Here is a 139,804-nt window from a genome sequence, read left to right on the forward strand (position 1 = left end):
CAGCAGGATGTCTGTGCCACCTTCTGTCCTCCAACAGGGCCCCTTTGTGTCTCAACTCCTGAAAAGGCTGGATAGAGGGCGTGGGCCTGAGCAGCCAGATTCCCTCCCTGCGGTCTCCCTGATGCTCTCTCCCTGGGTGTAGCTCAGGCAGTTGCTGGCTGTGTGACCTTGGGCAAATCATGCAACATTATATTTCCATCCCGCATTTACTGAGCGCCTGCTGTAGGAGACACAGTCATAGTCTCTGGGATAGAGATTTCCTGGGTGTGGCTGAGGACAAGACAGATGGGAAGTTGGGCTGCTGCGGGTCCAGGCCATGTGAAAGGTTCAGGAATGGCATTACCAGCTCAGGATATAACACGTGCAAAAGACTCTCAGTGAAGTGAGCTGAGTGTTTTTAAGGAAAGCAAGAAGGCTAGTGTGGCTGGAATGGAGTGGGGGTGGGGGGTATGGCTGGAGGAAATGGGAGAGAGGTGGGGGGAGAAGAGCATGCATATCTCAGGGGCCCAAAATTCATTCTAAGGCTGGAAGGAAAGCAATGGGGGCTTGGCTGGGAAGCAGCAGTTCTCTCCAGTAGCCATGGGGAGCACAAACCGGGGACTGAAGGAGGACAAGGGGGGTGGGAAGGAGGCAGAGGAGCAAAATGGCAGCTTGAAGCCAGGCAGAAAGCTGTGACCAGCAGGACCCAAGGTCTTCCTCTGGAGTGTCATGTGATTTATGAGGGGCTTGGGGCTGAATAATGACACGGGACCTGGGGTCAGGAGTACCACCTTGGAGATGCAGAGTGTTGGAAACACCTCCAGTCAGCCCAGGATTCTGGTTCTGAAGTGGACCCTGGGGAGGGCCCAGAGCCCCTGAAATATGGTTGAAGCCGGGATGAATGGGTCTCATTCACCTGGACCCAGGATGAGAAGAAGCTGTCCCTGGGGGAAGGGGGGGCTCCATCACTCCTGGGTCTCCAGAGCCACTTTGAGTTTTCTGCCACCGTCAGAGACTAGGGCGGGTGCAGATTGGCAAGGATTAGTCCCCTGGGCCAGATGGGGAAACTGAGGTTTGGGATTGGAAATCAGTGCTCTATGGAAAATAGAATTAAGAAGACACAGGCCTCTCAAGTGGTTTCAAAGCCTTGTCTTCTTTTAACAAACTGTTAGCAGCCTGAGGGCAAAGGTGTCCCCTGCCAGGCCTCTGACCATGGTACACCCTGGGGATACCTCACCCTGATTCTGCAGCCCTCACCAGCTATGGGGCCAGCCTTGGGTGGGTGGACCTCTGCAGGCTAGCTGCTGTGAGATGCCCCTCTTGGGGTCTGACCAGGCACCTGGGAACCAGACCAGTAGAGGAGCAGCCGACGAGCATTTGGGGGTGGGGTGGGGGACTCGTTGTCCCCCATGACCCAGAGCTCTGAATGTGGACTAGGCAAAGGCCACAGAGGGGACACAGGCAGGGCCTGTCCACTGGTACCTCCCTTGGCTCTCTCAGCAGCTCAGTATCAGGCAGTTCTGGTGCACATCCCTGCCCAGCCACCAATTTGAGGGGCCCCCCTTTATCTCTCTGCAAAATGGAGCTTCCTCCTGTGTAAGGCATCCACTCTAAAAGGTATCAACCTCATGGGGCATGGGTGTCGGGCATAAACAGTGTCTGTGATGGCAGTCCCCTCCCTACCCCCCACTATGGGGAGCCCCATTGCCCTGGGAGTCAAAGGGTCTGGTAAGAGCAGAGGTGGGTGCACCTGTCCCTACAGACTTGGATCCAAACCCAGTAGTCTCCCTAAGGGTCAGCAGTGTTATTAGGCCCTAATAATTTGTGAAAGGCCTACCACTTGTAATTTCTCAGTTAACATCAGCTGGTAGTATCACTACTACTGCTGTGATTCTCATTTTCATAATCCCCATCCCTCTTACAGGCCCCTAAATCCCTGGGTTTGCTCTCTTGGGGCTGAGGCTTGTAGATGGAGCCATTCTGCTAGGACGGAGCCCCGCATCCACCAGCTCTGTGACCTTGATTGATCCTACAGGTCTCAATTTGCTCATCTGTAAAATGGGTTACCAATGAGGGTTTCCCCCTCTCAATTCCACCCAGGGCTGCGTGGAGGGGAAGGAGGCAGTGAAGATGTGAGTCAGGCAAACCGAGCCCAGGCTAGAACGTGGAGTGACTATTATTATTACTTGTATGTGTAGTCAATTGCAGCAGGGCAGTTCTGCTTCAGGAGCCTGGCAGCCCGGGAGATGGGCCCAGCAAATGCCGGGGGACGGGCCGGGGGAAGGGAAAGTTAGGCAGGTGGATAGACTCGGGCTGGGTCCCTAGGCGCGTCCTGGCCGGGGCTTCCCGGAACGGCGCCGGAAGGCTCTGGCGCAGCTCGGGCGGCCGGGGGGCGGGGCGAGGGCGGGGCGAGGGCGGGGGCGGGGGCGGGCCGAGAGCTGCCCGCCGCTGCTCGGAGGCCTGGGGTGATGCCGGCGCGCCGCCCCCCGTGGGCGGGCCCGGGGAGTCTTAACGCGCCCCCGCGCGGTACCGGGCCTCGGCCGCCGCCAGTCGCCTCCGGAGCCGCCGCGCCGCCTCTCCGTGTCCGCGTCCTCGTCCTCCCCATCCTCCTGCCTGCCCGGCCGCGCCATGGAGGGCTACCACAAGCCTGACCAGCAGAAGCTGCAGGCCCTGAAGGACATGGCCAACCGCCTGCGCATCAGCTCCATCCAGGCCACCACGGCGGCCGGCTCGGGGTGAGTGCCCGCCGCGGAGCCCGGGAGGGCGCCGTTCCGGAAGCCGCGGTCACTGCGGGCGCGCTGGCTCCGTGTCGCGCTGCACGAAGCCTCCTCGAGGGAGGCGGCCGGGGCGCGGTCAGGTGGCGGGGACGCGCGCCTCGCCTCGCCCGGGCCGGAGGCGCCTTCCGCTGCGGCGCGCGCTCTCGCCCCGGCTTCCATCCGGTGGGCCGCCGGGCTCCCGCTGCGCCTCGGGCCGGCCCTGCCCCTCGCCGGGCGTCCCCGCCGCGCGGGGACGGGGCTCAGGAATCCTGGGCGGGGAGGCCACCGTGACTGCGCTGTCGCCGAGAGCCCGGCCCTGCGCTCTACACGCGCGGCCCTGTGTGGGCGCCACTGCCAACGTTCCACCTTGCGGATGGGGAGGGAAACCGTGGCCCCGAGTGTGAGTCAGTTGCCCAGTGTGACACACAGGGAGAGCTGGAATTGAAATGCAAGCTGCCCGACACGAGAGCGCCTGTTTTAATCCCTCATTTTGCAGGGAGACTGCCCTCTCCCCACCTCACACGACTTCTCCCCTTCGCCGCTTCTCGTTCCTGCCAGCCTTGGTTTGGGGTCCGAGTCTGGAGCAGGGCCTCTGCTGAGATGCCAGGCTTGGGGAGTGGGGAGGAAGGTGGCCATGTGGATGCAGAACCCGGGCACGCGGCGTGCAGGAGAGGTCAAAGATGTGACCTGAGGCTGGAGGCGGGAGGAGTGGGAGGGGAGACTTGAAAGGCTGAGAACCGAGGACCGAGTTCCAGGGCTGGGCCCGCTGCCAGATGCACTTTCCCCAAAGGAGGGACAGGAGGCCCATCCCCCAACATCCTTTCCCGCCAGCCTTTCTGGCTCGGAAGGTGCAGAAAGGCAGCTGCTGATCCCAAGGAGCCTCCTCTGAAAGTAGCAGGGCCGCTGATAATAACAGGCCACCTTGCAGCTGGAGGCGTTGGGGAGGTGGTTGGGAGGCTGAGCCAGTGAGTTACTTCAGAGGCTGTTTCCCACTCTGTAAAATGGGAACAATAGTAGCTCCCATGCACTGGATGGTCTCAAGGGTTCCAGCGCCACCCTTGGGCCCTGGCATGAGGCCTGGGAGACTGCACTGTGTGGGACTGAAGTGATAGGGGGTCGGGGGTGATTTCCAGGAATCCTTCCAACCAAGCTGTGTGCTTGGAACAATGACAAAATTCTAGCTTCTGGCCAGTGTCATACAGGATATATTATTAATGAGTAAATCTCTTTTGACTTTCAGGATGGGTACTCACTCACCGTTTTTGCCTTTAAGACATCCAGTTCTCGGAAGGGATTAGACCTCTCCTGGCAGGCGGCTTCTCTCCCACACCGACCCCATGAATGTTTTGGATCCATTATTTCCATTGGGTTTATGTCAAACTTACCCATTCTTTGTGATGTCCCTTGCCTAGGCAGGGATTTGGCTTACTCGTGGTGCCCACTCCATAGCCTGGCACACAGTAGGTCTGCACACCTTGTATTGCTTGCTGGGTATTACTGGGTCCCCTTCCCTTGACCATTTCAGGGGGTCACTCACCCCGAAGGGCTTTATTGAGCCCTACTGTGTGCTAGGAACTGTCTAGCCAGGCTCTTGGGGATCTAGCTGGAGAGACAGTAGCTAGACATGACCTGCAGACAATTACAGGGTCACCAAACACCCAAATAGGTATCCCTGGCGTGACACAGAGCGTCCTTTATTGCTAATCTTGCCTCGTGCATTTTGAGAATAACTGTTTGAGGGAGATGCTATTACATTTTCTGAGACCAGGGTGTTAGGCGAGTTGCCCAAGCTGGTCTTTGGTGGCTGGCTGTTCCGCGCTGCCCAGCGAGGGGCTTGTCTTGGTTGTAAGACTTCTGAGGCTGGCCAGGCAGGGCCAGGCTGGACAACAGAAGTTGGAAAGGAGAAGACAGGTGCAGTGATGGAGGGTATCAGTCGGGTCAGCTTGAAGGCACTCGGAGAAATGACGTAACATTACAACCTTAGGGGACTCCCAAAGGGAAGTTGGAGAGGGGATGACCAGGTGCGGCAATAGCAGATGTCAGTCAGTCTGGGGGCACCTGGAGAGAAATAACGCAACATTACAGCTATGGGGAGGCTCCCAAAGAAAGGGGTGTGGGGTGGGTCTCCTGGGACTTTGTTAGGTAGTTAAAAATCTACAGGCAAAAGATACAGTTTGTATTGGCTGAGAGTTACATCCAGGTTTACATTGTAATGCCTTTGGAGGAACTCCCTGAGCTCAAAAAGTATCCAGTCGCCAAAAGAGAGTGTCTGAGCCTGATTCCTGTGTGTTTGCCAGTGTGTAAAGATGCAGGGGAGACTTAGAGAACAACTTGTTTTTTCCAGTAGGAAGTAATGCTGCTACACAACCACTGTCACAAGAGGGGTGGTTAGGGGTATGTGCTGAGCGGTGTGTGTGCACCAGAGATGGCCACAGAGGACTTGGGGGCAGGGCACTGTTCCCGTCCTTGGATGTTCGCCTTGAGGCCCTGCCCCAGTCTGGGCAGTAGCCACAGCTACTCCCCTATTGTGGGGAGCTGACACCCTGGGGTCTTTCCATGGTCCCCCCCCCCAGGGGCTGCGCTCACACATTCTGGGTTCAGGATGCAGGGAGGTCCTGATTTCTTGGTAGCTTTCCCGTTTCTGTGCCATCGCTGACCCAATGTCCATGGAGCTCCGCAGACCCTCGGCAGTGAGGACACCGGCCTCTGTGTCGGAGGAGCTGAGGGACAAACACCTCACAGAGAGCCCTTTGTGGAAGCAGCACTGACAATGGCCGGAGCTGCTCCGGGGTCCTGTCCCTCCACATGCTGCGGGAACTGTGGCAGGGGCCAGCTCGTCCAGGCTTTACAAAAGTGAAACCTGGTGGCCTCATCAGAAGTGGCCTGGCTGCTGAGGCTGGTGATGAAGCTTTTCTAGTTCTCATCCACCCGGGCTCGGCTTTGGCATTGTCCAAACAGCGCTAAGTGTTGTCTGTGGACCCCTTCGGAGTTAGGCCTGAATGGCGGTGGGGGCTGTGCCTTTAACGAGTCCCCAGGGCTCTGACCCAAAGTGTTGGGAGGGCTGCCTGGGGCTGTAATGTCTGGCCAGACCTGGCTGGTGGGCACCAGGAGACAGGAACCTAACCCCAGCTCTGTTCTGAGCGGCTGTGCCCTTGTCAGGAAGGCCCTTCCCATCCCAGGGAAGTTTCTCCATCTTTAAAGGAGAAGTCCATAGATAGGTGATTTTTCCAAGTGGCTCCCTCAGGGGTGGGATGTGGCAGAGTGGAATGAGCAAGCTCTGGGGTCCTGCCACCTGCTGTTAGGGGTTCACATCCTGGAGGATCCAGCACCTGCTCCCCAGCTCTGGCTTTTGGGGATGCTTTGGCCAAGTGCTCAGAGGGCCCCTTCATGGCCCAGGCCCCTTTGAGTCTCTGGCCCCATGGAAGCCCTGTCTTTTGGGGCAGAAAGCTGCTGCCAGGGCCTCCTTCTCCTTTGGGGCTGCTTTCTACCCCAGCCTGGTGCTGACTGAGGCAAGAGTGCAGCCCGTTGAGATTACCCCAGCAGCAGCAACATTTCCCAACTCGGTGTGAAAACACGAGGCTGTCCTAGAGTGACTCAGTTCTTTGCCTGAGTGACCTCTGAACTCAGCAGGGCTGGTGGTCCGTGTTTCTTGAAACCGGGAATCTGCTTAGGGTCTGGCCGAGATGTTTTCATGGTTTCTCATCAGCCCTGACTGCATCGTGGCCCCCATCAGAGCTCTGATCCCTGCACTTTGCTTTGTTAGGCAGGCCTGTGGTCACTAGAGCCGGGTCCTACAAAACCCGGAACTTTCTTGTTGCCACAGACCGCCGCTATCTGCCCTGGATGTCCGGGGCACTCTGAGGGCTGGGACCTGCCCAGGGGTGGGTCCTTAGGCAGTCCCTGTGCTCTTGTCAGGACAAGATGAGGCAGGGTCTGCTCAGAGTTGAGGGGGGCCTGTGGGGGCCGAGGTGACAGACTCCAGCAGCAGGTGGGTCTGGCTGACTAGGACGGTTCTGTTTGGGCTTCTTGCTCAGAAGTTGCACTTGGAGCCTGAATGAACCTCTGAGGGCTGCACAACTGGACGGGGGAATGTGGACATTTGAGAACTTCCTCTGCTGGCTGCTCCCCATCTTTTATCCTCCTTCGAAAAACAAATCTGCAACAGCTCTCTTGAGGTGTCACATGCAAATCATAATATTTTACGTGTACAGTTCAGTGGCTTTTAGTAAACTTAGTAAATTTTTTAAAGATTTTATTTATTTGAAAGAGAGAGCGAGCGAGCGCGAGCAGGGGGAGGGGCAGAGGGAGAGGGAGAAGCAGACTCCCTGCTGAGCAGAGACCTGACTCGATCCCAGGACCCTGAGATCATGACCTGAGCTGAAGGCAGGCGCTTAACTGACTGAGCCACCCAGGCGCCGCATAAATTTAGTAAATTAACAGTTATTTACAATAAGTTTTAGGGAGTTTACCACACCCAATTTTTAGGACACTGCATCACTCCTGAAAGGTCCCTCGTGCTCATTTGCACCATCCCCAGCTCCCAGGCAACCACTAATCTACTTTTTGTAAATCTAATTCTTCTGGACATTTCATGTCAGTGGAATCATACAGAATGGGATTTTGGGGGTCTTTTTTCACTTAGCGTGTTTGGAAGGTCCTGCATATGGTAGCATGTGGCAGTACTTAATTATTTTTATTCCTGAATATTCCGTTGTGTGGATATACCTCATTTTATGTGCTCATCAGTTTCTCTTAGCATTTTGCTTGTGTCCTTGCTCTTCTAATGGTAGAATTTGTGACCTTGGGCAAGTCACTTCCCTTCTGTGGGCCTTAGAGGTCCCATCTTCAAAATGAGGAAGAGGTTAGACTTAATCTCTGATACATTAAACGAAAATACTGAACAACTGCCATTTTTCTGGGAACTGTGCCAAGCTCTTTACACACACACACTGCCTCATTCAGCGAGGTTCTGTTACTATCCCCAAGTTCACTGGGGCTCAGAGAGGTCACATCCCTAGGATCTCAGAGCCAAGATACATCACTTAATCCATTCGTGCATTTTGTGCCAGGTGCTGTTCAGGCCCAAGGCTACAGCAATGAAAAGGCTCAAAATCCATACCTTTGTGGAGCTTGTGTTGCAGTAGGATAAACAGGCAGTAAATAGCCATGTCATGTCAGGTGGTGGCAAGTGTAAGTGAGGGGAAGAAGAGGTATTTGTAGATAGTGTGGTCAGGGAGGGCTTCTCAGAGGAGGTGGCATGGGGGTTAAACCTCGGAAGAAGCGCTGTGAGGCCTGGAGGCAGAGTCTTTCCAGCTAGGGCAGTTCTGGGAACAGGAAGAGCAAGGACTGCTTCCAAGGGTCGCTTCCGCCCTGCATCCTGGGGTTCCCTTCTGAGTATTTTTATTTAAATAAATATATACCTCAAAAAGAATGTAAATGAGGCATATGTGTTATAAATAATACACCTGGATGTGCCTACCACCAAGCTTAAGAACTAGGACATTGCAGTGCTTTAAAACTTCCGGGTGTGCCCCCTCCTCCAGAAAGAGCTCCACCCTGAATTGTGCATTTTCATTCCATTGTTTTCCTTATCATTTTATAACATTTGTATATTTCCATAAATAGGATGGTCTTCTCAGGTCTGCAGATCTTCTGCAGTGCACTTTGCTCACATGGTATAGTTGTGAGAGAAGGTTGGTGTTGGATCTGTGTAGTTCACTCATTGTCACTGCCCTGCAGAGCATTCTGTTATATGAGCATAGTGTGATTACCCTATTGTGCTGATGCACACGTGGGTGCCTCCAGGTGTGGCCACTGCAGACAATGCAGAGACAGCCGCTGTCCTCCCTGGAGCATACCTGAAGCGAGGCACGTGCACATTTGGCTGGGGGAGTGTTTCTGTGATGTAGTTGCTGGGCCTTAGGGAATGTGCATCTAACCCTGCTGATTGATTTCTTTGTAACCGTTAAAAGATGACTCGGGTTTTCTATTTCTTCTTGAGTCAGTTTTGGTAAGTTATTATTATTTTTTTTTTTTTGGTAAGTTATTTTTTCCTAGACATTTTTCTGTTTTGAAATTTATTTGCATCAGGTTGTTTGGAGTAGCCTATCATCTGTTAGGCCTGTCTTTCTTTTTTTTTTTTTTAAGATTTTATTTATTTATTTATTTATTTACTTATTTATTTGAGAGAGCAAGAATGAGAGAGAGAGAGAGAGCACATGAGAGGGGGGAGGGTCAGAGGGAGACGCAGACTCCCCGCTGAGCAGGGAGCCCGATGCGGGACTCGATCCCGGGACTCCAGGATCATGACGTGAGCTGAAGGCAGTTGCTTAACCAACTGAGCCACCCAGGCGCCCTAGGCCCGTCTTTCCATTTTGGGGACTTACCCTTTCTTTTTCTAGATCCTGCCTTGTCAGAAGTTTACTAAATTTATACTCTTTTTTTTTTTAGGAGCTAACTCTTAGCTTTGTTTTTTGTTTTTGTTTTTTTTTTTGGTATATTTGCTTCCTATTTCATGAGTTTCTATTCTTTATTATCTTTCTACTGTCTTTTTAAGTTGTTTCTTAGCTATGGGTTTTCAATTCTTATGGTTTTTACTTTCTTCGTTGGGTACTACATATTTCTTTTTCACAGCAGATTATTTCTCTTTGTACTTCTACACACTGAGGCTTGCCTCTGTGAGGCTGTTGTAGGTGCTTGGCCTCCCTGGTTTGTTCATTTGCCGAGGAGCCTTGCGACTCCTTGTGATGTGGGCCCAGCTGGAGTATGGCAGGAGAGGGGTCATTTTATGGAGCTAGCAGCCATATGTCTTGGTAATGGAGAGCAGCCTCGCCGAGGGGTGAGGGACCTTTTCTCTCCTCCTGCAGGGAAGCTGGTGAGCAGGTGGAGTGTGTGCTAAAGGGAAGAGAGTGGGAACGCCTGGAAGAATGTGTCCTCCGCTAGGTGGGACCTTTGAGACACTTAGGCCTTGCTCTCCCAATCAGTGCCCCCTTCATAGACTGAATAAACCGGGACTGGAAGTGTACTGTTCAGGCCAGTGCAGGTTTGGGACAAACTTGTAGGCCCCTGTGCATCACAAAGGGTAGGATGGAAAGTGTCCTACATTCCCCACGCTGCTCCCCCAACCTGTCTAGCCAGTTTGCATCCATAGGTGTGTCACAACACCTGGGGGGGGACTCCACCCACAGATGTCCCCCTCCCCCCAGACAAGTTGGGGTTGCAGGGGAAGCCACAGGCTCCATACACTCTCGGCCCTGAAGGCCCTGTAGTAGGTTGAGCTTACAAGTAACCATCTCAGTCTTTGGCTTGGTTCTTCCCTCCTTTCTGTCCCGTGGTCCTCAGGGCGTCACGGTTCCCACCAGCACATGAAGAGTTGGAAGCACCAAGCGGTTTGGCATCTGGTCTTCCAGGAGATGGTGGTGGCCAGTGATGAACTGGCTTCACATGCATTATCTTATAGGGCCTCCCCACGCCCCCACCTAGCATCCCCATTTACAAATGAAGGAGCTGAGCCTCAGGGAGGTGAAGCACTTGGTCTGTATGTCTTGTCTCTGTGGGTACAAGGACAGGCAAGCAGTGAGGCCAGGATGCGGGCTTTGGAGGGAATAACCCTGTAGGCTCGCCCCTCATGGACCTAGTAGGGAAGGGTTACTCTTCAGCTTCTGGTGTCTCTTCCTACCTGACCTTCTCCCTCCCACCACGTCTCTGGCCAGGACTGGGCATGCTTCCACCACGTGTAGAAAGGGCTTGTGCCACATCATCGATCCCTGAAGCCCCTGTGGGGGAATGTTGCCCTGGGCTCACTGGGTGGGCGGGGCAGGGGGAGCTCCTGCGTCTGTCTGCCATCTGTCTGCCCGCCTTCTCCCCTGCGCAGGTTGGCCCACTCTCCACCCACCCCCTTCCCCAGCTCCTCCTCATGGGTTCAGCACATTCTGAGACAGGATCCTCAGAGACTGGGCTGCCCTGGGAGGCCGGGGAGGCAGGAGGTCAGCCTGACTGGTGTTGACTGGGCTGTCCTCCAGCTAAGTTCAGCACGAGGGATGAGAGGGAGGAGTCCCAGCCCCACAGAGCAAGGTTTCCTATTTATGTCTCCTCACCTCCCTCTTTCAGGCCTAGTGTCTTTTCCCCATGACCGGGAGTTCATAGAGATGGCTAAGTATAAGCTGAGTGTGTGCTGGGAACGTGGTACTAAACCAGCATGGACAGTTCTGGGTTTCTCTACTAATGTGTCTGCGCTGGGAGTGACTCACCCCCTAACCCAGTATGGGGGGCCGACTGGCAGGGGAGGAGGGAGGCACGTGAACTCCAGGTGCTGCATGTGCGCTTGGGTTTGGCATCGGGCATGTTTCCATGTCAGACCTCCGAGCAGCTCCGAGGGCTGCACTAAGCTGCATGGAGCAGGCGGCTGGGAGCCACGTGCCCCGAGGCTGACCTGTTCACAGAACTGTGGACCAGGGAGACGGCGGGGCCAGCCAGGAATTCCAGCACGTCCTGGCCCCCCGACTGGCTTACTCGCAAGGGTCCTAAGAGACCTCAACGAGTCTCCGCTAAGGTGTGGAGCATTTTCTGTTGTTCATGCAAATTGTTATTTGCAAGGAACTGCATTTAGTAGAGCAAAAGGCAAAAAAAAAAAAAAAAAGGAGACCCCTTGACCCCACCACTCCAAGGCTGGAAGGGCAGCCTCTTGCTTTTGTCTGCCCTTGTGACAGGCAGAAAGGGTTGTTATTTTTCCATGATCGGAGCCTTTGTCGTGGAAGATGAGATAATATGTGTTGCCTTTTAAATTCTGCACAAAAGCTTGGCTCCTAACGGCTAGCCTTTCCCATGCCAGTTGAAAAACGGCCAAGTAGCCCAGTGATGCCTCGGAGAGTCCGAAGCCCCACATTCCCAGCTGCCAACTCCAGGTACTGAGGCTGCTGGGAGCTTTGTGGCCATTCTATGAGCCTTCCCCCCTTGCCGCCTGCCCATGGCCTGAGAGAACCAGCACCTCTGGTGGCTGGGAAGGCAGGGTGTCCCTCACGAGTGGGCAGCATCCTGAGCAGGGCCCCTGGGACATAGCTCGCTGGCCAGACACAGCGGGGCTGCCGCTAGAAGCGGTGAGGTAGGATCTAGGCTCTACCCTCCAGCCTCCGCGCTGCCTTGCACTGGGTCCATTCTGGGCTCCAGGAGAGGGTGACCCCGTGCCACCCATAGTGGCGTCCTTAGGACCCCACGCAGCCCTCCCAGGAGCAGGATTACCCAGCAGCTCTCTGATTAGCCAGGCCTGTGGCTCCTCGGCATATGCACCCCTAGGTCCCCCCGTATGTGGGCCGGGGGTGAGCCCTGTCGCCCCAAGGCTCGGGGCCGTGATGCATGGGTCTTGTCTCTCTCCTGGCCCACAGCCACCCCACGTCATGCTGCAGTGCCGCGGAGATCATGGCTGTTCTCTTTTTCCACACCATGCGCTACAAGCCTCAGGAGCCCCGGAACCCTCACAACGACCGCTTTGTGCTCTCCAAGGTAGGAACCCAGCCGACCACCCTTCACCTGGGCCGGGTGGTGCATGGGCCCTGGAACAATGAGAAGGAACTGGCAGCGAGGGATCTCTGAGGGGACCTACCCCCTGGTGTCAGCCTGGCCCCAGCCCACCCTTTCCACCCACGCTCCCTGTCTACCGGCCCGGCCTGGCCCCCCTCCTTGGTGCCTTACTCTGTGCTGACCCAGCCGCTGTACTTAAGCCGAGTTAAGAAATAAACAACTGAATTCATCGGGGACCGTGAAAATGATCTGCCAGATGTTCTGCCCCTGTTTCATGTGAATAGGCAGGACTCAAGTCCAGGTCTGGGGTACAGCTTTGAGGCTTGGTGCACATGTCTTTCTGTGCTGGGCCGGCGCCCCAGGGCCCGTGCTTGCTGGCTGGGGAGTGGGGGAGCACTGTAGCAGGCTTTGGGCCGAGGCACCGGGTCCTGCCACTCATGCATGAGACTCCCAGCCACAAACCATGCCACGGACCCCTGAAATCCACCTGCACCCAGGCCTGGCCCCGTGGCCTCTGGGCTCCCGGGGCAGGCATGAGAGCTTAGAAGTCTGTCCAAGTCTCTCCCATGCCAGAAACCGGGGATTAGGGCGGCCGGCTGCCTGCTGGGGTTTTGGCATCGGCAGGCCTCACAGCTGTGCACCCCCTGCACCTGTCCCAGGGCCCATTCGGCCTTGGCTGTGGTTAGCTTCGGACTGCAGAGGGACGGAAGGCGGATGTGGCCTTCACTTGCCACCTCCCTGAAAGGGCTGACGGGCTCATCCAGACCCCACTTTCAGTGTGCGGTGGGAACAGCCCCCCAGTATCAGCGCCCCAGCTGATGCCCCCTCCGCTGCTCATCCCTCCCACCCTCAACAGGGCCACGCGGCTCCCATCCTGTACGCTGTCTGGGCCGAGGCCGGCTTCCTGCCTGAGGAGGAGCTGCTGAACCTGAGGAAGATCACCTCTGACTTGGACGGGCACCCCGTCCCGGTGAGCACACCCCACCAGAGCAGCACCCTCTGTGTCCACTTCTGTTTTTCAGGGCATGTGGGAAGGGAAGGCGGGGTGCCCACTGAGAAACTGAGGGTGTTGAAAGTGGGAGAAGAGGGCGTTGAGGTGAAGGAGGAAGGAAGTAGGTGTCTCCAGGGCATACTCTTCACCCCAAGCTGGTGCATAAGGGCAAGGCCTTTGGAGGCCCTAGCCCAGGGGTCAGCTGCAGAGAAGACCTCTCCCCAGCCCCACACGCCCAGCCTCCCTGCCCCATGGGGCCGCCCTGGCCTTGTCAGCGCAGCTGGGGAGAAGAGGTTCACCACGAGGTCAATAAGGGGGTTGCAGCGGGTGCTGGGGACACCCTGGGGAAGGGTCCCAGCTTACTCCCTGAGGTGCTGGCCCCTCCAAGTGTTTAAAGTTCATAGGTTACCATGAAAACTCATCTCTCATCTGGGCACCGGCTGGGGCTAGATGTTTCATGAGTCTTGTGATGGATGGGGGTGAGGTGGGTGATGTGGGAGCCTGAGGTCACCCAGCTCCCTTGTGAGCACTGCTGGTATGTGAACCGCACCCACCGTTACCGTTCCTGGAGAGTGAGAGCTCACACTCCAGGTGCAGGCTGCCCTGGAGCCCGGCCTTCCTGCACACCCAGCCTGCACCTGGGTCAGGGGGCCCTGAGGCCGGGGGCCTGGGAGGGTGGGTGGGTTAATGCTCCTGCCCACTCTTTGCTGTGAGTAACTGTGGCCCTCTTGCTGTGACAGAAACAAGCCTTCACCGACGTGGCCACTGGCTCCCTGGGCCAGGGCCTTGGGGCTGCTTGTGGGATGGCCTACACGGGCAAATACTTCGACAAAGCCAGGTAAGGTGGGTTTGTGGCTTCTACTCCCCAGCCCTACCCTCAGTAGTTTTGGGAGGGGTCCTCAGTGGCCAAGCCTTAACCACTGCCCCCAGGTACCTGCTCTTGGGCCCCATGGCCCTGTTGTCTGACGAAGCGCCACATGCCCAGGCTCGAGCCACTCGCCTTTATCTTGGAGAAGGGGATTATGTGTTCTGCAGGGCTCTGGGCATCCCCGAGCCCCACCTGTCAGCCAGGGAAGAGACAAACACTGGGGAGAAGGACCTGCAGAGGGTGGGCAGGCAGCCTGGTCTAGCGCGGGGCGGTTTGGAAGAGAACCCCATTGTGGCAGATCGCAGTCACAAGGCTGTGTGGTCTGATTTGGCCTGCAGACAGGTATCTTTATTGGTAAGGAGGGGAGAAGAGTTGGCTGCAGACTCTTAAGGAAAGCATGCGTCAGATGGCTCCTTCATTCCTTTACTGACTGGGACCCCGCGCTCAGTGTTGTATAGGGTTTCACCCCGATAAGCCCCCTGAGGGCTGGATCGTGACATGCGTACACGTACCCCTCTCACAGATGGGAAACTGAGGTAAAATGCTTGCCTTGTGGTGGAGGCAAGATCTGAACCCAGGGTGTGTATCCAGAGTATGTGAAGAGTCCCCAGGTTGCTCTGAGGGACCCGTGAGTAGGAGGATACCTAGAGGAGGGGCCGGTGAAGCCTGGCCTGCAGGTGGCAGGAAGGGCCCAGCTCTGCAGCTGGGCTTCCCCAGTGCCCTACAGTCCATCCCACTGGCAAGAGAAGGGCCATAGGCAGGGCAGTCATGATGGTGTGGTGGTGACCGTGGGCCCAGAGAAGAGAGGGACCGCCGCGAGCACCTACTTTACGCCCCGGGGGGTGGGGGAATCCTGAGACCGCTCTCTAGGAGCGGAGCCGAGGCTGTGAGGCCTTCCAGACCCTCTTGGGGCCAAGCTCAGCTCCACCAGAAGCGATTCCCCGTGAAGTGAAGAAAGGCACAAAGAATGGATGTATGTTTAAGAGTGTTTTACTTGGCACAGGACCAGAGGTGTGAGTTAATTACTCCCTACAGATGCTTGAAGTAATTCCCTGTGAAGGGTCATTTCCTGACCCTAACATAATGGAACAAGCCAGTGTAGGGAGAAGTTGAGCTGGGTTCCCAGCAGCCGGGGTCGGCGAAGGCTCAGGCCCTTGGCCTGTACCTTGTAGGGAGGAGGGGGCCGGGCCGTCCGGGCAACTGCCCTGCTCCCGGAGCTGGGGGCCCGACAGACTAGATCTGGCCGCCGGTCACGTCTCTCCCGTCCGCCCACCAGGGAGCGTAGGTCGAGTTGGCTCTTTCCTTTCTCTTTGAAATAGTTTTGTGTGAATTATCGAATACCAACTCCTGTGAAAAATATGGAAACGTGTTAAAAGGAAATGAACGTTTTCCTATTCTCAGCTGCCTCCCATTTGAATCTCCCTTAACATAGCCTATTTCCTCTGTGTTACTGTGAGAAGAAACTTAGGGATTGGTAACCTCGTGAACTCCTCAGTGGCCAAGCCTTAACCATGGCCCCCAGGTACCCCCTCTTGGGCCCCATGGCCCCATTGTCTGACGAAGCGCTTAGTATGTATACAGTTGTGCGTTCTGCTTTTTAGAACAATAGAAAACTCTAAACATGGTGCACATTTTCTCCCCTAACTGTCAAGAGCTGGTTTTAACGATTGCGTAATGTTCTTTTTGTTTTATGGATCTGCTGTAACCCGTTGGGCAGGCCTGTTGTGGTGGGACATTTGAGGTGCTTTTCAAACACGTCTGGGGCACACGTTAGGCTCCCTTGTCTTCAGGGTAGTTCATGACTGTGGGCCTTGGCAGCCCCCACTCCAAATCCAGAGCTTTAAAATACACAGCCTCTGCAGGCCTCCCCGGCATCTCCTTGGCGACCCTAGCACGCCCTCCTGACCAGAGCCTGAGGCTGTGTTCCACCCTTGGCCCCAGTCTGCCTTCCACAGCAGTGGGTGCGGGCTTGGGAAGGCGGCCTGTGTGTTTCCCTGGAATCTCTTCCCAGGTAAATCAGATTCCCTCCAGTCTCTCTGGCCTTGGCGCCGTTAGGCTGCTCACTTTGGGGAGCTGCTGTGCCAGATGCAACCCCCTGCAGCGTCTCTGGGCCCCCACTGCAGCACACAGAGGGGAGAGGAGACCAGGACACGGCTTCAGATAGGCCCCTGCGAGTGCGGGCCCCGAGACCCCTGCTCTTGGCCCAGGACCCGGGGCCCTGGCCTGCTGGAGGCCACAGAAGGGAAGGCACGGGCAGAGGGAGGATAGAGGAGCGCTCCCTGACCTGGCAGCCAGCAGCAGTGCTGAGTCATGCTGACTGTGTGCCCTGGCCGTCCCCCCCCCCCCCCCCCGGCCTCTTCCCCAGCTCTAGGGCTGTTGCCTGCTGCAGCAGCCAGGCGGCTGTGTCCCCTCTGAGCCTGTCCCTGTCCCCACACAAGCCTCACTCCGTGGGGCCACACAGCTGGACGCTGGGCCGGGAGCGGGGAGAATGGCCAGGCCCTGCACTGCTCCAGCTGTGTGCGTTCCTAGACAGCAAGGAGTGGACCTCGCGGGCCAGGCGGTCAGACCTGTGTTTGAATCCCCGCTCGGCTCCTCCCCAGCTGTGTGACCTTTAGACAAGTCCCTTGACCTTTGAGCCTCTTTTCTTATCTGTGTGATTTGGGAGTAACAACTGTACTTACCTCAAGGACAGGGCCGCTCGGCAAGGGGAGCCCCTGGGTGCCACGCGCCGGCCTGGGGATGATGGGGCCGTGTCTGTCACCCTCCCTGGGGTCCAGAGCAGGCTCTGTTCACTGGGTAACTTGCCCCAAGTTCAGTGCTCTTTTTACCAGGTGCCACTGCCTTTGAAGCCATTGTGGTTGCCTTGTTGACCCAGGACAAGGCTCCTGGGGTGGAGGTAGGGCTGGGCATGAACCTTGGGGTGAGAACTAGCCTTGGAACCTTGGGGACAGCCCATCCTATAAGGCACTGTTCCCACCATGATCCCGGTCCTCAGCTGCCCTTGTTAGTGACCCATCTCCCACCTGACAGCTTACCCTGGGATGCTCCTGGTGGCACATCTTGAGCTCCCCAGCCCACTCCTGGGATCCAGTCCTCAGGGCTCCCAGTACTCCTAGTTCCTACATGGGTGGAGAGAAGCAGACCCACCCCATGCAGGTGGCTCAAGCCCTGTCCCCGCGGTGAGAGTAGTTGCCCCCCCTCCTGCCACCAGTTCTTGCTCATTTTACTCACGCCCTAATAACCCCTCTTCTCTGGATCTTAGAGAGCAGAACCCTGGATGTGGACGCGGGGTGGGCAACAGGGACCTGACTGATGGCACTGTTGCATGTCACATGTCACTGCTGCTCCCGTCCCCAGGGGGACAGGCTCTCCGGGAGGGACAGGCTGGCAGCACGGTGCCCCGGGTGAGAGGGGCTAGCCCCTGACCCACCGCCTCTCCACAGCTACCGCGTCTACTGCATGCTGGGAGATGGGGAGCTGTCCGAGGGCTCCGTGTGGGAGGCCATGGCCTTCGCCAGCATCTACAAGCTGGACAACCTGATTGCCATTCTTGACATCAACCGCCTGGGCCAGAGCGACCCCACCCCCCTGCAACACCAGGTGGACGTCTACCAGAAGCGTTGCGAGGCCTTCGGGTAAGTACGGGGCTCTGGCCCGAGCTGGGAGCTTTTCAGATTCAGGGCCTGAGTCAGCCAGAGGCCATGCCCTGTCTAAAGAAGGGGTCTGTTCTTCAGCGTTTGGCTCACAGTTTCAGACTTAAAGCGGCCACCCAGGCCACCAGCCTGGAGCTGTGGGCTGAGGCCCAGTGTGAGTGAGTTCCTTTACTGGCGAGGCTGTGGGAGAGGACAGTCCTCAGAGCATCCACATCCATGTAACGTGACTGCACCCTTCCTCGCTGGGTCCTTGGCTGAGGTGGGACGAGGGGCCCCGTGTGAACTGGGCCAGCTCCGTGAGGCTAAGGGACATGTGGCTCTTGAGGGGTTTGAGCCTCCGTCTGGGGGCCGCCTCCTGTGCCAGCCTGCGGGGGCAGAACAGGCCGCCTAAGTGGGGCACGGGGTCTTCCGACCTTCGCCGTGGGGCGTGAGTGGTTTTGAGAATTCAGAGTTCCATGTTACAAAGCAGGGAGGTCATCTGGGTGGGTGTCAGCCAGAGGGCCCTCACCTCAGTGTCCCTCTCCTGCCCCAAATAAAAGCCGAGCTGCTGTTGCGGCTCCAGGGGACCTGGGCCCCCACGCTCAGCCTCAGCTGAGGAGTCCGGAAGGCCCTGGGCCTCCAGGGCCACCCTTTGTAGATGAGTCTGCCTGGAGAAGGTCGAGGTGGGATTGCGGTCCCTGGTTACACAGCAGCCGCGGGTTTGTTATCTCTGATGACTGACCTGATAGAGAAAGCGAGGAGAGGAACTCTTCTGTCAGACGGGAGGAAACTGGGCCGCCAGGTGTCCCAGGAGCCTCCTCAGGCCACACCGGTTGGGGGCCTGGAGCGTAACCCTGGCAGCGTCCCTGGGTCTGTAACCTGCGTCCTGAAGTCCTGGTTGTGTCACCAGCTTGCCTTGTGACCTTGGGGAGGTTAGCCCGTCCTCAGTGTCAGTCTCCGTTTACGTGTCTATAAAATGGGGGCAGCCACGGTGCCCCAGGGGTCGTACTGAGGCTTCGGGGGGTTCGTATGTGTGGTGCTCGGCCCGGGGCCTGCACAGAGTGGGCACTCAGTACACGTTAGCGGCTACGTGATTACTCTTAATGTGACCGAGTCCCAGAAAGGACTGCCTTAAAGAGAAAGTTTGCCCTGCCCCGGCTCCTTCCCTTACATGTTTGGCGGCCTGGCTCGTTTTTCTTTTCTTTTTTTTAAGATTTTATTTATTTATTTGAGAGAGAGTGAGTGAGAGTGAGAGCACAAGCAGGGGGAGCAGCAGGCAGAGGGAGAGGGGGACTCCCCGTGGAGCAGGGAGCCCGATGCGGGGCTCCGATCCCAGGACCCTGAGATCATGACCTGAGCCAAAGGCAGATGCTTAACCGACTGAGCCACCCAGGCGCCCTGGCCTGTTTGATAAATGTTTCCAGCACCTCACATCCAGCATCTGTGGAGTAACCAGATGCGTTCCCTAAATAAAAGTTGGGCCAAAACGTTCTTGAAGAATCTAACAGCAGACAGATTCCAGACCCAGGGCATTATCCCCAATGCAGCGTTCAGGAAACGAGTAGATTTCAGGAAACAAGTAGATCAGGAGCGAAAGAGAAAATAAATGAACCAAGCTTTGAAAGAGAAGAAAATCTTACTTAAGAAAGAGAAAGAAGGGCGCCTGGGTGGCTCAGATGGTTAAGCGTCTGCCTTCGGCTCAGGTCATGATACCAGGGTCCTGGGATCGAGCCCCGCATCGGGCTCCCTGCTCCGCGGGGAAGCCTGCTTCTCCCTCTGCCTCTCTCTCTGTCTCTCATGAATAAATAAATAAAATCTTAAAAAAAAAAGAGAGAGAAAGAAAATCTTTCAGAGGCAAGTAGGAGGAAGTAAAATAATTTAAAAAGGATAAAGAAAAAATAAAACCAAAAGTGGAAACAAAGTCTTTAGTGTTTGGTTTTTTTTTTTAAGATTTTATTTATTTATTTGACAGAGAGAGAGCCAGAGAGCACAGGTGGGGGGAGCAGCAGAGGGAGAGGGAGAAGCAGGCCTCCCGCGGAGCAGGGAGCCTGATGCGGGGCTCGATCCCAGGACCCTGGGACCGTGACGTGAGCCGAAGGCAGACGCTTAACGACTGAGGCACCCAGGCGCCCCTTTAGTGTTTCCCACACCGCAGCCATGCGGCAGAGCGAGGGCAGCCCTCCCCCGGGGGCCCGGCCCCTGCCGCTCACTGTCGCCCATCTGTCCGTAGCTGGCACACCGTCATCGTGGACGGACACAGCGTGGAGGAACTGTGCAAGGCCTTCGGCCAGGCCAAGCACCAGCCGACGGCCATCATTGCCAAGACCTTCAAGGGCCGGGGGATCCCAGGTTCGTCCTCAGGCCCTTCCTCCCCCACCCCACCCCCGCCACTGGGCCCTGTGGCCAACCGAGGCGGTGGGGGTTTCCACTAGGGGGCGCGTCTCTGAGGTCCCATGTCTGGGGAAGTGCCAGGCCTTTGGCACCTTACTTACACCAGGTGCTCTGGGCTGGGGAAGGGGGAGCCGGGGACGCTGTGCTCCGTGAGGGAACTCAGCGGTCCGCGTGGCTGAGCCAGGATTGGAGCCCAGGTTGGGCGGGAGGACCCACGGGTAAGGAGAAAGGACAGGTGTGACACAGTCCCCCACACCCTCCTCCGGTGTCATCTGCACCGCATCCAGCTGTCTGTCCTGAGCGGAAGGGCTGACACAGAGTCCAGAGAACCTGGGAAGACCGGGTTCTCCCTGAGGAGGTAAGCGGGGAACCCTGCGCACAGTGGTAAGGGGCCGCCAAGGTCCTGTATGGGCAGAGAGCCCGGAAGGGTCTGGAGGGTGGTTCCTGGCTGGGCCTGAGAGTGGTGCAGGTATAAGCCGCTCCCCAGCATGCAGGCCCCTTGGACTCCAAACCCTTTGGGCAGAGGCGGCCCTAGCCCCTGTTAGACATGGGAAAATGTGGCTAAAAGGGGTCAGGCACTTGCCCAGGCACATGGGGCCTAACTGCAGACCCTGGGCCAGCTTCTCTGTGCCACACGCCCCCCTCTGGCCCACCTGCCCACGTGGACTTGGGGCAAATGAGGACATGCACTGCTGTGTGGGAGAAGGTACACGGCTCTGGAACCTTCCAGGGAGGGGACAGATGTCGAGGAGAGGACTCTGGGGTATTGTCACCACCTGGCATGGATGCCTCAGGTGTTAGTGCCAAGTAGGGTCTGGAAACCTCAAAGCTTCTGGGGGCTCCTGGGGGCCTATAAGGGGGCTGGGTGCTATGTGGGAGAGTCAGTCCTCAGCTTTGCCTGGGCTGAGATGACCTCGGTGGGGGGGGCGGTTCTTAAGCCTCACTGGTCCCGACACAGCAAGGCAGCATGGTGAGGGATGCTCCTGGATGCCATTCTGCACACCAGTGCACTGGGAGACCTGGGTAGTGCTCACCCTGCCCTGGGCCTCAGCTTCCCCTCTAACAGCTAGGCTCCCTCCTGACCGGCCCATTCAACAAATTGAGCAGGATTTCTGCAGCAGGTCCCTCCCTGCAGGTGGGGAGGTGGTGCAGAGGCTCATGCGTGCCGCCCCCCCCCCCACACTTGACTGTGAGCCAGCTCCTGGAGACCTAGCAGCTGTTCGGTGGGTGCCGAGCACGCGGACTCCTGGTCACCCAACCAGGGTCACCCAACACGGGGCTCTTCACGGCGTTCCTACCCTGGCTGAGGCCTCCTGGCTTGCCCTCAGCTGTTGGAGAGTCAGCCCCACAGAGCGGTTTCCTGGTCCTCAGGAGCTATGGTCTTAACCGGGCCCTCTCCCCTCCTCTGTCCCCACAGGGATAGAGGATAAGGAGGCTTGGCATGGGAAGCCCCTCCCCAAAAACATGGCTGATCAGATTGTCCAGGAAATCTACAACCAGATCCAGAGCAAAAAGAAGATCCTCGTGACTCCCCCGCAAGAAGATGCCCCTTCAGTGAACATCACCAATATCCGCATGCCCAGCCCACCCAGCTACAAAGTTGGGGAGAAGGTACGGAGTTGGGCCTTGCTTTTCTGGTCTGGCTGGGGTGGCCATGATTCTCTGGTTCCCTGAGGCTGGGGCCGAGATGTGTCTTTGGGGGGCTGGGAAAGGGAGAGAGGAGAGATTAGTTCAGAGCGAGGAGGAATCCTAGGTGTTGATCCTGCCATCTCCTCCGTGGGGACAGCCAACTGTGAAATTACTTACCTGCAGAGGCTCAGGGCAAGAGACTGGCCCACAGTCACACAGCAAGCTACTGGCAGCACTGGGATCAAAGCCCACAGCACCTGATCTTATCCCCTTATCTCTGGCCCTTCAGCCTGAGTCCCTAGGTCTGAGCTCAGGACTCCCCCGTGTCTGGCCTAGCAGAGCCTAGGCAGGCCTGTCCTGCTCCAGGGCCCTCCTGCATATGAACCCACACCAGGCTTCCCGACTGCCTGGCCCCCTGTGTATCCCTGTACAGAGCGGGGTAAGCTCAGACCTCTGTCACAGGGTGCTGGAGCATCTTCCGCAGCTCCAGTGGCTCACAGCTGGGCTGGGAATCAGGGCCTCTAGGGACTTCGGAGACCTCCAGTGTAGAAGTTCCCACTGGCAACCTTACAGAACTTACATTTCCACGGGACTGTGTGTCGTTGGACTTCCCTTTTCCACCCTCATTTTAATGCTTTTCCTCCCTAAAAGCTGTGACCTCCAGGGGCTGACCCAGGCTTCTGGCCACATGCCTACCCCAGTGCTCAGGGCACTTCCCATGCTCTCCTCCTCACAGGTAGCCACCCGCAAGGCCTATGGACAGGCCCTGGCCAAGCTGGGCCGTGCCCACGACCGCATCATCGCCCTCGATGGGGACACCAAGAATTCCACCTTCTCAGAGATCTTCAGAAAGGAGCACCCAGACCGCTTCATTGAGTGCTACATTGCTGAGCAGAACATGGTGGGTGCCCGGGGTGGGCGGGTGGGCATAGGGCCAGCCACAGCCTGGGGCTGAGGTTGGATGGGTGTGGGGCAGGGCTGAAGTCCTCCTGCTCCTCTGGACTGTGGTGGCAGTGCTAGGAGCCTGCTGGAGGTGAGCCCAGCTAGACCCCAGGAACAGCTAGGACCTGGCATTGACCTCAAGTAACTGCAGCGGCGAGGGAGAGGAATGCATGTGTGATGCTCGGGAGCAAACGTACTGGATGAGCGTACAGACAGGAGAGCTAAATGGGCTGCAGGTGCACACCTGGACTGCTGTCTGTAGGCCACGTGTGGCGGTCAGGGGGCTGTCTCTTGGGGTAAAGGCCTTCCAGGTGGTAGGGCAGCCCCAGTCACAAGGTTGGAACATAATGGGTCCAGCAGCCATGGCCGTCTCGCCGAGGAGCCCAGCTTGGCCTGCAGGCCCCTAGCACCTAGAGCTTCCTCTCTCTGAAGGCTGCCAGGCCCTACCATATCCAGAGTTCCTTCTCTAGCCGTACTTGAACTTGTCTCTCTGGGGCTTCTGGTCTTGGCAGCTGGAGGGTTCAGACTAAACTGGCACGGTGTGTGGGCTAGGGAGGCCACAGCAGGTGGCTCACGTCAAGTGGCAGGTTCCAGAGCTGATTTGGAGCCACGGCCTGCCGGGATTTGGGTCTGGAGCTTCCTCAGGCATAGAAGTGCAGAGGGAGGACTGGTCTCCACAGAGGGCTGGGGTTGGCGAGGACGACGGAGACAGGGTTTGCAGAAGCCTGGGAAGGATGGAACCTCTATGTCCGAGCCTCCTAGCCTACTCTGTGAAAGGCCTTCCTTGTTTGCTAGGAAAAAAATGATCCCCAGGAATATAATTTTAAGGAGAATTTTTGAAGTGGTCATTTCAAATCAAAGGAGTTGATATCAGACAGACTGTGGAATCCATGCGTACACAGGAATCTCTTGCATGGGAAGAGGAGAACTTAGTTACTAGGGTGACTAAATCCCCCAACCTTCAAGAGGGGCGTGAGCTCCTGGGCTCCCCGGCCACCCTCCCCCTCCTCTTTGGGGCTGACGCTGTCCCCGTCTGCTCCCCAGGTCAGTGTCGCGGTGGGCTGTGCCACACGCAATAGGACGGTGCCCTTCTGCAGCGCTTTTGGGGCCTTCTTCACACGGACCTTCGATCAGATTCGCATGGCGGCCATCTCTGAGAGCAACATCAACTTCTGTGGTTCGCACTGCGGTGTGTCCATCGGTGAGTTGAACGGGGCCAGGAGGCTTGCACCTGTAACTTCTCCGGACTTCTGGACCAGGAGGTTGGGGGCGGGGGCGGGCAGGATTCCGTTCCATGGGTGAGGGGCTGACTTCCGCTGTGTCCTGTCCCGCACCCCAGGGGAAGATGGGCCCTCTCAGATGGCTCTGGAAGATCTGGCCATGTTTCGGTCAATCCCCACTGCAACGGTCTTTTACCCAAGTGACGGGGTGTCTACAGAGAAGGCGGTGGAATTAGCAGCCAATACAAAGGTTGGTCACATGGCCATTCGCGACGTGGGGGTGGGGGTCAGCATGCCGGCGCAGCGCTGGCCATTCACTGCCCCGCGGAGTGTCTCCTGACCTCGCCACTGGTGTCTGGGGCTTGTAGAAGTTAGACCAGGAAACACAAAATACACGCCACCCTTTCTGCTGAGTGGCAGACGTTGCTGACTGGTCACTGAGCCCATGAGAATCCTGGCAGCCCGTGTCTGTCTGGCTGTTGATGCCTATCTCCTCCCCAAGTTGGGCTCTCCAAGACAGAGAATGAGCTGGGTAACATGAGCCACAGTGTCATAGACCAGAGCACCCTGCAGGTCCCCTTCCTCTGCCAGACGCACCGTGCAGGGCACCGTGCGGGGCGCAGCCCCACTCAGAGACCAGCCTACCTGAAAGAAAAGCTGTTTTCCATGTGGGGCTTGGGGCTGGCAAAGCCGTGGGGCTGCTCTCACTCAGGATGAGTGTCTGGAGGGGTGCATGCTGCAGAGGACAAGACTGTCCCTTTTCCTGGGGGCGAGGGTCGGGGTAGCCTGCATGAGGTGGCTTCACACACACCCGTGGGGACGCCGGGGTGGTGGAAGTTTGCGAGTGAGAAGCAGTGGTCTTTCTAGAAAGAATCCACTCCCCAGGGCTGCCCACGCATGCCATGTCCTGTCATCCTTTGTCACTGTGTTTCATTCTAGGGCATCTGCTTCATCCGGACCAGCCGCCCAGAAAACGCCATCATCTATAACAACAATGAGGACTTCCAAATCAAGCAAGCCAAGGTCAGTCCTGCTCACGCCCCAGTGAGACCCCAAAGCACGCCTGAAGCCAGGGCCCGCCCCTGGCCACCAGTCCGTGAGCCTCATTGGCCCCGGTGTCCTTCCCAGGTGGTCCTGAAGAGCAAGGATGACCAGGTGACTGTGATTGGGGCCGGAGTGACCCTGCACGAGGCCTTGGCTGCTGCCGACCTGCTGAAGAAAGGTGAGGGGGCACCCAGCCAGTCTTAGATCAGGCGCCGACGGTTTACACGGTCTTGGGGGTAAGAAGGAATTTCATTCGATTAAATGCTGATAGTAATAAAAGGCACCTTGTATAAACACAGGGCTTGAACTCACGACTGCGATCAAGAGTTGGACGCTTAACTGACTGAGCCATTCAGGCACCCCACTGAAGCCACCTTTTGTTGAGCACTTATGACTATGCAGCCAGTGTGATGGGGAGAGCCGGGGCTGTGGTGGCCACAGGCCCTACCCCTGCCCCATGGCCCTGGAGTTGAGGTGCCCCAGCACGGTGGTCCGATCAGCGGTCCTAGAGCCTGCCAGTAGGCCTGAACTGATTATTCAGCATCTCCATGCCTCAGTTTCCCCATCCATAAAGTGGAGATAATGTCACCTTCCCGGGAGGGCTGTCCTGAGGATTTAATACATGTGACCTAGCGTTATTATTATTATTATTATCATCACCATTGCAGGCTCACAAATGTTAGCTACTGGCATGGTAGGGGACATAGGAGCTCCACAGAATCACAGCGGATGCCACGGTGTAGCCGTGCTGAGCAGAAAGGATAAGGCAGACAGGGTGTCCTTAGGAAAATGACCTCAGATGTGAGTAGGAACTGATAAGCAGAGGCCCGGGCAGAAGGAACAACGTGTCCAGAGCTCCAGGGAGCTGGATAGAAGCCAGGGGGAGGCCCAGCCCTGTCAGGGATGGAGATCCCGAGGAGGGCTTGAAGAGGCATGGCGGAGCCTGACTCGTCCTTCTGAGGCCATTCGGCTGGGTCCCCGCCTGACCTGTGCCTGCAGCCGCAGCTCCCCTCCCCTCCCCCGGCGAGCCCCTGGCTCTGTCTCACATCAGACACTGGGAACTGTCCTCCGGCTTCCCCTGCATCTTCAAAGGCGTCCGGGAAGATGAAGCAAAGCTGTGTGGGCACCTGCCAGGCCACGCGGTGTTCTCTGATGGTCCAAAGGCTGAGATCCTCTGGCCCAGGATGTGAGGCGAGAGAGAAGGGCATTTCTCTTCCCTGAGACCAGATGCTCCGAAATCAGGGGGTGCAGGATGCTAGGGGACATGGGTATCACAGATAAGCAGAGGGAGGGGGCAAGCCACTGGGGGCGCTAGCAGACACCGCCCAGATCACGGGAACAGAACGACAGCTTGCCTCCCCAGGATAGGGACAGGCCCAGGCCTTTAACTGTGTGACAACTCTTGGGACACCCGCACTGACCTCACCCATGCAAGGACACACCCACAGCACCCAGCGCCCCCCCCAGCCACGCCCCTGTGTTTTCTCCTCTCACAGAGAAGATCAACATTCGTGTGTTGGACCCGTTCACCATCAAGCCCCTGGACAGGAATCTCATCCTTGAAAGCGCCCGTGCTACCAAGGGCAGGATCCTCACCGTGGAGGACCATTACTATGAAGGTAACAGGCCGTGTGCCAGAGAGCCAGGGGCGGACGGGTCAGGGAAGGGCTGGGGGCACAGGGCCACAGGCAAAGGGCCGCAGAGGGCTGGACGTCCCTCCTTCATCCTACCCCAGGACGGCAGCTGGGACTCGGCCTCCTGTTGGCCCCAGGCTTGGCCAGGGACCCAGCAAACTTGGCTGCTGGTATGGCTCCTTGGAGCCCCTGCTGCCCAGGTTGCCCAGAAGGATCTTGACTTTGCTACTAAGAGGAGAAATGTGGCTTGTGTGCCTGACATAGTTGAGCGTTCAGTCTGTGGTGCAGAATTTCTGCCTTCTACGGGTCCTTTGCAAAGCAGCCCTCCACAAGCACACACCACCCCTCCTCCAGGGCAGGATCCGGGGAAAGAGATGGACTTAGACTCTGGGGTCAGGTACAAATGCTCATTCATCCAGGACAGCTGCCCGGAGCATGGTGTTCAAAACGATTCAGAGGCCACATTTGGGCTTAGGAGGACACATAAGTATGATCGATTGATGATGTCTGCTCTGGCTACGGGTATGGGGGAGGGTGGTGGATGTGCTGTCTCCGTCTTCTTTGGGCAAGGGAAGAAACTCGGGTCGGCCAAGGGCCGAGAACGCCGCACCCACTGCTCACCCTGAAGCCACACCCCTGACTCGTCTCCTTTCCTTTACACAGGTGGCATAGGCGAGGCAGTGTGCTCTGCCGTAGTGGGCGAGCCTGGCATCACTGTCTCCCGCCTCGCTGTGGGCGAGGTACCAAGGAGCGGGAAGCCAGCCGAGCTGCTGAAGATGTTTGGCATTGACAGGGACGCCATCACACAGGCCGTGAGGGACCTTGTCGCCAAGGCCTAGGGGGAGGGTAGGGGGGTTGAGAGAGGGGTTCTCCACATTCCTGAAATTCTGGCAAAGGTGCTCAAAGATGTACGGAGAGGAGTGATAAAATATATGTTTTGAGAAAAATGAATTGGCCTGGAAGCGTTTATTTGAGAACGCAGCCGGTGCTGGTAGAGGGCAGAGGTGAGACGTCTGAGTCTTGGGCAGTCACCCTCCCCTGGGCCCAGCGTCTGCCCTCAACCACCAGAACTGCGGCTCCCCCCAAGCACCACCAGCAGACCTTCGACCGCGGAGGCTGGAACCCACTCTGGCCTCACCCTCAGCCGGCTGGCCCCCGCCTCCCCTTGCTCAAGGCCCCACAGCCCTGCGGTCAGAGGTCTCCCCGGGCAGGGAAGTGCATTTGCTTATAGGCCCAGCTCCTCCCCATATGCCCCCCGAACCAGGAACCTCAAAGGAGCAGAGGGAAACGCAGTCCCTGTCCTGGGGGAGGGGACCCTAAGGTTGGGTGGCAACAGAGCGGCAGGGGGCAAGGGAAACCGGGAGGCCCGGCTCCCACCCAGCACCACTACCCAGAAGTTCTCAATCCCGTGTGCAGAACTGCCTCCCCTCGATTTGCGAAAGCGCAGGTTCCCGGGCCTTGCCTCTGCTGCCTGGGATCCCATCTGACGGCCCAGGAGCTTGTCAAACCTAGAGGGGCCGACGCCGCTGGGTCTCTCATTCCCGTGACCGCAGGATTATAGCGCCCTCTGCTGGTCGCGCTCCGCCGCCGGAGGCCTCGCTTGTGGCCAGACGCGCAGAACCCGGCCCAGGACGCACTAACGCTGGGGAGAGACTGGATGCTCCCGGCCACTGGTGGGGGCCCCAGGAAATTCTCATCGCCCCTGGGGAGGAGGAGACGCATTTGTAGACATGTCCGCTTGCCCGTGCAGCTATCTGCTCCAGCAATATGAAATAGTCAAACCCACAGAGGGTGAACAGCCCCTCACAGAGCCCCTCAGCCTGGTGTGGCTGTACTGGGGGCCGTGTGCCCGCCTTCAACACCACCAGTTCCAGAAGGAGCCAAGAGCAGGGCTGGCCTGTTGTCCACCTCGGGGCCAGGGCTTCCCAGCCTGCTAGCACTAGCTGGAGGTGACCAGCACTAGGCAGGGAGGTCGAGGCAAGCACCAGGCGGGCCGAGGGTGCCAGGTGCTGCACAAGGCCCACATGGGGCTGGGGGGCAGCTGTCAAGCCCGCTCTTCTTGCATGGGAAAGTGAGGTAGAGGGGAGGACAGTTCGCAGCCAGAGCTCTGGGTCCTGACACAATTCTAATACCCCTTATTGTATAATCCAAATAAGAACAGTAAAACCATAGAACAAGGAAATACACAGCCGTGGTGGGTGTGCCACCTGGTGGCCATGCCTGGTACCGCACTGCCTGGTACCGCACTGCCCAGTACTGGCTGAGGTCAGCCGGCCCCACACCTGCTACAGGACACACTCCTGGTCCCAGTGAAAGGCCCTCCCAGCCCAGCTGGCGGAGACAGGAGGCGGGGGTCCTCGTTACCTCACACTGCACAGTCACCGCGTGACATGGCTGGAGGGGGCATGGGGGGGGTCCTTTCCACAGTCCCCAAGCCGCTCAAAGGAGGCTGCAACTCACAGAGCCTGACCAAGGGTGACAAAGCCCGGCCGAAGCCCTGCCAGTGTGCTGCTCCCCCCGGCACCCCCTAGGGCTCATCTCCTCAAACCTCAGTTTCCTCATCTGTGAAATGGGGCTGGCAGAGCCTCAGAGGGCTGCCGTGAGGATGCAGGAAGGGGCACAGGAATAACCCCGTTGGCCCTGGGCCAGGGAGCTGTGTTCCGGAACTGGCCTCCGCGGCCACGGACGCAGACCCGGGAAGCACAGGCTCTGCCTGCAGCAGCCCGGGCCTCAGGCTAGAATTCACCCACCTCTGTGCACCGTTCGTGGGCTCTTCGCACATCGACAGAGTTGTGCGGCCATCACCACGATGAACTGCAGGACACGTCCATCCCAAAAGAAACTCCGTGCCCTTACCGGGCAGCTCCACACCGGCCTCCTCCATTCCTGGCCACTCTCATCGGCTCTCAGTGGCTAATCCGTCCGCCTATTCTGGACGTGTCCGTAAGCACGAGAATACACTGTGTGGCCTTCTGCTCTGGCTTCTTTCAGTTGGCGTGCATGCCAGCGTCCCCCGTGTGTCATTGCCAAATAAAACTCTGTCGTCTGGCTAGGCCAGATTTTATTGATCCATCCATCAGTTAGTGGACGCGTGATTGCTTCCCCCTTTCGGCTATTATAAATAATGTTACTGTAAATATTTGTGGTGGGGGGCCTAGGTTTTCACTTCTCTGACTATATAACGGTAGATTTATATATAAACTAGATTCTATATACTTAGGAGTGGAATTGCTGGTGACCCTCTCTTTAACTTTTTGAGGACCGGTTTGGTGGCTGCACCCTTTTGTATTCCCGCCGGTAACGCGTGAGGGGCCCACTTAGTCTACATCCTCACCGCCAACATTTGTGGGTCACTTTTCATTATTCAGTTGATTGTGTCCCCTCAAAATACGTATGTTGAAACTCTGATGATCCCCAGGGTGACGGTATTTGGAGGTGGGGAATTTTAGAGGTAATTATAACTCAATAAGGTCATGAGGGTCGGGCTCTCAGGACGGGATTAATGCCCTTTTAAAAGAGGAAGGGCTGACGTCACCCTCCTGCAAGCACCTGTCAGGAAAAGGCAATGTGAAGATATAACTAGAGAGCCACATGCAACGTGGAGGACACTCACCAGATACCAAATCTGCCAACACCCCCATCTTGGACTTCCCAGAACCAGGAGAAAGAAATGTTTGTTCAAACGAGCCAGTCTATGGTCCTATGTTACAGTACCCCAAACTGGCAAATCGTAGGAGCTCTATATATATTCGGGATACAAGTCCCTTATTAGATTTATGGTCTGCAAATATTTTATCCCATCCTCTGGGTCTGTCATTTTTAAAAATCTTTTTTGCTTTTGGATTACAGACTTACAAGAAGTTACAAGGAAAGCGTAGTGGTCTCTCGACCCGTCGCCTCGCTTCCCCCAGTGGTGGCAGCTTACAGAACTAGCCCATTTCCAAACCGGGAAATAGACATTTTCACAATGTCTCAGGTGACAGCAGACTTACTCAGCTTTCACCAGTGTTCATGCCTTTCTCATTCGTGGGGCCTGAAGCTTTTCCCTTCTCCTCTCTGCTGTGAGGAGGGTGGGGAGACAGGGCTGGGAGGTGCATCGCGGCAGCTGGGGGGGCCGAATGCTCCTTCCCCCCAGTGAAGACCCTGTGCTTCCTGGGCCTAAGATCCACACAGACACCTTTTGCTGCAGAGCTGGGGTGATAGCGGTACCCCCGGACCCCACCGAAGATTCCCTCCCAGATGGCGTGTTGTAGGTAGGGACTCAGGTCCCATTACAAGGAAAACCACCACCTCAAACAGCCTCTCCTGCTTCCCAGGCTCCAGGCTCCAGGGTTTTGGAAGGTATTACTTTAATAACTGAAGCATTTCAGAGGCAGGCTCCAGCTACACGCCCCCCCCTCCCCCCCGCCCAGAGGATGGCCTGCCTGGGGCTCCCTTGTGCCCTCTCCGTCCCCCTCTGGGAAGGAAGAGAGGTAATAGGAGATCAAGGGGACACTGGGCAAGTGCCCTGGGCAGGATTCCAGAAATCACTGACCCTTGGGAATCTGGGGGTTATGGATCTGTGGATTGGAAGTATAGATCACAGAAAATAACTAAGCATAGGAAGTGGGAAGAAGAAGGTACAATCCTAAGGCTCCTTCCCCTGCCCCAAGTGGCAGCTCAGTGGGGCCCCCCACAGGCCTCCCGCTCCCACTGTCCACTCCAGAGAAAGGGCGTCACCCAGACACGGCCCCTAGGGCAAGAGGAAGAAAGTTTCCCCCGTTGGGTGCTGCAAAGAGGCTGAGGCAGTGGCTGCTCGTGGCCCAGGCGGGGCACGCAGGGTGTGCGTCTGTGCTGGTCCCTGCTGACACGCTCTGGGCCAGGCACAGTCGTGAGAAGAATGAGCCTTGGGTCCAGCAGGAAAGGCTGGGGGAATTTTCCAGGGCTGTCCTCAGCGTTGAGCGTCCTACAGCTGGCCCTATGGCCTGGGCCTGACCCAGGAGGTGTCCTGCTCCCAGCCCCTCTGGGACCTGAGAGGGACAGTGTCAGCAGGAGGGAGTGGGCCCAGGCCCCTCTGTGTCAGTCAGCTCGGGCCGCCACCACAAGATGCCTCAGGCTGGGGGCTTAAACAACAGAAGCTGGGGGCGCCTGGGTGGCTCAGTTAAGCGGCTGCCTTCGGCTCGGGTCATGATCCCAGGGTCCTGGGATCGAGCCCCACATCGGGCTCCCTGCTTGGCGGGAGGCCTGCTTCTCCCTCTCCCACTCCCCCTGCTTGTGTTCCCTCTCTCGCTGTGTCTCTCTGTCAAATAAATAAATATTTAAAAAAAAAAAAAACAAAAAAAACAGAAACTAAGTTCTCACGGTTCTGGAGCCTGGGAGCCCCAAGATGGACGTGCCAGCCAGTTTCTGTGAAGGGCGATATCCTGGCCTGTAGATGTGGCCTGCTTCCCTCCGCGAGCGTGCACCTGCGGTCTCTTCTCTAAGGGCACTAATCCTGTGGGGTCAGGGTCCCATGCTTCTAGCCTCACTTAACCTCACTCACCTTCTTGGAGGCTCCATCCCCAAATCCAGCCACACTGGGGGGTTAGGGCTTCAACCTAGGAGTGTAGGAGGGACATGGTTCAGTGCATAACAGCCTCCACATCGGCCAAGTTCACGGCGTACCAGCTGCTTCGGCCTGAGTCTCCATCCCTGCACTGAGGGGGAGTTTATCGGTTCACGAGTTATACGTGACCGGTCTGTGTGCTCCCATTGGGGACTCCAGATCTGAGCATTTGATAAATATGCTTGTCACATCTTTTTGTGGCAGGGGTGGCGGGTGGGGGGCAGCTGACCAGAGTTTTAAAACACTTCCTGTCCTTATGCCATGCCTTAAATTCAGGAGGCTTCTACCACTACAGCTCCGTGCTCAAAAGGCTGACGGAACCACCACCCAACTCAGAACTGGATGAGAAGCTTCATCCCCAGGAGAGACTATTTGGAGACAAGCCAGGGTCCATGAGGGCAAGAGTTGGGGTGGAGGGGGGGGTCTAAAGTTTGGACCCAACCTGGAATTTCAAGCTAGCTGGCTCGGCAGCTAGCCAGTCTGGCCTTCTGCAGAGGTCTGGGTTGCGTTGCGAGGGGAGGAATCTGCGCCCCACCTGCAGGGCCAGGGAGGGATGGACTCATGGACCAGAGACCCTGGGCTGCAGCAATGCCTCCTGGCAGTCACACAGCACCGAAACTGCAAGAGACATGCTGGAACAAAGAGGAAGCTTTCAGGCAGCAACCCCCATCCCCTCTTCCCGTGAGACTGCAGAGGGCTCTCCCCCACTAACTCCAGGTCCTCTTGAGTTTACTTCCTAAGTGACCCCAATGTGCCACCTCCTGCCTCATCCTGCCAGACCTCCATTACCTCTCCCTGCCCAGGTGACAGTCAGCAGCCTCCAGCTGCCTCTTGACCTCCTTCCATGCCCCCAGCTCATTCTCTGTGTGGCAGCCCAAGGAACCTTCTAGAACCTGGCACAAGCACTCTCTTGTTCAATGACCCCCTTCCCACGGCTCCCACTGGATGAGGCCCAGATGCTGGCTGAGGCCCTGAATGGCCTCCTCTTGCCCCCCTTCCAGCCTCATTTGAAACCATCTCCCTGGCACTGTCCAAGCCCCAGCTCCAGCCTAGCTTCTCTTGGTTCTCTCCCACTTCCTCTTCTGCTTCCTACCCCTCCCCCGTCTGGGCGGGTGCCTGAACACTTAAGGGCTGAGGAAAACACAAGTCAGTCTGGCCCAGGAAGAGAACAGGGACCAAAGAGGAAGAAGCCAGAGCTTGGTGGGGGTGGGTGGGGGGTGCAACCAGAAGAGACTTCCGGGAGGAGGCGGCATCTATGAGACAGACTGGATTCTGACAGAGTGAGCTGTGTGTAACCTGGGGGTGCGTGAGGGCCTTCCAAGAGGAGGGCACAGCCCGTCTGGGCAACAGTAAACATCAAGTTTGACTAGAGGCCTCACGGAGGGGGTGCAGTGACATGCCCTTGAATGCTCACGTCATTATGCTTGAAAAGACTTCCAGTTTTACTTTTGCAGGAAGAAGAACGTCTTCCTTTCCTTCTCCAGCGTTTTACTGAATGCCTTCTGTTGCCCAGGTTCTGTGCAAAGAGGAGTCCAAAGGGGAGCCGGCCCCAGTCCTCACCTTCCAGGCCCAGGGCTTCCGGAAGCTGGCTAGTGAACAGATGGGAGATCTCCACAGACATCGAGCCCTAGGCCCCAAGCCGTTCCCGTGTGGTTTTCCTTCGCAAAGACAACGCAGGCTAGAAGTCTCTGAAAGGAGTTAGCTAGACCAAGATGAAATAAACGCAGAGAGCACCGGAAGTCTGAGATTAAATCCAATCTGGAGTCATCAGACTTTCCACAGGGTCCTGAACCTCCACACTGGAGAGTCCTCCGACTTTCTGCCGGCATCCCCCACACACCGAGAAGGCTGCACAGAGGCCGAAGCACCATCATCATTTCCAGGGCCGCTCGCGCTCTCACCAGCCACCTCTGGAGATAGCTAATCTCCGTACCCTGGTGGTGCACACGGTCTGCCCCCACTCTGCTGCTTCTCCAGCCCTTATCGCTCCTCCCTTCTGCCTCAAACACAGTGGAGTAACAGAAGGGGGGGCGAAGCAGAAAGAGAAATTTTAATATTTCACCAGAAATTTAATATTTTCATCAGGAGTTGTCAACAAACGACAAATCAGATGCAGCCTTTCTTAATGAGATATTTCTGAATTCTCATGCTTCTGAGAGTTACCTAGAAAATGGCCTTCCTTAGATCTCTGGCTAGGAGAAATCTCTTCCTCCCCCACCCCCTCTACATTTCTTCCTTTCATAAGGGAATTATATTTATTGCTTTCTCTCTTGGTGATGTGTTCTGGATTGCGAAATCCTTAAATCCTGTGTAATCTTCTGGTTCATCCTTATTTATTTATTTTTTAGAGAGTGGGAGAGAGAGAATCTTAAGCCCCCTCCATGACCAATGAAAAGCCTGACCCGGGGCTCAGTCTCATGACCCTGAGATCATGACATGAGCCAAAATCAAGAGCCAGATGCTTAACCGACTGAGCCCACCTAGGGGCCCCTGAATTTTACCTGATTGAGCACTGGCTATTTTTTTTAATTCCCATAAAAATTATCAGGCTTTGTTCTAAGATGTACTTTCTGGTTACTCTATGTAGTAAACCCCAAATCATGAGGTTCTCCATTCTGGGCTTCTAGGAACAGGCCCTATTCCTAACCTGTGTGAGTTCTGAGGATCGTTAGCTCTAATCCACGCAGAGGGTTCTTTCCCCCAGCCCTGGGTCTTTTCCCTACACGCCTGTAGCGATGGGCACTCAGCTGAGTACGCGGAGAAGATCCTCAGCAGCTCTACAGGCTTTTCTCTCTCTCATCTTCCGTGGGCTACACTGTGAATTCTAGCCACCTTGGCTTCCCTGAACTTCCAGCTTCTTCTTCTCAACTTGGGGAGCTCCCTGGGCCCCACCTGTGTTCGCCCTCTCTATCCTCAGCCTGGAGACTGTCTCCGGGCAATAAAGCGACGGCAATCACAGGGTTCACCTCCTTTGTTCCCCATCTCCCAGGGAGTACTAACCTTCATTGCTTGATGCCCAGCATCGTGAGAACTGTTGCTTCATTGATTTTATCTTGTTTTTTAAGGTTTTTTTCAGGCAGGAAGGTAAATCCAGTCCCTTTACTCTATCTTGGCTGAAAGCAGGATTCCATATCATTTATGTGGATAAATAAATGGTGGTAAGTTTGTATGATGGAATATACAACCACGAAAAGGAATGCTTTAACCAGAAGATTATATATTGCATGATTCTGTTTATTTGAAATGTCCTGAATAGGCAAATCGATAGTCAGAAAGTAGATTAGTAGCTGTCTAGAGTTGGGGTATGGGGGAATTGGGGGTAGTGGTTAAAGGGTATGGGGTATCTTTTTGGGTGATGAAACGGTTCTAACACGGATCGTGGTGATGGTCACACAACTCCATGAACACACTGAAAACCACTAAATTGTACACCTTAAGTGGGTGGGTTGTATGGTATGTGAATTTCAAAGCGCTCACAGAAAGAAAAAATGCACCTGAGCTACAGGACTTGGCAAAAATCAATTTTGAAAGCATGCCAAGGGGATATCCAGGGGCAGAAGGGTCCTCGGTACACAGATACTGTTCATATGAAGCTTAAAAACAACTCCCCAGACTATGTTCAGGGACGCAGAGAAGTGCTCCTCACTCTGAAAGCAGGTTCTGGTCCCTCCAGAAGAACACAGACAAAAGGAAGAAGCTGTGTGCTCGGGAGGGAGGTCTGAGGGGGGCAATTTTATCTCTCATGTTTTATTTCTCAGTCTGGGGCAGAATCCTCTATACTTTCCTCTATGTCTGAGAATTTTCTTAATAGGATTACTTGTCAGATCAATCACTGCACATCCGGCTGATGTCAGTCAGGGGCACCGGCTCCCCTGTGTTGTCCCCGCCCTGCACCCAGGCTCTGACTTCCCATCACAGATGCAGAAAGAACACCAAATTTTAAGAACCCAACCTTTGCCGCTTGCAGCTTGTTTTTTGCTTCCTCCAGAGTAATGCAATTTTGCTGTCACCCTTGCACATGCTGGGTCTCCCCCAACCTTCCGAAAGTCCGGGAAAACCTACCGAGCTCCTAAAGACAGCCACCAGTGAAACCGTGTGGAGTGTTCCTCTGTGCCTCCGCCCCAGGGCCGCTCTGCCCTCTCCTGCCTGCCCTTGCCCATTAGCACAGCCACACCCCACCCCCGACTCCAAGACATGCCAGGCTCCTAGTGACCCCCACCTGCAGGCCACACACCCAGCAGATGCTGGTTGAACCACTTCTCGAAGCCATCCCCTTACCTCCAGCTGGTGTCCCTCTCGGAGAGCTCACCTTCTAGCCAGCCTCTTACAGGCTTGGGGCTGAATCAGGTCTGGCCCCGTTGCCAGGTGGGGAGCAGAGGGCCCCACCACAGGTAGGCGGGGGCTGGGAGCAGGACTGCCACTCAGGAGACCAAATAGCCCTGGGCCCTGCATATACAGAGCTCTGCCCAGCTCCCAGGCCTCGGCTCTTTCCCATCCCTCTGCCGGGGACTGCTTCTCCGAACCTAGCATCTCACCCGCTCATTCTTCTTAACTTTTAAAAACTGAGTTGTCACCTCCATCAAGAAAAGCACATAGGACAGATATACAGTGTTAACAAATCATTCTAAAGAGATACCTGGTCACAGCAGTCAGGTCAAGAGACAGAACGCCTAGCTGTTCTTTGAAAAACACCTCTAGGGGTGCCTCAGTGGCTCACTCGGTTGAGCGTCTGACTCTCGATTTCCACTCAGGTCAGGGTCTCAGGGTCTTGAGATCAGCCCGGGGCAGGCCCCGTGCTCAGCGGGGAGTCTGCTTCTCCCCCTCTGCCCCTCCTCCCTCTCGCGTTCTCTTTCTCTCTCTCAAATAAATAACCTTTAGAAAACACCTTTAAACATTATGAAACGTTCTGAACGTCAAGATAGGCACAGAGATTAAAATAGCATCCACAGACCCTCCACTGAGTTCTATGAACCTCTAAAGGTTTTCCTTACATACATAAAACATTTGCTTTAAGAGGCAAAACATTACAGCCCTTGGGGTACCCTCCAGCCCTTCCTCGCCCTCCAGTGGTGGCCAGGGTCCTGGCCCAACATGCCCACCACTGCTCTGTGAACTTGCACTTCACACAGAAGTGCCGCCTGAGCTCGGGCTGCATGATTTCATCACCCTGCACACTTGTCCTTCCCCATTGTGCTTTGCCTGCAACGGGGATTTGAGATTTTATCAGCATTGACGCAGGTGGCTTTCTCCCACAGAGAAAGTAGACGAGCCAGTATTCTGCTGCCCAAATTCACCTGCAGCTCCTGATCTTGTCTCCTGCCGAGGACATTCGGGCTACATCCAACTCAGTGTTTCATAGACTACGAGCCAATGCACATTCTTGCACCCGTGACTCTCAATGTCACCACCATGACTTTCGCCAGCACAAAAACTCTGGGTCTTCAGTACGCCCAAAGAGTGCCAAATTGCCTTCCAGGGGGAGGGGGGCCAATGTACATCCCCAGCCTCGCTAACAAGGACCCACAGCTTCTTCACATTTCAGCAATTAGCAGACTGTAGGTGTTGCAGGGACCTACTTGTTCTATAGGTCTCTAGATTAGATGTCTCTCTCTGCCTCCAGAAGGCCTTTCCTGGTCCCTGCTGCTCTCCCAGGAAGAGCCAGCATGTCCTCTGTGTACCCACAACCCAGTGAGCGCCCCACCCCAAGCCCCGGTCATTGGCTCCTTCTGCACCTGCCTCCCCCAAGAGACCATGAGGCCTGTTCCTTGCTCCCAGCATCCTGCAGAGGCCCCAAGATGCAGTCAGCAGTTACTGAATGCTCACAGAATGAATCGAGTCCAGCCTTCATCTCCGATCAGGACCACAAATGTACTAGGAAAGCCCCCAGCGCAGGATCTGACCTCAGTAGCTACTCTAGAAACATCAGTGCAACCAGCCTGTCCACAGCCCCTATGCCACCTGCAGCGCAAGCATTTGGGAGCCTCCGGCAGGGCCTCCAGCTCTGCCTTGGAACATGCTGGGGAGGGGCATGAGGGCTGAGGGGAGACTTTAGTGTGGGCTGTAAGACCCAACAAGAGGGGGCAGCGAAATCCCTGGTCGCTGGCTGTTCTTTCTGCCGCAGTCTTAACTTCCCATGGAATTTCACGACAGTGATAATTACTGCCTTTCATATCATTTGGCTTTAATTTGAGCCAAGAATGGTGGCATTTGACATTCAAATTTTCTTTTTCATAATTTAAATCTACCTGAGACCCACTCGCCATTCATACCCTTCTTAGACACTCATTTTCCTGCTGTCGAGCTGGCTCCCAGCTCAGAGCCCACAGCGAGGGCCGGAGCGGAGCGAGGACCCTGCTGCCGGGTCTGGAGCCGACTTCTCACTCACGGGCCGCAGCTCCTCGCTCTCAACCCAGGGAGACTCTGTTCCCTCCCTTTCTACACGATTCCTGGACACTATTAACCAGCGCCCAGCCATGCCTTGTACTCAGAGCATTGTTAGGAGACAAACACGTACGGAGTAAAATGTTCACAAGCTCAGAGTAAGAACAATGGGCTTAGGTTTCCTGAGTAGCCACCACGTGCCAAGCTGCATGAAGAGTTTTCCACGCAGCAGCTTCACAGCCGTGTAGGGCAGGTTACACACAAGCTACAGGTGAAACACTGAGGCTCAGAGAGGCCAAGGAACAGCTGGGGATGCGCAGGCAGGTGTAGACCCAGCTGGGGCTCCACACATGTATCCTATGAGTTGGTCATCAGCACTGTCACCTGCTCACCTGATCAAAACAGGGGCATTGGATACCCAGCTATCAACAAACATAACCAGGGTGTAAAGACAATCTTTTTTTTTTTTGGAAACATACATTGTTTCCAAACGGAGCATTCGAGAATATTTAAGCTTAACAAGATCCATTTTCAATTCAACGCAAGCCTTTTGTGAAGTGTGTTATTTTTAACTTATTATTGACGCAAAGTGCGCCTAATTCACTTAATTGTTTCTGAATTCATAATTTAAAACCCAGGAAGTTGCTTGGAGAGGCCTGGCCAGTATTTTGGATGGCAGGTTTGTACTGGACTCTGCCAGCCGCAGCTGCCTTGCTCTTGAACGGGGTCCCAACCCTCAGCTGAGGCTTTGGGCCTCTGCCACTCACCAGCTGGTGGACATTGTCTTCTGAGATCCCTGGACTTTGGTCACCCGCCGCTGCTAAGTCCACAAGGCAGGACTGGCAGCCTCCCCTGCTTGTGTCTACTCATCACCCTGGGCCCCTCCCTGCACCAGAGCAGGGGCAGGGGAGCAGAGAGGGAGGCACAGGATGGTGTAAGGAAAATGAGTAAGGAAAATACCTTCCGCAGAAGGCTTTGAGCTTTGCATGCTGCTTAATGTGGGCTGAGCGGCTAATGGCAGGGCTTTTGGAATATGTATTTCTCGGCAGGGAAAGAGAAGAAACTGGGGGGTCTTCTAAGGCTGCTGAAAATGCCTGATTTGGGGACTGGTATTAAAGTTCCAAAGGTTCAAATCACTGAGGCTACAGCGGGCGAGGGTTGGATTCGATCATATGAGAGATCCAGGGAGTAGCCCAGTGCCCCCAACCTCACAGGTCTGGCCTCACCTGGGCTGTACTGACTCAGGCCTGGCTCCCACCTTTGGGGGTCTTCCTCTGCCCCTTCTTTGCCACCAGGTTCCGTTTTTCAGTTGTGTGCCTCTCCCCTTCGCCAGCATCAAGGAGATAAGGAGGTGCCTGGGAGGGTAGTCAGGACTCAGAGGAACCAAAACTGGATTTTCAGCCTCTAGCCTCACACAGGGCAACCTGAGGTCCCCTGCTGGGTACCGTCAGGGTGCAGGAGGGAGCCAGGTCCCAGCCAGCTTGGAGGGGCCAAGGAGAAGGCAGGTACGTGGTGGGTTGCAGAGGGGCAAACCCCCAGCCTGCTGACCAAGAGCATCAAAGGGAAGTCCTGGAGCCCACTAGCCCCTCCCACCTTGGCAAATGCGACACACCTCCTTATTTCCTGCTATTAAAACCTGCGATAAACCTCCCAGCTCATATCAGCTGTGCACACCTTAATAAAGAATAAATTGAGGAAATGTGACCCTAATGTTGGGATGAATGCCAGACTGGATTGGAGATATGGACTAGCCCCAGGACCCTGTTAAAGGTCAGGGTAAACATCTAGATGTATAACGTTCGCATCCCTGAGCCTCTGCAAAATGGTCCTCCGACACCTGCTTGCTGGAACTTTTCCCCAGGGACTAATGACACAGAGGTGGGTTAAGAACACAACACAGTATGTAGTGCGGAGCGGGTCCTCCCTGGCTTGAGCCGGCAGCAGCGCCCGTCAGCCGGATGACCACCAGAGGGCGCTGTAAGCCCAGCCAGTCGGGGCCTTCTGCCCGGGGACCTCTGGGACCCCGGGTCTGGGAGGTACAGGCTGGTGACTTTGCCTTCCAGGGTGTGGCCTGTTCAGAGCAGCGTTTCCTGACTTCACTTGGATGACCGGGCAAAATGCAGATTCCTGGCTCTCGATCCTGATGCAGCTTGGACCCTCCGGGGAGCTCTGAAAATACTGAGGCCGGGTCCTCCTCCGGAGATCACCATTTTATTAGACCAGAGGCAGCCCAGGCATGGGGGTTCCAACGTGCCGCCAGCACTGAGACCTGCTGCTTGGAACTTGGCATGGTGGCCATGTCTCCTCCGTACGCAAAGTACACCGGATTTGAGAGCTACTGCCTTAAAGGGACTTGCGCGGTCATTCGCTCACTCATTCACTCATTCACCCCTCTCTGTAGCCCCGCCCTGTGCTTCCAGACCTCTGGGTGCCTTCCTAAGCTGGCACATGGAACTACAGGGTGGAATCATTCTGAACCTTTCTCTCTAACTTGCTCGTTTTGCTCCCTTGGCCTTGCTGGTATCCAATCAGCTCCCCCACTGCTGGGCTTTCTGCTTACTTCCCAATTAGTCCATGCAATGCCAGGCATCCTGGGCCAGCCTCTTGGGGCCTGTGGGTGAGGGTCCTCTGCACAGCTCTGCCTAAGAAGGGGGATGGCTGGGACATGGGGCGGGTGCCTCGTAGGTTTTCATCCAAACTGCCAAGTGGCACCCCCCTGTAGTCCAGTGAGAAGCCCGGCTGGCAGGCCCTCTGTCCTGAGCACGTTTCATCCCATTGAGGGGATGGAGTCACAGTGGCTGCTGATCACAAAGCGTATTTGTGTGTCCGTGGGGTACACTTACAGACCTCATCGTCTCCCACACACAGCGGCATGGTTATCCCCATTTGACAGAAAAGGAAGCTGAAGCTCTGGGAGGTTGTCACTCACTGAGGTCACCAACTAGGGACACGAGGGATTTGAACCCAGAGCCATCTGACAGGAGAGCCCATGCTCCTGCCCCCCCCCCCCCCAAGCCCTCCTGCATCCGTGTTACCCTGCCCAGCTCTGACGGTGGGGCCTGGTGTGCAGTGAGCACAGCGCTCCCCCGGCCCTTGCCGTGGGGGCCAACGGCTCTGCTGTTTGCACACCTGCTTGGTAGGTGGAGGGGAGGAGGCTGCCTGCTTCTAGAGGACCTCCAGATTCCAGGGAAAATGTGGCTCGGGGCCCAGCCACAAGAGGCATTTCCTGAGGCCATTGGGTCAGGCCTGGCACCTCCCCAGCTCTGAGAACAGGCCTGGAGGCAACAGCCTCCAGCCTCCCAGGCAGCTGGGCAGCATCCGGAGGCTGCTTCCCCGTCGCCGTCCCCCAGCTGCTTGAGGTGGGCCTCACAGGCCCAGCCTCTGCCCTTTCTCGGGCTTTGCCTGGCACCGTGGGGTACCAGCATCCGTCCTTAAGGGGGTCCCCAGAACCAGGAGCTCCTCAGAGCAGCAGGATTGTCTCATTTTATAGATGAGGGAATGGAGTCCCAGTGAAAAACTTGAGGATGGCAGAGTGGAAACTCAAACTCCAGGCTCCTGACTCTGGGCACCATGTTCTCCCTGATGCCCTCCACTTACCCCTCTCCACACAGGAGGAAGCTGGGGTTCTCGGTGCGAGGCTCTGCCTTGGAGCTGACAGACAATGGGGAATTCAAACACCAACCAACCGTATTTTTGTTCTAAACCCACTCTGGACAGCCCCAGGGGAGCTCTTGGCGCCTGTGTGTATCGCAGCAGAGGTCGGGGACAGGGGTGCCCCAGCACAGCCCATGCCATGCTGGCTCCCCCACCTGACTGTGAGCCCAAGGGACCAAGCCTCACTTCCGGGCTTTTCCCTGCCCTAGGGCAGAGCAGGGATTCAATGAGGGTGTTTCCTGAAGCGGACGGCTGGTGGATGGAGAGGGGAGGGGGGCTTTATTCTCTCTAGGGAGTTTGCCCCGCCCACCCCCACAGCCCCCTCCCCTGGCCCGCACCAACCCCATCTCCTCCCACCTCTCCCCAGCCTTGGAAACTTGTACCTCAGCCCAGAAAAATGAACTTGCTGGAAGTCTGCTGCTGGCTGTCGGGGCCAGCCAATCAGGCGCCGGGGCACTTGGCCCACCTCTAGGGCTGGAGGGCCAGGGGCTGGCCCAGAAGGCCTGGACCCCGGAGAGCAGGGGAACAGAGACGGGGTGGCGGGGGAGCCAGAGAGTGGGAGACACTGAGGTGGTGGGAAGGGAGAGCTGCCCAGGCTCAGGGCTCAGGGCCGCCACCTCTTGAGTCGTGGAGCCCCTGTCCTCGGGGCACTGCGGGCACACGGGGGCGTGGCCCTCAGCCTCCATACGGCCACTCAGCCATTTCTCATCCTCTTCTCCCTCCGTGCTCCCCTCCCCTTCCCCAGGTAACAAGGACTCTGGAGAAGTAGCTTCTAGAACTAACACAGACCCTTCTGTGGCAGGGACAGGGATACGTAACAGTGAGATGTGGGGTCCCAGCTGGCATCCCGTTGCCTTGCCCCCTTTGACAGATGCGGAAGCTGAGGCTTAAGACGACTGACATGCCCACATCTTTTGGCTGCTCTGGGATTTGAATCCAGATGGGCCTGAGGCCTGAGCTCTATTTCCTTCCTCTTCCCCAGTCTGGGCCAGCCTCTGAGCCTCTGCTCACGCCTCTCCGCCCTCACTCTCCTGACACACTGTCTGCAGCTGGGCCCACCTCCTCCCAATCACTGCCCCACAGACACACTCAGGGGTCCCTTCAGCCACCCAGAAAAGCCTTCTGCTTCAGGCCCAGGGCCTCGGAGCCACAGGAAACCCATAAAAACAAACACATTTGCATGAAAACCCAGGGGTCTGTGTCTGTCGCTAACAGCTTACTCAGCTTCCAGGACAGAGCTGCCAGAGGTGGGAGCAGCTTCCTGGGACAGACGTGTCCCGACAGCCAGGTCAGTACCATTCGGTGTTTATTTAGACACACAGATAAAAGAACCTGGCGGTTCAAAGAGTTTGTGATCCTTTTTCATTTTTTTGTTCCTATATGTGTGTGTGTGTGTGTGTGTATGTGTGTGTATATATATATATATATTTTTTTTTTAAATCAACACATCACCAGTCCCCCATACGTTTCTTCTCTACTGAGCAATATATACAGCCCTATTATATATATATGTGTGTGTGTGTATATATATATTTTTTCAATAGATAACTACATTCAAGTAATGAAACACAGGATTTACAATTTCCCTCTGATGGCAGAGGAAAAGCAAATTCACACACAGTTCACAGAAGTACCGTAAGAGCCCAGTCAGACAGGAGCTGAGGCCCCTCTTGGGGGCCAGGCGGCAGCAGCAGCAGAAGCCAGACAATCACACTGTTGCTGACTGTGGGAGGCGGGCAGGTGCCGATGAATGGGGACACCGCCCAGCCTGCTCTGCCCAGGCTGTGTGAGCAGGCCATGCTGGCTGACCCAGGCTCCCCGGCTGGGGTGGGTTGGGGGGCATGTCTGGAAGCCTCACTTTTCCAGGAATCTCTCAAATTTGGGGTTCACGAAGGAGAAGCCAGCGAACGCTGTTTGGTCCATGGAGTCGATGAGGTTCTTGTCAGTGTAGGAGAGGCGTGCCTTCTCGTTCAGGAACTCCTGGTCAAAGTTGCTGTAGTCTCCAGGGGACTTCTGCGGGCAGAGGGAAGTGGCACATGAGCAGGACCCAAGGGGTGGCCCTCCAAAGGTCCCCAAGTTCCCAAGACTGCCTCCCACACACCTCAGAATCCCTGTGGTGCTGGGCTAGGCCAGAGCTGGCCTTATTAAGAACAGAAAGAGAGGCAAACCATAAGAGACTCAACTCTAGGTAACAAACTGAGGGTGCCTGGAGGGGAGGTGGGTGGGGGGCATGGAGTAACTGGGTGATGGGCATGAAGGAGGGCTCGTGATGTGAGGAGCACTGGCTGTTATATGCAACTGATGAATCACTAAACTCTACCCTGAAACTAATAATACACTATATGTTAACTAAGTTGCATTAAAAAAAAAAAAAGAGAGAGAGAGTGAGAACAGAAAGAGAGTCTCTCCCAACAGCCAAAGAGGAGCCCAGCTGGACAGTTTATCATCCCCCCAAGGGGATGAAGGAAGCCAACAAAGAGCCCTGGGCCTGGATAAGGAGAGGTGGGCATCGTCCTGAACGGGGCTCTAGCAAACGACAGCCCATGAGCAAACCCCACCCACCACCTGTTTTTATAGGCCCCAAGAGCTGTAAGAACAGATTTCACATTTTTAGTGCTTAGGGAAAAAAAATCAAAAAGGAGATTAATATTTTAAGACATGTAAACACGAGATGAAACCCAAATTCCAGTGTCCGTAACTGAAGTTTTATTCATACAAAACTATACCAATCCGTTGACATATTTTCTACGGCTGCTTTATTGAGACCGTCTGGCCTGCAAAGCCTAAAATATGTACCATCAGACTGTTCCAGGAAAAGTTTGCCAACTCTCCGCTTCTAAGGATACAATGAAATGGGAATAGAAGAGATCTCAGGCCGGTGGCCTTTAGGCCAAACTAAGCAGGCAGGTACAATCATTTTGACTGGCATTGGGTTTTAATGTGATTTGAGCCAGTCATTTTAAAATTGGGCAATTTGATGTAAAAATCCAGATTTCTGGCTTCTTTTGAAAACGGGCAGCCTTGGGCCCATTTCCCGGCGTGTGCACTCCTGGTGTGGAGGTCCCCTTGGACAGCTCGCCCTACGCCCCCGACCATTTCCCACGGACCCACACACCTGCCCTGTGCTTTCTGGTGCAGAGAAAGAAATCTACCCCTCTTTCTATCAAAAGCAAGAGACTGCGAGCAGACTGTGTGATTCTCCTCCAGCCAGCCTGGCCCAGTAATAAGGTGCCCGGCCCAGCAGGCCCCCGAATTTGAGCTCCCTGGAGCTGGGGAAGCTCTCCGGCCTCAAGGGACAATGCGGGGCACATTACACAAGCTGCCAGGGGGTCCTGACAGAGAGAAAGCCAGAGGGAAGAGCTGCGGTCAGAGAAGGGCCACAGAGTCCAACTCCTTATCTGAGAATTCTGGCCCCAACCTGCCTCTGCTCTCCTGCTGGCTCCTCTGTAGATCCCGGGCCTCTGTGGGAACATCCCTCCTCCGTCTGGAATGCCTCCCGGCTGCCCTCCCCGCCCCACCCATATCCCCGCTTCTTCTCAGACCCACTCTGTTCTTTGCATCTGGGCTCCTGCTGACAGACTCCCCTGGTGACAACTGATCATGTGTGGTCTTGTGACAGTTCTTGCATTGTTGTCTTATATCATAAACCATCATCAGTGAGCAAGCTTCTTATCTCTCCGAGGAGCTGCAGCTCCTCTGGCTCTGCGCCTCCCGCTCTGTGCTTTGCACCCAAGAGGCACTCAGCATTTCCAAGATGTATTGGAAGATGGATTGGGTGAATGGAGGGAGGGAGAAGCCTTAACTCTGATTCCCAAAGCATAGTCCCCTGCATACAGCGCCATTAAAGAAGCTCTACTGAAGGGTGGCTGGACCTACAGTTCCCACTGTTTGTTGACTGACTGACTGACTGGGGGGGGCTGCGGTGAGAACACAAAGGTAGAGGCAGAGACAGAAGGTGCCGGGGCTGCCAAGGAAGCAGGCTTGCTGGAAGAATGGAGAGGAGGAAAACATGCAAGTGAAGAGAGAGGAGAGGCAGGGCCTGGAAGGCAGTGGAGAGCAACAGCAAGTGGGTGACCCCCACAGGAGCGGGATCACCTACCACTTTGGGCTTGAAGGGCGGCTCCATGGCCCGTTTCTCCAGCAGAGTCCAGTTGATGGTCTTGAAGAAGGGGTGGATTTTGATGTTCCCGTTCACTCCTAGCCTCTTGGTTGTATCCCTTTCAAGCAGCTGCAACCCAGCAGGGGCCCTGGTTAGCCCCGAGGACATTGGGAAATCCAGAGCCCCAGCGAACCCCAAGCAGGCCCAGGGGTGTCCAGGCGGGTCTAGCCCAGCCCTGTAGCCCAGCCCAGGGCCTCTGGACCCGAGAGGGTCCTCTCTGGCCTGCTACCCTCCTGGGTCCCCCAGACATAACAGGCCATGCAGGAGGCCTGCCAGGACTTTCTGCCCTGGGCCCGTGAGCAAAAGCAGTGGTGTTTACTGGGTGTTTAAGATCTGCCTGGCACAGACCCGAGCACCACATATTTATGTTCCCTTCCCCAAAACTCTGCGAGGCAGGTTCTCCCACAGCCTCCATTTGGCAGATAAGGAGACAGACTCAGAGTTCAGCTTCAGGTCTGTCTCCTGACCCTAAGCTCGTGCTCACTGTACCAGGCTGATTCGGTGCAGCGGACTCAGGAGCTCCTGGGAACGTGGAGAGCGAGCAATACCCCCAGCGTGTTAGGACCAGAGCAGCAGTGAGGCTGCCATTCCAGAGACGAGGGGCTCCTGGCCTACCTATGACCCGCATGTCTGCTGGTCCCTGCCCCAGCCAGCCTGGCCCAGAGTCTCCCACCTTCTCCAGGATGTCCTTGGACTCCTTGGTGATCCAGCGGGGATAATGTGGTGTGTCCACACGGATGGACTCAAAGAGTTCGTCCTCATCGTCACCATGGAAGGGGGACTGACCGATGAGCATCTCGTAGAGGAGGACTCCAAAGGACCACCAGTCCACGGAGAATGAGTACTTCAGGCCCTGCAGGATCTGGGGCAGGAGAGGGGGGCCAGAGCTGAGAGGAGCGCCCGAGCAGGAGGCCTGGCCAGGCTTCCTCGTCCTCCCACCCGTGGCCCGGGACGGTCTCCCAACCCTGCTGACGCAAGGGATCGGACCGGGCTGGTGGCCGGGAGCACGCCCACTCACCTCAGGGGCAATGTAGTCCGGGGTGCCGCAGAAGGTGCTGGCCCGTTTGTCCCCAAATATGTTCTCTTTGCACATCCCAAAGTCGGCAATCTTGATGTGGCCGTCCTGGTCCAGCATCACGTTGTCCAGCTTGAGGTCCCTGAGAGGGGGCAGGAAAGGGAGTCACCGGGGGCCAGCTCCCCTCCTCTCCTCCCAGCCCCCGTGCCTCCATTTCCAACCCTGTGAGCCTAGGACCTCCCCCAGGGAGGACGAGGGAACGAGAAAGAGAAAAGGAAGCCGAAGGAGAAAGAGGTGCTAAAAACAGGCGTTTCCTGCGAAACACCTGCTGGTGTGCCACGTGCTGGATACACACCACCTGACTTCCTAAAGCCCACACTGAAGCCCAGAGAGGCGACGTCACTCGCTCAGGGTCACCTAGCGGTCAGCCACGGATGTGGCCCTGGGCTCAGGTTTGCCTGACTCCATAAGGGCAGGGACCATGTCTGTTTTATACAGTTTGTGGTTTCAGTAGATAATAGATGCACATGGGGTACTAGAAAAGGGCAAACAGCAGAAGTCCATCTTCACTAACCTCGGTGACCAGGCCCGCCCCAGAGCGGTCCTAGGCACGGGCAAGCACACTACAGTTGCGGCTCCCCCCAGCATCTTGTCAAACCCGAGCCCCAACATTCGATCCACACTGTCCCGTGGGTTCCATTTCCCCTTGACCACGCATCTCGGCTTTGTCCCACATCAGTGCCCAGAGCTTAGCATCAGCCTTACTGATGGGGTCTGTACTCATCCACTGCGGGATGGGACTGTCATTTATTGGGCGAGAATTGATGGAAGCCGGCCCTACTGACGGCTCAGATGGGGCTTGGGAGCAAGATTGATTGCTCCCAGGAAGGGAGAAGGCGTCCCAGGCAGTTCCGCGCTCCCGCCAATGGCGCCAAGTATGGGCAACGAGCTCCCAGTCCCTGGCGCTGGGCCAGCCTCAGCAGAGGGGCCACAGGAATCCGAGCAATGGAGTAGGAGGCTTAGGCAAATACCCAACTAAAGCCTGACTCCGAGTGGAGATGGGGCCATGGCTGGGCTGGGCCTCACGCAGAGCATTTTGGGGGATACGATGGGGTTGGAGCTTTCCCTCCTAAAACCCCCCCATTCCCCGCCCCCCCGGCACCTGTAAATGATCCCTTTGCTGTGCAGAAACTGTAGTCCACAGACTATCTCGGCTGCATAAAACCTGGAGGACAGAGAGAGACAAAGTGTTCTGGGATTTCTGTGACCAGTTCCTGCTTCTCCCTGGGCCCCCATCCCTGCCCCCAGGGTCAGGAAATGCTGCAAATAACTCCATGGACAACCTGGGCCTGATTAAGCACATCTTGTATCAGGCAGGAACGGGCTGGCAAACAAGGCTAAAAAGAAAATGATGAAGGAAAAGCTCCAAATGAGACAACTCTCTGTCCTAAGAGTGTATACCTTTATACAGATGTACACACGTGCACACACACACACAGACACACACACACACACACACACACAGTTGGGGGGGTACATGCCAGTCTGGGGGCCACACACCAGGGGCCTGTGTTGTACAACATCACCATCTGCAAGGCTGCCCGGGCCCAGGCTACGGAGGGGACAGGACCCTGGAACGTCTGTGCTGTGCCACCAGCCACTCGCTCACCATCCATGGCTTCCCATATGCTGGGGACAGTCCCAGCTACCCCAAGTCTCCCAATCCCCAGCTCTAGCCCAGGCTGGCTTCTCCGGGGAGAGGGAAGAAGGAACAGATGGTAGACCAGCAGTGGGCTCCCCCCGCAACAGGGCCCTCACGTACGTGGCACGGTAGAGCTCGAAGCGGCCTTTGTCCTGGATGTGGTACATCAGGTCCCCCCCATTGAGGAACTCCATCACGAAGAACAGGTGGTCCTGCGGTGAGAAGAGGGGTGAACAGGGGCACGGTAAAGGGCAGAAGGCTGTCTACTGAGGGCCAGCGGGGGCAAGCCCCAACAGGAAGTAGGGGACACCTCTGCCCTGGAGGACCCGGGGGCGCGGAGGACGTGGCCCTGCCCCGGGGGGCTGAGGGAGAGGCTGTGGCTCCAGAGGCAATAACAGTGGCAGAGCCGGGCACCTTGGTCTGGAACGTGCAGAAGAGGTGGGTGAGAAAGGGATTCTCCCAGGCGAGTGCCAGCACCCGCTTCTCCACCATGGTGCACTCCACATCATCGTCAATCAGAACTACATCCTTCTTGAGGGCCTTGATAGCAAAGAACTCCTTTTTGCTCTTCAGCTCTGCGAGCAGCACCTGATGGGTAGGCAGGATGGTGAGCAGGAGAAAGCCAGGCCAAAGGGCCAGGGCACCACAACCCCACCCCATCAGGAAGAAGCCAGGTAGGGTGGGGATACAGGTGCCCTTGCTGGGCCCAGGTCCCTTGAGCTGCCCCAGGGCCCAACGACCCCTTACCTTTCCAAAGCTGCCTTTGCCCAGGACCTTGTGGAAGGTGAAGTTCTCAATGTTGCACCTGGTGCTGCCCTCCCAGATCTTGCCGTAGGTCCCGCTGTCTGCCCAAGAGATGGTGCTTTAGACTCAGGTCTCTCTCTGCCGAGTCCCCTCCCTTAGGGGTGGGGTGGGGTGAGGGGCCTCAGAGAAGAAAGGGCTCCCTCTCCAGGAGTGGTGCCTCCTGTCAGGTCTTGGCCACGGAGGGAGGTCAGGCCCTCATCTCGAGTCCTAGTGGGGAGTGGGGGCTTTCCTGGGGGAAATAGGCCCACCTTCACCTGGGACAATATCTCCAGAGACTCCTGGCTTCCTCTCAAAATTCTGGTAGATTCCAACAGTCTCTGTTTCTGATTTTCGGGAGGGTCTCTGGAGGAAGGGATAGAGGTTGGAGAGGCAGACAGTCAGTCATACCATCATCAGAACTCCCAGCCCAGAGGTAGGACCCCCACCATCCATAACTCTACTCTCAAAACCAATGGAGGCCAGCAGGGGCAAAGTCCAGGACCTCCAGGTAGTGCACGTGCGCGTGCATGGACACACACGCACACTTCCTGTGGCACAGGGACACCTTGATGGTCTCGAAGGCACCAGTTACAAACAAAAGTTTTGTACACTGAGCCCCACCCTCCCAACCACTTACTCAATAGATTATTTGTGTTGCCTTCGCTTGTAATTGATTCTAGAATTTTACCTTGAAGTTTTATGGCATTCCTCAAGCCCCACCCACACCTCTATAAACACTCCCCCCCCGCCCCCCCCGCCCCCCGGCCAGGGTTCCCATAGTGCCTGCCCACCTGGCTCACTTGGTTCAACGCCTCGGCCAAGAGCTTCTGGTTAATGCCGCAGAGGTTGGCCACCTTCTTCTGGCACTTATGGTGTACATTCATGCCACAGTCTGGGGGAAAGCAGACAGGGCCATCAGGGCCCCTGCCCAGGCAGGACCAGACAGGCCACCAGCAGGCTCCGGAAGAACCGTCCCCCTTCCCCCAGGCTCAGCCAAGGGCAGGGAGGAGGGGAGGAGGGAGTAGGAGGAAGCAGAGCTTTGGTGGGGTCTGCTGGGTTTCCCGTCTTTAGAAAAAAATGCATCTGAAGCACCATGAGCACTTCAAACTTTTCATTATTTAAAGAAGAAAAAACAAAAGCAGAAGCTATGAGATCTAATTCTAAACCCTTTAAAGAATGTCTAGGACAACCTAGACAAGTCACTTTCCCTCTAGGAGGTCTCCTGTTTCCGCCTCGCTAAAGCCTGGGGAGGGGGCAGGGGTCTGCGAGGCATGTTTGCTGAGCACCTGCTAGTATGCGTCAGGCCTCAGCTGAACACCTTCTCTCTGCTTGCCCCTCACGGCTCTCTGGGCCCCACTCGACTCTGACCCTATCTTACCCATGAGGACACTGAGCTCGGAGGTGTGGGGCCTCCTGGTCACATAGCAGGTAACCGGGAGAGGCAGAGGTGGTGGGGCCAGTGGAGAGGGGCCACCGAGCCCCCCTCCTCCAGCCACGGAGCCACGGCTACATTAGTTAGTCGGAGTTTACGAGGTCTGGGTGGGTCGGCGCCAGCGGGGAGGGCCCTCCTGCCCTGCCCTAGCCCCCAGAGCTGGGGAGCACGCACCTTCACATTTTAATCCCTGCTTCACCAGCCCCCAGAGCAGGCTGCCACAGTGGTCACAGAAGGTGGGGCTCATGTAGTTGTAAACCTTGAATCGGTGCGGCATGTCAATGTTGAAACGTTCTTTCTGGAACTGGGGGGGGGGTCACATGTTGAGGGTCACAGGCCAGCATCAGCTCCTTCCTCAACCCCTAGCTCTCCCCCAACCCCATGCATGGCAAGCCCTAAAAGGGCTCCACTGGGGACTGGGCAATCCGGAAGTCCCAGGATGGACCAGGAAAAATGGGGAGAAGGGTGAGCTCCACAGGGAAAGGCTGGGGAGAGCCTGAATCCCTCCCAGGTGGCGAAGCCCCCCCCCGCAGGCGCCCCCTCCGGGCCCAGCCTCACTATTGTGTCCCGGCTGTTGGCTGCGGTGCCCGTGCACCGGCCGATGATCTTGTCGATGCATTTCTTGTGGATGGCCGCGTTGCATTCTTGAGGAGGCACAGGCCAGGGGGGGGATGGGAAGGCAGCAGGAGAGGCAGGGCTATGAGCTGGTGCCGCTGGGCCAGTCCAGCCCTCCTCTACAAAGCCACTGTTCTCCCTGACCGCCCACCCCCTCACCCCACAGAGGCTGGGGCCCACAGCTTGCTTTTTCTCTCCTCCTGCCCGCCCTGGCAGGATGGGCCTGGAAAGAGTAGTGGCAGGGAGGACAGTCCAATCCGGAGGATCTCAGAGATTAGGGAAGGCTCAAGGGGGCCTAGTGGGCAGTGGGGGGGGGGGGGTGCGCAGCAGTGAGAGGCACGGAGTGTTGCTACAAGAGGACCACAGGCAGGACAGCAAATGGGTCCCAAGCTCTCTCTCATGCTCCAGCACGTGGGTTCACACACACACACACCCAACACAAAGACCCTGGGACATACGTACTGATGCATAATAACGACAGTGGGCTCTCTGCATAGAACTGTTACTATGTGCCTGTCACCTAAAATGCAGCTTTATACATTTTATCCCATTTGATCTTCATAATGGTTACTATCCGTATTTTACTGAGGCACAGAGAGGTTAAGTCATTCTGTCTCAGGCCCTCCAGATAGGAAGTGGCGGAGCTGGAATTCGAACCCAGGCCATCTGGCTCCAGAGCCCGCATTCAGAGCCACTGCCATGGTGTGTACATGTGTACCTGGACACACACGTACCCCCACAGAAGCATGCACGCAGCCAGGGGTGTACTGGAAAAGGTCGAACAGCCTGTCTGGGGGAAAAGAGCCGCGATGGGTGGCATCGGCTGATTTCTGTGTACGCACCACACCAAGGCCCATTTCAGGCTACCAGGGTGACACTTCCAAACATGAGGGGCAGGGAAGCGACGCAGGGAACTGGCTTCCGAGAGCCAGAGCAAAGCCCGCCCGTGCGCCCGCGGGACGTGGCTCTCGTATGGACACTCAGATGTGGGAATCTCCACGCACACCCTCAAGCACACAGGGCGCCCCCGTCCAGGCACACAGTCCTAACACAGGGACACAGGGCACTGGTGGGCATACGGGCGTGCAAACCAGGCCGAGGAGACACTTACGTCTGCATTTGTAGCCTTGCTTGTTGAGACCCCTGAAAGACAAATCCCCAGGCGAGGTCAGGGCTGGCTATGGGGCCCTCCCTACCCCCACCCCACCCTCAGCAGGCACAGCCAGCCCTCACCAAACAAAGTCTTTGCACACAGAACAGAAGGTGGGCTGTCTGAAGAAGGTGGCAATAAACTCGTGGTTCTTGATGTAGTGGATTTTGGCCTGTTTGATGGCTCCACGGCGGTTCATTGTTGGGAACTTGGCCTCGTCTTCACCACGCATAGACTGTTTGCAATCTGGGGACCGTGGAGACACGAAAGGTCAGTCCCAGCTCCAGGAAGGACAACATTCCTGGAGTCCCTCCCAGGGTGGCTCCGGGTAGACTGTTGATAGGGACTGCTTCTCTAAGCTTCCGCCCTGGCTCTAGCCTCTGAACCTACGTCCTCAGCCCAGGGAGGGTCTTACCTACATCTTCCAGGAAATACTGCACAGACATCAACACCTTGGCCTGGGGTTGCAGGTCCAGCTGCAGGGGTGAGGGTTGGGGGAGGGGGGCATAAATGAGGGCAGGCTCCAGCCAAGCTGGACTCAGAACCTGCCCCCATGGTTGGTCCCCCAAGCCCAAGGGAGTCCTGGCAGCCTAGCCAGACACCTGTCTGCCCAGTGTGGGCACGGCCCCGCCCTTGAGCCCCGCCCCCACCCCCGACCCAGGGGTATTATTACATTTGGGGAAGTGAAAGGATCCAGCCCACACCCAGCCCGGCCACATGGCCCAGGAACAGAGTGGGAAGGGAAACTCCCCACCACCTCCCCTGGCTGACCCCTTGACAAGGATCTTAGAATAGAGCCCCCCCACAGCAGACACACAGACACATGCATGCTGACACCCCCGCGCTGGTGCTCTCTGTGGAGGGGGCTCTGCACGCCCAGTCTCCTTACACAGTTCTGAAGGCAGGACCTTCACCGCTCCCAGGACCCACGCCTGGTGCCTGACATTGTCCCTTGGCAGAGTGCACAGAGAGTGCCGCAAATATCTCTGCCTGACCTGCCAAGGGTTGGTACAGCCCTGGGTCAACTTCTCTCCTGGCCTGGCCCCTTCACGCCTCCCTGGAGGCTGACCAGAGTCCCTGAGGGTCTAGGATCTTTTCCCATGGGGACACCTTGGCTGCAGGAGCCCACATGTAACCCCAGGGGGCAAGAGACGCCCTGGCCATGCAGACATCCTGTGGCCATGAGGGACACGGGGCCACGTGCGCGTGTGGAGGCCAGGCTCCCCAGCAGGTGAGTGGTGGCCCTCGGCCTTCTCCTTCTCCTGTCTTCTCACCGTCGAAGACACATAACTATGCTGCCTCATGCCTGCCTGCACCTGGAATATCAGTGAAGGTTCCAAACAGAACTTGCAACACTGGGTGCCTCTGAGAGGGGCCTGGTGCCTGGGCGGGGGGTGGCCAGGACATCCTCCTACGTACATTTTGAAATGTCTTACCATGTGCCTATCCTGCTTCTATGAAACTAAAAGGGAAAAAAGTAGTCACAGTGGTGAGGGTGGCTCTCTTCAGCACCTACCATGTGCCCAGCGCTCCAGTAAGCCCTTGGCATCCAGTGGCTCATTTCCCCTGAACAACTGACCCTGAGGTAGGGTCTTTTCCTAGCTTCTCTTACGGGTTCACACACAGGCTCAGAGGGGCTGGGATCCGATCAATCGCAGAGCTGGTCTCAGCTGCGCAGCCACTCAGGAGGCCAGACAGGGCCTGCGCACATGCGTGCACCACCGCGGCCCATGCACCCTCACCCACGTCCGCGCACATGTACGTGCACCACTGCGGCCCATGTGCCCACAACCCCCCCCCACACACACGTGCACCACTGCAGCCTGTGCACCCACACCCCACACACGTGTGCGCTGTTGCAGTCCACGTGCCCACACCCCCCCACACACGCGTGTTCGCCGCTGCAGCCCGTGTGCCCACGCCCCCCCCACACGTTTGCCGCTGTAGCCCGTGTGCCCACGCCCCCACACACACACCTGCACCACTGCAGCCCATGTGCTCACGCCCCACACACACGCGTGTTCGCCACTGCAGCCCATGTGCCCACGCCCCCCACACACACCTGCGCTGCTGCAGTCCGTGTCCACGCCCCCCACATGCGCGTGCGCTGCTGCAGTCCATGTGCCCACACACCCCCACACACGTGTTCGTCGCTGCAGCCCGTGTGCCGTGTTTGCTGCTGCAGCCTGTGTGCCCACGCCCCCCACACACACGTGTTCACCGCTGCAGCCCACGTGCCCACGCCCCCCACACACACCTGCGCCGCTGCAGCCCGCGCGCCCTCACCCAGAACTCGGCCTTGCCGTTGTTCTTCTTGCAGCGCTCTGCCAGCACCGACACGCCCACCGTCACCTCGGACACCGGCTCCTCGGCTGCCCGCATCAGCACGATCTGGATGACACGGCCCTCGTAGATGTGGGCATCGAATGTGGACTTCCACTCGGGATACATGGTGGGCTTCTTCTGCACCAGCGTCTTCCCGCGCTCTGCAACATGGCCAGGCAAAGGTCTGTCTGGGGCCTGTCTGTCCCACCCTCCCCCGACACCCTACAGCCTTCAGCCCCGGGAGTCGGCCTGGCTCCCCACCCCACCCCACCCTGAGGGCCCTCCTGAGGCTATTTCCACTCCTCAGCATTCACAACTGCGCTCTGCTCACCTCTCCAGCCTCGTGTCATCTCTAACACCCCAGAACACGGAACTGTCAGCAGCTCCTCGAGGATGTCCCGCTAGGTCCCACCTAGGTTCTGCTGCTCCCTGGTCCTGTGACCCTCGTCCTTTGGCCCCACTTAGCTGTCACCTCCCCTAGTGCACTCACTCAGTGAACACACACCGAGGCCCCTCATGCCAGCCACGGTGCTGGAGGTGAGGAATCCAGCAGAAAGAGAAGTTAAAACCAGGGCCTGTCCCCCGAGAGCCCAGTCCAGGACAGAGACACGAGCCCATTAATCCCTCAAGTAAACATTAAATCACAGCTGGGATGAGACTGAAGAAGGGCAGGGCCAGGGTTCTAGACCTGGTCTGGGTCATGGTCAGCTGGTGTGCCCCAGCCTAAGGGTCAGGGAATTCTTCCTGGAGGAAAGGACAGCTCAGCTATGACATAAGGGATGAGTCAGGGGTCAGCAGGTGAGGGCAAAAGCCAGAAGGAATGGTGGGAGATATTTACCTCTTCCAAGAAGACCTCCCTGACCCCAGCTCTGGGCTTCCCTAGCACAGGACTCAATGTCTGGCTCCCACACCTGCCCACCTGACCGTGAGCCCCACGAGGGCAAGGCCAAGTCAGCCCTGGAGCATGGCAGTGTCCTCAGGGCCCAGCACAGAGTCTGACACAGATGGACATGAGGAAATTGTTGGGCGAAACCACCAGTGGGGGGAGGGAGCCAGTGCTGGAGGCTCTATGGGCACTCAGTGGCCTCTACCTACAGTCCTGCACCCGTAGCGGGGCTGGTCAGGGGGAGGAGCGTGAAGAAGAGAAGGATCCCTCAGAAGTTCTAGGGGAACAAAGCACGGGTCCTCCAGGGCCTCCTGCTGGGCCCCAATTCCCAGTCCTACCTGTGCTGAGCGCCTCTTTCATCTTCACGGCACAGAAGGGCTGGCTGGCCTCATCGGTGGGCTGCAGGGAGCCCAGCTCATAGGAGGTGAAGGCGATGCGCAGGAACGGTGCCATGTCGGGCCTGCAGTGGGGCTGCCAAGACAGAAGGGGTGAAGCCAGGCAGCGAGGGACAGCCTTGGGAGGTGCTCAGGTGACCCCAGGGGCTCTCACTGCATTGAGTTTGGCTCCCATGGTGTGCTGACAAGACACTAGTGCTAGCTACCATTGGGAAACCTGAGAAGTTTTCCAGAAGTCTGGATCTGTGGCATCCCTGGTAAGACTGCTGGCTGTGACGTCAAGCCCACCGGGCAGAAGCTGGCTGGTACGGCCCCCTTTGTTGAGTACCTGCCAGTCTACTCCAGGCTAGGGGCCCCCTTTTCACTCCTCTCCAAAACTTACCTGGGCCCTGGAGGCGGGTGAGTCTGTGACCCCGGGTCATTTATTTGGGGGCTCATTTAAGGCCTCCTTTAATGCCCCACTGCAGTGCACTACCCTGGGCCAGGTACCCAGCATGTGCCGGCCAAGACGGGCAGGACAGTAACCCTACCTCCCTGCACCCTGCTCCTTGCAGCCCTTCTTGGTTTCCAAGTTTGCTCATAACTACTCAGGCAGACTGACAGGGCCAAGATGACCATCCCCACTTTTCAGAATGAGAAACTGAAAGCCCGAGGCTGAGCCAAAGCCTAAAGCCGAGATTCCACTCACAAAACACCCACTCCAGGGGCTCCTAGGTGGCTCAGTCGTTAAGCGTCTGCCTTCAGCTCAGGTCATGATCCCGGTGTCCTGGGATCGAGTCCCGCATCGGGCTCCCTGCTCAGCAGGAAGCCTGCTTCTCCCTCTCCCACTCCCCCTGCTTGTATTCCCTCTCTAGCTGTGTCTCTCTCTATCAAATAAATAAATAAAATCTTAAAAAAACAAAAAACAGACAAACAAAAAAAACAAAGCACCCACTCCATTCAGGGAGCAGGGCAGTGAAAGGGCCCAGCCACATCCCTCACCTTCTGAACCTGAGCCCCTTGGGGGCAGGTGCCTCTCACCTACAGAGGCTGCCTGCATTCTCAAACTAATTTTTTTCCAAACATAAAACTATTTTAAAGTTGAACGTACACTGACTTTGTTTTTTAGACCGCACAGGTCAGCCCCGCGTTCCCCTATTCCTCGCTGTTCCTCAGATCAAGGCTCACTAGAGAAAGCGACCCTGAGGGTCTTCTGGGTTGTCCTTCCTGGAGGATGGTCACACGCACAAGCCCACGGGTACACATGCACACTGGCTCTGGGCCGCACACATGAGGACCCTCGGTAAGTGTGGTTGAACGAACACTCACGCACACGCACACGGGTGTGTGCTCGCTCCTTCCCGAGCAGAAGCCAGCACGGCGGCAGTCTCACACACGCACCCCCAGCCCCCCCACATACATGTGCACACACAGCAGCCCCCCAACCCCTGGGATGGCTCCCCCAGCTCCTCCACAAAGCAGCCGGAGGAATAGCGGGCTCTGCTGTTCCCAGCCTAGATGAGCTCACAGGAAACCCTGACCTCAGCCTGCAGCCCAGCCCAGGGGCCCCACCAGCCCTCGGCGGCCAGCAGCCAGAGGAGAGGGGAGGGGCCGGGCGAGGCAGACCCCACCGTGTCTCCGGCCCAGGCCTGGCTCCACCTCAGCGGGAGCAAGAGAGGGTGTGTAAGCTCACATGGGAGCCCAGGTCCCAAAGCCTTCAGCCTAAGACCAGCCAAGCCAGCTACCATGACCTCTTGGTAGGCAGGAGGGAGGAGCCGGCTGTGGGCGGCTGCTAGCTCCTCCCTGGGCTCGAGCACATGGTGTGCATGAGATGGTGTGTATGAAGGTGTGCACACGTGTGCCTGCAAGGACGTGTGAGTGGGGGGCACGTGGGGGGCACTGAGCTAACGTGGAAGACAAGGGCAAGTTGCACGGGCCTGGCTGGCTGGGTGTAGGAGTCTGGGTGAGTGTCCCAAACTTTCAGGCCAAAAAGGACACCGTGCCCCTCCTGCCACCCTGCTGGGCCTGGGGTTCCAAGGTACGGAGTTCTCCCTGGGGGTTCCAGAATGATCAGCAGGGCCCCTGCACAACACACACTTGCCACAAGTTTGCATCCACAATCCCAGGGCCTGACCCCAGCAGACATGGCTGGGCCTCGTGCTTCCCAAAAGGATAACCTTGAGACCCAGGTGGGGCACTAATGGGCTCTCTGAATGTCTCAGAGGATGAGGGCTGAGGGGGCAGGCAGGGAAAAAGGAGCAATAGTCGTGTGCAGGGGACCTGAGCTCCCGGGACAGAGGGGGTCAGGGTAGCCCAGGCGGCAAAATGACCTGGTCATTTTGGCCAAGTGGTCAAGCTGCCTCCCCAAGGCCTCCCCCCGGGGCCCAGTCCAGGTGGTCCTCGGACTCCATGACCCCTCCCACCTCTAGGTCGCCCAGCAAGAGCTGTCTGTGAGGACCACCCCGGGGCTGCATGGAGGAGACGGAATCAGAGAAGCCCCGGGAATGGGAGGCAGAGCCCAGCCCCGCAGGCTGCCAGTCAGACCTGCCCTCTGGCTCTTGCTGATCAGAGCAGCTGCTGCTCAGTTAGAAGCCACTGGAAGGAAACCACAACCACAGCAAGCCCCAGCTCTGGCCCCAAACCTGTACAGCCAGGCCACAGTGCCAGGAGGAGGGGCACCCAGGTATTCCGTGGGCTGCCCTGGGGCTACTTGGCAGTGACCCCTGGGTTAGGTCACCCGGCCCCAACTTCCTAGACTAAAACTAGAGCGCAGGCCCTCTACCCAACTGCCCTGCCCAGACCCCAGGAGGGAGACAGACACCATGAGCCGGCGTCTTCTTCCCTCAGCACGTGACCCTGGGAGAGGTGTCGGGCCCTGCACACCGAGTGCCCCCCCTGCACAACAGAGCCTGCGTTGCCCATCTACCTCGCAGAGAGTCTGAACACTGGTGGGGAAACCAGGGAGTGAAGAAACAGCACAAAAGCAGGGTGCGCCGAGTATTTATAGCCCCCATGCAAATAGGCCCAGGCCCACAGGCCCCAAAGGGAGGCCACTGGCTCAGCCTCATGCTGTTCTGCAGGGCCACAGAGGGGGCAAGGGCACACCTCCCACGGGCCTCCACAGGGACCAGCTGAGGCCAGCCAGCCCTTTCCCAGCCACCAGTGGGCTCTGGATCTCTACCACCCTGCTTCTCCAGAGGCAGCCCTATGAAGCAGGGAGGACCAGACAGAGTCAGAGGATCTGGGGGTGAGTCTCAGCACCCCCACTTACAAGAAGGATCATCCTTCCCTGAGGTCAACACATACCAGATTAACCTCATCATGGCATTAGCTCACTTCATCCCTGTGCTGGTTCTGGAAGTGGGTATTTTACTGATGAGTAAACAGGTGCAGAGAGGCTAAGTGACTTGCCCAAGGTCACACTGCCAGGAAGAGGTAGAAGGATTTGAATCCAGGCCTGCCTGATGTTGCAACCAATGTTCTTTCCAGTATGCCATGCCAGAAAGAATTGATGAAGGGAAAGAGGGAGCAAAGGTAGAGACAGAGAAACATGCCAGGAGCAACACACACAAACACAGGACAGAGGAACCAAGGAGAGGGGTAAGGGCACTGATCTCCTGGTGCTCAACCAGAGTCTGTTCACCCAAACCCCTGTGGGCTGGTCCTAGGCCTGACCTTGAGGACCTCCTCCTTCTCTGTACGAGGGTGATACTAACCCCTGAACTGCTCTCTTCCCTCCAGTCCCAGCCCCCTGGGCCAGCCTCTACTGCTCAAAACCTAGGGAAGCCTTGGCTGTTCTAGATTCCAATCCCAGGGCATGAGGGCCACTGACTCTGCCCCACCCCCTGCCCCACCCTAGACGAGCCACCCAGAGGTAAGGAAAGGTAGTGCTGGGCCGGACGAGAGCAGGCAGGTCACCTCCTCCAGGGCAATGGAAACCTGTTCCCAGCCAGCTCAGGGCAAGTTGGACACGGCCAACCTTGAGGTGGCCAGAGTGAACCTGATGGTTGGAGCTCCCAGGGAGCAGAGGACAAGTGTGCATGTTGCATATCTCCGCATGTATGCACGTGAGTGTGTTCCAGCAAAGGGGGTGGGGTAGGAGACGTAGCCTGAGGGGTGCCAACAGGAACAGAAATGTATTTCCCAATTTTTCTACAGCAATCATGGGTAATTTGTTTGATAATAGTTTTATAAATGGTGAAAAATAAAACCCAACAAGTCAAAATGTATCCAAGAGATGGGCCTTTAGAGACTAACATGCACATCTCCTCTTCATAGGGAGGTGGAAACCAAGGGCAAGGTCCTTCGGTGAGAGTCTCCAGGCCCCAGATCCCACCTGGTCCCCTTGACCCCAGCCCTCCCCTGGCATGGGATTCTGCCTTACAGGCTACAGGGTGGGACAGAGGAGCAAAGTGGGGCCCTGAGAAGACAGACCTGGCCAGGCTCTCGGGGAATGTGGGCAAATGTGGAGGGAGGCTCTCTTAGAAAGTCTGCTGGAGCAGGCTGAGGTCAAGCAAAGCAAGCCAGCCGGCAAAGCTGAGGCACCTGCTGGGTCTGCTCTTCCATGAACAGACCCTTGGGGGCGGAAGATGCGCCCCTCCCATGCAACCTTTTCTCACACATACCTGCCCAACCTTGGGGCCAGCCCTTGCCGCCTGCCCGTGGAAGGCACCACCTGCTGCCTGTCAAGGCTGGCTGGAGAGGGCAGCATCACCAGGGGGGAGTTCAACATCCAGCCCCCACGGGCCTTGAAGGGTGAATGAAGGAGGGCGGACACATGAGGCCCAGAGAGTGGCAGGGAAGGAGAGTGAGAGGCAGTGTGATCGATAGGAGGGGGCTGGGCTGGCTCTGGCAGCGCTGCAACAGGGCAAGGGAGCCGGGCTTGACAGGGAGGCTGGCCCCCCCAGATGGCCTTCCAGACGGAAGCAAGTCAAGGAGGCCACAGGGGTTTCCCAACCCAGGAAATGGGCTCAGCAAGAAGAGCAGGAGGTGGGGGAGGGGAAGGGCTAGCAAGGCCCTTCTAATGCCCTTCCACCGGAGCCTGTGCCCCAGCCTCCATATGCCCAGCCCTGTCCTGGGAGGAGGCCCAACTATGGTCTCAGGTCATGGCCAAGTCCCAGAGCAGGGGATGCTCCCGACACCTGCTCCTCCCCAGAACCAGCCCCTCATCCCCTTGCCATGCTCCTTCTTGCCCCCACCCTCATACCACACAGACCAACCCACTGCAGTGAACTCTCCTCCTTTTCTCCAGTGACCCCCTCCCAGTTGCTACCACTCCTGGTCCCTCCCCAGCCCGTGGAACCTCCCGGGCTCCCCCTGCCCTTGGAGAAAGCCCAGACCTCAGTCTGGCCTTGGCCTGCTCTCCACCTTGGACCTCACCTCTGGCTGCTCTGTGAACTCCTGTCTCTTTCAAGCCCCCTCTTTCTGCATATGCTGTTCCCTCAGCCAGCATGTCCTGCATAATTCCTATATATCCTTTCAGACAGTGCTAAAGGCCATCCCTGGGGAATTGTTCCTCCCTCCCCCAGGAAGCCGGCTGCTCCCCCACCTCATGTTAACCTCTCCCCCCGCAGGTACCCTCTGCAGTTGCCTGGGAAGCTCATGCTGAGGACCCGGGTCTGTTCTCTGGACACGGTCTCTGTCCCCGGCTCAGGCTTCTCAGCCCTGGCCGCACATCTGAATGCCCTGAGGAGACATTCAAAAATCCTACTGCTGGGCTGGCCCAGCCCACTGGGATCCAGTGGGAATCACAGGTAAGGCCTGGGCAGCACGAATGAAGCCTCTGCACTCACAAAGGGGGGGGGGGGGCGCGACACCCTGAACCAGTGACGGACTCGGGTCCTCTTCCCAGGAAAACACGCGCTGGTGGCAACATAACTCCGCACACGATGGGCTGGGGGGCTGTAAGTCCCGAAGGCCCCGCCGGCAGGCACCACAGTGACAAGATGCACAGGGCCATGGGACTCACAGCTCGTTGGGGGACAGTCACATAAACGTGTAACTAGAGGGCGACGTGAGTGCTGCTCAGGCAGTAAGTACAAGGAAGGGAGTGAGAGGAGCTGGGGTGCAGTGGGGACCAGGATGCGCTCCAATCTGACAGGCATGCAGGGGTGCAGCTGGCCCACTTGGCCAGAGGGGCTGGAAGAGTCCGAGGGCAGGACTTGGGACCAGCTGTCATGGGCTCACACTCACTCCTGCCGGCACGCGGAGCCAGGGGCAGGGAGGACAGGCCCTCTTGGCGGCAGAGTCCACACCAGGCCCAGGCCTTGAGTCACTCAGCTAGTCCTAGGACTGGGGAAGCCCCGGGGTCAGCCGCAGGGAGGGCTCCAGGTACCCCCGAGGGAGGAACGAAGGCCCCTTCATGGTAGGACTGAGGACAAGGGGGCCTCTGTGAGGAGCTGGGGTGGGGGGTATATGGGGGCCTCTCCCAGAATAACCACACATGTGCACACACACGGGCACACCCACCAGCCCAAACACACAGTCACACATGGGGAACCCTGTTTGCAGCTGGACACGCGCGCACACGGTCAAAACCACAGGCACATACGCACGCCTACAATGACTCAGTGACACACACTAAGAAACACCGCCCCCCCCCCCACGTTGACAGACATCCAGGCCCACGCAGGCCACCCAGGACTCTGACACCCTCACGCATTCCCCACCACAGGGAGATCCAGCTGCACACGGCACACCACAAGCACAAGGTACACAAGGCAGAGATGCTCCAGGCCGATGCGGGCACAAACGCAGGAGCCTGGAAGGACCCACACGCATCTGACTAGGCGCTGGTACCAGGGAGGTCCAGATGGAGCTTTTTCTAGCACAGCCCTTGGGGGTAATGGCTAAGGAGGGAAGGGCAGCCGTCAGCCGGCTGGGCCTCCCTGCTGAGGGAGGCAGAGAGAGTCCCTCCTGGCCCAGAGCAAAGTCCAAAGTGCACAAGGGAAGGAGGGGGCCAGTCAGGCAGATAGCTGGGCAGGCCTCCCCACCCACCTGTCTGAGGGGACAGCAGAGGCCGAGGACAAGGCTAGGGGTCACAGGTGGCGGTCACAGGCCTGGTACACAGGAGAAGGGGAGGGCGTACACCTGCTGCGGGTAGGACAGCCATGCCAAGCACCCCACACACGACCTCTACTGAGCTCCAGACTCACTGGGCAGAACCTAACAAAGAGAGATGGAGCAATTCACCCAAAACCACAAAGCCGATGGGGCAGCCCCAGGGGGAGGCAGAGAGGGACCCTCCAGTTCTAAACCTGGAACTGGCCACCTGCCTCCTGTGGGGTGAGGGCAATGGTGTGTGCTTGGCCATGGGAATGGCTTCTCCGCCAGCCTCCCCAGAGGGCAGCCCCAAGTCTGCTCCTCCACCCTGTCCCTCTGTACCCGTGGTTCTCCCCACGGTTGACATTCATCTTTGCTCGGGAAAAGGTGAGATGGCCACTGAAGACTTTTGCCGTCCGTCCCCACAAGGTGAGCAGGACCCAGATCACACCTCCCCACTCTAGGGACGGGAGAGAGGCACAGCCAGGGTGTGCCATCCCACGGCAGGCGGTAAACACGGGAACTTCGGAGTGGGGGTCTGGGTGTGGGCTGGACAGGTCTAGTTCAGACCCGATCTGCCTTCGGTGCCCGGAGAACTTGGCCAAGGTGCTCTGGCATCCTCGGCTGTAAAAGGGAATGATCTTGCCCTGCCTAGGTGGTTGGTCTGAGTGCAAGACCAGCATCCTTATTGCCACCGCTGTCCTCTTTCCTGGCCCTCTCCCCACCTGCCCCACTGCCCATTTCCAGTCATCCTGTCACCACAGGTACCCCCAAACTTCCTTGGATCAGTGGGTAAAGGGGCACTCTCAAGCCTCCTGCCCTGCAGTGGCCCTGCCCTGGACTGCTGCTCTGGGAAGAGACGGGGCTGGGCAAAGGCAGCTCAAGACCCCCGGCCGACCCTGGGCTGGCTGCCGTCTCTCTCAGGGCCTCAGTCTCCCTGTCTTAACAATGGAGACCCCAAAGCTTTCTCCAGCCCCGGTACTGGAAGCCCCTGCAATCCTCTTATCTCCCCCGACCCCCGCCCTGGCCCCACATCAAGCAGACAGCTGATCCAGCCGCTCGGCTGTGCTGTTTACCCAACAAGCCGGTGACATGACCCAAAGCTTCCGGTGCTGTTTTGAAAACAGTGGCTCAGCCACCACAAACCTGCCCTCCTGGACACCTCGGCAGGGACCTTCAAGGGACAACCATCCCAGCCCTGTGTCCAGGGCCTCTCGAACTTCTCTACCAAACACCCACAGAACCCCGTCCTCCCCAGCCCAGGCTTGCCTGCTACCTCTTAACTCTCAGGTCTCCGCTTTCGGCCCAGGCCCGCCAACTCCAGGCCTACCTGTGGGCCCCCCTGCCTCCCCAGACTCATTAGGCTCTAGAAGCACTCAAACACATGTGAAGCAGGCCTCCTGGTGTTCCCCAAGCAAGTGCCACCTCATCTGCTAGCAGGGCCAGACGCCGTGGAGGTGGGGGGAGGGTAGGACGCTTCTTCCCCACGCGGTACCGCTCTCAGTCCTGTCCTGAAGTTGTCTCTTCTCGTCTCTCCACCACTGCCCTCAACCTGTCCCCATCACCCTCCCCAGGATCTGCACCCACCTGCTTTCCTTCCTCTGATCCAGCCCCACAGCCCCTCTGCCCCAGGGACTAAAGCAGATCTCTCGTTACTCGCTTTCCAATAAGCCCAGACGCCTCTCCTGGGGCTGACCCACGCAAGCTGCTCCCGTTACCTCCCTGACCTCCTCGGCCACTGCCCTCCCTTCACTCCTCTGCCCCAGCCACAGTGACCCCTTTCAGTTCCCTGAGCAGCCGGGTTCCTTCCTGCTTAGGAGCCTCTGCACTTGCTGTTCCGTCTTCCTGCCCCTCCCCTGAAACACAGGCTGGCTCCTTATCATTCAGGTCTCAAATGGAAACTCCCTGATATGCCCATTGCACAGATGAGGCCACAGAGGCTCAAAACAGTCCAGTCGCTGGCTCAAGGGTACACAGCCAGTAAATATCAAGTGAGAATTCGAACCCAGGTCTGTCTGACGCCTGCAGAGGTCTTGCTCCTCAATCTCCAGCATGCCCTCACTCACACGTCTAGCCCAAGGCCCCTGCCCCTCTCCCTCCCTCCAGTCTCCTGGCCCTTACCTACTCTACCACCATCATTATCACACCAACACCCGAGGCCCCCAGCCTCTTGGCCCTGGATAGCAAAGGGCCTCCCCCTCCCTGGGCTGACCCTCTGCATGTCCCCAGGAAGGCAGGTCCCTGCCCACCAGCTGCCAGGTGTCAAGGACGTATGTAGGGATATGTGTGCAGGGGGAATTTCTAGCCCTGGACATCCACCCCCTTCCCAGTTCACAGGCAGACTCCAGGGGTCCGAAGGGTAGGCAGGCTGGCAGGAGGGCTCACCATCCACCCCTCACCGCCAGCCTCAACTTCTCCAAGCCCAGCGTCCTGCAGGGGACCATGGTGGGGGAAGGGGCCCAGGGGAGGCCTGAGGGGGCAGCAAGCAGCTGCCTTTCTCTTCCCTGCATCCATTTGTCATGAGATCTATTTTTCTCCCTTTGAAAGGGAGTGAGGGGGCTGGGCTGCTGAGTGGGCACAGCTGCTCCACCCCGGAGCTCCTCTCCTCCGAGGACATGGATAGAACACTCCCCGCCCTGCAGGACTGCCCCTGGGAGGCAGATGTAAGGGGGGAATGAGGGAGCCGGAGACCTGGCTTCTTAGCCGGGCTGTGCGGCCACCTGGGCGGGTGACACTGGGCGGGTGTCCAGGTCTTCCGACAATAATAACCCCATCATCAAGACCACTTGCTGTTTTTGGGGATAGTTACCACAAACCGAGTGCTAAGTGCTTTACATAACTACAGTTTCTACTCTTTAAACACTAATAAAGTGCCAGGCACGAAGCTAGCTGCTTTGCATACATTATCTGTAGTTTCCGGCACCTGCCCATGAAGATGGATGCTATCGTTGTCTCATCTGTCAGAGAAGAAAAATGAGGCACCAGGCACCAAAGCCACTTGCCCAGGTTCATTCATACAGCTGCTCGGAGCTGCCCGATGCCAGAGACGCAACCCAGCAGATGCCAAGTCACACAAGGCGGCTGCGCCTGCCAGAGTTAGTGCTCTGAGCCTCAGGGTAGAGCTCGGAGGGAAGGAGGAGCTGGGGTTCTAGGGGCTGCAGGGGAGGTCGTGGCCTCAGCCCCCGAGCCCTCTCCTTGGGCCTCCGGCAAGGCCTAGTCAGCCCTGGCAGTGGGAAGCCTGGTCAGTCAGCCTAACCCACTGGCCAGGCGCTGCTCCCCTCACAGGCAAGGCCAGGGCGGGGCAGGCCACAGACAGAGGGCTGGTCAGTCCCACTCTGAAACCACTTCCTGGGCAGCCCAGGGGAAGTGAGCCTCCGGAAACACCTCGGATGGACAGGCCTCTCCCTGGGCCCAGGCCTTGGAAAATGCACACACCACTCTGGGAGAAGCATCCTGCTTGCCTCCCGGTTGCCAGAGCCCAATAACTCTGCTTCCGCCAGGCATGGATGCTACGGGGGACAGCGGGGCTAACTGGACCCCCATCCACCTGCGAGCACCTTGGCCCCATGACCACAGGCAGCCCACTTCCTCCTCTGTGGCGGCAGCCACAAACAGTGTTGGCACAGCTCACGTGGTCCCTCCCCCTCATCCCCAACTCCCCCCACACCGAGTCCTGGTCAGCCTGGGGTCTGGCCCAGGTGAGCAGGATGGCTGGTGAATGCCTGGGCAGAGCCCACCTCCCCATGTGGTCCAGCCCCCTGGCGCACCTGTGGTCACCGCCACACCTCAAACCTCACCCTCAGTGCCAGACGCAGGCTGGGTTGTGACCCTGACCTAGGACCCCCCACTTCCTGACCCAGAATGGGCAGTGTGGTGTGTGTGGGCAGGCCTCTGTGTACAAGGATGACTGGGTGAGCATCTGTGTGCGTGTTTGAGCGTGCCTGTGGGTGAGTGCATGTGAAAAGCTGTGGACGTGTGTGTGCATGTGCGGTGTGTGTGTGTGTGTGTGTGTGTGTGGGCACTCACGGCTTTGTGGGCATGGGTGCCGAATGCAGTTCAGTCTCTATGTCCTTGTGTGAGCATACCTAGGTCTGCGCGGGCGAGGTAAGTGATGTTTGAGCTTTGAAAGTGGGCTGGCTCCACGACTAACTGGTTGAACGTCTTAGGGAATGAGGCTCCGTGCTGGGAGAGGGTGGCCCCCTGACCTCAGGCAGCAGAGGCCCTCAGCCAGCCAAGGACATGTTACCTCCTGCCCTCTAGGTTTGATGGTAAGTTGAATAAACAGCAGACCCAGTGATGACCCTGCCTTTGTTCAGCGCCCACTCCCATCCCAGGAGCCAGGACCCTGACCTCCTGCTCCCCCTCCCCCGAGACTTAAGCTCTGAGAACTCAGCCCCCACTGGTCCATTCACACCCCTCCCCAAACTTGTAGGTGCCCAACAGCCAGTAGGGAGGGGAGTGGGGGCTGATCAGGGAGGCCTCCTGGAGGAAAGACCACCTTGGCTATCCCTCCCCACCATCACTCCCTAGGTTCCAGGTGCCCTTAGCAACGCCATCACACCCCCAGAACCTTGTCCACTGGACTTTGGACACTCAATGGATAACTCACAGGACTGTTTTCACTGCATTGGGGGCTGAAGGAGGCAAGTCTGGCCCCAAAGGAAGGAATCTCTAGTTTTATAAGGGGCCTGAGAGATTACAGCCTTCCCTAGTATTCCAACTCACCCAGAATCTGGGGGTTGGGGAGGGGGATTTTTGAGTCTCTCCTCCACCCCAGAGAGGCTGGGGAAATGAGGGAACTGGGGTGTGGAAGAGAGTGCAGGAAACCTCTTTCCATTCTCAGCTTGCCCAGGGCAACCATCAGGCCCCCTATGTGATGATGATGAAGACAGCCTGAGGCCAAGCCAAGGGGCCACAGAAAAGCTGATGTATCCCCCCTCAACCCTTGGCACATACACCACCATCTTTCTAACTAACCAGCAAAGTGGCACCACTCCTCACCCCAAACTGCTGGCGGGCCCAGGCCTCTGAGCTCCAAGGCAGGGAGCCCTCATAGGCCAGGCGTAGTGCTGCCCCCTCCGGGCACCCAGGCCCCACACCCAGCCCGAGGACTCTGTGAGACCCTCCCCCCACCCAACCCAGCCCCCACCCCGGCAGAAGGGGAGGAGCCCAAAGAGGAGGGCCACCCCATGCACAACTGTCCATATGTCCATCTGTCTAGGAGGATCTGGTCTTACCTGGGGCTCCTGGCTCCCCCCTGCCCTCAGTCCTGGAGCCTGCTGCAGCCACCACCAGAAGTAGGCCTGTAGCCCTCACCTGGGCCAGTTCCAGGCAGACCTGCAGGAACGAGAGGAAGCAGCTGAGGTGGAAGCCCAAACAGGCTCTCCCCATCAGCTGGCCCGGTCTGGCTCAGAGACCTCGGCCTCTTTGGACTCGGCTTTCTCTTCTGTGGAAATGGGGTGTTGGGCCCAACTTTTCCAAGGCACCGGCTATGTGTCCTCTCCATGCTAGGGGCTGGATCACTGTGTCTCAGACGCCGGAGCATTTCCAGACTACAGACATACCAAGAAAGCGCTTCCTAATCTTCCTGTCTGCAAGAGGTCGCCCTGTGACCTAGGAGACCTCGTGGCAGTGGTGGCCACTGCTCTGTGGTCTAGGACAATGTCTCTGAGCCTCTGTTTGTCTTATCTTCAAAATGAGGAGACTACATCTCCCCAGGTAGTTCTGAGGCCCCAGTGACGGGGCCTGAGAGCCCCTGTGCTGGACTCACATTGGGAGTACCGAATGAACAGGGACACTTTCTATTCCTTGTTTCGCACCTCCTAGTCCAGGTGACTCTCCCATTAATATTGGGCCCGTTATACAGCTGAAAAAACTGAGGCTCAGAGAGACCCTAGAAGGAAGGAATGGCAAAGGCAGCAAGGTATCCCTGGTCTCCTGGCTGAAAGACCTGAGCACTTTTCCTGCAGGCCAGGCCAGGCCTCCACAAAAGATTCCCCTCCCCAGATGGGAGCTCCTCCTCCAGCTGAAGACCCCCATCACCACTCCCTGGGGAATGAGGCACCCTCAGGCCTGTCTGTACGTTATTCCTAATTTTAATTTAAACTCCAATTAGCTGTGGCAGCTAAACGGTGTCAGTACCCTGCAGCCAAGCTCCAAATCACTCCCTAGCCCTATCTCCCCGATCAGTGCTGCTGAGACTGGGCAGGCGTCGAGTGGGCTGAACAGGGTTCATGGGGTCTCTGCCAGCCATCTGCCCTCCTGCAAGCTGTCTGGTCAAGGGCAGGGGATGGGCAACAGACACATCACAGCCAGGAAACTGGGTTGGGGACTATCTGGGCTTTTATTAGCCCAACTCCACAGAGAATGGGGACCATACAGTTGGGGGCGGGAGTGAGTGGTCACCAAGTAAGACTTAGCATGTGCTAAGCTCTGCCTGTGGGCCAAGCCTGTGCTAGAGGCCCACTGACATAGGACCCTGAGTCCTCACAGCAGCCTCTTCTGTTCTGCAGGTAAGGAGACGCAGCCTTAAAGAAGCCTAGCTCCAGTCCCTTGCCCATAAGAGGCAGAGCGAGTATTTGAGCCCACATCTTTCCTGGGTCCAGAGTCCTGGGTCTTGGTCACAACACTGCAAACCCAAAGACTTGCCCTCCGGTATCCCTCAGCTTGGGGGAGTGAGAGATGGAGGCCTTCCCCAGCCTCCCCAAGAACTAGGGCCGGGCTTGCGGAGCCACGTGCACATCCACACCCCCACAGCCTCCCACAAGCTCTCACACACTGGGGCTCGCACCGTCCCTCCCAGCACTGTCACCCCGGGGCGCAGGCACCACACTGTCGGTTCCCTACAATCACAGGGACTCCCTAGCACCCAGACTGGCAGTTTCATACAGTCAGACTCTGAGTCTCCCACCAGTCACACACTCACCCCTGCCAGTCTCATCTCAGCCACAGTTCGGAACACACCAGATCCCTTATACCACCCTATAGCAGGTACAGCTGTCTAAACACCTCAACATGGTGCGCGCGCGCGTGTACACACACACACACACACACACACACACACACACACACACACACACAGAGCTGCCCTCTACCGGCCTGTCCACCGCACCCCAACTCAGTCCACAGCAGGAACGAGGAAACTCAAGGGACCCGTCCCCTCCCTCGGTGACCAGGTCAGCCTGGTCACAGCAGCTCCGTGGCAGTGGGAGAGGAAGAACAAGTGAGTGTGCATTCATATCCACACTCATACAGACACACACAAGAGCATGGTGGGCTGACACTCCAACACCACTGGCTCCCAAAATTAACAGCTCAAATGTATATGGCCAGTGGGTCACCATGACACAAACCAGTGTGCAACACAGGACCCTCCAGACACACAAGGGACACACAGGCACACGAAGACACACACACATACCAACACACAGAGGGGAGTCTGGTGACAAAGAACACACCAAGACATAGTACACGCATAGTTGCAAAGGGCACACAGAGCCTCAGGACACCCAGACACACAAACGCACACACAGGCAAGTCACACCATGTGCAAAAGGACCACAGACACAGTGACAGAGAACACACATGGAGGCACAGATACATAACATACCTACATGCTCAGCTACAGGCGACTCAGCACAAGGAGTCAAGTCCAACCATCAGGGTAGGGACCAGAGAAGGGGACGCCCCCCACCCCACCAAGTCCTTCTGACCAGATGGAAGTGGAGGGGCTCAGTGGGGTTCTCCCCTCCCAGGCGAGGACAAATGGGACAGTCGGAGAAGTGAGACAGTTCTGACGGTGTCCACCTCCTGCCTCTTCACCCCTGCTCTCCTCCACCCTCTCCCCTCACCTGGCCGGGCCCCCACGCGGGGGTGGCGTCTGGATTGCGGAGGGGCCAGGACCGATGGGACCTGGAAGGGGCCACCAGGGGAGGGGACTCAGAGGGGCGTAAGGGCGGGGCGGTAAGAGGGGGATGGTGGAGACTGGAGCCACGCCCAGGCGGGAGACAGATGGAGAAAGGCAGAGAGAGACACCCAGACTGAAAGAAGAGAGAGAGAGCTAGGAGGAGGCGCCGCGCGGGCTGGGCCCGGCAGGGACCCACGGCTGGGGGGCGGGCGGCGAGGCCGGGCGCGGGGCCCGGCCTCCAGTCCGCAGTAGAAAAGGAGAGGCGGCGGGACCGGCAGGGGGCGACGAGCGTGGGCCGGGGGCGCGGCTCCGGGAGCACAGGATCCAAGGGGCGGCGGGAGGTGCGGTGGGGGTGGGGCACGCGGAGGGCTACGGACTGACCGATCCGGACTGGAAAGACGCGGACGCGGGAACATAGAGGGGGTGGGGTCAGATGGACCGACCGAGGGCCCCGGGGATTCGCGAGGGACGGGCGAACGCTCCGAGGGTCTATGGCACACACGCGGGTGGAGGGGCCGGGAGCAGACCGACGAGAAGGCCTCGACCCCTACGGCTGAACGGAGGGATAGACCGACGGACGGGGGACGGAGGCACCGGCGGGTCTCGGAGCGCGACGGGACTTTCGCTGGCCGCGGCTCAGTTTCTCAGTTTCAGAAACGGGAACCGGATCGGGGAGGGGGAAGGGAGGGGCGGCGCGCCCTAAGGGTAGCCCGGATCCCACGTCGGGGCCCGGCCCTCACTCACCTCCCGCGCACCGCCAGGCGCCAGGGGTCGCGGCGGCTGGGGTCCAGCTCCGGGCGCCGTCCCCGGGCGCGCTCGCGGACAGGGGTTCGCTGCGGGCCCGACCGGGACGGGCCCGTAGGCCGGTGAGTCCCGTCCGGGCCTCAGCGCGGCGGGCGGATGCCGGGGGTCGCTCCGGGGATCCCGGTGCCGCCGCCTCCCTCTCTCGCGCCGCTGCACACGGAAGTGCAAGGGGGCCGGGCGGCGCGACCTCACCCAGGTGCCGGCCCCGGCCCCGCCCCCGCTCAGGGCCCGCCTTCACCAGGGCCAGCCCCCCCCGAAGGCCCCGCCCCCGCCGCAGCGAGGAAGGGGGTCCGGGCCTCCGGCTCCCGGTGCCGGTCGCTCTCTGCCCTCCCCGGCGCACCTCGGCCCCCGCCCGCCCTTAGCTCCTCAGAAGGGGCCCCACTTTACGGAGGACGACGCTGAGGCCCGCGGGAGGGGGGCGCTCTCGCCACCTCTCGCACAGCGAAGTCGGGGAGGCGCCGGCGGGGCTTCCCCAGCTCCCAGCGCCCACGCCCGGGACTCCCCACCCGCCAGCTGGCCCGCCGCGCCCGGCCTCGCTCTCTCTCTTCCTGTTGGCTGGAGTGCGGACGCGGCCGGGCCCGGTGCCCGCCGCCAGGCCGGCTGGTCCCGGCCGGGCCCCTGAGAGGAGCGGGGAAGACTCCAGGGTGGGAGGCTCTCGCTGGTCTGTCGCTGCTGGTCCAGCGATTCTAGGAGCAGCCCCTACCTTGATCCCCCAGTCTTCTCTCCTGCCCCCACTTTCCAGAGCTCCCCACTGCCCCTCGTAGGCGCCTGAGCTTCCTTTCCATACTTGAAACTGGGTTGTCAGGCATAACTCATTCATTCACTCACTCACTCCATTCATTCATTCATTCACTGGGTACCCTCTGGGCCCAAAGTCTGAGGATGGAGAGGGACCCAGGGATCCCATGAACTTGTCCCAAAAGCTCAAAAAGGGAAAGGCCGATGGGGCCATACTCCCAAGAGATTTCATTTTTCCAGAGGCAAAGAAGAGGGTTCCAGATCCCAGGCCTTCTGGGAGATCACCTAGAAGGGATGGAGAGACAGCTCTTCCCAGCTAAAGCCTAATGGTTGGAAATGGGGGGCAATTCCTGAGGAGGCCTGAGTTGATCAAGGGGCTCATGGCTGAGAGAGGTCATGGCTAGGACTTTGGTCTCAAGGAGCAGGTGGTGGCCACTGTCCCAACGGGGTGGGCTCCTGAGAGCATGGATGGGGGCAGAAGGGCTGCCTGTTGTTCAGGTAAGAAGACCCTGGGTTGTGGAAGATGGGTGGGGAGACCGGACCAGACCAGGTGGGTCACGGGACGGTGGATGGACGGGGAGGAGGAAGAGTCTAGTGAGACCTCCGGGGATGGAGAGCCCTGGCGGAGATGTGGATCCCAAAACTCTGTTTTAAGGGGGGCGAGGGGGATGGGGGGGGCTGGGAGGGGCTGGGCTGGAAAGAGTAAAACTATGATTCTTTCCACCACAGAGAAAAAAGAGGGCCCTGGTACCCTATACCTGGGAAGGGGGACCTGTTTTGAAAACTGGCGTATGTCCAGGTTCTTAATCCTGATGCCCCATTGGGGTAGGCTCTGTCCACCAACCTGGACCCCTCTGGCCACATGGAATATCATTTGGGAAATAAGCCTTATGCCTTACCCTTCACACATGCTGTGTCCTGGGCCCAAATACCATTTCCCACTCACCCCATGTCTCTGTCTGTCTTGGTTGTGTCCACTCACACACCACTTCTCCTTGATACCAGCTGCGAATCCAGAACACTTCCCTGAGCTAAGGGACTGTATTCATCAGAGTGTTTTGTGTCCTGGTCCTCTCACCCTCCACCCATGGCTTCCCTGGGGTTGGGCTGGAGGGAAGGGTGATCGAGGTGAGCTTCCGGGGACTTTTGCCCACCTGGGATCAAGTTTCTGTTCTGGTTCCTTCCTCTAGGTCCACAGTGGCCAACTTACCGTCTCCCTCAGCATCAACCGTAGGCCCACCTTGTGCTAAGCTGGATCCTTTGGGATCTCCAGGTCCAGCCACCAGACTTTTGCTCCCACACCCTGAGGTTCACCTTAGAACACGGAAAGGAAGAATAATGGCTCTTCCTGATGGAGCCTCCCCAGTACCAGGCCCTGTGTCCAGTATTGGACGTGTTCAATCCACTCAGTCCTCAAGACCCCACAAGGTAAGGGCCACTGTTAGTGCCACTTTGAGTGAAGAGCAAACCATGTCTCAAAGAGAGGCGAGGCCACTTGCCCAGGGGTACACAGCTAGTGAATGCCAGGGGCAGGATTCAAGCAAAAGGCTGTCCCGCTCCAAAGCCCATGTTTTATATCAGCGGTTCTCGATCTCAACACTCTCGGCCTTTGGGCCAAACAATCCCTTATTGTGAGGACTGTCCTGTGCCTTGCAGGATATTTAGCAGCACGCCTGCCCTCTACCCACTAGATGCCAATAGCACTCCCTCAAGTTGTGACAGATAAAAATGTCTCCAGACACTGTCCTTGGCGGGGGGGGGGGGGGGGGGGGAGGCAAGGGAGCAAAATCTCGCCTTGTTGAGAACCATGGCTTTCGAGCAAGGCTGGTAGCATGTTGTGGGAGTCAGAAAGATTTAAATTAGACACCAGGAAGTACTTTCTGGGCCCTCAGGATTATGCAGACACATGAGCTCAGAGGCTGTGAGCACACACTGGCCTTAGCTAATCTTTCTCTTCTGGAAACTTCAAGGGGAAGTGTGATGCACCCAAAGAGGGGCAGAGAGGCTGAAGCTGTGTAGGCACAGCGTGACAAGGACAGAGGAAGAATGCACGAGGTGGGCTTCCGTCCAGAGACAAGCCCTGCAACCAGGGGCCCCAGGGAGAACAGGCTAAGCTCAGCTGGAGCCACTGTGCGTGGTGAACTGTTCCTGAGTGCCACACTGGGCAGGCCAGGGCAGAGTCCATACAAGCTTGCCTCTGTGCCCCCAGAGCCTGCCTGCTCCCCAACTTGGAAGGGCCTACTGAGGCCTGGGAGCAAGCCCTGGCTGTATCGCCTGCTAACTGTATGACCTTAGGCAGGCGACCACACCTCTCTGCTCATGACAGACCCATATCAGGGGCTGAGTCAGGGTTAGGTGAGATGAGGTACGGGAAACCTCAACCAGGGTGGACACCTGGTGAGCCTCAGCTCACAGTGGCGAGGGCACAGGTACCATCACTTTGCTGAGTCACAGGCTGTCAGCCTTGAAGAGACCTGATGGCCTCTCATGACGCCGGGTGTAAATCCCCAAGCAGGGCTGGGCCCCTAGCAACCACCCAGAAGTGGTACTTTCTCTTCTTCCTCCTGTGGGTTTGCAGCCAAGGAAGCAGGCCTATCATGGATACTGGTGGAAAGTGTCCAGACTCCTACTCCTGGCACATATCCAGGGCTATTCCTCTGTGGGCTCCCTGGAGGGTTTGTCCAGAGGAGCGCTGGCTTGACCAGTGCAGCTCCTACCCCACCCAAAGGCCATGAACCCTGGGGGCCCCTAGGCCCCTCCACAGGAAGTCCAGGAGTCGGCAAGCCGCCTGGAAAAGGCCTGAACCTTCCTCTGTCCCTGGGTCCCACCTAGCTGGGGGGCAGGATAGGGTCTCCCCCGACTCCTTGATCCCTGCCAAAAGTTGGTCCTTGTCCTGGCCCCTCTGTCGCTCGCTTTCTGCTTCTCTGTATCATCATCCCTGTCCCTAAAGCTTTGACTGCGGGCACCATCCTCATCACACCCAGAGAGCTAGCCTGGCATGAGAGAGTCACTCATATTTCCGAGCAGGAGGCCCAGGCCAGCAGGGATGTTGTGTGTGGGCCATTGCTGGGGAATGGCAGAGCCAAGAGGGTTCTGTTGGCCGTAGTACAAATTGAAAGGGCACTGGATACATGGCCCAACCTGTGGCCATACCTCAGGCCACCAAGATGGTCATGAGCAGGGATTGCAGCCGCAGGCACTGGGTAGGGGGCAAGGAAGTGCAGTGGCCTTGGGAACAGCGCCACATGGTAGGAGAATGCCAGGCCAAGGGCTAGAGGGGTCAAGTTCATATCCTGGCTCTGACCTGGACCTGTGACTTAACCGTGCCTCAGCTTCTTCACCTGTGGAATGGAGATGATAAAGGTAATACCGGCCTGGTGTGTGGTTGGGAGGATGGGAGAGACCAAGCTCAAGGGGTACTAGGTGTGAGACTCAATCTGTGTCAGTGTTAACTGACAAAGAGTTGGTGAGGCCCAACTAACAGTCCCCAAGTCCTGTCCTCCGTACATTCGTGTTTGGGTGAAACTTGAGAAATACTTGGGGTAGGCAAGGGTAAACGTGTTTTCCGACAGCGTGGGGCACAGGGCTTTGCTGGGGCTCTCAAGAGCATGCAGCCCCTGGCCTGCCCCAGTCCTGTATTGACCATGGCACAGCCCCTGCCCACCTGAGTCCCCACTTCTGGCTCTTCTGCCCCTCTGCTCCCAAAGGGGTGTGGAAGGGGACTGGATGGACATCAGCGCTGTCTGAGGCAGAAACAGAACGACAGCTTCTCCCTGTCAAAGAGACCCAAGGGAGCCCCCAGCTCTTCCCCATCACCACCTCCAACCTCTCCCATCCCCCGCCCCCAAGCAACAGCACCCTCTGCTCCGATCTGCTAGGTCTCACACTAGGCTCTGACACCCGGGCTCGCCAGCCCCCTCGTCTCCTCGCCTGCCCATGCCTCAGTTTCCCCGCCCTGCCCCCCTCCCCCTCCCCCCGCAGCGGGCAGCTCACCGAGCCCAGCTTGGCCCTGGCCCGTGGGGAACGGAGGACAGGCCCTACGCGGGAGGGCGGCCCTCGCGGTGGGGAGGGCGGGAAAGGACCGCACACACCCCATCCGCACCCAGACCGCCGCGCGCGCCCCCGCAGGCACGTCTTGGTGCCCGGGTACCGACTGGCCCCAGGCCCCGCCCCGCCCCGCCCCGCCCCGCCCCGCCCCTGGGAAGCCTCTCCGGAGCCGCGCCGGAGGCCCCGCCCAACCCTGTGACGCGAGCCCGGCTATAAAAAAGCCGGCTCTATTCCCGGGTCGGGCTGCCACCTGGAGGCTGGACTGGCCCCGCCACCTGGGTCCCGGCGCCGGGCGGCGCCTTCGCCTCCTCGCCCTTCCCCTGCTGCTGGCTCCTTCCAGGAAAGTCCGGGAGACCTGAGTACGCCCATTTGATGGATGGCGCAACCGACGTCCTGGGAGTGAGAGTCGTCCAAGGCACCGTAGCCTGCCCCCTAGCTGGGAACCTGTGAGAAGATCGTGAGGATAGGGGGCTGGATGGGGGATGAGAGATGGGGAGGGAGAATCACAGAAATCTAGAAAAGTAATGACACACATTGGCTGTTCTGATGAAAAACAGCAAGTAAGGAAAATAAAGACAAACTTACAGAGGAACGTAGAAGTCTCCCATAATTGCTCGGATAATTTGACCTCCCCAGACAGACCTACTCTCCACACTGTGGTTATATCTTAGAAATTGTTCTGTTGGAGGCCACAATCAGGGCAGGCTTTCTAGAGGAGATGACAGAGGGCTCTGGGGCTCAGGACCCCTTAATAATTTTGCCCTGGGACCAGGATGGCGGGATCCTGGGCTCCTGATCCAGATTTCACCCAGGGTTTGCCAATACTTCTGAGCAGGACTGTGAGCAGGGGCAGTGGGCAGTGCCCGAAGAGAAGTGGTTGGGCCAGTTGGACCAGCAGAGCTTGAGCAAGTGCCTGCATACTCGCGTAGCCAGCACCCTCCATCCCAGGTCCTCCAGGGGTATAAGAGACCCCCGGGGCACCAGGACACCCCTGCCAGCCCACTCACCTTCCCCCCACACGCTGCTCATCAAAATCTCTGCCTCTGCTCAAGCTGTGCTTTGCCCCTGGAATGCCATTCCGTCAAGCTCTTAACCATCTAACAGGGCCCCTACAAAAAGTTCTCCTCCAGGGAGCTTCCCAGATGCCTCCTCCAGGGAGCCTCCCAGACGCCCCTCACCAAGGAGGTCCTCTGCTTCCTATGAGCCCTCCCTTCAGGTCTACCCACCCACACACGTGCATTGTCCAGGGCCTCTCCTGAGGCACCAGCCACATGGTGCAGAGGCTCTGGAGTAGGAAGAGCTAGCATGCAGCCTCCACACTAACTGGCTGTGTGACCTTGAGCAGCTCCCTTGGGGCTCCCTACCCCTTGGGGCTGCTCTAGCCTGTGCCCAGGGCTAGAAACAGGCCGCTGGGCTATCCATGCCACCTCCCCCACACTGTGAGCTCCCTTGGCTGAGACACGCCTCCACCCCAATGGCCAGCAGGCTGCAGGGGGGCAGAGGCAGAGGTTAGCTTCCCCAGGGAGAAGAGTCTCACCCTCAGACTACTGCCCACCCCACGACCTTCACACGCCTGAGCCCTGCCTCTGCCCACAGGCTTCTGTGGGCAGAGCCTGTGGCCACATTGGCCACAGCAGCTAAGCAGGCTGCCAGGCTGCTGGGCAGCAGGAATGGTGAGCCGTTAGGGCAAGAAACACAGCCAGTTCCCAGGCCAGTCCCTTGAGGCCTGTGAGCACTGGGCACTCATCCCAGAGCAGTGGAGGAAGGGGAGGAAGAAGGCTGCAATTTCTGGATAATGGATGGCATTGGGTCGAGGGCTGGGGTACACAATCTAAGCCCTCAGGTGGGTTTTATGTGGGGCCCTTTACACTCCCACTCTAGGCCAGTGTGGTGAGGACTCAGGCCAACTGGGTCCAGCTGCACCAGCCAGCTTCCCCAGGATGGGCACTGGAACTGAGGTCTTAGCTTCGGGTACCAAGCCCAGAATCACAGGAGCTGCCAGGTGTGGGGGAGATCTGGGATCATGCTTGGGGGCCTTGCAAAGAAGATGAACTAGACTTTCAACTTGGCCTCGGGTTTCACAACCTGGAAGCCTGAGAAGTTCATGCTGATGTCTGCTCTAGTTCCATCGTGTTGCAAAGCAACCGTGCTGGTGTGTCCTCCAGGGTGGGAGGGTAGCTCCCCCGTGTGTATACACACATGTGTGCACCAGCCCTAGCCTCGCGGGCATCTCTCCAGGGCAAGCCAGGAGCGAGGTTGAGACAGGAACTCAGGGAAAGCATGAGTGGGTTTGAATACTGGGCCTTAGGTGCTGCAGTGGGAGTGTTCTGTGGAATCTGACTTTGGGTTCCTGTGTATGCACCTAAGGGCCAGATGGTGTGTATGCATGTGGCGGGGGGGGGGGGGTGTTGGTAGTCGGAAAGAAGAGAGTGGCAGAAATGCCCAGCCTTCCCTCCTGTTCCACGAGGCCCCTCCTTCCACACCACCCTCGTGAAGCCTCTGGAATCTAGAGAAGAAGGCCCCAAGGAAGCCTCCACTTCCCCCCAGGCTTTCGAGAAGGCAGGTGGTGGCCAAACTTCAGCCCCTGTTGGGGGTGCTGTATGTGTGCCTGGCACAGCCATGGTACAAAGGAAGAAATATGAACTTATCTTCCCTGAGACAGAAGTTTTGTTCCAGAAGAGGGGGAGGGGAGAAAGGATTCCCAGAGGCTCGGATGGATCGAAGTGGGCCTGCACTGGGCAGCCCTCTGCCCTGTTACTTAGTCTGCTCAACTCTCCCGCATGCAGAGGTTGCCACTCCAGCCAGGCCCCAGGTCATGGTGGAAGCTCATACAGGTGTTTGTCCCCTTGGTACCTCAGTCTCCCATTCTGACTTCTCCATTCATTTGTCCCCACTGTTGCCCACCCTGGCCAGGTCCACTGGGGTCTCTCGTCTGGCCATCTGCAGTCTTGTCTACTCAGGACCTCACCACCCCCCCCCAACAACTTTTTCTCCTCACAGCAACCACACAATACTCCTAACATACCAAGAAGTGGGCACTCCCCACTCTGAAGCTGACCAAGGATCTCTCAGGACAAAGGACAGTGTCTAGACATGACCCCCAGGCCCAGGATGGCTTAGCCCCCCAGCTCCAGTGAAAGGAAGTTCTTTCAGTTCCCACTGGACAACATCCTGCAATTTCTCACCTCAGGCCTTTGCCTGTGCTGTTCCCTTTGCTTGGTACACCATGACCTTCTCAGTCCTCAGGGAGGTCCTAGCTTCACTAACCTCCTCCAGGAAGTCTTCCCTAACCCCTTATACCAGGTCAGGTAGACCCCAGACATCAGAACAGGGTGTGCCTTCTATCCCTGGGGAACCACACACCCTGGGCTTGGGGTATGGTCCAGCTGCCAAGCACCAGCTTCAGCCCCCATGTCTCTGAGGAAGAGAGAAGAGGGTATCAAGAAGAAGTGAGGGCAGGGGACAAGCAGGGGGCTTTAGGCTGCCTCCTGGAGCCCTGTTCCCCCTGCCCCCTGAGGCCTCACCAGGTTGCTGATACCACCAACTGTCCCCTGAGTCCACTTCTCCAGAACTTCCAGGTTGTGGGTTACCTGGACCTCAGGCTCCCCCACTGATCATAGTCCCCTAGCTGAGCCCCAGCTCAGAGGAGACCCTAGGAGCTGAGGGCGGGCTTGGCCTCCTGTGTCTTGTCTGATGGGAGGTAGGCACAAGGCAAATCTTCTGGAGAAGGAGTAACCAACCACTGGGCTGGGGTTGCGTGAGCCTAAGCACACGCAAGTGAGTGAGTTTGTGTCGGGGTAGGGTGGTGGCAGAGCTGAGGCTGACACGGGCCCCAGTGGACATGCTTGAGGAGATGCCTAGGCAAGCACCACAGGCTGGAGACTTGCCTGCCATGCCTCTGACTCTGACCAGCTGCCAGATCCTGGCAGGTGCCCGCCCCTCTGGGCCTTGAGGACTCCAGCTGTACAAGGGAGGTGACAGATTGGTACACATTACTTTGCCACTAGGATGATACTGGCTCCTGCCAGGGACAAGCTGAGCCATTCAAAACAGCCTCTTGTTGAATGCTTAGGGCAACCTGCAAAGTAAGGGTAGCACCAGCTTACAGGGGAGGCCACTGCCTGGGGCCGCTTGGCAGGTCAGGGGACAGGGTCAGGCCCCCAGGTCTGTGTGAAGTTACGACCTCCAGGCTTCCGGGAGGATAACCTGGCGGCTTTAGAGGCAGGGGCACCTCATGGTTAAGCCTGAGTCCCAGGCAGCTGGGTTTCCCTCCCTGCTCAGCCCTCAGTGGCCGCGTGACCTCAGGCAGGTGGTTCAGCTTCTCTGAAGCGCAATGGAGTGATCATGAGAGTCTCCATGGTCACAAGGATTAACTGACCAAGTGAGGGAAGGAGGAAGAGGATTTCTGCCTCCCCTAACCCACCTCTCCCTCCTTCCCGGATATGCATGAGGGTCTGCAGGGGCGGGGGTGGCCGACATGGGAGTGCAGTTCTAAGGGGTATTGGAATCATGTCCTGCCTTTTGGCCCAGCGACACTCTGCTCCCCCAACTTCCACAGAGAGCCCCCAATTGCTGTCTAATTGCCTGCACCTGGGTAGAGCAGGCATTCTGATCCCACCCCACGGATGAGGAAACTGAGGCTCAGGTGAAGCCTAGCTCTAGGCCATACAAGTTGCTGGAGGAGACTGAGGCAGGAGGCCAGGGCCTGGCTTGGCCACCTGTGCTGCAGAGGGTCCCTGGCCCCTTCCCTAGACTAAGGATGGGTGCTGAGGTGGGGGCGGGCACTCCTGCCCAGCCGTGGGTTCTGACAGGGCCACGGCCAGGACAGCTTCTCAGGAAACTGGAACGGGGCAGACGTTCACAAGACAGCCTGGGCCGGACCCAGATGGCATCGTGGACTTTGGCCCATGTCTCCACCAGAAGAGGGGATGGAGTCTAGCATGATTTAGGCCAGACACCTGTTTTCCTCTGGCTGGCAGGGATGCTCAGCTGGAGGATCCCTGCTGCAGAACGCATGGATGACTGCCTTCTAGAAACCTCTCTTCACTTCCACACACCTGTGGGCTTCCCAGCTCACAAAGCAGCCCGGGACCCCAAGCCTGAGCCTCCTGAGACCAGGAGCAAACATTAGTAAACAGACTAATCCTTACAGCTTCTGTTGGAGGGCAGTGTCTAAGCACAGGGGGGCCCTGGTAGGAGGTCAGGGGTCCCCCGGGGATGATGGCGGCTGGCCTTCTGTGCAGGGAGCTCAACCACTCAGCTCTGACCTTGGGCAAGGCACCTCTCCTCCTGGCTTCAACTCTCTTATCTATAAATGGGGCTTTTTGTAAGCCTTCAGAGACTCGGGGAGTGTGGACCAGAGGAGGGTCTAGCACAGTGCCTGGATCAGATGCATCCTCCATAGATCACTGCGACTTCTGTTATATGATTTAATTTTGTTATGACCAGGGTGTACTGGGGGATAGGACAGGGACGTTTCCATAGCCTGAAGCCCTCTGCATAGAATCTAAGGTTTTTAGAAGCTTAATGCAAGCCATTTCATCTAATTCATCTAACACTGTCGTGGAAGACTAAGGTCCCAATAAGCAAAGTGACTTGCCCAGGTTACCAGCAACAGACTTCAACAGAGTCCAGAATAGAACGTAATTCATTGTTCTTTCCTTCCTGTGATCATTTCACAAAAGCACCTACTGTGTGCTAGGCCTTGAACTGGTGCTGAGGAAGCAGGGAAGGCTCCACAGCAAAGGTGCCCTCAGCCCCGGGGACCCAGAAGGACAAAGACGAATTCCTTCCGGGATGGGTGGTGAGAAGCAGAGAAGGCACTCCAGGCAGAAGGAAGAGCCAGAGCAAAGACTCCCAGCTAATGAACTCATGACATTCAAGGCCAATTCCAGGAAACAGTGAGGGAGGCCTGTGGGGCTTGTACAGGGTACCCCAAGGGGCAGTGAGGGGCTCACATCCTCAGTGCCTTGGGCTCCATGCAGAGGCCTGAACCTGCATGTAGGCCTGTGCTGAAGACAGTGGGAAATGAAGCCTTGGGGAAGGGGTTTTCCAGGCAGGCGTGAGAGAGCAGATCAGGAGAATAATGTTCTAGCAGAGAACACGGCGAAAGGGAAAGCCTAGCAGTAGGAGTGACGGCAATAAGCAACTTTAAATGAATGGCTAAATGAAGGCATGGCCTTTATTGATCATATTCATGCCTGGCTTTCCTAGGGCCAACAGGGCAGGGACCAGAGTGCCCTGTTCCATGCTGGTAATGGCCCAGGCCGTGCAGGGGTGGAGTCACAGAGAGGACTCCACTGGCCCGCAGGCCCAGCTTCCCTCCCCCAAGGCAGTGCCTGAGGCTGACGACAGCCTGCTCCCTGAGCACAAGCTCTGGCCACATGAGCAGGCACAAGTGGGTGTGGGTCCAGGGAGCCTTTGTTAATCTTTGCCCTTCTGACCTTTGCTCTGGGAGCTCGGTGGCTCAGCCCTCAACAACGGGCTGCCGGGAACCTGACCAGCAGCTCATGGGGAGGGGTGTGGGTGTGTGTAGGGGGCTCCTGGGCCACCTCGAACACCCTTCCTCTCCTTCACTCTTGATTCTGGAACCTTCGCCCACAGTCTCGGACTCCCTGGTACCACCATTCTGGCATGTGACCTTCTTGGGGACAGTAGGGTTGAGACTTAGACCGTGTATGTCTTTGTTCCTTCCCTAGCTGCAGGATCACTCCCTTAAGGGCCATGTCCGCTTCTCCTGGTCACTCCCAATGCCACAACTGCACATGTGGCACCACCCCGTGAGGGCCAAGTACACTGTAGGCACTTAGCGAAGACTGGCTTTCCCACGGTGGCACCCCTGAGCCCAGAGACCGTGCTCAGAAGTGTTTGTCCAACACACATGTCTCGGCTTCCCCAGCTCAGGGTCTGCCCTGGAGGCACCCTTACTCCTAGCCACCCCAACGGAAGTCATGCCAACATCTTCCTGCATAAGACCAAGGCCTGGGTGGCTGAGGGGAGGGGGAAGGGGGACAGAAGGGAGGAGAACAAGCACAGAGTCCACTGTGGGTCCCCGGCTCCCCAGCCCTCTCCATACTATGGCTTCATACCATGTCCAAGAGTGCCCTCTGTGCTCCGCATTGGCTTCCCCAGCTGCCCGGGCTCCCCAGAGCAGAGGCGGGTCTGGAGAGACCATGGGCTCCTGACCCATTTGCACCCGGCATTCAGAGGTCAATTTCTTTGGAAGGACCTTCTCCCCAAAGAACTCAACATTTAACCATACTAGGCAATGGCCTGCTGGTATGGGGCTGCCTGAGAACACCGTCTGGGCATCAAAATAAGATGTGAAAATAGTTGCTCCTGCTCAGTCCCCAGAGCTGTGCCAGAAGAGAATTGTAAGTGGCCTAGGATAGCTGACTCTGTCCACAGAGCAGAGCCTGGCAGGCCCAGGGGCCACAGGGCTGTGGGGAGCCCCTGCTTACCCCATCTTGCAGGGCCCCTGGCCTTCAGGTTCTGGGCATCCCAAGTCCCCAGCTCCAGGGCCCACCACCAGCCTACATGCCTACGAGTCTTGGAAGGGGTCCCCTGGGAGTCTAGGTAGACTCTGGACTCCGCAGAAGATGTGGAGCGCATGAACGTGGTGTCAGATTAGAAAAATAGTAACAGTAATTCCAGCCCCCACATATCAAGTGCTCATGACGTACCAGGCCCTGAGCTAACACTCCATGTTCTTTAAGTGACAAGCCTCTCACAAAGCCCTTACGACGTGGGCACCATCAGTAGCCCCATTTCACAGGAGGGGAAAGGGAGGGCCAGGGAGGCCGAGTGACATGCGCAGGACAGAGCCAAACTGAGCCTCACACCCCGCACTGCTCCGAATTCCAGGCCAGAGTTCACAGCCACTAGGCCAGGCTGCCCTAAAGCCACAGGAGCGAGGGTGGGACATTTGGCCACCGGCCCGGATAGAACCAGACAAGAGATCGTGTAGAGGCACTGGCAGCTGGCCAGGGAAGGACGGAGCTCCCCCTCCAGAGGCTTCTTCCCCAGCTGCAGAGACTGGTACAGGCCCTGCCTATGTGGCCTCATGCGGCAGGTGTCCAAGGGGCAGCGGGAGGCTGGGGGACCAAGGGCAGCACACTGGTCTGGGGACCTCACACTGGGCCCTCTGGGTCCTGCCACCTCCCGCGGGGCCTGCCCAGAGGGGCCATCCTGCCCAGCCCTGCCAGCTCTAATGCCACAAGATTCTTCCCCCACAACTTGGGAAGCTATGTGAGGGTACCCAGCACCGTGTGTGCCCCTCGCTCCGCTCCCCACCCCCGCCCTGGGGCCAGAGGGGATGCCTGGGTCTGCCAGACATAGAAGGCATGGGCCTGCCACCCCCCCCACCCTACCCCCCACCCTACCCCCCACCCTCCGCAGCACAAGGCCCCACTGCCTGGGCCCTTGCCTGCATTTTATCTCTGGAATTTGCCTTGGAAAACTCTTGGTTCCTGCTGACTGGTGAGGGCAGAGCCAGACCTGCCCTTGTTCCTGGGCTCAGGGTCTCATGCACACTGCGGGGAAATCCTGATGGGAATCTGACTTGCCACTTGCTCTCTGTTATTCTTTCCCATTCTCTTCTCCCTACTCTCCTTCTGGCTCTTGCAGGTACACTGGGAAAGAGGCCGTGCGTTCATATTTCCCTCTCCACAAATGGTAACTCCAAACTGACCTTGTTGTTAGTAATCAACAAGGAACCCGCAACCCTTTATTTAGTACAACTCTGTGCAGAGAGCCCAGGAGAGGTGAAAAGAGGAGGGGGCAAATTCTGCCGTGGGCTCGTGCGCCGCACTCGGTGCTGGTGGCAGGTCTTGCTAACTGATCACAGCTCTCCTGGCTGAGCCCGGAGGGATACAGCTCTGAATCCTTCCTAATACAGTTTCAGGGAGCCATCAGCAGCCAGCCGGAACTGACATACAAGTCGAAACCCATTCACCTTCCCTTCTGCAGCCCACCTCCTGCCGAGGACTGAGGCCAGGGTCGGGCCAGGGCTCCTGTGCTAAGCTATCCCTGTCCTGTTCCACCTTGCCTTGCCTGCGCCCTGATTTCCTGTCCTCATTCTGACGCCGAACACAGGATGGAGAGAGGGCAGACAGGATCGTCTGTCATTGCATCTCAGGTTCCTGTGAGGCAGTGATGGCCTGCTTAGGGACTTGGCCCCAAAGTGGTGCAGTGCCTTTAGACCAAAGGCATCTGGGCTGCTGCATCCCAGCACCTTCCACGGCTGCCTCCACCTGGGAACCTGAGACCCTCCCCAGACACACATCTTCTCAGAGCTGCCCTGGGGCCCAGGGAGCACGGTCCGCTTGCCTGGCTTCCTGCCCCCGGGCCCTCACTGTGCATTCCCTTCCAGGTTAAGGACAAGATCCTGACCACAGACTTGCTTTTTGTAGTCATTCAAACACATGAATTAACACCTACTGAATGCCAGAGCCTGTAGCAGGGGTCAGGGGCCTCCCTGAGCAGAAACAGAAGGTCCCTGACTCAAGGGCTTGAGGTCTGCAGGGGAAAGAGGTGTGTTCCCAGGTGGGTTATTGAGAAAGCATTAGGCTCAGGATCAGACAGGTGGGAGGTCGGTCCCAGCACTGCCACTAGGGCCTCAGTTTTCTTGTCTGTAACATGAGGATTATAGTCATAACCTGGTAACACCTGCCACCCAGACTTATTTAGGGATTAAACAAGATAATTTATTCCATCTTTCAACACTATTTGTTGAGAGCTTACTATATGCCAAGCCTTGCATTCAACTCAAAGGATGTGATTGCTCTCTTAGAGCTGACAGAAGGAGGGAGAGCAGACAAATCACCAGGAAAAAACCAGACAGAGTGAGCAGAACCCAGATGGGGGAAGCCTAGGCACTGGGAGAGCCAGAAGAACCCCTAACCCCACTCAGGAAATCAAAGAAGTCTTCCTGGAGGAGGCGAATCCTGAGGGAGGAGAATGAATAGCCAGGCTTAGGGAGAAAGGTGTTCCAGGCAGAGAGAACAGTCTGGGCAAAGGCTAAGCAGTGAAGATGGTGCACGGGAAAGTGCCTGGCAGTGGGCTTCAGCATTTGTTGAAAAAAATGCAAGACAGGAGAAGGGCCCAGACAGGGTGTCCTAGGTGCTGGATGTGGGACAGATGAACTGGGTCGGGTGTGTCCAGGGAGCTGCATTATTTACTGTCCCAGCTATAAAATATTTACACAGACTTCCTGATGATTTATGGTGTTTGCTTTCCTACCTCTGGGCTCCTGGCAGGTAAACCACGTGCCCTAGAGCTCACCCTGGGAAGAGTCCTGAGGTGCTGGTGCCAAGCCCCTAACTGGGCCAGGAGGAGGGCTCTGGTCCCCCCAGCCAAGCTGTTCGGCAGCTCTGAGTTCTAATGAAGTGTGAGCCCCACAGGCCTGAAGCGCTCACCCGAGTCCCCAGGGCAGAGCCAGGAATCCAGGGTGACAGAGGTCCAGGCTGCGAGGAGAGACAGGCCCAGACGATGGGGCCTGTGTGGTCTTAGACAAGGTCTTAGACAAGGTGCTAGACCTCTCTCCCCCTGTTTTTCCCCCTTGTAAAATGGGGTAAATAGTAGTGCAGTGTTTTGAGGACATTGAGATCACATGGCACAGGATGTGAGCTCAGTGACAAGAAGCTTGAAATTCCTACATGTTTCATTAAGTGTCTGCAAAGGGTAATATTAGGACAACTTGTCAAATGTAGCACACCTCAACTCTTATAAAGTGATTCAAAAGTGTTTTATGTGGGAACAGGGTACGTTGTAACCTGCTTGGGTTGAGAGCCCAGGCTGCAGAAACCTTAGAGGGGCCTGACCTCAGTTTTCATGGGAGGGAGACCAGCCTCCTTTGCTCAGCACCTCTTTTGGAGTCTTTCTAGAGAGTGGCCCGGTTTCCTGTTCGTTTCTGGAAAGGAAGAAAGAAAGAGCCCCAGACAGTGGGAGGGGTAGGGGGGTAAGGGGCTCCGGTGGCCTCTGTCCAGGCCAGGTTAGTCTCCTCTTCCTCCAAGGAGAAGCAACCCCTCAGACAGAAGGCAGAGCCTCCCAAAGCTGGAATGGCTCCTGGCCCTGTGGGTGGGAGGTCTGGGCCATGGAGGATGGGCTCTCAGGCTCCCGCAGATCACGCCGCTGGGGAAAGTGGGCACATGACCAGGTGGGCTCCAGCCTAGGACAGCAGAATGGACAGGGTAGGAGCTGAGCAGGGATGCTGAGGTCACCAGATTCCTGAGAGAGGCTCCTGGGGACTTGTAGTCCGGTCGTGGCTGTGGGCCAGGGTCTCCTTCCAGGGCCCTCCTGGACCCGCCTGATCAACCTCTCCATTGAGCAGTCAGGTACACTAAGGTCAAAGAGAGAAGGGATCAGAAGGCCACATCAGGTCAGAATTGGGACCGGAACCCAGGGATATCACACCCTTGTTCTAAGAGTCACAGACCCGTGGACTTTCAGAGAGCAAAGAGCAAAGGTCCTCAGGGACCACCTGGTCTGACCCCCGGTCACAGTGCACAAAAGAGGGAAGTGCATATCCTGGTTTGCCTTCCCCAGCTCTGATCTTTGTCTGTGGAAGGGGGCCAGTCTCTTCAGGCTGCATTCCCTGCACTTCTGCGTGGTTTGGTTTAGCCTGTGGGGGTACTGCGGGGGAAAGTGGACAGAGACAAGAAGAGAGACACGTTAGGCATGTCTCCAGCTGTGGCTGCATCTTCTCCGCAGCCTCAGATCCCCCTGGACAGAGCCAATGAGGTTTCAGTTTCCTCTGGATGACACTGGTATCAGGCAGGAATACTTTAGTGAGAATCAACTGATGGGTTCCTTCAGTTCCCTGCATTCCCAGACACACCTCCATAAAGCAGAGAAGCTAGCCCAGAGCTAGGGTGAGGAAAGCAGATCTCCAAACGGAGAGGGGGCTGAGGAAGCAGAGAGTGGGCTGCCACAGGCAAGCCTTTTCATCCTGGACAAGTGCCCTCACCTCTCCGGACTTCAGGGTCCAGCAGGAAAAGAGAAGCCACTCTATGTATTTCAAATAGATGGAATTAAATGCGGGGAATCCATGACATAGGTAATGGAAGAGTGGAGATGTTATACAGGCAATGGAAAGGCAGCCCAGAGAGTAACACCGGCAGGAAGCCACCACCATCCCCAGGCTAAAGGGACAACGGGTGAGGGGGTGGCATGCATGAGCTACCCCCGGAGATCCCCTCCCCAGAGTTCAGCAGCCTATTGGATTTTCCCCGTATGTTTCTCAACCAGAGTGTTTGTGGCAGCTACTTCCCCATTTTGCAGATACTTCCCTCCCCTCGGCTGCAGCTCCTAGGGCACATAGCTCTCTGGAGAATGGCTGCTTCTTCCGCCCAGCTTGTTTGGAACTGGAGAGGTTGGGACCTGTGCATCACCCCTACAGCATCCAGAGGGAAAGCAGGGAGGCTGCTGGGCTGAAATGCCAGGAACCTGGGGAGAGGGCTGAAGACTGAGGCCCTCTGAGCAGGGCCCTAGAAACCCAGAAAGTTGAAATCTCCATCCCACCATCTAAACTCCAAACAGCACCAGCCCCTTGGGATCTTGAGGCCAATGCTCCATCAACCAGTGGACCCATAAGTATTTACTTAGCGCCTACTGTGAGCCAGGCATTGTTATGTCACCTTGGTTTTACCTGACTCCAGACCTGTTGAGGTGGGCATTATGATATAACCCCATTTTACAAATGGGAAATGGAATCTTGGAAGGGTTAAGTCACTTGCCCATGGTCCTGGGTCCCTATGCTATGATGGGGCTGTGCTATTTTACATTTATTCCCTCACAGTCCTGAGGTATAGATGTGAACACTTGGCATTCACCATTTCAACATCAGGGGTTTCAAATGTTCAAGAGTAACCCCAAAGGTCAGGGGTTACTGACCTATAGCGTGGCTGAGGCATGAATTTGAACCTTGCCTAGGTCAAGGCAGGTGGTGGGAGGCTGATTTGGAGGCTTAAGCAAAGCAAAGTAGGCTGAGCTCTTCGCTAGCACCCTGTGGGAAGGCATGTGGGCTATCAGGCTCTGGGGTCAGGTTACCCCCCACCCCCACCCCACTACAGTAGCCTACCCTTTATCTCCTCAGTTGTAAGATGAGATACATAATCCTGACCTTGATGGGTTCTTGTGAAGACTATGATCACATATGTAAAGGTCCCAATGCTCCTGGCACATAGTAGGGGCTGGGAGGACAGTGATGTTGGTTGGGCCTTGCAAATGGTGGACCCATAAATATTCATGGCTACATGGCAGGCCTTGAGGCCTGAGTCAGAGGGAGCTCCAAGGGCAGGCAGGGTGATTCTAGGAGGCGAGGGCAGTGAGGAGGGTCCATACAAGTGAAATGTGAAGGTCAGACAGGCAGCAGGGGCTGAGGTATGTGCTCAGGGACTCTGGCCTTTTGGGGTCCCAAGATGCCCGGGTGCAAATGGCAGCTCTGCACCTTCCTGGTGGTATGACCTTGTGCACGTGACTTTAATGGGGCCTCACTTTCTTCTCTAAACTGGAGGTATCATCAATACCCATTTCCTAAGGTATGTGGGGCAGGTGAAGTGCCTGGCATGTGCCTGGCACAAGCTAAGTGCTTAGCTAGGTCCGTAGTCACTGTTATCCAACATCCGTGGTTACTAGCATTTTCATGGCAGCCAGACAGGAGCTCGGAGGCCTGAGTAGAGGCTGATGGTCCTCCATGGCTCCAGCGGTTTTTCCTGGACCCCGAGGCCTACTTGCTTCTCAGCTTTGGCCTTCTCTGAGGGAACGTTCCTCTGGTTTCCCATCACTTCCCAACAGACTTGGGTAGGGGAGTGGCCGATGCCCCCTGACCCGTGGCACTTCTGACAGTTTCGTGCACCCCGACGAGATTGAGCAGGAAATGGGTCTGGATACCCCGCTGTGAGTAGCTGGCTCCCCTACCCTGGCCTCAGCACTAATGTCACTCTGCAGAGGCCCTCCCTGACCATCCCACTGAAGCAGGCCTCTGATCCTATCAGCCTGCCTTCCAGGATCTAGAGTTATGTCATCACCTTGGGTATCCACTTGTGGTCTACCTCTCCACCCTGGGAGGGATGCTCCTTGAGACAGAGTCTTATCTGTACCTTAGCTCCCAGTTTGGTGTGTGGCACTTTATAGGTACTTGGTAGACATTTGCTGAATGCACAAAGGAGGGATGACCAGGGAGGCAGAAGGTGTATCTTGGTGGGAGGCACAAAAACCTTGGATGGAGATGAGAAGGCCTGAGTTCCCAGGCTTGCCCCTCCCCAGCTGGGTGACCCTGGGCCTCAGGCTCCCCATGCGTACCATGAAGCCTCTGGGGAGAAGAGATCAGAGATCCTTTCAGGTTCCAACATTTTATGCCCCCAAGGGTTCCCTGCCAAGCTGCAACTGCAACTTGGGGAAGCCTCCTCTGCCACTGGGTAACAGGAAGTCCGATGACAAATGCAGCCAGGTCTGTTTTGAAATATGTTCTTGGATTGGCTATGTCTGAGCCATGAGTGACTAAGCCCAAAGAATTCTCCCTTTCCTCAGGGCTGCCTTCCATAGCACGTGACTTGGGGCACATCCCACACACACACACAGGAGCACGTGCACACACACATGCACACACACAGTCTGCACGCACAACTCTTACACCTGCATATACACACTCACGGACACCTGTTCAGACACGTACACCACACAACACAGGTGAACACTCGCCCACATATGTACTCTGTACATTCTTACTCAGACACATTCACACACGCACATACACATGCATAGATGCTTACTCACTTATTCACACATACCTACTCACACCTGCACACTTACACGCACATGTTCACATTTACCAGCACACACGCTTACTCATGCAGTCATGTACAAACTCATTCAGTCACACACACACGCACACACTCATACATAATCACACATACCCTCTGCTGGACAAGCCCAACCCCCAGATGTCTGGCAGCTTGTCCTTCTAGACCCACACAGGCCTGGCCTCGTCTGGTGGCTTCTCCCTCCTCTTTTCCCTCTTGGTTCTCTTTATTTTCTTAGTCATGATGAGCATATTTGGAGAAGGATCTATTTTCACCCAATCTGGAAACCCGTTTCCCCTCAGCCATGAGCTCTGCAGATCAGTGAGAAGGCTCCAGCTGCCATGGTATGGGCCAGAGAGCCACAGAGGCCGGAGGGCTTCTTGGAATGTTTTTACTGCCCATGCTGGGGCCCCACCTCTGAAGTTTTTTTTGGGTAACTCTGAACTCAGGGCAGCTGCGCCCCACAGAGAGGACGGTGGCTAGGGGAGTCTGGCATCCCCCTTTGCTTCCATCTGACCTGGGGGTGTCCCTCGCTCCTTATCAACCTCACCTTTCCTTTTTTTTTAAGATTGTATTTATTTATTTATTTATTTATTTATTTATTTATTTATTTGAGAGACAGAGACAGAGCACGAGTGGGGGGAGGGGCAGAGGGAGAGACTCTCAAGCTGACTCCATGCTCAGGGCAGAGCTCAATGTGGGGTTTGATCCCAGGACCCTGAGATCATGACCTGAACTGAAGTCAGACCCTTAACCAACTCAGCCACCCAGGTGCCCCATCAACCTCTCCTTTCTCTAAGGGAGTCAGGCCTTCAGAGATCATCTTGTCCCTCACAGTTTTCAGATGACAAAACAAAGAACATGAGTTATATTTAGTGAACATTTCCTCTGCCCCAACCTGTGTAAAGCCCTTTATGTGCATCATTTCATCTCAGCCTTATAACCACCTTGAGAGATTGTGCTAGTATTCTCCTATTTCACAGAGAGGAAAACGGAGGCTTGGGGCACCTGGGTGGCTCAGTCATTTGAGCATCCGACCCTTGATTTCGGCTCAGGTCATGATCTTAGGGTGGTGAGCAGGCTCCGCGTTCAGTGGGGGGTCTGCTTGAGATTCTCTCCCTCTCCCTCTGCCTGTCCCTCCTGCTCATGCCCTCTCTCTCTCTCTCAAAAATAAATAAAATCTTAAAAAAGAAAAAAAGAAAACTGAGGCTCAGGGAGGTCAAGGAACATGCAGAGGGCACACAGCAGCGAGTGCAGAGCAGGGTCCTTCTGTCTTCCTATTGCTCAGGCCTCAGTGGAACCCACAGCCAGCACTCAACTCGCAGAGCTGCGTGGAGATGATCAGGGGCTACGTGGCTGGCCCTGGTTGGGTAGGAGGAGGTTTAAATTGAGAATCCCTGAGGGAGCATACTCAGGGGGTCCCTGCCACTCCCAGTCAGCTTCTGGCTGCATGATATTGATCACAGTGGTGGGAGGGGTGTCAGGGCAGCCATTGGGCAGGGTAGCCCCTGGGAGGGTGCATCCCACAGGCAGAGCCTCTGAAACCTGAAGCCCTTGTCCAGTCTGCGCCTTCTCCCCTTGTTGGATCCGTGTCCCTTCCCCCACACACATGCTCCAATGCGACAGCCCTGGGAGGCAGGGCAGGGCGAGGTTTCACGCCCCAAGCAGAGTCCCTAAGTATGACAACACATAGTAGGTGCTCAGTCACTATTGGCTAAAATAAAAAGAATTTTAAAATGGGCAAAGGATTTGAACAGATGTGTCTCCAAAAAAAGACATGCAAATGGTCAATAAGCACATGAAAACATGCTCAACAACATTAGTCATTAGGGAAATGCAAATCAAAACAATGACATACCGTTTCATACCCGCTAGCGTGACTGTGATTAAAATATGGACAATAGGGGGGTGCCTGGGTGGCTCAGTTGTTAAGCATCTGCCTTTGGCTCAGGTCATGATCCTGGAGGCCTGGGCCCTAACCCTAACCCCTCATGGGGCTCCCTGCTCAGTGGGGAGTCTGCTTCTCCCTCTCCCACTCCCCCTGCTTGTGTTCCCTCTCTCGCTGTGTCTCTCTGTCAAATAAATAAATAAAATCTTAAAAAAAATGGACAATAGTAAGTATTGGTGAGGATGGAGAGACTTCGGAGCCCTTCTCTAATCCCGGTGGAGACATGAAATAGTGCAGTCACTGTGGAAGTCAGATTAACACAGAGTTAGCCCAACCTCACACCTAGGTACCTACCCAAGAGAATTGAAAACATATATGTCCACACAAAAATCTTTATGCAAATGTTCATAGCAACAGTATCCATACCAGCCAAAAAGTGGAAACAACCCAAATCTCCACCAGCGGCTGAGTGCATAAACAGAATGTGGTCTAGCTATACAGTAGAACAGCGTTCAGCCATAAAAACGGATGAAGTGCTGATACATTGCACAACATGGATCATTCTTTTTTTTTTTAAGATTTTATTTCTTTTGAGAGAGAGAGAATGAGAGAAAGAGAGCACGAGAGGGAAGAGGGTCAGAGGGAGAAACAGACTCCCTGCCGAGCAGGGAGCCTGATGTGGGACTCGATCCCAGGACTGCAGGATCATGACCTGAGCCGAAGGCAGTCGCTTAACCAACTGAGCCACCCAGGCGCCCCAACATGCATCATTCTTAAAAAACACTATGTTAAGGGAAAGAATTCAGGTGCAAAAGACCTCGTTCTATACGATTCCATTTATATGAATTGCCCAGAATTGGCAAATTCAAAGAGACACAAAGTCGATTCTTGGTATCCCAGAGCTGAGGAGAAGCGAGAAAGGGGAGTGCCTGCTAATGAGTATGGGGTTTCTTTCGGGAATGATGAAAATGCTCTGAATGAGATCCTGGTTGACAGTTGCACAACTCTGGGCGTATACTAACACCCACTGACTTGTACACTTTAGAAGGGGTGAATTTTATGGCACAGAATTATGAAAATAACTTATATTTAAAAATATTTAAATAAGCCTAACAACAACAAGAAGAAGTCAAAAGAATCTCTATGGGGGTGGGGGACGGAGGTTCAGGAAGATGCGATGCTTTGCCAGGGTCACAGGGAGAAATGAGGTCAGCCCTGTCGTTGTGAATCCAATGGAAATGTTGCTGAGGGTGCCTGTGTGTCAGGCACGCTCATTCCGTGTGCCCAGCAGTGTGGAGGCCTCTGCATGCATTATCTCGTTTCATTCTCGCCATGACCCACGTGGCAGGGATTCTTGTTAACCCCATTTTACAGATGAGGAAGGGAGACTCAGAGAAGTGAAATGACTTGCCCAAAGGGCATTTCACTTAGATCAGTCCATCTCCAAATGGTAGGGAAAATGTCTCTGGGAGACCCTTTGTTGTCTGTTTTGCTTTTTATCATGGCAACCAGCACCCTGAACACAAGAAGAAAGACAGGAATGTAAGGGGGTGCTGCTGCTGCAGGCAATAGGCTGTTAGGGCCCAGGGAGGGGACACTGGTCCCCAGTCTGGGATCCTGGCCTTCTGCAGGGGCAGGTGCTTCTAAGCAGCCTCCAAGAAACCAGGATAGTAGAGTCTGGGGCAACTCTCCATGCTGGGCTGCTGGTCCAAAGAGCAGGACACACAACATTGCTCTGGCTAGGGGCCTCTGCTGGCTCCAGGCCAAATTCTTTGGGGTTTTGGATAAAATAAGGGCTGCCCCATTTCACCTCTGTGTGACCTTTCTACAAGAGCCAGGCCCCAGGGACAGTCCCTTCCCCCTTAGCCCATGAGTAGCCCTGGGTGTGTCTGTGCCAATCCCAGGCCTGCTGTATGCCGGGGCATCTCCTCACAGGAGCTTCACAAAGCGCTTAGCAGCAGCTTGTAGGAAATGGTAAGGGGGGGAGGCCCTGAGGTCCCACAGCTTGGGCCTAGTCTTGGCTCTGCTACCTGCTGGCTGAGTAACCCTAAGCAAATCACTTTAATTTCCTGAGCCTCAGTTTCTTCATCTGTAAAAAGGGGGTAATAACAAATAAGATTATGACATAACTAGTATAAGCCCACCTCATATGACTGAGGAGAGGATGAGCTGAGGTGTTGCGTGGAAAGTGGGGGCCTGACTCCACAACATTAACCGTTATTACACTTACGGGGGCTATGGACCCCGACTCAGAAAGCCCAAGGGCTGACTCCCAGAGCAGCACACGTATTTGTATACTTGCACGCACCCACACCTTCATGTCCTCACACGTCGCATGCTCTGCACGTGACCATACCACACTTTCTCGTGTCTACACTCACATATGAACTCACAAGCATGTGTCCATTCGTGCGCATGTGCACACAAGCCTCATGCAGACTTTATATATCTGAAGGCAGACCCTGGCAAGCTCACACCTGCAAATGCATATGAACACATGTAGCTGAATTTGTATTCATTCACACATGCATGCCCACACCCATAAACTTGTTTTTCTGGGAGCCACCAGCCCAGCACCGGGGCCCAGACCAGTCGCAGAACTCTGAACTCCAGGACAGTCGAAGCCAATGCCTGGGTCTTCCAATGGGCTTGGCCAGTTCCCTCCTATGAGCCCTCACTGCTACTGCTCTCTCGGCCCAGCATGGCCCTCTGTTTGACCAAGCCCTCCTGCCCGTTTGCGCACAGCTCAAAAACAGCCTCTGCAGGAAAACTTCGCTAATGCCCCAGCCGGAAAGATCTGAGTCCTCCCCCTGAATCCTCCTGGCCCATTTTTTTCCACCTCAGCTTGCCTGGTATCACTCTTGCATTCTCCTGGGGAGGGACCCCAGGCTCTGAGAGTGCAGTGATTGTGGCTCATTCACCCTTGTGCCCCCTCCTAAAGCACAGCACGGGGTGGTGGCTCCGAAATCAAGGCTGCATTGAACTGCACCACACTGTGTGCATGACAGGTCACTCTCCTGTCTCCGCACAAGTCCATGCCCAGAGGAGCCAGCAGAACCTTGGGCCTATGGCTGCTCACCCTCAACACATGGGCAGATCCTGGGACCCCAGGGCTGCACCGTACACCCTTCCTGGCAAGGAATTTCCCCAAGGCCCTCACCCAGGCACTGCCTCCAGACCCTGTTGCCCTGACCACTGACCCACAAACCAGTCCTGACAGCAAGACCCCTTGCAGGCTGGACAAGCCTGGGGGCAGATCTCAGGACTTGCTTTGCCAGCTTTAGGCAGACAGACTCTTTCAGCTCATCAAAGGAGGCAGTTTTCTGTTTTTTCTTTTTTTTTAAGATTTTATTTATTTATCTGAAAGAGAAAGAGGTAGCGAGAGAAAGCACAAGCAGGGAGGAGAGGGAGAAGCAGGGTCCCTGTGAGCAGGGAGCCCAATGAGGGGCTTGATCCCCAGACCTTGGGATCATGGCCTGAGCCCAAGGCAGACGCTTAATGGATTGAGCCACCCAGGCGCCCAAAAGGAGGCAGCTTCTGCAGGGTGCCTGAAGAAGTACCCTTAGGCAGTACTTCTCAGAGCCCGATCCACTGTATCAGAACCACCCAGGGTGCTCGTTAGTGTAAATTCCCAGGCCCATCCCAGCCTCTTGAGTTAGAACTGCTGAAGTGGAACCCAGGAATCAGCACTAACAATGAACACTGGTTCAGTCCTGGTTTGGGGTCTGAGAGCCACAATGCCAGAGGCAAATTCCAGGACCCCCATTTACTAGCCCTTGGGCAAGTCCCTTAACCTCATTGAGCCTCAGTTTCTTGGTCTGTAAAATGGGGATAATAAGGGTATCTACCTCTTGGGGCTGCTGTGGGAGTAAAATGAGATCATGAAAGCGAAGTGCCTGACACCGTGCCTACATGGGTTCAGCAAATGTGGACTATTAGTTATACAGCCGTGTTCTCATGCCTGGGGACTTCTGAGGGAGGGGCAGAGCCTTGAGGTTCTCCTTCTGGGAGGGGCCCTGGGGGAGGTTCTTGGGGCAGCAGGAAGACTTGGGAGGGCAGGGCCCTCACCCAAGACGCCCGCCACCTACTGGCTGGTGCCTGGGATGGAGCCCAGCTCCCCCTCCTCCACTCAGCTGAGGCCCAAGGCACAATTAGCCATAGCTTCCCTGCTACCTTGCCACCCGCTGGCAGCCCCCCCCTCCCTGCCCTGCTGCCCGGGGAGCCTAGCTGGCTTGGCGTCAGCCCTGGCACTCCCTCTAGCTTTGTAATAAAATAGGCTGCTTGGGTCAGCTTTCCTTGGCAGGGAGGCCACCTGGCACAGAGGGCAAGATGGAGGGGGGTAGGCTGGGGAAACAGCTCCTTCAGTGACCACCAATTATAGTCTGGTGTTCTCCAGGGATCACTGGTTCTCCAAACCAGGTGACCCCTGGGGAAGAACCCTTCTCATCTTCCCCTTTTTCCTAGTGCTTCATCATTCATTTATCCATGCATTCATTCATTCAATATCCAAATGTCTACTGCATGTCCAGGCGCTGGGGCTCAACAGTGATCACCAGGATCAACAAACGTTTTCTGCAAAAGGCCAGATAGGTAAACGTTTTCAGCTTTGGGGGACACACCATTCTGCTCTTGTAGCACGACAGTAGCTGCAGACAGCATGCAGACAAGTGGGTGCATGTGGTTGTGCTCCGATTTATTTGTGGACGCTGGAATTTGAATTTCATATACTTCTCATGTGTCATCAAATATTCTTCTTTTGATTTTTCCCACAACCATTTGAAAATGTAAAACCCGTTCTTAGTTTGGAGGCTGTACAAAAGAGGCAACAGCCAGCAGGCAACAGTCCACCAGCCCTGAGCTTAGCCCTCTACACAAAACCTGTGGATTGTGCCATGCCCTGTGGGTGCCAGTGCTCTTAGGAGAGGCAAGGCCTTTGGGGAGGCTCAGCACGGAGATGAGGGAAGCCTCCAAGCCCACTGCCACTCGACCACTGCAGTCCTCCCAGAGTCTATCCCCTTGATGCCACATATGTTCTCTGTGATTTAGATATGGGGACTCTTAGGTCTCCTTTGAGACCTGAAGCTTTTTGAGGGCAGGAACATCTTCAAGCATTTAGAGTCAGAAAGCATCTAGGTTCAAATACCAGCTTGACAGCTCCCTAGGTGAATGACCTGGGGTGAGTCACTAACATCTCTGTGCTTCATTATCCTCATCTGTAATACCCACCCCAAGAGGTGTTGAAGGGGATAAAGAAGTTGAAACATGCATGTACAATGCACACACGGGTGCCTACCATGGAGTCGGTGGTCAGTGCTCATTGACCTTTAGCACGGCTCCTTTCCCCACCCACCCCAGCACCCAGTATGGCTCTGAGCACAAAGTGCATGTTCAGTCTCTCCTTACTAAGTCCTAACCTCCAGAATGACAGAAAAAGGCCCCCAACTCTGTGAACCCCTCAGAGTCTGTATCCTGGACTCCCCTGAGGCTTTGCTCTTTGGGCTTAGCTTGGAGCATTTCCCTTTTGGCTTCTTTGCCCCCAGCAAAATGATCTCCTCGTCCCTCCTAGACCAGCCCACCAGCATGCCCAGGGTTAGGAATATGTGGACATGAAGAGCTCTTGGTTGATTCTGCTTCAGGGACGAGCCATGGAGGAGGCAGCTGCTTGGCTGGGGATAAAGGGTGCAGGAGCCTACCTCGCCTGCCAGCTCAAGGTCCGTGGGGATGGGCAAGCTGCCCAGGTCAAGCCCTTGGGCAACTCAGCCATTAGGCCAAATACATTAGGCTGACCCTCTAGCACTTTGCCCTCCTCTCTAGGCATACTCCTCTCCCAGGTGGTTGCCTGATTTACCCTGCCTTCCAGAACAACATGTCCCCTCCCCCTCCAAAAGCCTCTCTTACCTTATCTGGTTTCATTTTTCTCATGGCACTTATCACTATGTGAAAAGTTATTATTAGGACTGTTTCAGTCAGTCTCCCTTCCACTAGATTTTAGATTCCTGAAGGGCCAGACTTTTATCTGCTTTCATTCTTATGATTACCCTCACAGAACAGATAGATAATATCTATCTATCTACAATATGAGCATACTGAGGTTACCAGGGTAGTGAGTAATGGAATGAGGATTCAGGGCCAGGTCTGTTTCATAGTCAAACACATTCTGAACCTCTACCATTAGACACAGTTTGATTACCCTGGCAAGATGGAGTTGGGGAGGAGAGGGCATAGGCCTTGAGCCCTGTGGTCTGTTTCCAACAGCAATAGCAGCTGTCACACGGCAGGAAGCATTTATGGAACTCCTAGGAGCCTTCTCCAGCACTGCTGCAGGAGGCAAAGCCAGGTGGGCTTCACTCTTGCCTTCTTAAAGCTCATGTGCTGTTTAGGCAGAGACACATATTCTACCCTCTTCACTGCAAAGCAGACTGGGCTAGAAGCTATAAAGGTCACAAAGTGTTTTCCAGGTGCTTAGGCTGCTATAACAACATACCAAGGTCTAGGTGGCTTAAATAACAGGCATTTATTTATTGCAGTTCTGGAAGCTGCAAAGTCCAAGATAAAGTGCTGGCTGGTTTGTAGATGGCTGCCTTCTCGCTGTATCCTCATATGGCAGAGAGAGAGCATTCCTCTCTCTCTTGTCTCCTCTTATAAGGGCACTAACCCCATTCATGAGGGTACCACGCTCATGATCCACTACCTCCCAAAGGCCCCAACCCCAAGTACCGTCACATTGGGGATTAGGGCTTCAACATGAATTTAGGGAGGACACCAACATTCAGTCCATAGCAGGTGCTGAGTGTAGTACTCAGGAAAGTCAGGACAATGGGGTCTGGGAGAGTGGTTGGTGGGGGATGCCAGCAGGGAAGGCACTTTGGGCAGAGGGCAACCCGGAACGAAGGCCAAGGAGATAGGGCTGTTCATGGAATGGTGAGGGTTCGTAATGGCTAGGCCTGGAGAGTGTTGGAAAAGGGCAGTGGTGGTGTGAAAGGTGGTTCAGAAGGTGGACTGGGGTCAAATCAGGGAAGGCCTAAAAGAAACTGGGAAAGTGGGCTTCCTAAGACTGCATAGAAGATAAGAACAATGGCAGAGCAAGGTGATGCCATCACCTTTATACGTTTTATAAAGCATTTCCCGGCCATTCCTCTGCTGTGTCCTCAAAACTGGTAGCATGTAAGCAAAAGTTTAGGATCTGAAGCCCAGGGTCGGCTCCACTCAGGCACAAGTTGTGCAGATTTGAACAGGTCACCTCACATCTCCACATCTCATCTTACTCATTTGACAACAGGGTCCAATTCTCAGCTCTTTAGAAAGGATTACACAAAACCACACTCGTGAAAATGCTAATTTAACTTCCGGTCCTTCAGTCCTTTCTGTGTAAAAAGCTGACAATTCCCGTCCTAATTCTGGGGGCTGAGGCGCAACTTTGTAAACCAAGGCCAAAAGGCAAGAATCTTATGAACGAGGCCGGGGAAGTTAGTGTTTCTTGGTTGGTAGGCTGAGAGCCTCAGGGAAGGGATTTTGGCTACTTTAACAGCTTCTCCTAACTTACTTCGGACGAGGAGGGACAGGGACAGAAAACTCACAAGCTCAATCCAAACGAGAGGAGAGATGCGGCGCAGGCACACTGACGTCACTCAAGCCGGCCGCTTAATGGGCCAGAACCTCTCGTGCTCCGCCTCCGCTGCCCCAAGATCACCAATCAGAGAGCGAGGCGCTCCGTGACGCTATCCTCTTGCGACGAGGCCTGTTGGCGGTGGCGTTTCCCGGTGACCGAAGGCGGGTACCGAAGCTATGGGCAGCCGGGAGGTGCTGGGTCAAGCGGCCCGCCTGGCCTCCTCCGGTCTGCTCCTGCAGGTACTCTCTGCCCGGCCGGCCCCAGCCTGAGCCGCAGCTGGGATGCGCAGGGAGGCGGCCCTGGGGCCCTTGAGAGCGCGCCCCGGGGCACACCCAGTCCCGGCATGGACCCCACTTACAGGGGGGCTGGACAGGAGGCAGTGGCGGCGGAGAAGGGGTGCCTGGGCCTGGAGTGCAGAGCCCTGGCTGGGAGACTGCAAACAAGTCACTTTCGTTCTGAGCGCTGTATCTCCCATATGGTAGTAGGAGACAGGTCAGGTGACGGGGTGCCTTTGGTGCTCTAGAATCTGATGCTTTTAAGGGAAGGGGTTCACTTTCTCCATGCCCCATCGCTGACCCTCAAACACCTTTTTCAAACGCTCTGACTCCCACTGAGTTCAGAGAGACAGTATGGCATAACTAAGAAAAAGATATCTGGGTGTAGGAATCCTGGTTCTACCTTGTGCTTGCTGCATGACCCAGGACAAAGTACTTCTGTTATGCCTCAGCTCCTCATCGGAAAATTGGGATCATAATAGTTCCTAGCTCATAAAGTTGCTATGAGGCTTGACTGGAGTCATTCAGATAATTGTACTTAATGCTGTACCTGACTCTTAGTATGCACTTAGTAAATATTGGCTGCATTTTCCTTCTGGCTGGGTGACCTTGGATAAGTTACTTCCCCTTCTTGGCCTTAATTTTCATCATCTTTCAGATAAGGTACATGCCAATTGGTCCAAATGGTCTCTAAAGATTCTCTTAACCCTAGCAGCTGGTCATTCTGAGTGGCTCAGTTTTTCTGTGTTACACTCTTAAGCCGTTCAGCCCTTACTCAGAAGAGTCCTGAATCCACCCTCCCCCTTATTTTAGAGGCAGTGTTTCACTTGGATATTACGAGAACCCCACACACTTGCGCTCACTTAGTCCTTGTTACTTGGCAGATCCCTGCTCTTGTGAAAAATCACTTAACTTTGAGCGTCAGTTTTCCTTATCTTAAATGAGAACAATAATGCAACCTCCTAGGGTCATTAGCAAGATTAGATGGCTTGACTGTTAAGTGCCTAGCTCATTATAAGTACTTAGTAAATGTTAGGTATTCTTATTATGGTAATGAGGATTTTTAAAATGGTCATTATAGGGATGAAATGAAATAATCACATAAAACATGTAGAAGAGTTCCTTGCACAAGATATGTGTTTAATAAACATTCACCTAACCCTAGAGTAGGTGAACAGTGAATTTACCAAGTCTTTTTTCTTCTATTCCACAACATAAATAACTGAGTTCAGTGCTTTATCCACAATGCTGATTGTTAAGGCTTTGATGATACCTTACCACCCAGATTGGATTCATAAAAAAAACAAACAGACCACATCTTAGCAGAAAATACAATGGACTAGGAGTCACGTGGCCTACCTATAAAGTGAAGCTGGGTCATATGATTTTTGTGTGACATTGGGCAAATCACTTTGCTCTGAGTCTTAATTTGCTTCCTGTAAGTTTACCCAGTTGCTTTGAAGGGTCAAATGATTAACCGATGTGAAAGAGCTGTTTCTAAACTGTAAAGCCCTTGAGGGAGGTGGATGGGGGATGGGCTAGATGGGTGATGGGTATTAAAGAGGGCACTTATGATGGGCACTGGGTGTTGCGTGTACTGGATGAATCACTGAATTCTACTCCAGAAACCAATATTGGGCACTGTATGTTAACTAAAATTAAAAAAAAAAACCCACAATATATATACAACGCATGTAATAAATCCCACTTTTTTTTTTTTTTTTTTTTTAGATTTTATTTATTTGACAGAGAGAGACACAGAGAGGGAACACAAGCAGGGGGAGTGGGAGAGGGAGAAGCAGGCTTCCCGCCGAGCAGGGAGCCCGATGCGGGACTCCATCCCAGGACCCTGGGATCATGACCCGAGCTGAAGGCAGACGCCTAACAACTGAGCCACCCAGGCGCCCCTCCCTCATTTTTAATATAAAATATAAACTGTAAAGTCCTTTACAAAGTTAAATGAAGATTGTGTTGCTAATAAGGGCCACTATATGGAGCAAATACTGGGTAGCATGAACAACTTCAGAGCATCATTAACTCAACCCTTTCTTCAAACCAATGAGGAGGTAGGGATATAGCCTGAGACATTTTCTTAGACAATGACAACTTTGACTTTTAAGTTAGCATAAATAGGTATACATTGTTTTTAAAATATAGCCATAATCTAGGCTTCCTGAGTGTCTTAATCCGTGTATGTTTAATCTTCTATGCGTTCTCAAATTACAATGCAGACAGTTGAGATAAATTTGCAATTACATTGTATTCTGCAAGAATTTGAGAGCTTATTCTCTGTCTTAATTCTGAGCTGGTCTTAGTGAAAGTATTAAGGTCTTTCATTTGTATGTATTTTTCTTTTTTTTTTAAAGATTTTATTTATTTATTTGAGAGAGAGAGAATGAGAGACAGAGAGCACGAGAGGGAAGAGGGTCAGAGGGAGAAGCAGACTCCCCGCCAAGCAGGGAGCCCGATGCGGGACTCGATCCCGGGACTCCAGGATCATGACCTGAGCCGAAGGCAGTCGCTTAACCAACTGAGCCACCCAGGAGCCCCTGTATGTATTTTTCAAAAATGCTTTCACCTTCACAATCTTGTTTGATCCTTGTTCTCAACCCTATGAGATAGGTAGCCTCATTTGACAGAAGGAAATTGAGGCTCATAGGAGTTAGGAGATGATGGGTTTAACAGCTAAATGGTGATTTGAGACTCTGAGCTGAGCGCTTTTTCCATTCAGGGCTCCATGAATTGGCTTCAAATGTCTAGAATTGAGTCAAGAATTTGGTATGTATGTATCTGCATGTTTCCAAGGAGAGCTACAGAGCTTTCATTGGGCCTTTCTCAAAAGGCCACCTTTGACTCCATAAAGGTTAAGATTGTGGTAGCTTGGCTTTAGAGACCTTGTTGCTCTGTGACACTTCAGTGTTACAGACACTGACAGTGTTAAATTGTACTCTCTGTTTTTGGTCATACCTTTCCCCAGAGATTTTCAAACCATCATGGCCCATCGACATATTTTGATTTAATCTTTCAAAGTTCAGCTGTTGAGGGGAGTGTGGGTGGCTCAGTCAGTTAAGCGTCCAACTCTTGATTTCGGCTCAAGTCATGATCTCAGGATTGTGAGCTCGAGCCCCGAGTCTGGCTCCACACTGGGTGTGGAACCTGCTCAAGATTTTAAGATTCTCTCTGTCCCCCTCCCTCTGCTCCCTCCTCTTGCTCCCCATTCCCCCCCCAACAAGGGTGTGCGCTCTCTCTCTCGCGCGCTCTTGCTCTCTCAAAAAACCAAACAAATTGCAGCTGTTCACAGGTCACTCTGAGAGTGATTTGTCATTCGCTATGGAGTGCACTTGAGTTAGACCTGCCGTGCTGCCTGAATGCAGAGGGGGGCTGAGGTTTGTACCTGGTCAACATCCCCACTTAGCATCACCACTTAGCACCCTGTTGTTCTCTGTCTCCTGGGAGAATTCTTTGCTCAGGTAGTTTTCTTGAATTGACAGGTTTGAAATCTTGGGATATATCCCCTTCAGATGGCAATAGCTGGACCCTGTCTCTCTTTCCCCATTTTATATTATCTTATTATTTGCAGTTGTCATTTACTGCAAGTTACTTCATTGTGTGTCAACGGTACTCAAAATTTTTTTAAGGATTTTATTTCTAAGTAATCTCTACACTCAGCTTGGGGCTCAAACTCATAACCCCAAGATCAAGAGTCATATGCTCTACTGGCTGAGCCAGCCAGAAACCCCTGTATTCAAATAAAAAAAAAAAAAGGTATTTCAACTCATCTCAGGAAAGTGGCAAATATTTAGAAAATAAATACAGGCTTTTTTCTTTTCTAATTAAGAAGACAAGTTCAAAGAGATTAAGTGTCATTATCAGAATCCCCAGATATTACTAGGCAGAGAAAAAAGAGAAATTAGACCCTGTGATTCCTAGAGATTCTGCCATACCCTGCAGGCTCCCACTTGCTAAGCGTGTGCTATTTCTAAACAGGCTGGAGGGAGGGCCAATGGGAAGCACTAACTAGAATTCTCTGTCTTCTGGAGTGCCTAACCTTCAACCTGAAGAAATTCACAGACTATGTCAGGGGCTTCCTCTTATCAATAATTAGAGAGCCTTCCAAGTGCCTTTGTGGGTTCTTTGACCACCGCACAGATGTGCTCAGGACCTCAAGGACCTCAAGGAAAATTTCAGAAGAAATGCAGACCGGTGGCGCTTTTTTGAGAGGGTCTCTGTGGCAAAGCTGCTGTATGTCAGTACGTTATTAGGAAGAACAGCCACATTGTTTTCATTTCACAAATAAATATTCCCAACATAATTTATTCTCACGAATTTTTCCCCTTTATCTGTAGGTGTTGTTTCGATTGATCACCTTTGTCTTGAATGCATTTATTCTTCGCTTCCTGTCAAAGGAAATCGTTGGCATAGTGAATGTCAGGTAAGAAGGGACGTGCCCTGGCATTGCCCACAACTCACGCCCCTAGTGAGGGTACCTGTGTGTCACCCGCAGATTTTATAAGCATAGGCCTTTCCCAGAAGCGGGGTGTTTTAGCAGTGGGCTGAGGAAGAGTATGCTGGGGTGGGGGAATGAGCAGGCAATGTTGCTTTTAATGGCTCCATGGAGTGTTTGCCATTATCAACCTCCAAATGCACACTTCTCTGCCACCTGTTCCGGTTTGCCTACTTGGAGAACCCAGGAGAGGAGTGGGAGTAATTCCTTGCAAGCCCTGTCTCAGGTCTAATCCTGTGTTCTTGTCCTGCTGACAGCGAAGGAAGCAGGAATTCTGCAGTACATGAGGATGTACTTCATCATTGCAGGGCTGGAGCAGGCTGCCTTCCCTCATCAGTGAATTTTATAATTGGAAAATGGTAGTTAGGGTGAGAGCTTGAGTCCTTGTCAGGAGTCCCTCGGCGGCTCTTAGAAAGCTGCCTTACTTTGTCTTTTAGACTCCATTTTGTTTTCTCTACTCTCCTTTCTGTTCGAGGGCACCCACATATATTCTGTATTCACAAATGACACAAAAGTATATGAAGTGATGTGAGTGCTCAGAATAACTCAGCTTCTCAGGTGTATCTTCATGTCCTGATAAACAAGACAGTGTGTTCCAGACAACATTTCCCATCGAATACCCACCAAACATATGCTCTGGGCTCTATTCTCAGAGCTTGGAGAAGGTTCTCAAACTTTGACAGGCAAAGGAATCATCTGGGGAGTTCTGCACTAGGTGGGACTGAGGGGACCAGGAATCAGTATTTTGACAAGCTCCTCAGGTAATTTTAGAGTAGGGACCATACTTTGAGAAATACTGTTTTAAAAGCAGGAAGAGGGGTGCCTGGCTGCTCGGTGGGTGGAGCATGTGACTTTGAACTTGGGGTTGCGAGTTCGGTCCCTATGTTGGGTGTAGAGATTACTTAAAAATAAAATCTTTTAAAAAAATTTTTAAAAAGAGGGGGCACTTGGGTGGCTCAGTCAGTTAAGCGTCTGCCTTCTGCTCAGGCCATGATCCTGGGGTCCTGGGATAGAGCCTCATGTGGGGCTCCCTGCTCAGCAGAGAGTCTGCTTCTCCCTCTGCCCCTCTCCCTGCTCATCTCTCTTTTTCTCTCTCAAATAAATAAATAAAATCTTTTTAAAAAAACAAAAAACCAGGAAGGAAGAAAACCAAATCTCCTCTTAGGTGCTCAGATTTGAAAACAGTTTGGGCTTCTTGCCATCTGGTCTCCTCCAGATTGGCACGTCTCTGCTTTGACAACTGTGGTCAGGCCTGCCCCCTACTTAACATATGGTTCAGTCTCCTCATTGGCAGTGGTGGACGGAAACACTGGGTAGCAGCATGATCCTTGGACAACCTCAGAGAGACCTTAGCCCTGGGCTGTCCCCAGTCTGGCTTCATCAGCCAGAGCCTGTTGATGAGAAAAACCTCAGCTACCACTCACCCAGGTGCGGGAGGGTCCATCTACGTACTGCCCACCCGGGAAGTATGCAGACAAGCCTGGCTGACCTGGGTTGCAGTGACCTCTGTAACAAGTCTGTTGCCTGTCCTGAGATACTTTTGGCCAGAGCTTCCACTCAGTAGAGCCTCAGCGTCTCTTATAAGAATTCTTGGGTCACCAGTCTCAGGATGACCAAGAGGTCCCCTTGCCGTGTGTGGTCATATCTTGTCCTTTTCTCCTCCTTATGGTCAGAGCCACACCTCTGCCTATTGTTGTGAAGCGTTTGGTTTTGGGGGCCACTGCAGCAGTATCTGTCCTGGCATAATGCTCCGTAGGCACACACTCAGGTGTCCCTTGTTCAGTTCCTAACTCTGTTGTTCAAGTGGATCAGATTAGTACGGGACCCTGTAGGAACTCACTGCCCTTCACATCACCACCAGTGGTTTATGCCCGAGACTTTTTCTTCCCGTCGCTGGCAAAATCTCAGAAATTCTCTCTGTGAAAAAAAAAACTAGAGTCATTATTGATTTCTGCCTTTCCTTTACAGGCTAACACTGCTTTACTCAACCACCATCTTCCTGGCCAGAGAGGCCTTCCGTAGAGCATGTCTGAGTGGGGGCACCCAGCAAGACTGGAGCCAGACCTTCAACCTCTTGTGGCTAACGTGAGTTGTGCTTTGGCAGGAGACAGTGCAAAAGCAAGTGTCTTAAGTCTTACAGGTTAAACAGCAACTTTGCCCAAAGCTGAATTGTCTCCAGCTTCAGTTTCATGGGTGTTTCTGGGGACTGGGTGTGGGACAGGAAGGAGAGAGCGTCCATATAGAAGGAATTTGTTGGCTGTTTTCTCTGTGGATGGTCAAGAGCTCTGGGTGGGGGTCTCGGGGCCAGGTTTCTAGCCCTGTTTCTACCCTCTTGGGAGACTGTTTCTGCCATTCCTGATGCCCATTCTGGGTCTCACTGGGCCTCTGCCATCTTCTTTATTCCTAATCTTTCCCCCATAGTCTTTCTGAGCTTTTAACAACCACTTAGTATTTTTTGAAAGCCTTTTAGGGCTTTCATTATATCTTTCTTCAATTTTGTTAGGTTGATTTCAGTTCTGAGCCTTTTAGAATATTCTTGAAGGCCAAGTACATCAGCTAAAACTTGTAATGGCTTTTCTGCAGTTAGATCCCTGCAGGGAGGGCTGGTGCTTGAGGTTGTTTCTCAGTACTGCCTTACATAACTCCTTCTTGCCTCATGGAAATGACTGTCATGAGGCTGGTAGGTGTTCATTTTATTCGAGGCATGACAGTTAACTACTCAGTCATATTGAAGTGCTCTGTGGTGCACATGCAAAGGGACACTGTGCACTGGACTGTTGCTTATTTGGGTGCAAAAACCAATTGGATGCTGTCTTTTAGTAATTCAAGGTGCCAACAACAGGCATGTACTTTCTGGGAATTTTGCTTATCTCGTCAGCGTAACACAGTGCATAGGAGTGTAGGTTTTGGCATTAGATGGGGATCAGGTCCTGCTTCTGCCCTTGACTAGCTGTACATGACCTTGGCCAGATTACCCAGTGCTTGTCATCAGCCTTAGTTCCCTCATCACTTAAATGGGGATAATGACAGGATCGTTGTGAGGTGTCCAAGAGGTAAAGGGGGTGGATCTAGTGCCTGGTGTGTAGGAAGTGCATTACTAAGTGGTAGCTATTTTTATGATTATATTTCCTTTCTGTTTAGTGCTACTATTTTAATATACATTTATTTTTATATTTAGCATATTAAAAAACATTTTTTCCCTTTTCTAGAGTCCCCCTGGGTGTGTTTTGGTCCTTGCTCCTGGGCTGGGTGTGGTTACAGTTGCTTGAAGTGCCTGATCCTAATGTCGTCCCCCACTATGGAACTGGAGTGGTGGTGTTTGGCCTTTCGGCCGTGGTAGAGCTTCTGGGAGAGCCCTTCTGGGTCTTGGCACAAGCACAGATGTTTGTCAAACTCAAGGTCAGTGTACCTTCTGCTTTGATGGGAAATGTGAAGAATAAGGGAAAGAGTGGTTTCTTAAAAATGTTTCCTAGGACGGGCCATCTGGGTGGCTCAGTCCTTAAGCGTCTGCCTTCGGCTCAGGTCATGATCTCAGGGTCCTGGGATCGAGCCCCCCGCCGGGCTCCCTGCTCCGCAGGAAGCCTGTTTCTTCCCCTCCCACTACCCCCACTTGTGTTCCCTCTCTCACTGTCTCTCTCTCTGTCAAATAATAAATAAATAAATAATCTTAAAAAAAAAATGTTTCCTAGGAGAGAATGATTTTTTTTTAGAATGCGTCTAAAAAGAAATTTGGAAAAAGGTAACATGATCAGTTTAGTTCATTCCCTTGAAATTTGGCATCTGGGCTGGGCTTAGGTTTACCTCTGCTATACTATTAATGCAAAAGAGGTTTGCTGATAGTGAAGTTATTAGTTTAGATAAGAATGTAAGAGGACTGTAAAGGTTTTTCAGATTTTTCTAGTGATTCTGTTTTTAATTGTATACTGATAGTAACTTTTCATCTTTCAAAATATGTAATTTGATTTGTACAAAAGAATATATAGCATATGTGTAAATCTTGAAGCATGATGGTATACTGAAGATCCATGAACTTACTGCCCAGCCCAACTAGAACATTATCAGTGCTGTGTGCCCCATCTCTGCTTCCAGGGTAACCACTACCCCAGGTTCCTATTCATCATTCCTGTGAATCTTTAGTTTTTAATAATGTGAAGTGCACCCTTTACCATGTGTATGCAGGTGATTGCCGAGAGCCTGTCAGTCATCCTCAAGAGTGTCCTGATAGCTTTTTTTGTGCTGTGGTTGCCTCACTGGGGGCTCTACATTTTCTCTTTGGCCCAGGTAAGAGTTACAGTTTTTCACTATTATATAATCTTTGTTTCTCCATTTGATTTTTTCTTCTTGTTCCCATTACTGTGTGATTTACATTTGCAGTATTCATGCATGTGAGGCAGGCTGGAAACTCTAGAAAGATGGTCTTGACAGTGCTTTTCCTTTGGCTGTCCATCCCACTCCATGTGCTGTTGCCACTGATGTCCCCAGGGGCCTGGTGAGGGCCCCACAGGCCTCGCTGTCAAACACAGTGACTCCTTTAGATGTTCTGTGGGCAAGCCCGTACGAAACTCACCTTTGATTGTCTTACTGTCTTATGGAGGAGGGGAAAAAGCAGTGACGGGGTGGGGTAGGAATCTAACTGAATGTGTGTGATTTTCCCTGGATTGCAATCAGGTGTTTTCAGAATAGGAGGAAACTCTGCCAAGCCTGTCTGGAACTCGGACTGCAATCTCACACAATGCAGAGCACAGGAACCAGGTCCTGGCAGGTACACTCTCAATTCCGGCAGGCCTGGCCTCGTTGCCATCCCATGTTCTAGTTCTAGTTTATATCCCTGGCTCTAATGAAAGTACAACTAGAGTACAGTGCTCATTTTAAAAATGAAACCTAAGATCACATAGTTACTAGAACAGCTTATAGTAAAAGCAGTTTGCAATTTTTTTTAATGTATGGGAAGATAAGTTAAAATTTTTAGTAGTGATTTATGTGAAAGTCTTTCCCGTGTCCTGAGCAAAAATGACAAATATTGTTGTGAAACACAGAAAAAGTAGATTTCCAATCAATGTTATAAGAATGAGAATTGCCTCCTAAAAGCAGTTTGCAAATAGTTGTGTATCTTAGAGGAAGAATTATTTTTGCCATGTTTTATTAGATCTGGAACTACAGGTCTCCACATTCATCGTGTTTTTTATATACTCTCCCTAATAGAACAGGAGGGCATGAAGATGCCCAGTTATTGGTTGACTCCTCTTGGGAAAGACACTTGCATTATGACTTTCTGATGCTCCCACCCAGGATACAGCCCAGGTCAGCAAGGCCCATTCTGAGTTTACTTGCTTTCTTATTATAAGACTTCAGAGAGCTCTTCTCTGGTACAGTCTTTATCAGTGTCTGTGTGAGAGGTCTAAGAGCCAACAGCACCTCATATCAGCAGGCAATCCCCACCAGGGCTCTGGGATTCCCCTTTGTCCAACCCACCTCCAGGTTCCTCCTTAAACAGCCCCTTACCACATGGCATCATATATTAAATAAAAGGGTCACACTAGAATATATATTCTTACAACTCAACAACAAAAAGATAGACTACCCAAAAGGGGGGCAAAGGACCTCAATAAACATCTCTCCAAAGAAGATATCCAAATAAATAGCCAATAAGCACATGAAAAGATGCTCCATATCATCAGTCATTAGACAAATGTAAATCAAAACCACAATGAGATACTACTTTACACCCATTAGGATGGCTGTATCAAAAAACCAGAAAATAACGAGTGTTGACATGGATATGCAGAAATTGAAGTCCTCACACATTGCTGGTGGGGATGTAACATGGTGCAGCCACTGTCGAAAACGGTTTGGCGGTTCCTCAAAGAGTTAAATGTAGAACTGACATATGCCCAGCAAATCTGGGCCTAGGTGTATACCCAAAAGATTGAAAACGTGTTCATACAACTTGTACACAGATGTTCACAGCAACACTATTCACCACAGCCAAAAGGTGGAAACAAGCCAGATGTCCACCACCTGATGAATGGGATGAGCAAAATGTGGCATATGTGTGCAACGGAATATTACTCAGCCATAAAAACGATCACGTGCCACGGCACAATGACCTTGGAAACCGTTATACTAAGTGGACAAAGCCAGACACAAGGCCACCAATTGCATGATTCCATTAATATGCAGTGTCCAGAATAGGCAAGTCCATGGAGACAAAGCAGATTTTGATTGCTGGGGTATGGAGGAGCAGAGAGTGACTGCTTAATGGGCACAGAATTTCCTTTTGGAGTGATGGAAATGTTCTGGAATGAAATAATGGTGGTGATTGTACAACACTGTGAATGTACTAAAAGCCACTGAATTGTATGTTTTAGAATGGTTAAAACAGTCAGTGTTATGTGAATTTTTCCTCAATAAAAATGGGGGAAGGATCACGTAGTTAGGATACCCTGCATGAAGACTACCCATAGGTTGTTACTATTTCCCCAGGCACTGGTCTGTGGGAAGATGAGGGGAGGTGGGGAAGGGAGTCCTCTTGTCACAGAGGATGTTGCAACTGGTGGTATGGCTCAGAGCAGAGCTGCTGTGTCTTCTTACAGGGCTTGAGGCATGGAGGAGGACGGTGGATGGTGGGCTCTGTCCTCAGGCACGGATAAGGGTGGAAAGCCGCGGAGCCCGAACCTGCTAAACAAGGCTCCCCTTTCTCCTTGCTCCCTGCCTTTGCCACAAGAGCAGGCTTAGCGTTTCCAAGACTGAAAAGCGGGACATGGAGGTCCCATTCCTTCCTGAGCTAATGTGCATTGCTGTTCCCAGCAGGGAGAGAAGACAGAAGGGAGCTTGTGAAAGGGGCTGTTTGGATACTCCTCCCAACCTGCAAACAAAACCCCAGGCTTCGGCTCCTGGCCAAAAGCCACCCTTTTGTCTTGGCTGTGTGGAGGGAAGGGTGGGCCCTCTTATCACCCCCGCACCCCCCAGTCCCTCCCCCATCCTGGAGTGGCTCTTGCCCTGCCCATGCACTGGGCAGAGAGGAGGGAGCCAACAGCTCAGTTCTGCTTTGTAGTCCGTGTCACAGCTTACGGGTTTATGGGAAAGCCCCCGTCATCTAGGACAGCAAGTCTCTGCATATTAGCACAGGACTTGGGGGTCCTTGCAGGGTGCTGTTGAGGCGGGAGAGGCCTTCCTTTGAGAACACGTCTGACATTGCTGTGGTGGTGGCACTAGGGGATGTCTGTCAGGGAAATGATGTTCTGCCCGCCCAGAAGAACCATTCTCCCAGTCAGGTGACATGCTTGGAGCACTTTCCCCAGAGATGCCGCAGTGGAGCTGGCTCCTCGTGAGCAGTGCTCTTCCCCAGAGGGGAGGCATTGCTCACTAGAAGGTATGGTTCATAAAGACAGTCCTCTTTCTAGTTTGGCCTTTGAGGTCAAGTTTCCAGGCATATCTTAATTCTGCCTATATTAAAACAGTGCCATTTAAATCCATTATTTTCTTTTTTCAGCTTTTGTATACTGCAGTTCTGGTGCTCTGCTATGTTATTTATTTCACAAAGTTATTGGGCTCCTCAGAATCGACCAAGCAACAGACTCTTCCCGTCTCCAGAATAACAGATCTCTTACCCAATATTACAAGAAGTAGAGTAAGTAATATACTCTCTCTCTCTCTTATCATTTTAATCACAGATGCTGATTATCCTGGAAAGAAGGAAACTGTTACTTCTCATTTATTGCTAAAGTAGTAAGGATAATTTCATAGCTCATATTTACTGAGTGCTCGCTGTGTGCTAGGCCAGGGCTTCTCAGCCCTGGCACTACCGACATTTTGGGCTGGATAATTCTTTGTCGTGGGGGCTGTCCTGTGCATTGTAGGATGTTTAGCAGCACTCTTGATCTTTACTCACTAAATGCCAGGAGCTACCACCTCTCAGCTATGATAACCAAAAATGTTCCCTGGACAAACGTCCCATGGGGGACAACACTGACCCCGTTTAGAACCACTGTGTAGCCACTATGCTGAATGCTTTACCTGCCTTATATTTAAAGTTTATACCAACTCTGTGAGGCTGACCTTATTATTTCTGTTTTAGGGTTGAGGAACTGAGGCTTAGAGACTAACTCTCTGCCCAAGGTGAGGGTCAGAGTGAGGGTAGGGGCCTGGAGTGGCTTGACCCGCACAGAGCACAGGCTGTAACTACCACGTGCCAGTCTCTCTGTTCGGCTGTGTCTTGGTTTTTCCCAGGATTGACTTCCAGCACAGAGAGTCCAGCGTGCTGACAAAGCAGGGATGACCCCTGCATAGCTCTGTTACCTAGAGTCAGGCTGGTCTTTCCAGTGACCCACTCTCCCGTGGACACCACTGAGGATTCTAGGTACTGGTGTGTAGGAGCGAGGCATAATCTTTTTCTTCTGAACCCTTCAACTCTCGGTCCATTTGACTTTTATTTCCTGACTCTGGTGGGGTCATTGCTACCGTCTGTGGCCCCGGAGTGGTACACGTGACGTTATGCGTCACTGCCTCTGCTCAGCTGCTTTGTGAACGGGGCCGGCCCGCTTTCCCTTTCCCCATGCTCGTTTGCCGGCTAGATGTGGTGCACGTAGCTGAGGTAAGGCTTCAGCTGGACTTCTCCTTTTTCCTCTTTTGTGATTACTTGAGAAAGTAGTAAATGTTTGAGACGTAAATTTCAGAACTTATGGAATCCTGTGACCCAGCTTTTCAAGAAAGACCAGATATTATGTAAAGAAAGATATGTTCTCATTTGTTAGGTAAGAGTTCTCCATTCTTATCAAACAGATCTCACCTTTAACCTAAATCGACATGGCAGTTTTGGGATACAACAGTGCCTCCTCTAAAGGCTTAGAGGAGAAGGACTTGGGATCACTTGTGCCCGGAGCTGCGGCCGCCTGCCCACAGAGCAGGTCTGAGAGTGCTCCCCAGTGTTCCATCTGTACCAGGCCTGGCCAGCTTTTCATACTGGGCCAGCCCCGGTGCCCAGCAGTATTTTGGAAAGGAGCATTTGGACCATTAATACAGGCAAGGAGACAGAGCATAGTGAAAAGAGCCATAGTGTGTATTTAATTCAGTGGTAGGCTCACAGCTCCGAGCTACGGTTTTCTTATCTGTCAAGTGGGGATACTAAGAGTACCTCTCCCCTAAGGTGCTTGTGGGAGTGCAATGAAAAGGGGCATGGGAGGTACTGAATGCTGCGGCGGACACAAGTGGCTGTCCATGAGTGACGAGTGGCTCCACGGCAGAGCCTAGCCCAGCAGTGTCTGACGGCACTGGGCTGGGAGCTCAGTGGTTTAACCTGGCCTTCCATCCTGCAAGTACCCAGGCTCCTACTGCCGGGACAGAAGCCTTGACCGTGAGAAGGGATGTGTACCTGTCTTACACAGTGGCACGGTTCCTGCTGACAGACAGAGCACAGCCCCATGCCAGGTGCCATCTGGGATACAGACATGTAGGAAGGTGATTGCTGGGCCTCGGGGAGCTTCCTGTGTGTTTGGGAGGCAGTGAGTGCAGATATAAAGCCTGTAGGACTCTCTCCAGACCTCAGGGTCCTTATTTTTAAGGTGAGATTATTGGTCTACCCGACCCATGAGGCCCCTTTGAAAACTTAAGGAATTGTGAAGGTATTTGAACTTGGACAAAGCTGTTTATAATAACTACCATGAACTGCATGTTTACCCTTGCTTGGCACTATGCTGAGCACTTGACATGGACTTGTATGTTGAACCATCCTAGTAACCCTGTGAGATATGGTCTCCATTTTGCAAATGAGAAAACTGAGGTTCAGAGGAGTTAAGTGACAAAACCAACATCACACACTTGATTTGGGACCTACTTCTCTCTAACTTGTGTCTGTGGACTGTCCTTAGTCTTCGTGTTTAAGCTCTCTGCTGAGTAGTCTTCCAAAAGAAATTGGCTTATTGCCCAAAGTAGTTATTTGTTGGCTTAACAATTGGGAAGTTCCAGCTAGAACAATTCATTATTCAAGTTTATTTTTTGTAAAAGAGAAAAGAAATGAGGTGAATCTGAATGCAGTGGATGACTTTACCACCAGCAGTGTGCCCAACTTGACTCTCAGGAGCAGCTTTGTGCCCTGGGGGCTCCCTCAGACAGAGCTGCTCAAGCAGTTACATCCAAAACCGATTTGACCACATTGGGAGATTTGTTTCCTGTGCTTGTAGAATCCCATCTTCTGTAAAGAGATTTATTTAGCCTTAAAATAAATGATACCTCAAATAATGGTTGCCTTTTATATTCTTTGACATTTCTGAGTGATTTCATAGGAGAGATCTGCTAATATTTAAGTAAAGCTGAGGAATTTAAACAGCAAGCATGTAATAAGCAGTATTCTGTGTTAAGCACTGTTTCAGGTGCCCTGAGTGGGGTCCCCACCCTCAGAACTTGCATTGTGGAGGGGAGATAAGGTGTCTACTCAGCTAACCACTGCAAGACAGTGTGTGTGTAGTGCTAACAAAATAGAAGCCCAGAGAAAGGACATGAATTCCATGTGGGAACATTGAGGAAGGCTTCCTGGAGGAAGCTTCTTTTGAGCTGGGCCTCGACACATGGACAGGCAGAGGTGAATGTGCACATGTGGTGGAAATGTGCATTTGCGGCTTTGGGAAGAAAGAATGTTTACTTGGGGCCCATTATATGCCCATCGCTGTGTTGGCATTGAGATTGCAGAGATGACTGCGGTACTTGGTTGGCTGGACAGTGGGGGAGGGGCGAGGAAACAAAAGGTGGAAGGAGGTTATGGCCTGCAGGGCTAGGGCCAGGTAGTGGTGGCCTCAGTGCCCTGGAGTACAGGCTTGATTCAGGGGTAGGGGAGCCTAATGAAAGGTTTGTGAACAGTGCCGTGATCCAATTGCCTATGTTGAGGCGCTTACCATCTGTTTCACATTTATCGAGTGTCTCGTTTTCTCTCATTCAGTCCTTAGACCAGCTCCAGGAGATAGGACTCCTTATCCCATTTTGAAGATGAGAAAACGGAGGCTTAGCAAAATTAGGTGTCTTACCCATAGCTTTTGCATTTAGAAGTTGGTCGCTGCAGCTTGAGCCTCAGTGTCTGAGCTTGACTCCAAAGCCCAAAGCCTCCCAGGAGAAGGATGGTCTAGAGAAAAGGTTGGAGGTGAAAGAGCTCAAGAGGAGGCAGTGGTAGTTGTCCAAATGAGAGTGATGAGGACAGTGGGAGGGCGGGTGGACGTGTGAGTGTGGACACAGCTGGGGCAGAGTCGATGGCCCCAGAGCAAGAGGGAGGGAACGGGGTCCTATGTGGGGTGTGGAGGTGATACGGGGCAGAACACAGGACCAGGGCTGCGGACCCCCACCCCCCACCCCATGACTCTTGTCAGTGTGGGAGGCACATGGCTACTGGACCATCCTGGGGCAGGAGAATTTGGGAAGGGGAAGACTGACTCACTCTATCATGAGTCCCTGAGTTCTGACTGCAAACCTTCCCCTGAGATACTGCCCATCACCTTTTGCCATCCATGCCTCAGTTTCTCCACCAGTACAGTGAGGCAGTGGAATGGCTTGTTGGTCAGAGGATCCCAGAGAAATGCACAGCCATGAAGACCAGCTAAGCAGTATCAACTTAGCTCTTGTGAAATAGGCCTCCTTTGACCTCCCAAGTGACAAATCCATTCTAAAGAAAATGGTGAAAGCCCAAAGAATATGCTGCTCCTTTTCTACCACTTAGCAAACACCTCTGAGAAGAAACCCAATCTCTGATCAGACTTCCTGCCTCTATGTCCTGAGTGAGCATTTTGGAGATAAGCAGTGTGACCATTCCTTCTAAACCGTGGGTCTACTTAAATTGAAGGCATTGGGAGAATGGGATGCTCCTGCATGAGGTCTCAGGTCAGATACGGTGTGAAGATTACATGCTGGTAAACAACCTTTTTTTAGAGAGCTCTGTCATGTTCCCAAGCCCATTTACAACCCCTGGCAAGGAGGCTCCACGAAGACCCTCTGGCCAGCTGTAACTGTTCATTTCCTTGGAAGAGAGCACAAGACTGCTGCCCAGGCCCCCCCAGGGGACCACCTGGTGTGGGGGCACAGAGTGTGACAGAGAAGGTGCTGCTGCCCAAGCCTCCCCTGGAGCTAAGGGCGGGATCAGTGCTGGGGATGATGTGGTTCACAGTGCCCCCTAGGGGTGGTAAATGCTCTGGCACTCTTTGTTCTGGGGAAAGGAGATGACTAATTTTCTTGTACAGCCAGAGGGGAGATTTGCTTCTGGACTAGAGCTCGCGGTGGCATCTGCTGCAGGTCCAGTGAGGCTCTGAGGGCAGCATGGTTTGGGAGGATTCAGGCCTGACTTCACAGTGTCTGGAAGAAAGGCTCTGAAACCAAGGGGTGAAGAGATTTGAACACTGAATATGACCTTGTTTTCAAGGGATACTCTAGACTTACTCCGTCCTAAATGGTAGCCACCAGCCATGTGTGGCTATAGAGCATTTAGACTTGAGATGGGCTGTACGTGCACCCCAAGCACTGGATTTTAAAGACTTCGTATGAAAAAAATAATATGAAATGCCTCTAATATTTATTTACATGTTGAAATGATCGTGTTTTAGGTTAAATAAATATATTAAAATAATTTTCCCTTTTTTTTTTTTTTTTTTTTTACTGTTCGCTGTGGCTGCTAAAAAGTTTTAAATTCTATGTGTAGCCTGCATTATATTCCCACTGGACAGCAGTACTCTACACAAATGGGCTTTGGTCTGAGATCAGGGGCCCGTGTGACTGGGACAGGTTCTACATCTGCCCTTCGGCCAACTTCCATAGCTGCGACTGATCTTTTGGAGAGGTAGAGTGGGCTTGGCCTTTGTGATTCACCCCTTTCCTCCCAAAGAGCCCCCTGAAATCCTACCTTTAAAGTCATCATTTTGAGTTAATAAGAATTTTTCAAAATGCAGGTGCCCCGAGATTAAGCACCTAACACCTGGACTAACCATTCCGGGACCCCAGGGTGCCCCCGTGAGAGAGGAGGGGCCTCTAGAGAGGACTGCGGGGGGCACGAAGACGGGCCTTGTCCGGCTAGCTGCCTCACTCCTCCATTTTGTGCTCAGCATCCGGCTTTGAGACCGCCTGCCTCTCACACGTTGACCTTTGCCCTTCCTGAATGTTTGCTTTCTCCTTACCCTCCTGTCCTTGGGAAATGGGACAGTTTTGGAAGAGCCATATCAAAAGTTCTGGGTTTGTTTTTTCCTTTCCTCTGTCCTACCAGTTCTGAGCGGTTTGACTGACCGTCCTAGGAAGCCTGGCTTCCTTTTGAAATGCACAAACAAAGCTCATATACTGAGTGTAAAGGGACCCTGGGTGGCTAAACGCATTAAGATGTGGGGTGTATGGAGCAGAATTTGTTCTGCAGCTGGCATGCTTCAGACATTTTTTAAGGCAAGAAATGACTCTGAGTTGTGTGTGTTAGATATGGTCAGCTTACCATCTGGGTGGGCAGTGAGGGGACAGTGCAGTTCCTTAGGGGTCTCAGAGAATGACTCTCGGGCAGTCTCCTTACCCCGACGCTCTTTCCACCTAGAGACTTTGTCTTCGTGTTTAGCAATGGAAAACCTTTGCCAGGATTCGTTGGATGCCTTCTGTGTGCTTAGCATTAAATGAAAAATGAGTGGGGACTCTCCAAGTTGGGATTTAGGGACCAAGATGAGTTTGCCTCTTGTGGAGGCTTCTTGTACTCATATACTCGCAGTGCCTAGGAGCTTTTGTTTTTGTTTTGTTTTCTCTTCTAGGCTTTCGTAAATTGGAAAGAGGCTAAATTGACTTGGAGTTTTTTCAAACAGTCTTTCTTGAAGCAGATTTTGACAGAAGGTAAGTAAAAGGTCACTCTGAGCAGGTAGAACACCATAGTGTAAGTGAGGGGATTCCACAGAACTGCGGATGACCTATACCCAGACTTCCTGCTTTCTAGAGCCCCTGTGGGCAGAGGAACCTTAGAAATGGAAGCTATTAAAATAGGGAGAGAGAAACCAACATTGATTTAGTTTGATAGTGAGGGGTAGTGCTGTTGCATAACTCCTAGGGGTCCTATAGTAATGAGGGACAACTTACCTTGAAGCCAAGTCTAATTCCCAAGCCCCATGTTTTTATCATTTAAAGAAATGTATTATGAAGTTTTATATCGATTTAAGAAAATTTGGAAAATATAGAAAATGATCCATAATCTCATTATCCTATTCTAACTTTTTGTACACTTCTTTTTTTGAACATAACTTTTAAGGACTGGGTTTTCATCATTTTATTTTGTTAAGTAATAAGATTCACCTGTGTGATACTTTGGCCAGACTTCCAATTTCTTTTTTTTTTTAGATTTTATTTATTTATTTATTTGAGAGAATGAGAGCGAGAGAGAGCATGAGAGGGGGGAGGGTCCGAGGGAGAAGCAGACTCCCCGCTGAGCAGGGAGCCCGATGCGGGACTCGATCCCGGGACTCCAGGATCATGACCTGAGCCGAAGGCAGTCGCCCAACCAGCTGAGCCACCCGGGCGCCCTGAGACTTCCAATTTCTTAAGGCTTTCCAGTTTAACAGTGACAGAGCTCTCTATACAGAGGGCTGGCATGGAGCTGAAAGTACATCTAGTTTTTCTGTGTATGTGTATTGGTTTATTTATGCCCAGCTTTAATTTGAAGAATGAGATTTGAGGTAGCTAGAAGTGGGTAAAGGTAGTGGTTTCTCTCTAAATTTCATATGTATATACATTCCTATATCTATTACTGAACATATTTTTAAATCTTTAAAAAAAAATTTTTATTTTTTAAGAGAGCGAGGGGGAACGTGGGTGTGCATGAGCTGCAGGGCGGGGGCAGAGGGAGGGAAAGAGAGAATCTTAAGCAGGCTCCACCCCAGCACAGAGCCAGATGTAGTGCTCAATCTCATGTCCCTGAGACCATGAGCTGAGCTGAAATCAAGCGTCAGTCATTTAACTGATTGAGCCATCCAGGCACCCCTCAAACATTGCCTTTTATTTTTTTATTTTTATTTTTTAAAGATTTTATTTCTTTATTTGCCAGAGAGAGAGAGAGAGCACGAGCAGGGGGAGCAGCAGGCAGAGGAAGAGGGAGAAGCAGGCTCCCCGCTGAGCAGGGAGCCTGATGTGGGGCTCCATCCCAGGACCCTGGGATCATGACCTGAGCCAAAGGCAGACACTTCACTGACTGAGCCACCCAGGTGTCCCAAACATTGCCTTTTAATTATAAAAATAGTATAATCTCATTACAAAAATTTTGGAAAATAGAAAAAAGTTTCCTATGATTCTAGCATTCTAATACAACCATCATTATTACCTTATTATTTCCCTTTTCCCCTCTCTGTCTTTATTTTTCGTTAATTATGCTTTCAAAGGGGAGTAACTTCCCTAAGCATCACTTGCCCCGTCTGTGAGTTAAGGGATAGGACCAGGAGGGGTCTGAGGGCTCTTGAGCCTTGAGCCTTGAGAGTGCTTAATTCTAGCCTGAGCCTGTAACATTGCCATTACAAAAGTGGAACTTGTTCACAGGACCCCTGGGGGAAGTAAGGGTCACAAGCCTTTGGAGAGCTGAGTGAAGGTGCCTTAATGATATGTTTCTTGGGAGCAGGATGTGCAGTTTACCACTGTCTCCCCAATACCCTGTTGGAACTGGCAAATGATCAGTGTTCAACAAGTATCTTTCGATAAAGAAAGGTATCTGTAGTAAAATTGTATATTGTGATAGTTCACATTGTTAGAATAGGAAAACCAGTAGAGGGAACTTGGAAAGGGCATTTGCACTTTCTTTTCCTCCCAAAGTTTTAAGAACAGTTTAAATGAGTTGAGGAATGGATCCAGTCCAAGCAATGGCCCTAAATTGGTTGTCTGGACCACAGTGGCTAGACTGCAGCAGGTGTAAGTGGGCCAGGCCTCAATGTGCTGACGGTTGCTCGCTCTCTCCGTGGCTGGACCACCCTGGCCTGACTGGCAGAGGGCTGTTAAGAACCTCTTGGGGCTTCCATCTCCATCGTTGTGAAATAAGGAAGTGACTGGACAGGAACCCCCACCCCCAAATTCTTTTTATCTAAAAACTACAACTCTAAAAAAAGTTGAAATCATTCATTGTAATAGCAAAAATATAGATGCTGTTACCTTCTGCCCCCACATTTCCTGAACACTGTGTGCCAGGTGCTGAGAATGCACAGATGAATGAGTTACAGGCCACAGCCTGAAGCAGCTCATTCTCTTACCCAGGATGCAGACTTTTGTGTGGTTAGCTCTGAATCAGGGCTGTGAGGTCTGTACTTGGAAACATTAGCGTCTCTCAAGTGCCCTTGCATTTCCTGGAGCTCTGCACCAGAGAAATGAGGGAGATGTGGTTCCTGCCCCCAGGGAGCTTACAGAGTGTGGGAAGAGAGGCCGATTGTACCAGAGCACAGGGAGGTCCCTAAGGAGAAGCCAGTCTAGGTAGCTAGCATGCTAAGACCCGAGGCTGGGAGCAGGAGGGGCCCAGCCTGAAGCAGAGCAGCTGGAGGGGCTAAAACCTGATCCGGTAAAGCAGAGGATGACAATGTAATGCTGGGAGGTGGGGATGAGGTTGGTGAAGAAAGGCCAAAAAGATAGCCTGGGGTCAACTTATAAAAGGCCTCAAATGCAGAATTAAGGAGCCTGGACTTTTTGCAAACAGCAAAGAGCAATTTAAAGGTGTGGAAGCAGGGGTTGCCTTAAGATCTGTATTGCTGAAGCCAGAACTGTTAGCAGTGAGGATGGATCAGAGCAGTGCAGAGATGCAGATAGGAGTGAGTGCCGTCCTGTGGGCCACGCCTGGCCTGGGAGGGCCTGCAGAGGCCCCTGCCACAGACACAGTCTGGGAGAGTGCAGGGAGGCCAGGACCGAATATTGCTTTCCTTTTTGAGCAGGTTGCTAGGAGGTGAGATTTTGCCCTTTAGAGCTGTGGTCACTCCAGAGCTCCATCTCCATGGTGGGTTGTGTTTTCCACTGACAGATAAGAAAATGTATGGAAGGTGGCGGTGGGGCTCTGGGTTGGTGTCTTCACCTTGAAGGCATTAGCCTGTCTTATATTTGAATCATGAGCTTGGGCTCCAGAGCCTTTCCAGCCTCCATGGAGCTTTCTCCACCCAGGGAGACAACTTGATGAGTCTGTGCACATGACCATGGACCTCTCATTTCACAGAACTTACATTTCAAATTTGAGACAATCATTTTCATTATTAATCATTTTCATCAGCTCGTGTACAGCTTGGGGAGGAAAGGACATGGTCATTTGATTTCACTCACCACATCAGTTGTTTAAGCTTCTTAAAGATTGTGAAGTGCCCAAATGCACTCTGAACCCCCCCCCACCTTTTTAAGTTATTAGACTGGTTTTATTGATTTTGTTTTGTTTTTAATTTAACTGGTTTGGAGATTTGCTGTCAATAAATCCCCCAGCACTTTCCCAATTGTTACTGTTTTGAGATAAATCAACATTAGGACAAGGAAGGTATCTTTAATTGATTATATAATTTTTTTCCTTTGAGAGTATTTGCCGGTTGGAGAATTGATAGACGATAAGAAAAAAGGAAACGAGAATAATGTGCCCTTGAAATGCTAATTATTTTGCTTCTCTATTTGTAGGCGAGCGCTACGTAATGACGTTTTTGAATGTGTTAAATTTTGGCGATCAGGGTAAGTTGAGAATTCTGTAGTGAATACCATTAGTAGATACTTTCTAATATTTTTCTCAGCAGTTTGATACATTTAATGAAAAATAAGCCTGATGATTCTAAAAGATGAAGACTGTAATAAAATGATTCCTGAAGATTGAAAATTGCAAGCCTCTGCAAATATCTACAGTGTTCTGACTACCCCCTCTCGTGTGACTCAGGTGGCACGTTCTCTTTTGAGTTCCCCTGGTTTCTGCAGAGCTTTGGTGTCCATTGCAGGGTTGGGGTGCTAAGAGAAAAGGGAGCTTCGTCATCACAATCCCAGATCCGCCCTGTGTTTGTGCAGCTAGATAGGTCTCAATAATTTCTTCTTATTTATTTATTTAAGATTTTTTTAAATTTATTTATTTGAGAGCACAAGCGCTGGCTGGGCAGAGGGAAAGGGAGAGAGAGAGAATCCTCAAGCAGACTCACATCTGAGCACAGGGCTTGATCCCAGGACCCTCAGATCATGACCTGAGCTGAAGTCAGACGCTTAACCAACTGAGCCACCTGGGCGCCCCTCTTCATATTTATTTTTAACTGTAATCCTGCAGTAGAGGGAAAAAAAATTTTCAAAAATCAACTTGGTATTAATGGTTTCTTTTTTTAAGATTTAGTTATTTATTTGAGAGAGAGAGTGAGGGGAGGGGCAGAGGGAGAGAATCCTCAAGCTAACTACCTGCTGAGCATGGAGCCCAATGTAGGGCTTGATCCCAGGACCCTGAGATCATGACCTGAGCTGAAACTAAGAGTTGGACACTCAACTGACTGAGCCACCCAGGTGCCCAGCGTTAATGATTTTTTTTTTTTAAACTAATAAGCTTTTTTTTTTTTTAGCACAGTTTTAGGTCCATAGCAAAATTGAGTGAAAAGTACAGAGAGTTCTCATACATCTGCCTGACCCCACACATTCACAACCTCCCCAATTATCAGTATTCTGCACCAGAGTTGTACACTTGTTACAACTGGTGAACCTACACTGACTCATCATTATCACCCAAAGTCTGTAGTTTACATTAGGTTTCACTCTTGGTGTTGTACATTCTATGAGTTTTGACAAATATATAACGTATAATGACACATATCCACCAATATAGTATCATGCAAAATAGCTTCACTGGCCTAAAAAGACTTTTTAGAGAATTAATGATTTTTATAAAAAGGTGCTGGTGATGGCAATGTTCTGTATTTGACTGTGTCAATGTCAGTATCCTAGCTGTGATACCGTGCGATACTCTCACAAGATGTTACTGTTCAGGAACCTGGGTAATGGATCTGTTATTTTTTAGAACTACATGTGAGTCTATAATTATCTCAAACAGTTTAATTAAAAAATGAAATCAGAAAAAAATGTTAATGGTGCTGTGCAAATTCAAATAGAAAAACCGGAAGGATTGTTGTTTCTTCCCTTTTGTCTTCTAGGTGTATATGATATAGTGAATAATCTTGGCTCTCTTGTGGCCAGGTTAATTTTCCAGCCAATAGAGGAGAGCTTTTATATATTCTTTGCTAAGGTGCTGGAGAGAGGAAAGGATGCCACCCTTCAGAAGCAGGTAGTCTTGGTTCTAATGTCACTATCTCTCAAGTGAATTCTCCAATTGCAGGATAAACAGACTAAAATGTAGAGCAGTCGGTTTCCCTCTGTTTGAAATTTCCTTCTAGGTCTCATTCTTCCATCACCTTCTGAATGATGGCAGGACTCTGAGCTCACTTCTTTCGCAGCCTCCTCCCTTTGCCCTGGTTAGCCTTTCCCTTCTTACCCTTACTCCTTCTCTGTGACCTCATTCTTGGCCCAGAACTCTCTGCAGCCATCCCCAGTGTGGCACAGACTCCCTTCCCATGGTCTGGGCTTAGCTGGAAGATTGAGATTGCCTCCTCCATCCTCACATTCTCGAGAACCAAAGGTGAGCCGAAGGACATAGGGGCTGGAGCAAGGCTCGTGTACAGCTTGGGGAGGAAAGGACATGGTCATTTGATATCACTCACCACACCAGTTGTTTAAGCTTCTTAAAGATTGTGAAGTGCCCAGATGCACTCTGACCGTGAGAATCTACCTACTCTGATTGGCAAATGCAGAAGAGATTTTAATCCAGGCGTATTTGGTTGCAGAAACTTCCCTTTTTCTAAAACCATTGAAAATGTGTGACTTATCGGAGAATTAAAAGGAAGCTAAGTTGGCCTCTTACATGTCTTAGAAGACACTTTGCAAAATATAATTTATGCACAACATCTCAAAATGAACTAATCTGGTTCTCAGTTGATTTAGGAATATTTTCCTAAGCATACTTTGACAGGAACGTCAGGATTTGGAGATGTTTGTCAGGAGAGGAACTCTGACAAAGCTAGCCAGCTAGCAACGTAAAAACTTGCTGTCCATTTTAAGAATAAATATTGGAGAGAAAGTGAATGTTTCCTAAGCAGCCTTTGAAATAACATATCCTAAATGAGCTAAAAACCACACCTCCCCTGCAGTACCTAAGGAGGCACAGATTGACTTTTCCCCTTCATTTCCTTCATGCTAATTGACATGAAAACAAACACAGGCTGCAGAAAAGTGGGGATGCCTCTCAGCAGTTGAAAGAGTGATCTGTAAGATAGCAGAGAAGGCCAGATGTGAAGTTTTTCTTTAGCTCATGATTCATCCAACTTCCTTCCCTCTGCCCCCCGCCCCAGGAGGACGTTGCCATGGCCGCTGCGGTTTTGGAGTCGCTGCTCAGGCTGGCCCTGCTGACCGGCCTGACCATCACCATTTTTGGCTTTGCCTATTCTCAGCTGGCTTTGGATATCTATGGAGGGGCCATGCTTAGCTCTGGATCAGGTAAGCACAAGAGTTTTGCCAGATTTGTTCTAATTTCCAAACAGAAATAGAAGTCTTGTGAAATTCAAGAACTTGTGTGCACACAGGTTGGTATCTGTCAGTGTAGGGAGCACTGTCCATGGCTGGGGCTTCGAGACCGTTGCCCTCACACGAGGTCAGAAACAGCTCAGTGCCATCTGGGGGCTTTGGCCCCAGGGCAGTCAGTCCCCTAGTCTCACTTAGAGAAGTCATTATTCATCCTTGGCTCTCCTCCCAGGCCTAAAATGTGTTTTGCTGGGCACTTCCCTGTGCACCCTCTGGGGTGAGGGAAGAAGGCAAAGAGCTGGCTCTAATGAGTCTCCGCTTGATACTGAGCACATCTGAAGGTAGTAAATGCCACATAAATCTCACAGCCTGATGCATGAGCCTCTGAAGGATAACTCAGAGCCATTTGCAGAGAACAAAATTGATCTCAGCAAGCAAAATGGTATATTTAATCCAGTGACTCTTGGTTTTTGAAGGACAAAAGTATCGAGTATATCTAACTTAGAAACACCTGGTGTCCATGCCACTGAGCATCTCACAGCACTTGCTAGGCTCTGGGGACTTGACCAGTTTCAAAATGTGCTGGGCCATAGGCTGGCAGTCCATTTGCAGTCTGTTTCATGTTGGGTTTGACAAAGATTTTTCAGTTCCTCGGGTCACTAGACAAGAACTCTGAAGACTTCTTTCTGCTGCTCCATCTCAACGTAAAGGGCTTTGTCAAATGCCATTTTACAAGTTCACTGGCATGTTTTGGTCTCCACTATAATGGGCCCAAACTTTGGATGTTAGGGGAGGAGGGGTCAAGTTTCTACCCAAGAGCAAAGGTCATTCGGTTTGGAGAAACCCCTGCTGTGAAACCGTGATGTGGTCGCAGCTGCCTGGGGCTGGTACTGTGAGGCCTGTGTTTCCATCAGGCAGGCCGGGAGGCTCATTAGGAAGCCGTTAGTAAGTCATGTGCAGAGACTGGGCACGCAACCATTTCGCAGCAGCACAGCCTCTCTAGAAAGGTGATTGGGGGAACAGCCTTTATTGTCACGCAGTCACAGGACATGGCCATGAGGAGAAGGCTGTCCTGTCAGCACAGTGTTCACCTGGTGGAGTACTTAGTCATAGAAGGTCTAGAACTATGTCGGCCTTTGGCTCGAGTGAGAGGCTGGTGCCAGTTTTCAGCGTTGGTAGTAAGAGTTATCAGTTAAAAGGGTCAGTGGTAGTTGATTTCTAAGGTAGTAAATTGTTTCTAATGGCTTATGTTAGAGCCATTAATAATTTTAGACTCAACATGACGACGAGCACTGAGTAATGTATAAAATTGTTGAATCACCGTATTATATACCTGAAACTAATATAACCCTGTAAGAAGAATAAATAACTTTAGGCTCAAAAAGATATTCTCTTGGTATCATCTTCTGAAAGAGGAGAGTCTTAAGAATGGTCTGGTTTCTCAGTCTCTGGTAAGAATGTGCTGTCTGGTGAGCCAGGACCGTTGTCATCTCTGTCTGGCCCAAGGCTCCATCAGTGTCACTGTCCCAACAGGGTCTTCTGGCATTTGTCTCCTCATTGTAGCTGCGTTACACTTTGACCAAACTTCGAGCTCTCTGTAAAGCCCGTAGTGGCTCCTGGCAGGTAGTGGCTCCTGGTAGTCCATCCCCCCGGGGCCTCTGCTGCTTTCCTTCCCTCACCTCCACACCACCCTGCATCTCCTTGCCCTGCTCCTGACTCTTTGGACTAGTGCTGTGGATCCGAATACCTTTCCTGTGCTGGAATAGATGAACACTGCTGCTCTCCCCTCCCTGCTAGTCTTCTTCATTTGCTTAAACACTCCAAAAAACTTGGGGCACCTGGATGGCTCAATCGATTACGCCTCTGACTCTTGATTTTGGCTCAAGTCATGATCTCAGGGGTGGTGGGATTGAGCCCTGCATGGGGCTCTGCACTCAGCACAGAGTCTGCTTGAGGTTCTCTCTCTCCCTCTCCCTCTGTCCTTCCCCTGACTTGTGTGTTCTCTTTTTACCTAAATAAATAAATAAAATCTAAAAACAAAAACAACAACACTCCACAAAACTTGACTGTCTCCAGCCTGAATTTAATCAGAAAAGAATGGCAACTTTCTGTGGCTCAACCGAACCACCTGAGTTTTGAAAATGGAACTTGTAACACTGCTGCCTCAGTTGTCCCAGTTGCATATCGGTCTTTGTCCTCACCTGGAAAGTAGACTTACCTGTGACCTGAACTGGCCTCTGACCCCCCCATCCCCTGTGCTGCCATCTCCATGTGTGGGACTTGGATGAAGCATCGGTGGGGGCCAACATCCTGGTTAAGATCTACAACATTTCCATTACCCCAGAAGGTGCTTTCAGGACTCTTTCCAGTCAACTGCCCCCACTCCACCTCAGAGGCAACCACGGTTCTGATTTCTATCACCATAGATTAGTATTGCTTTTATAATTTTTTAAAAAGATTTTATTTATCCATTTACTTGAGAGCAAGAGAGAGAGAGAGAGAGAGCACGAGCAGGGGAGGGGCAGAGGGAGAAGCTGACTATGCTCAGCGCAGAGCCCATCGTGGGGCTCGATCTCATGACCCCAGGAACGCTTAAGTGACTGAGGCACCCAGGCACCCCAGATTAGTATTGCTTTTAAAAGGGACTTCATATCAATGAAATCATACAGCATGGACACTTCGGTGTTTGGCTTCTTTCTCTCAATATACAGTTTTTGGGATTCATCCATGTTTTTACATGGATCAGTACTTTTTTTCTCTTGGATTGCTTCTCTGAGAAATTTCTTTATATGGATGCCCACAGTTTGTTTATCCTTTCTCTTATTGATGGGCAGTTTGGACTATTATGAGTAGAACTGCTATGGGCATTTTTGTACAAATGCTTATGTGAACATGTACATTCATTTCTGTTGGATGTATATTTAGAAGTGGGATTGCTGGGTCATAGGTTGTTTTATTAGAAGTTGCTTGGCTACCTCTTGGTAATGGCCCTCCTAAAAGAGGAGATCAATTCCATTTTTAAGGCTCCCAGTCTTTTGTTAGCAGATTTTCCCAAAGTTTGTTAGTTAGCTATAGGACTGCATCACTATGTTTTAGAAGAAAACATCATGGTTATTCTGATTCTCTCTGCAGATTTGTGGGTGTGTTCTGTCTCTAGTTTTTTGCTGCTCCCAAGTTCTGGGCTTCTCTCCCTGGTCTTGTCTTCAGGACCTCTTCAGCCGAGTTCTCTTACCATGCAAGGCCACTAGTGCCCTTGAGTGCTCAAACCAGCAGATCCTCTTTCGGCTGATTTATTTTTTTTACTTTTTTTTTTAAAGATTTTATTTACTTATTCATGAGAGACAGAGGGGGAGAGAGAGAGAAGCAGAGGGAGAAGCAGGCTCCCAAGGAGCAGGGAGCCCGACGCGGGACTCGATCCCAGGACCCCGGGATGCTGATTTAAAAAGCAAGAAGATTTGCTTTCTGGCCAGATAAGCTTTTAGTTGTTAAGCGAGACATTTGTAGGTTTATTCCTTTTTTTTTTTTTAAAGATTTTATTTATTTATTTAAGAGAGAGAGAGAGAGCACATAAGCGGGGGTGGGAGAGAGACAAACAGACTCCATGCTGAGCGGGGAGCCCAAAGCAGGGCTCAATCCCAAGACCCCAACATCATGACTTGAGCCAAAACCAAGAGTCGGACACTAAGCTAACTGAGCCACCCAGGTGCCCCTGTAGGTTTATTCCTAATTGCCTTTTCTTTTTTAGCTGTTTATTTTAATCAGTGCCATGGAGTACTGGAAGTCCTTCCAGATAATTAAGACCATAGATCAAGTGTGTGTCTGCCTGTTGATGACACCAGCCAGACTCCTGACCCGGTTCTGGTACATGCAGGCCTCCTGTTTGGGCTCTAGAGTCTCGGTCGGTTGTTTCTTTATAGGTCCTGTTTTGCTGCGTTCCTACTGTCTCTACGTCCTCCTGCTTGCCATCAACGGAGTGACCGAGTGTTTCACATTTGCTGCCATGAGCAAAGAGGAGGTCGACAGGTAGGTAACCATAAAGACCTGCCTTTAATCCCAGCCTTTGGCCAAACTGAAGTACCTTGCCAATCTTCTTTCTTTTCGTCCTGAACATGCATTCCCAGAAAGCCTTTTAGACGTAGCGCTCTGCCACTAGTATGGCACCGTCCCTGGTGCTCCGGTGCTTGTCCTCCCCACAACCTGGGGGCAGCAACCACCCTTTGCCTCCCTTTAGAGGAGGAAGAAACCTGGGCCCTGAAGGGCCTTGTTAGTCTAGGTTTACAGAGACGGGCCCAAGACAAGCTCCCCTCCTCCACCTCCTTGCCCAGCGCCCCAGTGGGTTACTGTGGAACTTCTTCAAGATGCAGAGTCCCACCCCCGAGACTCTGATTCAGAGGCCCCAGAGAAGCTCAGGGGTCTGTGTCACCTCTCCTCAGAGAAAGGCCCAAGTGCACATACACGTTTTGCCACCATTTTTTCCCATCCGTTGACCCCAGATCAGGACCTCTGCCCTGATACCTCAAACAGTGGTTCCTAACGCTGGTTATCAGTCACAATCCCCCGTGGAGCTTGTTAGATGTGCAGATTCCTGTCTACCCTTCCTCCACCACTCTCTCCTAGCACACCGGCAGCCCCCAAGCATATGTGTGTTTTTTAAAAGCTCCTCAGTGATTCTGACACGAACTAGTTTAGAGCTTCCAACCCACACCCAGGGCATGTCCCAAATGCCAGAAGTAACATGGCAGTAGGCTAAGGCACCACTACCAGATGAGGTTGAGAAGGATAAAATCGATAGGGGGAAAGGAGAGGGAGAGAAGGCAAAGACAGTAGGGGGGTGGCTGTAGGTAATGGGGCAAGTGGTCCTTGTTATTGCTTTGCCCCCTGACGCCTGGGTCCTTTGGGGGCTTTTGTGTTGTCTCTGAAAGGCCTTGAGTGCCCAGACCAACTGAACTATCATTTGAGGGGCTTGGGCCAAGGGGTCTGTCATCACACAGCCCCAGGAGATTTCTGATGATAGGGCCTTAGGAACCGCTGGTCCAGACCAGCTTATAAGTAAAACTACATGGAGCCCTGTGATGCTGTACATATTCAGGTGCGCGTGACCGAGCGAAGCGTTCACAAAGCAGGAAGTACCCTTGTTATGCGCAAACACACTGATGGTTTTTAATTCTGTTTTTTGTTTTTTTTTTTTTTAAGATTTTATTTAATTGACAGAGAGAGACACAGCGAGAGAGGGAACATAAGCAGGGGGAGTGGGAGAGGGAGAAGCAGGCTTCCCGCCGAGCAGGGAGCCCGATGCGGGGCTCGATCCCAGGACCCTGGGATCATGACCTGAGCCGAAGGCAGACACTTAATGACTGAGCCACCCAGGCGCCCCTTTAATTCTGTTATATTTCATTTTTCAAACTGCCATGCCATGACCCTCTCAGTTGATTTCCCTGCCTACTTTTAGCTCACAGCCCGTAATTTTCAAATATTGGTCCAGATAGGGTTTTTACTTCAGATAGTTAAATGTATAGGTGTAAAACTACTTGGAGGCCATCCTCCCCACCCCTTATTTTTTTCATGGATGCAAAGGTCGAATTTAAGTTTTATTTTGAGATACTGTGTTTTTATTTGAAAGGTGCTTCAAACATGAAATAATTTTTAGATATAATGTAAAACATACTAAAGGAGGCACTGAGCCATGGTGGAAAGAGCTCTGGACTAGGGATCTATCTCTTTGAAGGGAATTTTGTTGTAATCATTTCAGCATTAGTGTGGAGAGAGCATTAAACCTGCTTAAAAATGTTAAAATGGATCTTACAATCAAATCATGAAGGAACACAGTGACTAGTTGCTTTCTTTCCTTTTACATAGCATTGAACGAAAAGAAACAACTTTTTAAGTTAGTTGAAATGGGATTTTGGCGATATATAAACATCTGGAAAATTATTTTCATGGTATGAGTAGTCAACATAGAGAAAAGACAGAACCAGAGCGCCTTCTAATGCAGTTCTTATCTGCAGTAACGCACTTCCCCGAAGAGTTTAATGTGACTTTAAGCATGGTCTTCCTACATCTATTAACCATAGCAGCCCAGGTTCCGCCCTGGTCTGAGCACATGGCATCTGGGCTCATCACAGACACCAGCAGTTTTTCATCTCTGTGAATTTAACCAGACATAAAACTCTAGTAAGGATTTTTATGGTGGGATTGGGTAGCTTAGTTAAATGTCATGATTGATTTACATTGGACATTTCAGATTCTGAATTGAAAAAAAATACTGTATTGATAAAATCATGGGCTTTTACTTAACTTCAGGTGCTGCCACAGTCAACATCCTTGACCGTCCGTCTTTTGATAAGCCTGATTTTAAGCCCAGTATCTTCTTGGGGCCATGGAAAAACTAAGCATTTGTAAATAACTGACTGTTTATGTTAACCAAACCTTATAGAATAGTCATTATTGTCACTAATTTTGCATTGATTTTAAAAAAGTGGCTTTTTTTTTTTTTTAGTATAATAAGATACGCAAAATATACATGGCTTAGGATCTCTTTCTGAGTGGAAAGGAATTTAGGTCTCAAGAAGTTCTGAGCCTGCTATGTTTTCTGGAAATCATTTAACTGAGCTTAAGACCCCTGAAAAAAAAATACAAAAACTGGTTCAAGGAAACCAGCAATTAGATTTTGAAATCAAACTGTGGGTTAAGTCAGCAAAGTTAGAATTGGGGCAGTTCCTCTTTTGTGTTGCCCACACTCAAATTCACCCTGGGAAACAGAAAACTCGTCTACTAGAAGACAGGATGGAAACACAGTGTGGTGCTATGCTTGACATCAAAGTGGGCACCATTGATGGACTGGCAAGTTTATGGTGGAATGGTGAGGATTTGAGGGGTTTGAACAACAATGAGAAAAGTGACTGTAGACAACACATAAGATTAGATCAGAAACTATAAACTGGTATTGACACCGACTACATGATTTTTCTCAGTAGCCTGTGGGAATGGATAAGATGAGTTCACCCAAGATGACCTAAGACTTGGAATGAGCAATGGTGTACTTTTAAATAAAGCCAACCGTATTTTTTCCCCTAAGGTGGCTAGTGGGTTCATAATGATCATAGACACCACAGATAAAGCATTTAAAATTCTGATCAAAGCCAACTTTAATTTTTTATCCTCACATGTAGAAGGTTGTCTGATGGCCACCAGTTTCTCAACCCTAACGTTGGTTACTAGCTTACAAATCTCAAGGTAAATTCTTCTCCTTTACCTAATGTTCAGTTTCCATCAGTTTTAACATACACCATTATATATAAATACCATTACAGACTACTTTGTATGAAATTCAGTATTCTACAGATCCCATAGAGTTGTGGGATAGAACCAGGAACCTCCAATCTTTTATGCAAACTTCAGTGTACTGTGGAGACCAAGGCAATTTTGCTTAGCTTTATTTATTTATTTTCATTTGTAAGAGAACCCTCTTGCGACAGGTTTATTCAATTTAAAAAGTGGTATTTTAATTGCATCTTTAAATTTCTTTTTTTCCTGAAGTGGATTATGCTTTTAAGGCTCTAGATTTGTGAGTTCTGGAAAGTTCAAGAGCTGCAGAGCCCTATTCTAGTGAAAAACAATGGACCCCTGTCATTATCAGCTCTTCTCAAATGACCACACCAAAGAAGCCACACTGTTGAATTAGCATGAATTAGCTACTGATTTCATTTGTTATTGACATTTTACTTAGAGTTGGGTGAGGATGACTTTGAAAATTTGTGAACCTATAACCTCAACTCCAAGGATTTGACATAGTTTCTGCAGGGGAAAAAAGATCATACATCTCTACTTCTTTTTGGAAAAGAGGTCAGATAACTAACTGGTCTGTGATGGTCCCCACCCTCAGTGGCTTGTTATGAAGTTGGCTCTTCTGATCATTGGTCAGTAGTTAGTGAAAAGCACACCTCCCCGTTGGAGGATAGTGTGTGTGTGTGTGTGTGTGTGTGTGTGTGTGTGTGTGTGTGTGTGTGTGTGTGTGTTGGAGGATAGTGTGTGTGTGTGTGTGTGTGTGTGTGTGTGTGTGTGTGTTGGAGGATAGTGTGTGTGTGTGTGTGTGTGTGTGTGTGTGTGTGTGTGTGTGGTATTATTATTATCACCCCCTCTGATAAGGTTTATCTCCAAGGCACCTTGGGCTTGGTCAGCCCAAGGACCAGTACCTGGGCATTCAGCAGACACGTGGCTTTCTTACCACCCCTCGTTTGCAGAACCTGAGTGGTGGCCTCCCTGGCCCTCCTCCAGCAGACAGGGCTGGGGGACCTAACGGTTTGGTTCCCTCAACAACGATGAACTTAGAACGCCTACTGCTCACTAGGGAGAAACCAGATGCTGGAAAGTTTTGTTCGTGGCTGTACCACAAGCCTTTTGGTGAGGACTACAGCAGCTCTTTTGTCTTTGCTGAGGCTTAGTTTCCCTTGCTGAGAACTGAAGGTAACTAAGCTAAGTGGAAGGGCAGTGTGATCCATGCAGTGAGGAATCCACGTCTGGGGATGTGGAGAGCAGAGGGAAGGATGTGTGAGAGTCTGGGGGACACTGACGTGGTTCAGGGCTTGCTCCCTGTGTGCATGTCATTTTGAAGGCTGGTTCCTTTAAGTGAAATCCACTGGCCAAGGTTATGGGGCTTCTGCATTTCCGAAAGTTTAGGGACCAGAGTGAGGTCACTCCTCAGGCAAATGACTCAGCCTACCTGTGCCTGGTTTTCCTTGTCTGTAAAGCACACCCAGACCTCACAGGACAAGGGCCACGTGTGCTCACTCATCAGCGTATGCCTGTGGCCCCGACAGTGGCTGTCGCATAGTTTGCATTCACATGTAATTATTACCCTTGTCATATTGTTGTGCCTCACATTGAAGACTTGGGCTGAACAGGATTTTCATGTGTTTGGATCACAAAGTGTCACTTGAACTAACCAATTATGCTTAAAAACCATAATATTTTGAGTTCATTTCCTCACTCTTCTGTTCAGGGGAAGGGGGATAGTGACATTCCCATGTCATCCATACAGTGTTCATAGCGAAGAAAACCAGCCGGGCCGCAGCAACTCAGAGGTGTTTTCTGTGATTCCATGTTCACGGTCACTTGTTCGGGAGCAGGTTTGTTTGGGACAAGGTGCCCACTCCCCTGCTTTGCTTGTCCCCCGCTCCCCAGGTACAATTTCACAATGCTGGCCCTCTCGTCTTCATTCCTGGCGTTATCCTACGTCCTGACCCGATGGTGCGGCAGCGTGGGCTTCATCTTGGCCAACTGCTTTAACATGGGCATTCGCATCACGCAGAGCCTTTGCTTCATCCACCGCTACTACAAGAGGAGCCCGCACAGGCCCCTGGCGGGCCTGTACCTATCACCCGTCCTCCTCGGGGCTTTCGCCCTCAGTGGCGGGATCACTGGCGTTTCCGAGGTGAGACTCCCCGCAGCCCTCACACCACATGCTTTTGCAGGCTGGCCACTGTCCCTGGCTCTGGGCTTCCCTTTCTGCTCTTCCTGAACCAGCTGGGCAAGTATCTGCCTCCGCTTTCCCCTTCCCAAGGCTCGAGGACAGCGTGTGATGATAGGTGTGGCCAAACAGTGTCACCAGTGGGAACAGAGTTAGCCCCTCAGTACGCAGCTGTCACACCTTTTATCTGACTCGAAGCTGGCACAGCGTGGCCTCCACTCGCCCTGGCTTGCCCCCGAGGTAGGATGTACAGATGGAGGGGCCAGGGCAGTGACGGTGGTTTCTCTCACAGATGTTCCTCTGCTGTGAGCAGGGCTGGCCAGCCAGGCTGGCACATGTCACCGTGGGGACCTTCTGTTTGGGAATGACTCTTGGGACAGCGTTCCTCACGGAGACCAAGCTGATCCGTTTTGTGAGGACTCAGTTAGGTGTGTCCAGACTGGCTGACAAAACCTCGTGACCTCGGAGCCATTGACACCTGTGGCATGTGGACCAGCTGTGGGGCAGTTTCGTGGGCGGAACGCAATAGCTGTGCAGGAGAGCCCTGCTGAGGGGTCTGCAGCGGGGGAGGACCGACCCCGGCGGGCGAGATGTCGGAGAGCACCGCCGGACCAAACACCATCCGTTTGAAGCCTCAAACAGGAAGGAAGAGTCCCACTTTAAGGGAAGACCAAAAGCTCTTTTAAAATAGATACCTTATTTTTGTCACCATTTTGTCCTCATCAACATCTTTCTTTTTGGTTAATGTGTTCCTTTTGGGCATGATTGACCTAAGGAGCTCCGTAAGCCAACAAACTATATCTGGGAGGGAATAGTTAACAATAATCTGGCCCAGAAAGAGAGATGTAGCCATCTTACATGTCTCAGGAACATGTCACTTACTCTGTAAAAGCAGGAAGGAGACCTGATGTTGTGTACCGAATGAGACCAGAGGTGGCCCAGGAGTTGTGGCTTCTCCTGTGCAAACACTGTGGTTGGGGTTTTTAGAGAGGGAACATCTCTCAATGAGAAATCCAGGAAATGGAAATGCAGAGTCTTGCAGGTCACATTTCCCAGCGTTAGCTGGGGGGAGTCACGCCCCTCATCGTCATTGCTGCGTGCCCCGGACCACCTTCCCAGAGCCGATGCAGGCTGGCGCGAGACCCCTGGGCCAGCCACCTGAACAAGAAGTCTCTGAAGGAAGCAGCGATCCAGTGTGGGCTACCTTGGTCCCCAAAGGGAACGCTGCTCATATGGAGATTGCACAGATGGCAGCCCACGGTGAAGTGATGTACGTTTTCCCTTCAGAATAAAATGGGGTATGTGCTCTATGGCAAGCCCTTCCCACTGACCCATTGCTTCCAGCGCTGGTCAGTAACCCTAAATGCCAGCTTCAGGACCAGTGTGGCAAGCCTGGGAGTCTGGCTGCTCCAGGCCGAGGCCCACCTCCCTGCACCCAGCGGGCACCCTGCACCCAGCAGGCAACGTCACTGGGCATTGTTCTGAGGTGACAAAGCATTTTTCTTCTTTTGATAATATATTAATTCCTTTTGGGTGTGATTGACCTTCAGAGCTATACACGCAAACTATATCTTGGATGATAACAGTAATCATCTAGCCCTGATGTCCCAAGCTTTCTGTTTACACCCAGAGAGCAGGACACCTTGCATCAGATGGTTTGCCTAAAATGCACACATTAAAATCCACTGGCCGGGAGCCAGAGCCGAAGGGCCAAGGATCAAGACCCACCAGTGCACTGAGACTAGCACCCAGGCACTTGGGCCTTTTATCTATTCAAAGGGAGAATGCATCCCACTAATTGGAAAAGTAGCTAAATGTAAGATATCACTTATCAGTCAGAGACCCTCCAAAAGCATGGCCGTGGTTATGAGGCACGGTCAGGCTGTCTCAGAAGAACCGATTGTCCCATGGTGGGGAGCCGGGGGGAGGGGGGTGCAGCACACACTGAGGCAGCCCTCCCTCCCTCTCTCTCATGCACTTTTGTCTCTTGAGTGCACAGAAATGGGCCTTTAGCCCTCACAAGTTCCTTCTCTGCTGCCCTTGACCACCACTCCTTCCCGTAGAACCCTGTTACCCACCCCATGCCCACCTGACCCCAGACGCCAAGCACGGCCTTTAAATTACCTGCCTCGGAATTGCCTGGTTGCAAGTCAGAAATGTGGGTTCCCAGGACGCACTCCAGACTTTGGGACCATGTCTGTGGGCAGGGCTCTGGGATCAGCTTTTTTGGCAAACCAAGGTTGGCATACCCCGTCGCCCTCACCTGCGTCAGGGCCCGAGACCAGTGGCTCACAATGTCCATTCTCTGCTCCAGGAAGAGTCCCTGTTGCCCGAACCTTGCCAGGCCCCCAGCTCTCGGGAGTAGGCCCACCCCGGTTCCTGCTCTGCACTCTGGCGTGGAGGGCGGCTGGGCCTGACAGCCCTTGCCCCGTGTCTCCTCGTCCCGTGCCGTCCTGCTGGCGCCACTGCCAGCCCAGGGCCGCTCCTCTCGAAAGGTGGCCTGCTGGGCCGGCAGCCCGGGGCTCCTTCCCACCACCTGCTTCCCTGTCTGTAGGAAAAGTCCCTGCGAAGCGGCTGTTTACTTACCACTAGCGCCTGCCCCCTGGGCTGTTGGGGCGGAGGCAGCGGGCCCTTTGCACTTCACCAACCTCTGCCTCCACCCTCTGGCCGCCTCCTGGAAGTGCAGGTGGGCCTGACCACTGCCTCTGGGGCTTTCCCTTGCTGGCTCCCTAGGTGAGGGCTCAGATATCGGGCCAGTAGGGCAAGTGTGTTATTTTAGTGTGATTTGGGGAAGTCCAGGGTGTGCTCCCACCTCTATCAGGTACTGGACCGCGTATTTACTTTGGACGTCGGACTTGTGAGCCGAGCAGGTGCTGTTGTTCTGTTCTGCCCCTGCTTGCTGTGCCTGGGCGAAGGAGCTTTGAATGTATTTCATTTGCTAATTAACTTTCAAAGGTAGGGAGAAAAAGATGCTTTTTGGGAAGAATTTGAGGGGAAGGAAGACTTCTATTGATCTGAGTCATCTATCTGACCCCAATTACCACGGCATTATCAGTCCTGCTACTTAATGTCAATTCCTTTTTAATCAGAATCATCTGGGCCCATCACAGCAAAACTGGAAAACTGGGCTCCTAGTGTTGTTCGGCCTCCTTTAGGGGCCTAATGAAGAAGGCTTATAAATACTTCTTAATTAACAGAAGTTGCTGGGTGCCCCTGTCCCAAAGTGCAGTCGGTTCTTTGCCCAGCAACAACTCCATCATCCCTGGGCAGTGTGGCTTAGGTGGAAGGGGCTGGAGGTGAGATGTAGGGAGTTCTGTCTTTCCCCTCCTGACTAGGTCCTCACCAGAGTCAGTGCACCCAGAACTCTGCACCAGCCTCTGCAGGCTCCAGCACCTTCATGGAGACCCTCCCCACAGCTTGTCTCAGCTAGTGCTGTACACCGTGCCCCCCCCATCGAACGTAACAAATGTACACGTGCACAAAGTTGTGGTTGGCGATTTGGCATGCTGTTTTGTTGCTGGGTTAGGTTCCTCAGGAGTTGAGGGCCCC

At 53.9% G+C, this 139,804-nt stretch overlaps 3 protein-coding genes across 7 annotated transcripts in view; 2 read left to right on the forward strand and 1 right to left on the reverse strand.

Annotated features, from left to right (window-relative positions):
* Positions 1–2,496: 2,496 nt before the first annotated feature.
* On the forward strand, positions 2,497–27,553 carry TKT (transketolase). Its single transcript, XM_028124489.2, has 14 exons — positions 2,497–2,714; positions 12,116–12,233; positions 13,108–13,221; positions 13,983–14,080; positions 17,554–17,745; positions 19,973–20,091; positions 21,551–21,744; positions 22,499–22,663; positions 23,749–23,905; positions 24,044–24,174; positions 24,864–24,947; positions 25,053–25,146; positions 26,465–26,587; positions 27,266–27,553. The coding sequence occupies exons 1-14, from the start codon at positions 2,608–2,610 to the stop codon at positions 27,439–27,441; spliced, it is 1,872 nt and encodes a 623-aa protein (XP_027980290.1). The 5' UTR covers positions 2,497–2,607; the 3' UTR covers positions 27,442–27,553.
* A 15,957-nt stretch (positions 27,554–43,510) lies between these two features.
* On the reverse strand, positions 43,511–72,440 carry PRKCD (protein kinase C delta). Of its 3 annotated transcripts, none has more exons than XM_028124340.2 (19): positions 72,354–72,440; positions 68,941–69,040; positions 56,627–56,759; positions 55,364–55,563; positions 53,493–53,553; positions 53,161–53,323; positions 53,039–53,070; positions 51,871–51,956; positions 51,487–51,616; positions 50,681–50,772; positions 50,150–50,243; positions 49,845–49,942; positions 49,512–49,685; positions 49,218–49,309; positions 48,558–48,620; positions 47,399–47,537; positions 47,054–47,242; positions 46,321–46,449; positions 43,511–44,234 (listed from the first exon to the last, which is right to left on the reverse strand). In XM_028124340.2, the coding sequence occupies exons 3-19, from the start codon at positions 56,739–56,741 to the stop codon at positions 44,076–44,078; spliced, it is 2,016 nt and encodes a 671-aa protein (XP_027980141.1). In that variant the 5' UTR covers positions 56,742–56,759; positions 68,941–69,040; positions 72,354–72,440; the 3' UTR covers positions 43,511–44,075. The 3 variants fall into 3 exon arrangements, with proteins under 3 accessions (XP_027980141.1, XP_027980140.1, XP_027980139.1); XM_028124339.2 differs by having other exon boundaries at positions 50,156–50,243; positions 50,672–50,772; XM_028124338.2 differs by having other exon boundaries at positions 50,672–50,772.
* Positions 72,441–101,625: 29,185 nt separating this feature from the next.
* RFT1 (RFT1 glycolipid translocator homolog) overlaps positions 101,626–139,804 on the forward strand; it is a 40,541-nt gene continuing 2,362 nt past the window's right edge. Inside the window, exons 1-14 of one of the 3 annotated variants that reach the window (XM_088028093.1) lie at positions 101,692–101,735; positions 104,138–104,322; positions 106,118–106,203; positions 108,244–108,360; positions 109,485–109,674; positions 110,455–110,556; positions 113,768–113,905; positions 120,024–120,102; positions 123,877–123,927; positions 125,370–125,500; positions 126,621–126,765; positions 130,707–130,812; positions 135,970–136,219; positions 136,548–136,963. In XM_088028093.1, the coding sequence (XP_087884219.1) occupies positions 104,167–104,322; positions 106,118–106,203; positions 108,244–108,360; positions 109,485–109,674; positions 110,455–110,556; positions 113,768–113,905; positions 120,024–120,102; positions 123,877–123,927; positions 125,370–125,500; positions 126,621–126,765; positions 130,707–130,812; positions 135,970–136,219; positions 136,548–136,715 (1,719 nt within the window). In that variant the 5' untranslated portion in view covers positions 101,692–101,735; positions 104,138–104,166 and the 3' untranslated portion in view covers positions 136,716–136,963. Of the gene's footprint in view, positions 101,736–104,137; positions 104,323–106,117; positions 106,204–108,243; positions 108,361–109,484; positions 109,675–110,454; positions 110,557–113,767; positions 113,906–120,023; positions 120,103–123,876; positions 123,928–125,369; positions 125,501–126,620; positions 126,766–130,706; positions 130,813–135,969; positions 136,220–136,547; positions 136,964–139,804 lie in introns of those variants that run through there. The other 2 variants (XM_028124498.2, XM_088028096.1) reach the window with 2 other exon arrangements.

Source organism: Eumetopias jubatus, unplaced genomic scaffold (genome assembly GCF_037043125.1).
Source record: "Eumetopias jubatus isolate StellerSeaLion01/CBP00866 unplaced genomic scaffold, mEumJub1_p1.0 scaffold_1, whole genome shotgun sequence".
Classification (NCBI taxonomy): Eukaryota; Metazoa; Chordata; class Mammalia; order Carnivora; family Otariidae; genus Eumetopias; species Eumetopias jubatus.

Excerpts from the sequence above, each read along its gene's own strand:
- TKT (XM_028124489.2), top strand. The coding sequence starts at position 2,608 with ATGGAGGGCTACCACAAGCCTGACCAGCAGAAGCTGCAGGCCCTGAAG. Across the intron at positions 2,715-12,115 it reads ACCACGGCGGCCGGCTCGGG|CCACCCCACGTCATGCTGCA; the intron begins GTGAGTGCCCGC and ends CCTGGCCCACAG. Across the intron at positions 23,906-24,043 it reads GCACTGCGGTGTGTCCATCG|GGGAAGATGGGCCCTCTCAG; the intron begins GTGAGTTGAACG and ends CCCGCACCCCAG.
- PRKCD (XM_028124338.2), bottom strand. The coding sequence starts at position 56,741 with ATGGCACCGTTCCTGCGCATCGCCTTCACCTCCTATGAGCTGGGCTCC. Across the intron at positions 55,564-56,626 it reads GAAAGAGGCGCTCAGCACAG|AGCGCGGGAAGACGCTGGTG; the intron begins GTAGGACTGGGA and ends GCCATGTTGCAG. Across the intron at positions 47,243-47,398 it reads CGGACTACATTGCCCCTGAG|ATCCTGCAGGGCCTGAAGTA; the intron begins GTGAGTGGGCGT and ends CTCCTGCCCCAG.